At 41.2% G+C, this 144,179-nt stretch overlaps 6 protein-coding genes and 1 long non-coding RNA gene across 11 annotated transcripts in view; 3 read left to right on the forward strand and 4 right to left on the reverse strand.

Moving 5' to 3' along the window:
• c10h5orf22 (chromosome 10 C5orf22 homolog) overlaps positions 1-1,733 on the reverse strand; it is a 35,587-nt gene extending 33,854 nt beyond the window's left edge. For 2 of the 5 annotated variants that reach the window (XM_086043492.1, XM_086043489.1), the window contains exon 1: positions 1,619-1,723. In XM_086043492.1, coding sequence (XP_085899618.1) covers positions 1,619-1,714 — 96 coding nt within the window. In that variant the 5' untranslated portion in view covers positions 1,715-1,723. Of the gene's footprint in view, positions 1-1,436 lie in introns of all 5 variants that reach the window. The other 3 variants (XM_086043493.1, XM_086043491.1, XM_086043490.1) reach the window with 2 other exon arrangements.
• A 10,667-nt stretch (positions 1,734-12,400) lies between these two features.
• LOC147140382 (cadherin-6-like) lies at positions 12,401-36,443 on the reverse strand. The gene is made up of 12 exons (XM_086044024.1): positions 36,321-36,443; positions 33,508-33,806; positions 31,211-31,505; positions 31,001-31,120; positions 26,291-26,464; positions 23,472-23,659; positions 20,654-20,904; positions 19,272-19,408; positions 18,758-18,879; positions 17,339-17,456; positions 16,706-16,957; positions 12,401-15,153 (listed from the first exon to the last, which is right to left on the reverse strand). The coding sequence occupies exons 2-12, from the start codon at positions 33,715-33,717 to the stop codon at positions 14,627-14,629; spliced, it is 2,394 nt and encodes a 797-aa protein (XP_085900150.1). The 5' UTR covers positions 33,718-33,806; positions 36,321-36,443; the 3' UTR covers positions 12,401-14,626.
• An 11,575-nt stretch (positions 36,444-48,018) lies between these two features.
• LOC147140383 (cadherin-12-like) lies at positions 48,019-86,830 on the forward strand. The gene is made up of 12 exons (XM_086044023.1): positions 48,019-48,198; positions 57,615-57,739; positions 64,282-64,451; positions 65,259-65,378; positions 68,070-68,237; positions 70,468-70,655; positions 76,896-77,149; positions 78,025-78,161; positions 78,815-78,936; positions 79,733-79,847; positions 82,693-82,944; positions 84,636-86,830. The coding sequence occupies exons 1-12, from the start codon at positions 48,055-48,057 to the stop codon at positions 85,241-85,243; spliced, it is 2,403 nt and encodes an 800-aa protein (XP_085900149.1). The 5' UTR covers positions 48,019-48,054; the 3' UTR covers positions 85,244-86,830.
• A 10,815-nt stretch (positions 86,831-97,645) lies between these two features.
• LOC147140384 (uncharacterized) lies at positions 97,646-111,633 on the reverse strand. Its single transcript, XR_015088502.1, has 6 exons — positions 111,358-111,633; positions 111,165-111,268; positions 110,989-111,043; positions 110,750-110,843; positions 110,557-110,670; positions 97,646-98,462 (listed from the first exon to the last, which is right to left on the reverse strand). It is a non-coding gene; the product is annotated as an uncharacterized LOC147140384 (long non-coding RNA).
• On the forward strand, positions 97,974-103,705 carry cyp7a1 (cytochrome P450, family 7, subfamily A, polypeptide 1). Its single transcript, XM_086044027.1, has 8 exons — positions 97,974-98,481; positions 99,856-100,096; positions 100,224-100,433; positions 100,518-100,712; positions 100,845-101,044; positions 102,534-102,664; positions 102,791-102,969; positions 103,062-103,705. Exons 1-8 carry the CDS (start codon positions 98,246-98,248, stop codon positions 103,362-103,364), a joined length of 1,695 nt encoding a protein of 564 aa, XP_085900153.1. The 5' UTR covers positions 97,974-98,245; the 3' UTR covers positions 103,365-103,705.
• Positions 111,634-112,196: 563 nt separating the features above from the next.
• On the forward strand, positions 112,197-116,817 carry tmem70 (transmembrane protein 70). The gene is made up of 3 exons (XM_086044028.1): positions 112,197-112,493; positions 115,493-115,589; positions 116,183-116,817. Exons 1-3 carry the CDS (start codon positions 112,245-112,247, stop codon positions 116,617-116,619), a joined length of 783 nt encoding a protein of 260 aa, XP_085900154.1. The 5' UTR covers positions 112,197-112,244; the 3' UTR covers positions 116,620-116,817.
• Positions 116,818-136,190: 19,373 nt separating this feature from the next.
• Positions 136,191-144,179, reverse strand: part of LOC147140387 (junctophilin-1-like) — a 61,936-nt gene continuing 53,947 nt past the window's right edge. The window contains exon 7 of the mRNA XM_086044025.1: positions 136,191-136,689. The gene's annotated coding sequence lies outside the window, so the exon portion shown is untranslated. The remainder of the gene's footprint in view (positions 136,690-144,179) is intronic.

Raw genomic sequence — 144,179 nt, forward strand, 5'->3', positions numbered from 1 at the left:
TTGCCTGCGGTGTGAACCTAGCCTAATAGTGACTACGGCTGTTTCATCCAAAGAATTTGTGTTTGATTAGCATTTTTTTGCAACAAGATTTCGCAAAAAAAACAAACAAAAACAACAACTTAAGTGCTTGTATTTCCTTCAGCAATTGAACAATTGAACACGTAAGCAAATGATCGCAACGAAATAGCAGGAGGGCTATGCACATTTGCACTTACTATATTAATAACGTTTCGCAAATAAATCGTTATTGATAACGTAGTAGTGAATGTGAAATGTAGTGAATTTCAGCAGGCCTCAAGTGACTTACTCTGTGTATTCAATGGGATATTTTTTAGTTTTTTTTCTGCAAAAACAACCCAGAACATTGGGTCAACTTGACTTGAGTAGTGATTCGGTCCGTTTATTACCCAAAATAGTGACATTTTTAACCGAACTGTTTTTAAAGTGCCTCAGTGTATTGTAGGAAAGTTCACGGTACACGGTCACTAATTTGACAGTATCATAATTCCTATTATTCTCAACCACGGACACTGCTCCCCACCAGACGATAGCACGTCGCGGTGACATATCTCTATATATATATATTTTTAATCGGAAGATAATGTACTGTAGTTCCGCGCGTACGCGGCTGGCTTTTGATTAGATGGCTCAGCGGGTGAAATGTCGCGTGCACCAATCAGCCAATCATCAGTGCATCTTCAGACGTGTCAAATGTTATTTTATTTATAAATATTTTGGCAAGTGGTCTGTCTATTACCTTTCCAGAATTTGTACCACCCCTCCACCCCCCATCCCATCTAAAAAGGGGTGAACCCAAGACATCAAGTGACATTCTGTGTTGTCCTGGGATTGATTATTTTCATCAAGTGCAGCGAATATGAGCAGGATCCCTTTGTCCTAGGTAAAGTTACTAAGGTATACATATTCTGGCAGGCCATAACAACCTGCAATAATTTGTATCCCCCAGTCACAAAAAGATGGCCACTTAAATTTGATTCTGCTGGAAACATCATAGCCCACTTCCTCGATTCTCTCCCTTTTATGGTTATTCACTATGGTCACTAAAAACGATTTCATTGCAAAACTGTGTCGGTATAACGAATGCAAATGCGCGTAGCTTCCCACCCATTTCGGCGGAAACGATCGAAGGATCGACGTGTTAAATGGTAGCGAATTGTGTGCTGAAAACCACGCTGACGAATACGACCACTATTGTGCAAAGCGTCCCTTAAATTACAGTAGTGCATATCCAAAACACAAAAGTGTGTTGCATGTCTTGAAATGAAAACAAACGTAGTAACGTCGCGCCATGCACCTTCACTCAATGCGTTCGGGCTCCCGAGGCCAGGGGATACATATTTTTTCGGAAGTAAATAATTTACCACAACACCCGGACGTCTCCAAAAACACAGTTGATAAAGCAAGCTCAGACTCACATCGTGGTGGTCCTCCACAATCCATACCGGCAAGTGTTTATAGACCCGCGCTGGCTGAGCAAAACTCATATTAAAATAGCGCACACTAACTCTGAACCAAGCAATAGAAAAAAAACAATTGATAGTAAGCAGCAGTAGTAACAATAATAATAGTTAAAAAAAAAAAAGACTTAAAGCGTTACGGTTACACCATGCGATTCACAGGAAACTTTCTTCTTCTTGTTGTTGTTGTTCTGCTGCTGCTGATTCTTCTTCTCCTTCTTCGGCGGCGGTGGCATCTACTATCATCTATGGTGCATTACCGCCCCTACTGTGATGAAGTTTTTCTAAGAGTTCTTGAGTTCGTGCCACCAGAATCTGAATCTGGATTTCTTAACTTGAATATTTGAATTTAAAAATGAATTATTGAATTGAAAACGAAATATTTCAATTGAAAATGGAATTATTGAATTACACTACTGTAGTGCTTTTTTTTTTTTAATTTATGCTTTCAAACATTCACAAATATTGTTGTACAACAAAGTGAAAATATCAATATGATACTACATACATACATACATACATACATACATACATACATACATACATACATAACCAACATAAAAAATAAAATAAAAAATAAAATAATTATATATAAGGCACAATAAACATTAATTCGAGATCAACAGCGATAATTCACGAAAAAAATGTAATGTATAAACACTTTTCTTATTTTTCGTTAATTTTAAGGTATCTACATATTGTTGAAACTCAGTAAAGAACACTTGATAATTTGGATGGGATTTGGACATCTTCATCTTGTGTCAATAAAAATTGCCAAGTTGCAACATAAGATTAATCACAAAGGATAACGATCTTTCATTATGCACAAAACTTCCAACAATATCTTTTACAGCAATTGCAATAGTATGACCAGTTTTTTCACATATATATCTTTCAAAATCTCTCCAAAATTGTGATGATATAGGGCAATTACAAAATAAATGCAGAATTGTTTCTGACTCATTGCCACAGAAGGTACATTTATCATCTACATGAGTAAATTTGGAAAGAGAATTATTGCAAGGATAAATGTTATGCAGTATTTTAAATTGAAGCTCTCTTATTTTGTTTGAGATGCAAAATTGAAGGGGGCATAACCATGTTCTACGCCAATTTATGTTATTTAATTCTGTATTCCAGTAGAATTTACCCCGTGGAGATATTTTATTATAGCTACAAAGCGTATTCCTAATATGTTTATTTGTGCAATTCTTACTAAATATATCAATTCCTCTAATTGTAAGGGAAGGTGTTTGAGTTTTTATACGTTGATATATCAGATGACATTTCATCGATTGAAGAATACTCTGTGGAAGATCATATACAATCGACTTAAGCTTTTTAAATTTGACTGGGAAGGATTTTGTTTTCCAAAAATTTTCATAAGTGTAAATATTGCCATTACATTCAAACGGATCTGAAACATAAATTATACCATTTTCAATCCAGGCTTTATTATATAAAGTTTTATGTTTTATGGTAATATTACAATTGTTCCAAATTATTTCTTTATGAGGAGAAAAAATATGCACATGGCATAATTTCCACGCTAATAAAGCCTGTTGATGAAATTTTGAAAGTTTAAGTGGTAATTTTCCATCCATCCACGATACCGCTTATCCTCAGAAGGGTCGCGGGGCGTGCTGGAGCCTATCCCAGCTGTCTTCGGGCAGTAGGCAGGGGACACCCTGAATTGGTTGCCAGCCAATCGCAGGGACAAACATCCGCACTCACAATCACACCTAGGGGCAATTTAGAGTATCCAATCAACTTACCATGCATGTTTTTGGAATGTGAGAGGAAACCGGAGTACCCGGAGAAAACCCACACAGGCACGGGGAGAACATGCAAACTCCACACAGGGAGGCCGGGGCCGGGAGTCGAACCCACGACCTCTGAGCTGTGAGGCGGACGTGCTAACCAGTCGACCACCGTGCCGCCTTGAATCCATTTCTTTATCATCAAAACAAGTAGAGCTATATTTTCCTTAAATTTTTTATCTTCTAACAAATTGTTATTTAATTTCCAGTAAACTCTCAAGCTTGATTTGCTCCATTGTCCATTCAATTTTAGGGTTATTAATTTATGGTCGGACAGTGGGGCATGAGAATGAAAAACATCTGTCACAAATTGTAAACCTTGTGATGACATCAAATAAATATCTATACGGGACTGTAAAGACCTCTTGGAGTTTGACCATGTATACTCTATACCGTCTGGGTTCATAAATCGCCATACATCAGTCAGATGAAAATGATTACTGATAAACATTATGGTTTTGAAACCTGATAGTGATGAGAATCTTGGAGGGTGTCTGTCCTTTTCATCATCAGAAGCATCATTATAACCACCTCCTATAACGATGAGAGAGTCATTATATTTAGTCCTTAAAGAGTCCAGGGTTACAGAGAGCTTGGAGAAAGTGTCCTTTGCATTGGCAATATTATTTGGACCATAAGCATTATCAATTATAAAGATTGAATTGTCCACTTTTAAAGCCAAAATAATCCAATGTCCGTCCTCTGAGATTATAGATTCCAAAATATCCCAATCGAATCTGTTAAACAATATTGCAACACCAGCAGAATGGTTTGAGCCATGAGAAAAAAAATTGTATCTCCCCATTGTGATTTCCCAAACCGTCCATCTTCCTTACCTTGAGTGCGTTTCTTGTAGGAGTATTATGTCCGTGTTGCAGTTCCTAACAAATAAAAATATGGTTTTTCTTTTAGTAATATCATGTAGACCTCTTACATGCAAAGAACATAAATTCAGTGCCTTAAAATTTAAACATGACATTTTAACAGCTAAATATAACTCCTAAACTAATAATTTGCAAATTGAGTAGTATTTAGAACTTTTACCTAAACTATAAGTACCAATATTTTAATTTCACATTATAAACTGGTTACCATTCTTAACATAACCCCGTAACACTGCTAACAAATGTTGACTTTGTAAACGTGACAATCAGGTTATTTTCTTTCCTTCGATGTAGGCGTTGGGGCCACGGAATCCTGTTCGTTTCCCTTGTTTTTTTGCACTTTCAACCAAAGGCCATAGCCGGTTTCTTTCCATCCCGTCAGCATGTGTCAAATCTTCTTTGAGTTGTAGTTTCTTCCATCTCAGAATGCCATTGTCACGAGTAACTCTCCAAATCTTTCTTTTGTTGGACCACGGTGAATTGGACGATGATAGGTCGATTATAGTTGTTGCGGGGAACCCCCACTCTGTGTGCCGTGTCGATAAGTAAGCCCATCTTCTCTTTGTCCTCGGGTGTGAGCATAGTGAAAAGTTTCATTATTTCTGCTATGACATTTTCTTCTGGTGTTTCCTTCATCCCGTACAACCTCAGGTTTGAGCGCCTGCTGTATCTTTCTGCATCGTCACATCTCTGTTGCAATTTGACGACTTGCTCCGACATGCTTTTGATTTCTTTTTCGTTGTTTTGAACTTGTGTTTCTATAGCTTTTACATGATTGCATACCTCAGCAACGACATGTGTGTTGCTGGATAATTTATCTTCCGGGGTTGTGAAGCGCGTCGTTAGCTCCAATACAGCTTTCAGGATGTCATCATTTGAGGCACTTCTGGATGAGTCGTCCTTCACACGCTGCTTTTTGTGTTCTGGACATTTAGTGGGCATAAGAGGGAGCGGTGAGAGTAGAGCTTCAAATTGCTCAGCACCGTCAAGCAACAGAGAAGCATTGTCTTTCGTCCTTTTCGCCATTGTGTCCTTAGTTTCGTGAAAGTCCTTTTATACCATGCTGTTCAAACGGCCTCGGTTCGCAGTGGTGGTAATTGTCAGTTTTAGTTGCCTTTGTCGTCGTGGTACATTTCATAGTTTCGGAGCTTCTCACCAACACACCTTACTGGCCGCCATCTTTAACAGCTCCTGTATGGCATTCCTGAATCAATCAATCAATCGATCACATTTTATTTATATAGCACTTTTCATACATAAAAATGCAACTCAAAGTGCTTTAAAACATTCAAAGCAAAACATAGATAAGTAGAAAAAAAAAAAATCCGTTCATGCCCTCCCTCCCAACAAACCCAAGACAGATATCCATTAGTACATCAGCAATCATTCACACACACCCACACAAAGTGTAGAGGCCGCCGGCCACCCAGAATGTACGCCTATGTTACGTGATGACGTATTTGATGTGATGTTGCGTACCCGGAAGAGTGTGGAATAAAGCGGGAGTAAGCACGCCGCAAGTCTGGTTTGCCCAGTGGTGCTAAGAAGAGGTAAAAAAACTACAAATGGCGACGAGGATTTGATTTAAAGTAGAATAATCTGTTGGACGTCGAGGAGCTACTACGCGCAATTAAATCTGAGAAGAGGGAGGAGAAGGTGACGACGAGACAGAATGGCGCTCAGTCTACCGGCGGTAGCTCCCTCCGATGTGCTGTGCGACTCAGCCAATGTCGGCGTTCGCTGGCAGAAGTGGATAAGTAGTTTTAAACTGTACTTAACCGCGTCGGGAATCCGTGAGAGCATTATTGCTACATTTGGCAGGAGCCGAAGTGCAGGACATTTTCTTCACGTTTGAGAACACGGGAGACGAAGCTGATAACGAAAGTGCAGTAACCAAATTAAATGATTTAATTTGAAAGCAACCAAAGAATCAGAAAGCATCTCTGCGAAAATCCAAGTAGTCAAAGAGGCACAGCTCTGTGTGCTGGGAGAGAAACATAAGAATAAGAATAAGAAGGCATTTATTGATCCCACAGTGGGGAGATTTTCAGTGTTACAGCAGCAAAGATATAGATCACACAGGGACGGCGGCATAAAGTAGCCATTAATGTATAACATTAACGGCAAACATTCAGGATCAAACCTATGTAAATATATGCAGTAACTATGTGCATATACACATGTATATACACACCAACATACATCTACATAAAAAGTATGAGGAACACTCATTTTAGCCTGTACATAGTACAGAGGAAAAATACTCTAAGTAAGTGACAGTGCTGCAGTGAACTGTAAGGAACAGCATTGGATAAAAATAAAACTAGACTAACAGTAGTGGGGAATGTTGAGTATTGCACGATATAACCTCACGTGCAGGACTGCACAATTGCACTAATGTCCGCCAGTTTGTAGAGACTACACAATTTTCTTGTTAAAGAGTCTGACAGCAGCAGGCAAGAAGGAGCGGCGGAATCTCTCGTTTGCACAGAGAGGGTGTAACAGTCTGTCACTGAAGGAGCTGTGGAGTGCTGTTAGGGTGCACTGGAGGGGGTGGGCCGGGTTGTCCAGCATTGATGACAGCTTGGCCATCATCCTCCTGTCCCCCACTGAGTCCACAGAGTCCAGGGAGCAGCCCAGGACAGAGCCGGCCCTCCTGACCAGTTTGTCCAGCCGCTTCTTGTCCCGGGCCAAGACGCCGCCTGCCCAGGTGACCACTCCCTGGAAAATGACCGATGCAACCACCGGTCAACCAGGCTGGGGGACTCTGCCCAGCTTCAGGCTCATGTTGAACATGTGCTGGACAATTCCACACAGCTGGTCTGCGCAGGATTTGAGGAGCTGGGGGCTGATGCCATCTGGACCCGCTGCCTTCCTCGCCTTCATCTTCTTCGGCTGGTTCTTCATCTGAGATGTTGTGAAGGCCAAGCCTGGGCAGGAGGGAGTGGTGGCTGTCTGGTGTAGCTGGGAGCTGGAGACTGTGGAGAAAAGAGGGGAGGGAGTGACACACCCAGCAGAGTAGTAGGTTGAGGCTGCAGCAGGAGAGACTGAGTGGGGGCAGGCATCTGATCGAACCTATTGTAAAAGAGGTTCAGCTCATTTGCCCACTGCAAGTCCCCCCCAATCCGGGTCTTGGGTTGTCCGTGGCCTGAGATGGTCTTCAGGCCCCTCCCGACTCCCCTGGCATTATTCTGCAGCAGCTGCTCCTCCATCCTCTTCCTGTAGGAAACCGCTATAAAGTTAGGGCTTCCTCACATTGATCCCATCTAACAGGTGAACACCATCCAACCACAAGACACAGTGGCGTTCGGTGCAGAAATAGAGGAAAAATATAAACATTGTTTTCAAGGCTTAGGAAAACGTAAAGACTTTCATCTACGGGTACATGTAGCCATTGTAAAGCCAGTGGCGTAGCCCATACGCAGACTGCCATTCAGTGTCAGAAAACAAGTAGAAGAGAAACTCAAGGAACCCGAAGAATTAGACGTAATCGAAAAAGTAAGTGGACCAACGCAATGGGTTTCATCATTAGTTGTAGTACATCGTGGCAGCCAAGAAACAAGCCTGTGCGTAGACATGCACAGAGCAAATGAAGCGATAGTGACACAAAGGCACCCTATCCTTGTTATAGATGAAATACTGAAGGACATGAATGGAGCCACAGTATTCTCCAAATTGGATCTGAGGTGAGGATTCCATCAAATTGAGTTGGAGCCTGAATCAAGAGTGATCACCACATTTGTCACACATACAGGGCTATGGCGACTAATGTTTGGGATTTCGTGTGCACCAGAGATCTACCAACACATCATTGGACAGGTGCTACAGTGCGTTCCTGGAGTCCACAATATAGCCGATAGCATCATTGTTTCAGGAGAAACTACCCAACAGCACGATGAAAGACTACACCAATGCAGCGGCTGCAGGAAAGAGGCCTGACAGTCAACAGGAAAAAGTGCCAATTCAGAATGTCACAGCTTGAGTTCATGGGCCATGGGCTGTCAAAAAATGGCATCGGAGTGACTCAGTCCAAAATTGAAGCAGTAGAAAATACACGTCGCCCAACAAATGCAACAGAAGTCAGAAGTTTCTTGGGGCTCGTCAACTATTGTGGCAGATTAATTCCCAATTTGGCGACGGCGTCAGAACCACTGAGAGGGCTCACAAGACAATCTTGTAAATGGACGTGGGAGTCCGATCAGGAAACAGCGTTTGTAGAGCTAAAAAAGCAACTGGCATATTTCAAAAAGGATGCAGATACACGTGTGATTGTAGATGCTAGTCCTGTCGTACTCGGGGCAATATTAAGTCAAAAACAGACTGACGAGACACACAACCCAGTCTGTTACGCCAGCAGAGCCTTGTCCGATGTGGAGCGTTGCTACTGTCAGACGGAGAGAGAAGCTCTCGCCACTGTATGGGCTTGTGAGAAATTTCATGTATTTCTCTATGGAAAAGATTTTGTGATGGTCACAGACCATAAGCCACTTGAAACCATATACTCACCAAAGTCCAAACCGCCAGCAAGAATCGAAAGATGGGCTTTACGGCTACAGCCATATCGCTTTAAAGTTGTGTACAAGCCAGGTCCAGAGAATGCAGCAGATTCATTGTCACGTCTCACAGTCAACCTGCCAGTACAGAAAGGTACTATGGAGGATCACGTCTACTTTGTGGCCAAAAACGCAGATCCACATGCGAAGCCTGGTGCTTCAGCCTATTCCTTTTTTGGGTGGTCAATTGATATTTGAAATGATTTGTGTAGTTTTCTTTTCTGTATTATGCGTACAACCGAAATAAACCATTCATTCATTCATTCTCTGCACGCCAAATAGAAGAGCTGTCAGCAGAAGATGTCACTCTAACCATGCTGAGGAGATGTATTAAATCGGGTGACTGGAGTAAATGTGAGACTGCTTATAAGACGGTTAAAAACAAACTCTGTACTATAGGGAAAATTGTGTTAAGAAGAACCCGGATTGTTACTCCTCAGGCAGCGAGATGCAGAATGCTGATGCTGACCCACGAAGGTCATCAAAGGGGGCGTTAAAACAAAGCAGAGACTGAGAACAAAAGTGTGGTGGCCCGGTATTGATCGAGAGGCAGAAGAATTAGTCAGGTCATGTCACGCATGTCAACTGAATAGTTGTAATTCACAGAATGTTCCTATCACAATAACGGAACTTCCCCCTGGGCCATGGCAGACATTAGCCCTTGACATGTGTGGACCGTTCCCCACAGGAGACCATCTACTGGTACTGACTGACTACTACTCCAGATGACTGAGTGTCGATGTCCTCCGAAGCCCCACTTCTGTAAACATAATAAAATGTATGATGCACTCGTTCGCGATTCATGGCATTCCAGAGATGATAGTGACCGACAATGGCACTCCGTTTTCATCAAAAGAATTTGAACTGTACCTCCAAGTAAATGGGATTCTGCATCGCAAGGTCACTCCTTATTGGCCTCAAGCAAATGGTGAGGTTGAAAGGCAAAACAGGACGCTCTGTAAGGCCATAAGGGCGGCTCTTGTGGAAGGAAAACACTGGCGCAACGAACTTGAAGTCTTCCTTTTAGCCTATCGCAGCACACCCCATTGTGTCACGGGACGCAGCCCAGCTGAGTTGCTGTTCAATCAACAAATGAGGACCAAGCTCCCTGAACTGACAGCGCTTCAACATTCGCATCATTCGGTAAAGCACACTGACGTCTGCATTACTGATGCTGAACAGAAGGAGAAGGGGCGTGTACACGCAGACAGAGTAAGTATTGCGAAAGACAGCGTTGTAAAAAAAAGGAGACAACTTCGCCAACAGAAAACAGAACAAATTTTCGACACCGTTTGAACTCGAACCTTACACTGTGGTGGAAAGGAAAGGACAATCAGTCATTTTGGAAAAAGAGGGCAAGACAATGATGCGACATGTCATTTGTGAAGCTGTGGATTCAGCCAGACAAAGAGACATTGATACCAATCAACGTCGCTGGAGAGAGTATGAACACTCAACCTGCACAAACAGCACCAAATGAAAACCATCAAGAGAACAGTCGACCTTAGAGAGCCAAGAAGTTGCCGTACCATATTATGGACTATCAGTTAAACAGACATAAACAGCCATAATGGAGCAGAATAACCTCCGGCACCGGTCTCCCTGGCAGGGTACCTCTACCCCTCCCCAGTAGGTCATGTTTTCACAATGACCTAAAAAAAAAAAAGAAGGAAAAAAAAGAGCGGAACAGTTTGTATAACAAATGTTTGATTGAAAAGATTTGAATCGACAAAATTTTGGTTGACGTTTGATAAAGGAAAAATAAAAGTTTTTCGAATCCGAATGTAAGCTAAGTTAAATGGCAAGTTGAACTTTAAGCATGAGGCTTCTGTTAGTGCCACTTTAATAAGAGCGTCATGTGGAATACTAAAGGTTGAAAATGTTTGTTATGATTTAATGTGGTGGGGGATATTGTCTAAGGAAAGGGATGGAGTGTATGACATTCCTGAATGTATGCCTATGTTACGTGATGACGTATTGGATGTGATGTTGCGTACCCGGAAAAGTGTGGAATAAAGCGGGAGTAAGCACGCTGCAAGCCTGGTCTGCTCAGTGGTGTTGAGAAGAGGTAAAAACACTACAAGTACATAAATTGTATATGTACTGTTTAATTTGAATCTGAATTGTTGGACCTGAATTTGATTTTTTTGTTGTTGTTGTTGTTGAGAACGGTATGCCAATAAACTTGGAACTGAATTCAAGACTGTAAAATGCGTTTTTAATTCCTCAAAAAAGCGCACCTCACTAAAAATTCAATGCCGCAAATGCTCACATTCAGTTCAACGAGAGGTCACTGATAGTGTAGTGGTACACACGCCTGAGTTGTGTGCGGGCAGCGTGAGATCGATTCCCGCTCAGTGACGGTGTCTGTGTGTGCCCTGCGGCTGGCTGGCGACCAGTTCGGGGTTGTAGTCTGCCTTTCGCCCATTGTCGGCTGGGATAGGCTCCAGCAATTCCCCGCGACCCTGTACAGGATAAGCGGTTTGGAAGATGATATGACATGACATGACAGTTCGACGTGTAAAAATTCAAATCCGAGTGACAGACATCCGGGTAAATTTAGGATGAGCAATCGATTGGAGATACAGAGAACTCCTCTTCAGCAGCTCTTAACTCTTATAACACCTTTTATTAAACTTTGTGGTACAAGCCATCGGGTCACGGAGGGGTGGAAAGGCGCTTCCTTTCAAATTTAGGAAAGGACAGTGTACTTTTGGCAAGGTATCAAAACAAAGCGCCGTAGTCAGTATGTCTTAATTTCCGGGTTGTTGTTTTTTTCCAACCGGAACGCCAATTGAACTCCATGCCTTATGCATTACTGACAGCTAGGGGTAGAATCAGTGCACAGCATGTACCCATAGACAGTGGTCTCTCATCCCAGGCGCTGTTTTATATTATGATACATATCATGCTGAGTGTCTGTTCTATTTGGGGCAATATTATTGATACCAAAATTACTTGATCATGCTAACCTCAAAGATTCTACGCCTAACCGATCATATTTTAAGGTCATATAGTTTCAACGTTGGGTTTCTGAGATCGACTATGATTTATCCACACTAGAATTTAAGGACGTAAAAAATCTCTTTAATATTTTTGTTCATGTATATTTACACCTGTTGTTTAAAAAATCTGTTAAATTCAAATCCGCTTTTTTTCTTGTTTTTCTTATTCAATCAATCAATCATATTTTATTTATATAGCACTTTTCATACATAAAAATGCAACTCAAAGTGCTTATTGCACTGTTTTAACTAGTTATAAGTTATAGTATTAACACATATTTACCAGATTTTAATACTCCCATAGTTCCTGAATAAAGGGACAAAATTTGGCAAAACAGGGCATTTTCTGACACATTTATTGAGAGAAAAAGACAAAAACAACCAGGCAGATTGCTATAATTGTAGTTGAGCTCCTACTACGTATACATGCAGTGCGCTAATTCTACCCCTAGCTGTCAGTAATGACTAAGGCATGGAGTTCAATTGGCGTTATGGTTGGTCAATTACCCGGATGTCTGTCACTCAGGTTTGAATTTTTACTCGTCGAACTGAGTGTGAGCATTTGCAGCATTGAATTTTTAGTGAGGTGCACTTTTTATGAGGAATTAAAAACGCATTTTACAGTCTTAAATTCAGTTTCAAGTTTATTGGGATACAGTTCTTGACAAAAAAAAAATCGAATTCAGATCGAGCAATTCAGATTCAAATTAAACAATAAATATATACAATTTATGTAATTCAAGAATTCAGTTTTCAATTCAAATATTCAGTTTTCAATTCAATAATTCAGTTGTCAATTCGAATATTCAAGTTAAACAATTCAGATTCGGATTCTGGTGGCACAAATGGTGCCTCTCCTCAACCGGCAGGTAAACGAGCTCAGTTGATTAGAAGCACTTGTGGCTCAGGACAAAGTGTGGCAGGGTTTTTATTTTTTGGACCTGAATTTCCCATCTCTGCCCTCTTACCAAATAAACCAGAAAAAAAAGATTAACTTTAGTATTCCCATTTACCTTACAAGCTAAAACAAGACTTTAAAATAATTCCTTCAGTCTTAAGTACACTGCAACCCCGACATACTGTGTGTAAGCGTGTGTGTGTGTGTGTGTGTGTGTGTGTGTGTGTCACTCTCTCTCCCTCTCATCCATTATCCATCCATTATCGATACCGCTTATCCTCACAAGGGTCGCGGGGCGTGCTGGAGCCTATCCCAGTGTCTTTGGGCAGTAGGCGGGGGACAACGTGAATTGGTTGCCAGCCAAACGCAGGGCACACAGAGACAAACATCCGCACTCACAATCACACCTAGGGGCAATTTAGACAGTCCAAACAACTTACCATGCATGTTTTTGGAATGTGGGAGGAAACCGGAGGACCTGGATAAAACCCACGCAGGCACAGGGAGAACATGCAAATTCCACACAGGGAGGCCGGAGCCGGGATCGAACCCACAACCTCTGAACTGTGAGGCGGACGTGCTAGCCAGTCGACCACCGTGCCACCCTTCGAGAAAGCCGTCTCGGAGCTGTTTTTTTGCTTTAATTCATCTGGGAAACCTGTTATCAAATCTGTATGAGATATTTGTCAGCCAAACAGACATGAGAAACATCTTAAAGGGAAAGTCAACCCAAAAATGTTCTTTACAAAAATATGTTCTCTGCAGTCCTACTAGTCGGTAACAGTTGAGCCGTGATTGGTCGTTACCTCAGCCCTGAGCAACTGTGAGTCATTTTCAGTCGATAGAAGTGACAAAATGGCCGCCCCCCGAGATGGCTAAAAATGGGCGGATTTTGCTGCTTAGCCCATTAAAGCCTGGGAACGTACAAGCGCGTTTCTACCGCTAAAGCCGAGAGCGCTGTTGTGTGTTTCTCCCTTTAAAGACGGGAGAGCGAATACATCATTTACTTTTTTTTAATCCAATTCTCGGTCTCTTAGCCAATGAAATGCATCAGAATAGACATGTGACTGTGTTGTGAGTCGTCGGAGGATATCCAGAATTTTTTCGGCACAATTGATCGCGGGAGCTCTGATATAAGTCACGGCAGTGATTAAGATGACACGCGTGCGGACTTTAAAGCCATGAAACCAGCCAAACGTGATATATGGTTAAGATATACAGTATGTTCGTAGACAATGACAATTTCAACGTCTAAGTAAGAGAATACAGCATGGTAATTACCACTCGATTATTTTCTTTATCAAAAATAGTGCTTCACTTGCATCTTCGTTTGTAACAGTAAGATTAATAAAATTGGGCCTGTGTGAAAGCCACGCCTAAACTCTCAAATTCTTTTGGAATTATGTTTCTATCTGCTACAGGGGCTGAGATATTAATTATTTTGTCGGTGTTGAATTTCCGCAAAAATGTCAGGTTTTCAAGGGTGACTCCAATGACGACCGTAGGTTTTAGAGAGATGTCTCACGAGGGGCTTCAGGCTATCATGGGTTAAGTCATATTCCACAAATGCAATATTAATCTGAATGCCATGTTTAGACTCGTGAAGGCGCATATTATTTGCGTGTTTAAAGTGTAAGGCATTTCATTACACGGTTGTTTGGCAGTTAGCCAACAAAGGTAATTTGATACCTAAAAAAGGCACTTGTAAATATTGTAAACATGTTTTTGATTCATCAGAAAGGTGAAGGATGCGTTTGATTATACTGTCCAGGATATGGTGCAGTCACTCCTGTTCCTCCAAACAAAACACTCCCAAAACCTCTGGTGTACACTTGAACAGAATGGATTTACATTCAGCAAGCATCACGTGGAAAAGTAAATGTGTACAAAGTGCAAGCAATATTAAAAAACGTTTTGCATGGCCAGAAAGAAATAAGCATAGTAAAATGATGTTATTGTCGAAATGTTGTTAGGAGGACGTAATAACCTCACTCATACATGTCAGCTAATTTCTTGAACCTGGGCCCCCAATCACTTAGGTAGTAGTAGTCCTGCTCAGCTTCAGACGATTCAGAACCCAGTGAACTCAATGACTCGGCCACTGAACCCGCTCCTTCATCGGCATAGGTGGCCAGCGAATCATACGGTGGCGTAATCGGGTTAGAGTCATTCTCTTGGACTCTTTCATTGATGAATTTGCGTACGCTCTTATTGTCACGTGACACCAAGCTGACAGGTGGCAACACTGGATAGAAGGCATCGGGAGCATGTCCACAGTGTATTGGGTAGCCTGGCATGTCTGTGGGGATGATGTCACGCCTTTGTTGAGCAGATTCGTCCAGAACAACTGTGGCTTCTTGGCGATACAATGCTCCAATGTCAAAGGCCTGAGTGTCCTCTTCACCTCCACCCTCGTCATTGTAGCTCAACACATTGTCACGGATATGTTCCTTGGAGACAATCAAAGGCTCCTTTTTTCTTCGTCGCGTTAATTTCATGAACACAACCATTATCACTGTAAGATAGTGCAGAGATCACATATTTGACAGTCAACAGTCACGTCCACATTCTCAATCTCAAATTGGCTTGTATCATTAACAGTGATGGAATTAACACCGTTATATAAAAAAGGTGTTACTGACATGGGACGTGCGGTGAAAATTCTCCTCTCACTCTGTATGGAAATACTTGGTCCCCTAATCATTTTGATACTTTATGATTAAATTTATCCATCCATTTTCTGAACCGCTTATCCTCACAAGGGTCCAAAAGAAATAAATGCAAAGCATCAATATGTGCTTTGGTATCAATACTCACTATAGTGTTGATTCTATCGATACTTGGATTCATCTGCACAGCCCTAACGGCTGCCCTGTATGTCAATCAAGTGACACATTTCACTAGATGATGAGGGAGTCAACTTTCAGGACAGGAAGGCTGTGCCTCCCTTGCCAGCACTGACCACATGTCCCTGGTGACTTTGTTACTTTTCCCCAGTACAGTCCCCACAACAAGTCGACACAAAAGTGAGTTGTGAGGATTGAGGAAATTATGGACAACAGGAATGGCAAGCCTGGTTAAATTGACATGTGAAGCAGCTTTCTTTAACTGGAAGCATTACTTTTTTCTGTAAGTGAAATTAAAGTAAAATTTGTGCACGATGAATGCACATTATGCCATGGAGAAAAGTGCCTCCCCACATCGAGCAATTAAAATGTGATACAGTACTTTCCTGTAAAGGCCTAGATAGACCAAAAAGACGCTGGCCAACAGTGACAGACGCTTACACCCTGTGGCGTCCGGCCGGCTGTCGGCACGTCACGCTGGAGGAATACACCGCAACGACAGACAGCGACGCTGACCATTAAAGTACCTTCTGCGCATGCATAAGATGTAATACCCTGCCATACCATCGGCGGCGGTAGTCACCATTGTTCTCATGGTTAGAAAACTCCAATCGGAAAGCTGTTGGCCGTGGGCGGATTATAAAAACGTAAACAATGCATTCAGCTATATTCTTCACTCACAATGAACTCCCACGCGAAGTAAACCATCACGTTCTTGACACGGTATTGTGAAATACTTACATTGTCAACCCTCGCTCTTGTACTAGTATGAAGATTAAGGCAGTAGAGGCGTGCTCACTGTTTTTCCGGATTTGTCACTTCACTTGGTGCTCCGAGCGCTGATTTGCTAGCTAACAGCCAATCAGAGTGACCAAGAGGGACAAAAACGGATGGATTTTACTTCTTAACTCATATTCGGCAAACACAACATTAATCAGAATGGAGTGTTTAGACGTTTAGATATTATTGTAAAGATAATTTGGGGGTTTACGCCCCCTCCAGGCATCTTAATTCGGATATTCGGATACAAATCTTTTCACTGATCTAATAAAGTAATGCACAGCATAATTTGGCAGTAATGGAAAGTATGTCACAATGATTGAGAAATAAAACATTTGATTAAACGTTACAGAAAAAAGCAACACATGTTAGTAAAACAGTTACATATAACATTGTAACTCCATCACTGCATTTGACACACTTAATTTTTCCTGCACTTACATAGTAGTATGATGATACACAGCAGGATGGCGATGACTGCTCCGGTGCTTATCCCTGGAGAGCTTATCTGAGCATTAGAGTTACACAGCTTTATGTTGCCTTGAAAATCACAAGTGCAGACCCGCACAGTTAAAGTTTCTGTGCTGCTCTGCATTGGGTAATCACCATCAGTGATCACTACGGGAACCAGGTGGACGCTCTGCTGAAGGCGACTATAGCTGGCCCTTCGTGTCACAATGCTGGCAGTGTTATCTGCGTTTGGAAAATTCAGTTAGATTGTCTGTGTGCATCACCTCCTCTGCACAAAATGGGTCACAAATTTTACATGCAAAATCACAATTCCCCAGTTTGTAACAGTACATCTGTGTATATATTGTGATATTTTTACCACACGAGCTGAAGTTGTAAAGCCTCCTCTACTAATTATTAAGTTATGTCTTTGTTGAAAATATTACCATCAAAACAAAAAATTCACAAAAAACATGATAAAATTGGGCATATACCATGGAAAGAAAGAATCACAAATCAATAAGGAAATGCCAAATGCACAACAAGCAAAGTGTCAAGATTGCTCAGCTCCAAGCTAAACAAGGTTTTGGCAGAGCATGTGAACATGCTGGGAAAAAAAAATACCTCTGTTATCTTGTAAGGAGAAATTACTATAGTTGGTTTCCTCTTGCGCAAGACTGAAGAAAAACTTGTGCCCCATCGATGGCTCATCTGCATCAATAGCACTTATTATTTGAATGTGCTGTTGGAGACACCAACAAATACAAATAAATATTGATTAAGAGCAATGTCTGGATAATTTCCAGTAGCTGACTTGTCTATCCCCTGATTAAAAGTAATTATCCATCCATCCATCCATCCATCCATCCATCATCCATCCATCCCAAGCAGTGTTGATACTGTAACTGCACAAGTCTCACAGAGTTACAGAAATCCTTGGATAGCAGTGATTGCCTCAAAAGGTTGTGCAGCAACAAAAGAAATGGGGGAACCATCTATTTTCTTTCGGCCAGTTTCATGAGAGTGTTTTTTTCTACTAACCCACAAATAAGCAATGCCGGATTTTTATTAGTTTATTTTCAGTAACTGAATTTATTACAGTACTACTTTTGTCAGTCAAGTTATTTCAGTGAACCATTTTTCTTCCTTTAAAGGGAAGTCCCCCCCTTCAAAGTTCTGTGCACCTTCACTAGTCTAAACATAGCTTTCTGATTAATATCGCGTTGAATATGAGTTAAGCAGCAAAATCCACCCATTTTTTTCCATCTCAGGGGGCGGCCATTGTGTCACTTGCTGTTGATTGAAAATGACATCACAGTTACTCAGGGCTAAAGTAACAACCAATCATGGCTCACTTGTTTCCTGAAGCTGATCAACAGCAAGTGACCAAATGGCCGCCCCCTGAGATGACTAAAAACAGGTGGATTTTACGGAAAATACTCAACAGATGTTTACTACATCCCAATTGCAAGTAATATGAACAGCAAACATTGTTAATAGTTGCCCTTTACCTTTGTTGGATCACATTTCTGAATTAATGTGGTACTTGTTTTTAAAAAATAAAATGTAATAAAAAAAAAAAAAAGAAAATACCATAACAGTGTGCTATCATCATGAAGAGAATGTTTCAGATTTGCCCTGTGTCATTTTTCTTTTGATAAAAACTGAATGTGGGTCCCACAGATCCGAACACCATACAAGGTTTATTAACTCCTATTCCACAAATAATAATACTAATCAGAATGCTTAGACTAGTGTTTAGACTATTGGAGGTGCATAGAACATATTCTTGTAAAGAACATATTGGGCTTGACATCCCCTTTAATGGAATGTACAAAACAATCTTGACCGTGCATCTCGCTACCTGTCTGTATAGCTCTTTGTCTTTCACTAAAGCAGAGGTCATAATAATGCTATACCAGACAGATCAGGTTTGCCTGAATAACACCACTTAGTGTAATTTGACTGGGTCATTGCTGTTTTCATAAAAGAACCTGGTTCCCCAAATTACCTTATATTCTTTAAGTGAGAATGTGCATGTACCTGACCTGCCTTGGTCTTCTCACAGACAAAGCTTTCATACAATGTGGCAAAGGTTGGTGCGTTGTCATTCACATCCAGTAGATTGATGTACACGGAAACAGAGCTACTCTGCCGAGGGTTATCTGAAATGAATACACGCAAAAGCTTCATGCAGAGGAAAACACTTGCCTCACGTCTTCTACACATTAATTTCAGTGGGTCTTAGTCATGATGAGAATGATTTGAGAATAATTTGGACTTCAAACACTTCACTATGTTAACCAGCTCTCTATTGTACCACTTACACTAAGCCGAAAAGGAACACCAATACTGTATTTCTTACAATTACCTTGTGTACACCTACCAATTTCATATGGAGTTTCCTAATTTCACAGTACATTTTGATTTAAATGAACTCAAAGTAATGACAAGTTACTCTTGTGATGCAGTTGTTAGGCCATTTTCCAAGGACCCTTCAACAATGCAGAGGAAATTGCATTTCTCCTGCCATACAGGTAATAGTGGAAAGACTTACAGATCTCAGTGGCGATGACGGAAATATTATGCAAGGCAGTCTCCTCTCTATCCAGATTTTTTAGGAGGAATAAAGTTCCGTTTTCTGGATGGACATTGAACAGATGGTCCATGTCTGTCTGGCGATCAACTGAGTACCTGTGAAAACCAATTCCAAAAGAAATTTAACTGTCAAACAATATATGCTGTTCAAACTGCTTTGCTTAAAGGTACAGTGTGTAAAATGCACTTGCCACCTAGTGGTGAACTAATAGAATCCAACGACCTTAGATAGAAGCACGTTGCAAGCCTACCACCCATTTCTTCAGCAGAGGTGCAAGTAAATTGCCATTACAAATGCCTTCTAGTATTCCCTCAAGTGACAAAGTAAGTATATTGCATTTGTTACACATGCTGTAGTCATCCAGCTTTGTATTGAATTAGTTTATTCTAATTGTACCGTATGTTTATTTGATAGATTTTGCGCTATTATGCTAGGTTCAGACCGGCTGAAAACATCGGGTAGCGCCGGTTGTCTCGCTTGCTTTTGTTCCCCATGTAATCACACAGGGATTGCTTCATGCGGAGGAGGGGATCCTCTGATAGACGAAAAATAAGTTTGAACATCGCTAGTCAATCTGATGATCGGTGGTTGTTTTATTACTTTGACTACTGCTAAATGCTATCATGGTTGACAGTTCAAGAGCTGTAACTAAGTCGAATACACTCACCATTATGTAACATTTTTTGCTTGGTCTCAGCAGCTATTGTTAGCTGGCTATGTTGTTTACATTGCGGCGGTCCGGTCCGACATTGTAACGTTGAAAATACACCACCAGAAATGCTTTGGGTGTACTGGCGTGAGGGTTTGCTTCGCATGGGAGTTCATCGTGAGCAAAAAATATAGTGGAACGTAAAAAACTTTCCGATTGGCTTTTTCTAACCCTAATAGTGACTACCGCTGCTGATAGTATGGAGGCGTATTGCATCTCATGCATGCGCAGAAGATACTTAATGGTCAGTGTCTCTCATTGCGGTGTATTTTTCCACAGGAGGTAAGCGTCGGTCATAGTTGGCCAACATCGGATTGGTCTATCCAGGCCTAATGACGACGAACTGACAAGCCGACATCCATCCATAATAGGGCGCACCGCATTACAAAGAGCATTGTTAATTTATGAGAAAATTTAAGCATTTTAAGTGCGCCTTGTGATCCGAAAAATATGGTAATTAATTAGTGATTACTCGACCTGCGATTAAATATAAAAATGTATGTTGATGTTATAGAACTTTTTTTTGTGCATATTATTGAAATAGAGGGTTTTTAAAATTAATGAACATTGAAAAAAAATCCACACATTGTCACTTTAAGCAATTTTAGCATCAAAGACTGCTCGGTCTTACTTGACTGGACTGTGAGCTGCATCAGGATCCATGGCACTGACCAAGCCCATGACCATGCCCACTGCAGCATCTTCTTTAATCTCCATAAGATAACTGTGTTTGTCAAACACTGGTGGCTCATCCACGTCCTCCACGGCAATCTGAATAGTGGCCATGTCTTTGGAGTTTGTGAATGTGAAGCGAGGGTCTTTCTGGGTGTTTTGGACTTGGATCTCTGCTGTGTAGGACTGTTTTTTCTCATAATTCAAAGTCTGCAGAAATAATACAAAATGAACAAGACTTTCTTTATATTTGTAGTGTTGCTGTCCCATTTCCTTCATTATGCCTACAGTATATACCGGTATGTTGTGGTCAGCCCCCTCTGTTACATTGGCTCATTGCTATTCACTTATATTTTCTGCTCGTGTCCTGTTCAGTTTTCCTTTGTTTTCCAAGTGTATCGTAGCGTCTCCAAAGACACGACGTCAGACATAACCTAGTTATTATTTCCCTTTTTATCATTCCAACATGGCTACTGTGGGCCGTAGTTGACGCCAGCTACGGTGCAACAACAGTTCCGTCATAAGTACACATGGATCTCTCGTCCTCACTCCTCTCTCTCACACACCGCTCCCATCCAGGGAGTCACGTGATGCATTCAGGAAACTCGGAAATAACACAACTTAGCAAAACACAAATGTCACCAGAACACAGATAACCCAATTCGTTACAGTATGTTATTTGTCTCAAAAACGTGTATCATGTCTTCTTGTTCAGTCAAAGTTTTTAACTTCTTTCCTCAGACCTTGTGCAATTTCAGTGATCAGGATTCACCTTCCTCAGAGCCGTTTGACAGCCCTTGACGTGTCACGAGGCAGCCAGCATGCATGGACGGTTGCCTGCTAACACGCCTTCTGCCAGCAACACCAAAACTGCACAATATCTGTATTTTATTTGTGTGTGAACATTTATATAATTGTAGTTGTAAATTGTAAAATGATTGTGATCTCGAAATATTAAAATAATATATATATTGTCGGTAGCACGGTGGTCGACTGGTTAGCACGTCCGCCTCACAGTTTAGAGGTCGCGGGTCCGACCCCGGGCTCCGGCCTCCGGCCTCCCTGTGTGGAGTTTGCATGTTCTCCCCGTGCCTGCGTGGGTTTTCTCCAGGTACTCCGGTTTCCTCCCACATTCCAAAAACATGCATGGTAAGTTGATTGGACACTCTAAATTGCCCCTAGGTGTGATTGTGAGTGTGGATGTTTGTTTGTCTCTGTGTGCCCTGTGATCGTCTGGCAACCAATTCAGGGTGTCCCCCGCCTCCTGCCCGAAGACAGCTGGGATAGGCTCCAGCACGCCCACGACCCTTGTGAGGATAAGTGGTATCGATAATGGATGGATATATTGTCGCTGTCGGCTAAAAACCATGGAAGTCCAAATGTGTTCAAATTCATTTTTACCCGCAAATCGATTCCAATGGTCTGTCCCTACTTCGTCTGTAATTTTTATGCAATTCTAGCCAATTTAAAGTGGAAAAAATTGCAAACACTCAAATAAACCGCAACTTATATGTGTGTGTTTCGGAGGTGTGTGCGACATAATGACGTGTCCTCCGTCTGTGGAATGCAGAAACCGTGCGGCGCAATGGCTGCCCCTATTTACCGTCGAGAAGTGTTTTGTTTTCCTTTTTTTGTTTTTTAGACAATCCATCCATCCATCCATTATCTGTACCGCTTCTCCTCACAAGGGTCGCGGGGCGTGCTGGAGCCTATCCCAGCTGTCTTTGGGCAGTAGGCGGGGGACACCCTGAACTGGTTGCCAGCCAATCGCAGGGCACACAGAGACAAACATCCGCACTCACAATCACACCTAGGGGCAATTTAGAGTATCCAATCAACTTACCATGCATGTTTTTGGAATGTGGGAGGAAACCGGAGTGCCCGGAGAAAACCCACGCAGGCACGGGGAGAACATGCAAACTCCACACAGGGAGGCCGGAGCCGGGATCGAACCCACGACCTCTGAACTGTGAGGCGGACGTGCTAACCAGTCGACCACCGTGCCGCTTTTTTTAGACAATAACAAGTGAAAATAGTAAGGTTTGCTGGATTATGTTGGCTTGTTTGTTTAAAATGGATCGATGAGATGCTTTGTTGCAAAAAGGCCCCCCTCAATCGCGAGGTAAGTCCATTTCATTTTATTATGCACTTTATACGCCGTTAGCAACGAATAGACTAACATCTTCATTTCAGATGTCAAAAAGTGTTTGCGGCTCCCAGTGTTTTCTTTTCCGTGGAAACAGGGTCGAGATGGCTCTTTGAGTGTTAAAGGTTGCCGACACCTGGTCAAGAGTATGGGGGGGAAACAGGCCAGTACACCAAAATGGTGGCAGCAAATACAGGAGCATAGGTGGTAATTTACAGGGTGGCAGCTGCCGCTTTTTTCAAGTCTTGCATAGAATAATTAAACAACCCAAACCTTTACACGACATGACACAAACTCTTTTTCTGTGCCTCATTTATCTAACCCCTGAGTTACAAAGTACGGCCACACAGATTGAACAAAGAAAGTCTGTGAAACTACACGTTAACCGCTTATACTATTTCAATAATGAAAATAAAAGTGCGTTTCAGACCACACCTGCAATAAGTGAAATCCGTGATATAGAAATACCCTATTTAAATACACCTTAAGCATGTTTTTTTTTCTCCACATTTACGGCACTTAAATTGTTATGGTCTTTAAACACACTTATCAAACATTTAAATACAGAGCATTGTTCCTTTTTAAATGAACACATAAATAACATTTTTGTGCAAGTCTTGTTTTTTCTTACCTTGCTGACAGTTATAACACCCTCCTGGGTTTCTTTATTGGTGAATATGTCAAACATGTCCAGGGCATCTCCACTAATGATTGTGAAATACATCTCTGCATTAATTCCGATGTCTCTGTCTGTGGCTTTAATCCTCCCAACTTCAGTACCAAGTGTGGACAACTCAAGAATTCTGAACTGGAATATACCTAAAAAAATAAAAATACACCTACCTGAGATTTTTAAAGGTCATTTTCAAAATATCAGCATGAATAATAATCATTTTGGCATTTTTGAAGTTACTATTTATTTTTCGTCTACTTCATTTAGAAACTAACGTTATGATCACATTAGACCAGGTAATACAAGGCAACTTTATTAACATAGCACATTTCCAACACGAGGTAATGCTTCACATTACTAAAAGTATATTTAAATCATTTACAACAAATTATGATCATAAACGAACAACAGAGTGTGTTCAATTTACAGTATCATGACTAACCAACTAAGCTAGGTTAAATAATATAAACATTTGGGTCCTTCATTTTTGCCACCAAAACCATGCAAAGCGTGATTCTTCACAACTTTATCTGAAGGCACACTACCTAGAGTTTGAAAACTCAGTGTCATGTGAGGAGCGGGATTTGGACCGGGATTTGGACCCATAAACAGACATGATACGGAAGTTGAAGTCTTTATCAACGAAAATACAAAGTAACTACAGAGAATGGGACAGGAGGAATTCAGACTGGAAGAAAGTTTGTATCCTTACTGGAAGAAAATTTGACGTACTGACAACTTGTCTGTACTTGACATATTAAAGACATATCTTATTCCTTGTCTTGTGTTGGGTTCAGATTGACCCCAGAATTGACTTGAAAAACGGGTCGTTTTCGACCTCAATACAAGACGAGGAATATAAGGACCATAGCAACTGCATACCAACTGATACATCAAGGAACAACCAGTCACAACAGCAAACGAATGAGGTCAAAAATCCAGAAGTCCAAAACAACTTGCGCCGCTGGATCACGGTCGGAGGGCAGCCGCAGGGCTTGCATCGCCGGAGCAAGGTCGTTGGCAAAGTTTTCTCATCAAACTTACTTCCTAATGAGCGCACTTGTTCCAATCAACTGGGGGTGTTCACCAGCCAGCGTGCACACTATAATGTGTGCTGGCTTGCAGAGCTGGGCAATTTACTATAAATTTGCGGTCTGTTTATTGCCTTCCGCCATCCGTTTATCCACCATCTTGTCCAGCCGGATAAAATAGTAAACGCATATAGGCCGGTCCGACTATCATTTAACGGGCTTCCGTTAGTGTTTCCGACTACCAACTTTGACAAACTGAAAAAATAAATAAGTAATATAGTAAAAAGTAAATAAGTGCATTCATCCACTAGGATTGTACTTTTGGCTAAAATGCACCGTGGGATTCTCGTTAAGGTAAGCCAATTTTAGGATAAAAATAAAAACTTTAATCACTGGGCGATATTTGAGAGCAGCAAGTGCCGACAACACGCAGACAGCAACGAAGACTACAGAAGAATGCTCGCGGGGGTGTGATAATTATGGATGTCCGACACGGGTCAAAAGTATGGTTCCACTTCATAAAAAATAAAAAAATAAGCTGCTCAGTGCAACACGTAAAAAATTAATCTCGGGCAAAGGAGTTTGCATGTCTAATATGATTAAACACCTTTTTAGGGTAGAATTCTGTTCTGTTCTGAAATATCTTCCTAACTGTCGAGACGTCCTACCAATCCTTAGTGTGCTTGCGCACGCATGCTCACAACGGCGATAGTGAGGTGAGTTCGCCAGAAGGTACTTTAACCCATTAAGCCCGGGAGTGCATAACCGCCTTTCTACCACTAGAGCCGGGAGCGCTGTTGCGTCTTTCTCCCTTTCAAACCTGGGGAGCGGATACGTCACTGTCCTTTTTTAATGCAATCCTCCGTCTCTTAGCCAACTTAATGCATTAGAATATACACGTGACGGTGTCACGAGACCGCGGATGATGTCATGGAATTTTTTCGAGCCGTAGGCTAATGGCGAACGCCGTCGATCCCCGGGAGCTCTGATTAAAGTAAGTAACGGCAGTGATATATAGACAACGTGCACGACCAGTGGAACCAGTCGAACGTGATATGATATGGTTTGTAGACAATTACGATATTGACGTCTTTGCAACAGAATAGAGGATGGTAATAACCATGCGATTTTCTAAAAATTAAAACACGTTATTTTTACATCTTCGATTGAAACAGTAAATAATAAATTCCGCCTGTGTGAAATTCTGCCTGTGTGAAGCCCTAAACAGTAGAAAGGTTCATGAAAAAAATATTTGACGACCACCAAAAGTATTTACCTGTTTGCTAATTCTTGTCCGATATCCTTAACATGATCAGTGTCTTTACATAAATGATAATTATTATTAATGGGTATCAATAATTGTTAACAAATAATTGTTAACAATTATTGACAAATAATTGTTAACAATTATTGATACTCATTAATAATAACATGTAATAACATTTGTAAAGCTAAATTGAGCACATGTTATTGTTATTAGTGTTATTCAGAAGTGTGTATCAAACCGGTAGCCCTTCACATTAATCAGTGCCAAAGTAGCTCACAGTTTCAAAAAGGTTGATGACCCCTGCTCTATATTGTGAAAAGCTGTGAATTGTTAATTGTTGTTTGTCAATTTATGCACCCTGCCTCTCACCCAAAGTCACCTGGGATAGGCTTCAGCTCACTCGTAACCCTGAACAGGATAAGTAGTAAAACTAATAACAACAACAACAACAAAACCTACATGGATGATGATGGTCTTACTATGAGTGAAGTGTGGGGGGTTGTCGTTGACATCAGTGAGGGTGATGTTAACTACTGTGGTCCCGGTGAGTCCTCCCCTATGTCCAGCCATGTCTTTGGCCTCTATTACTACTTGATAGTGCTCCCTCTGCTCACGGTCCATGTCGCCTGGACCCAAAGCGGTCCTGATCACACCTAGGCAAAAATGCTTTTGTTAAATCCAGCAAAGATTTTTTCATTCATAACTTTGTCTTTCATCTATCACAATTGTACTAAAAATCAATAGAGTCAACAGCTGCATTTGCATGAGTGGATGAAAAATGTACTTGGGCTGTCTAATATTTTATGGGCAAAATGCGACCATTTAGAGGCATCTGTAACCCTGATACTGTTTATGAATTTTTCGATGATCTCCATGTTGAAGTGTTTTCTGTTCAACTTTTTGAAATCAAATCAGAAGATAACACAGAAAAAATCCTGTCCTGTCCCAGTCCTGGACCACAATGAATAAGAAAAAAATCCTGTCCGGTCACGTTCCCAATGAAAATGACTTCCAACCCTGTCCTGCTCCCGTTCAGAATGTCTCCCACTCCTGTACCCCTCCCATTTTGGAGGTCAGCTACATAAAAAGAAAAAGAAAAATAACTTAAGTTACATTTTACTAATTTATTGAACAGTGTGTTGAGCCTTTCTCCTCATGGACTCTCACTATTTCGTGCAACATGGAGTGGAGAACAAACTGGAAAATTTGAAATCTTGCTGCCGTCTGCTCCCGTGATTAAAATTGACTCCCATCCCATTGGAATCCCACGGGATTCCAGACAAAATGTTAAACTCTAGTTGGGACCCAAAAGTGGGTCGTGGGTCGTGAGTTTTGGGTGGGTTGCGGAACGCTAGTAAAAACAATGATGTATGTACAGTGAGTACGGAAAGTATTCAGACTCCTTGAAATTGTTCACTTTCTGTGTCATTACAGCCATTTACCAAAATCAAAAAAGTTCATTTTATTTCTCATTAATGTACACTCGGCACCTTATCCTGACAGAACAAATGAGAAATGTAGATTTTTTTTGCAAATGTATTAAAAAAGAAAAACTTAAATATCATATGGTCATAAGTATTCACACCGTTTGCAAAAAAACCCCATCCATCCATTATCTATACTGCTTGAACTTACAAGGGTCGCGGGCGTGCTGGTGCCTATCCCAGCTGTCTTCGGGCAGTAGGCGGGGCACACCCTGAATTGGTTGCCAGACAATCGCAGGGCACACAGAGACAAACAAACATCCAAACTCACAATCTCAGCTAGGGGCAATTTAGAGTGTCCAATCAACTTACCATGCATGTTTTGGGAATGTGAGAGGAAACCGGAGTTCCCGGAGATAACCCAAGCAGGCACGGGTAGAACATGCAAACCCCACTCAGGGAGGCCGGATCAAACCTACGACCTCTGAACTGTGAGGCGGACGTGCTAACCAGTCGACCACAGTGCCGCCCTTTGCAAAAAACATTCATATTTAATTCACATGCTGTCCATTTCTTCTGATCTTCCTTGAAATGGTGCTGCTCCTTTATTGGAGTCCAGCTGTGTTTAATTAAAGTGATTGGACTTGATTAGGAAAGGTCTACATAAGACCTTACAGCTCAGAGTGCGTGTCAGAGAACATGAGAATCATGAGGTTGAAGGAACTGTCCAAGGTTATCAGAGACAGATATTGTGGCAAGGCACAGATCTGGCCAAGGTTACAAAAGAATTTCTGCAGCACCCAAGGTTCCTAAGAGCACAGTGGCCGCCATAATCCTCAAATGGAAGAAGTTTTAGAAGACCACAACTAGACCTGGCTATCCAGCCAAACTGAGCAATCGTGGGAGAAGAGCCTTCTGGGAGAGATAAAGAAGAACCCAAAGATCACTGTGGCTGATCTCCAGAGATGCAGTAGGGAGATGGCAGAAAGTTCCACAAAGTCAACTATCATTGCAGCTCTCCACCAGTTGGGGCTTTATGGCAGAGTGACCCAACGGAAGCCTCGCCTACATAGAGTTTGCCGAAAAACACATGAAGGATTTCCAGACTGAGAAATAAGATTCTCTGGTCTAATGAGACCAAGATTGAACTCTTTGGTGTTAATTCTAAGCGGTATGTCTGGAGAAAATCAGGCACTGCTCATCACATGCAATCAAATACAATCCCTACAGTGAAACATGGTGGTGGGAGCATTATATTGTGGGGTGTTTTTCAGCTGTAGGGACAGGACGACTGGTGGTGGAGCCAGGGTTTTAATTTGCAATTTTTGCTCCAATGTTCTTTTCCCCCACATTTTCACCGGTACCTGAACGCACCTTAGCGCATGGTTTGGTTTCAATTATCCAAACCCCAATCAGCTAGGTGCTATATAAGGCATATATATATGCCTTGGCTTCACTCTCTTTGTTTGGGTGAGAGAGAAGTCAAGGATCAGTAGCTGCAGGGCAGTTCATTTACTTCAACTGTTCTAACTATACCTGATTATCTGATATTTAAATTGCTGTTTTACAAGCTTTATGACCAGTTGTTTTCCCTTGCTGTTTATGTGAACTGTCCCAAAAACTACTAAACTGGTGAGTTTGAAGTTTTCGCTTGTTAGCATTAGCTTTGATGCTAATTTATGCTAATGTGTGCTCCTGTTACTGTTTTCTGTCGATTTAATTTCTTTGCTATAATGTTAATGCTGGACTTGGCGTGCTAACATCTCAAACTATGACCCTATGCTTTTCAATGAGAATCTTGATAGTCAATGTGAAAATCGTTAATTGCTAATGCTAGCCTATTGTTAACATCTTGTTAGCTTAAGTTTGAATTTGACTTTTGGTGGGGTTTTTTGGTCCATGCAGGCCAGGCGCCTTGCTTGGGACCCTCAATCAGTCTACCTTCTAACCTGAGCCATGGTCTGGTAACAGGCTCTGTAGCCAGTACCTCCTTCTTCCACCTGCTCACATTAAGCTCTGCCACCAATTCAAACTTCTGGACATGTGGCCGTTTGAACATAATTCAAATTAACCAAAAGGACATCTGCGTGTCTAGGAGCCATTGGCCATGGACTCTTGGGTTGGAAGAACACCCATTTTGATTTCAAGATCTGTTGTATCTTTGGGTTGGTTTGACTGTGAACCGATACCAACTGCAGTTTTGTAAATATTTTAATTTATTTTCTGTTTCTTCGTTTTCAATAAATTTCCATTTAAAAATCTAAATTGGTTTTGTCCAAATATAGGATCTTTTCATACAGCCCACTCAAATACATTTTTAGTTGTAATTCTATATTGATGGTGTCAACTAAACACTCGCTACAGTTGCAATTGAAGGAAAGATGAATGCGGCCACGTACAGACATTCTGGAGGAAAAACTCTTCCAGAGTGCTTAGGACCTCAGACTGGGCAGAAGGTTCACCTTTCAACAGGGCAATGATGTTTAAGCAAGCAGCTCAAATATCAAAGGAGTGGCTTCAGAACGACCTTGTGACCGTTCTTGACCCGGGCCCAGCCAGAGCCCTGATCTAAACCCGATTGAGCATCTCTGAAGAGACCTGAAAATGGCTGTCCACCAACGTTCACCATCCAACCAGAGAGAACTTGAGAGGGTCTGCAAGGAATGGCAGGGGGTCCCCAAATCCAGGTGTGAAAAACTTGTTGCATCAGACTCATGGCTGTACTGGCTCACAAGGGTGATTCTACTCATAAAATGTGTCAGGGTCTGAATACTTATGACCATTTTACAAAAAAAAAAAAATTCTACATTTTTTAGTTTTGTCAAGATGGGGTGCTGAGTGTACATGACAAAGTGAACTTTTTTGATTTTGGCAAATGGCTGCAATGACAGTGAACATTTTCAAGGGGTCTGGATACTTTCCGTACCCACTGTGTATGCGATGTATTAAAAGTTCAGAACGGTACTGAGGCTTAATTTCTCACAGAACATACAATATTGGGTAAGCATCGGGAAATACTCACTTGTGCTTTCGTCACTAGCTTGTCTGTAAACAAATACAGTACAGCTCAGCCTTTGGCTATCAGACGTCATAGCTATCAGCATGCTTTTGGCGGTGTGTAAAATTCATTTGAAACTGCATTTCGAAAAGTAATGTATTTTCAGAGGCTATATTTAAAAAAAGCTTTTGTTCTCTTAAAAAAATGGGTTGCGACTTTGCAACAATAGGAAGATGTGGGTCCAAGGGTGACAACAGTTGAGAACCAGTCCTACAGAATGACTGGTGGTTTTTGTTTTATGTGCAATAGTCGCATTGGCTGACTGGTTAACACATCCGTGTCACAGTTCATAGGTTGTGGGTTCACATCCTGGCTCCGACCTTCCTGTGTGTAGTCGGCATGTTCTCCCCGTTTCTGCATGGGTTTTTTGCAGGTACTCCTGTTTCCTCCCACATTCCAAAAACATACATGGTAAGTTAACTTGAGACTTTAAATTGTCCATAGGCATGAATGTGAGTGTGAATCGTTTGTCTACATCTGCACTACAGTTGGCTGGTGACCACTTCAGCGTGTACCCTGCCTCTCACCCCAAATTAAGCTGAGATAGGCTCCAGCACACCCGCGACCTTAGTGATGAACTCTACAGAGAACTAAGGGGTAAATGTGGATACGTAGTTGATTTAATCTTAAATTTCTGTACTCCATATAGTGTATGGAGAAGATATCAGTTTGATATCTGTCCTCCTGTTGCTCCAATAAATACAAACCTGTATTTGGGTCAACAGAAAAGTATGGGTGTCCTTGTTTGATACTGTACACCAGTTTAGCACTATTCCCATACATGTTGTCATCTGCATCTGTAGCTGTCACACAGATGACTGATGTGCCTAAAACATATTCAGAGGCACATGTTAATATAACAGGAAAAGATTCATGGATATAATGCCAATTGATACACAGATAAAACCACTACTTACCAATATCAGACCACTCAGGTACACTGCCAGTATACAATTCCTTGCTGAACTGAGGCTCATTGTCATTGACATCATGGAGTTTGACAGTAAACTCCATCTCTGGTTCTAACACTTTGCCTGTGATTTTATTGACAACTGTTGCTCTGAGGATATAAAACGCCTTCTCTTCCCGATCCAGGCGGCGCGTGGCATGCAGGTCGCCGTTAGTCTCATCAATAACAAAGATGCTGCCTGCTCCCTCACCAGAGAGAACATACCTGGCAAGGCCATTTCTACTGTCTCGGTCTGACTGGAGCTACAGTGCATACAAAAGCAGAATTGGCCATTGTTTCAGTACTTCTATATTTCCGATTTTACCACCACAATCATTAGACACATGCAATCTTGGCCGATACTAGCCTAAAAGAGGAAATCAACCCAAAGAAATTATCTTCCAGAATATGTTCTATGAAGGCCCACTAGTTGAAATACGGCGTTCTGTTTAATTTTGCGTTTGTGGAATATAAGTTAAGCAGCAAAATGCACCCACTTTTAGCCATCTCAAGGGGCAGCCATTTTGTCATTTCTGTCAACTGAAGATAACATCGACGTTGCTCAGGGCTCAGATAATGACCAACCACGGCTGATCTGTTTTCTGAAGCTGAGCCCTAATTGGTCATTATCTGAGCCCTGAGCAACATATGTCATCTTCAGTCCACAGAAGTGACAAAATGGCCACCCCGTGAGCTAGCTAAAAACGGGTGGATTTCTCATATCACAACTGCAATATTAATCAGAATTCCGTGTTTAGACTAGTGGTCCTGCATAGAACATATCCTGGAAAAAAATGTGCTTGGGTTGACTTCCACCTTAATAAATCCAAGCTAATTTCCAAATCCCCCAAAAAGTAAAACCTTTCAAGTACAAAAAAAAATCCTTCATGTACAAAAAAATATCCATCCAAGGACAAAATCAGAACAACCCTAAATTTAAAAAAATGCTCCCAGCAGACCCACTAGTTGAAACACGGCATTAAGATTAATATTGTGTTTGTGGAATATGAGTGAAGCAGCAAAATGTAGCCATCTCAGGAGGCGGCCAATTTGTCACTTCTGTCACCTGCAAATGACATCACAACTGCTCAAGGCTCAGGTAACAACCAATCACGGCTCAGCTTCATAAAACAGGTCAGCCGTAATTGGTCGTTACCTGAGCCCTGAGCAGTTGTGATGTCATTTTCAGTCGACAGAAGTGACAAAATGTCCGCCCCCAGAGATGGCTGAAAACGGGTGGATTAATTATTATTCCACAAACACAATATTTATCAGAATGCCTTGTTTCAACTAGTGGGCTTGCATAGTACTATGCTTGAAAAAAATATGTTTTGGTTGACTACCTCTGTAAATTGATTCAACAGCGCCACCTGCTGTTGTGGAGTGCAAGTTTACTGGAATTTGCTTGTGGATCTGCAAGGTGGAAAATTAGTGCCTAAAGTCATGTGACAGTGGTAAGATTGTGCCAATAGTCACGTGACAGTTTTCCGTATTTAGAATTACTTTTCTTGTGGGTGAATGATTTTTTTTTTTGTACTTGAAAGCTTTTAGATTGTACTTGAAATGATTTTGGGAGGGCAGATGTTTCTTTATGTGTGTGTTGAAAGCATGCTGTCTCTGAAGCAGGATTTATTTGTTTGATAGGTACATTTCTTATGTGCAAAACAAAATACAATGCGCACACGGAGTTTGTTTGTGAATTGTTGGGTGTGAGTAAATCATTTTTTGTGTGTTTGTGAGATTTTGGCATGATTTTAACTCCATTAATGACCCACAGGACAAACATTTGACAAACAAAAACAGCATTGGCTATGTCATTTTATTATGGAAGGGGGTAAGAGTTTTCACCAGGTACTCTGCCTTTCCAAAAATAGCGCAATTAGTCAGTGTTAGTGGTGAGTGAAAATGGGACATTGTGATTTCCTAAGAATGTTATAAAGGGGATTTGAAAATGTAAACACCTGAAGAGATTTATAGAAATTAACAGTTGTATATTTATATTTATGTTTCCTACAATCTCAAATAATTGATGATAATAATTGGGAAATCATGAAAATGATGTCTTCACAGTGCTGAATATCAACATTAATTATTAATAAAAACACACAATTTAAAGTACAAAATATAATTTGATAAAAAATGTTTTATTTCAGATGTGTGAAAATAGTAGCCTTGTGCATTAATCAGTACCCAAGAGGTACATTGGCTCCTCTGAGTTTCAAAGAGTTTGGGGACCCCTGCAATAAACCAAAATGTATTTCTTACCTTTCCAACGTACTGGTAGTCACTGCCTGTGTACTCCTCTTGCAGGAAAAACTGATTCCACAGCCAGCCTCGCCTAACTCTCTTGGGTAGCTTCTTTTCCGGGATTCCCTTAGAAGCTTCTTCCTCTGCTAAATCTGCCCTCACTCCATTCAAAGCATCCAGATGAAGGCCAAGACTTAGCCATAGAAAGCCCATTAAGATAGTTCTCATTTTTTATTTATTTTGATTTTAGGTGATATGTTTCCAAGCGGCATCACTTTGAATGGTGAGCTGGGTCTAACAGGAAAATCACGTTTTCACTGGAAAAAGAAACAGAGAAACAGGGATGGCTTTGAGGAAATAATCAAAATGGATGAAACTTAAAGTAGAAGTCAACCCAAACATATTTTTTTCAAGAATATGTTTTATGCAAGCCCACTAGTTGAAACAAGGCATTCTGATACATATTGCAGTTGTTATAGCCATCTATGGGGGCAGCTATTTTGTCACTTCTGTAAATGACTGCTCAGGGCTCAGGTAACAACCAATCACAGCTGACCTGTTTTCTGAAGCTGAGCCGTGATTGGTCGTTACCTGAGCCCTCAGCAGTTGTGATGTCATTTTCAGTCGACAGAAGTGACAAAATGGCCAACCATAAATGTGTTTGGGTTGATTTCCCCTTTAAATGAATCCAGTGCTAAAACGAATACCTTTTTTGGTTGTGGATTTAAAATATGCAATATTTGACCTCTTCATTTAACCCATCATGGTGCAAGATACAGTGATTACAGCTTGTAGAGAGCAGCATATATTATTTATTTACTGTACAAAAAAAGAAAAAAAGAACAACACAGACTGAGCACAATCGCCAAAACTGTTGGCCCAACTCATCTTCAAATTGTCTCGTCAACTAGAACATCTCCACACATGACTCAAATTTGTAGTTTGATCCATCTGTATTACTGCACTCCTGGACACCACTGACTTTCTGTACTTCTGTGTTTATGTCCTCCTCTCTTTCCCCTTAAATGCGACTGATAGTCCTTGACATGACATGAAGAAACTGATTTGCTCAAGTCTGGCACAGCATGAAAAGTATGTTTGTCAGAAATTGCAAGCAGACCTGCACGAGTGGTTGATGTAAAGTTGGCCAAGTGGGCACTTACATGGGCCACAGGAACCCTGTTGATGTGGAAAAGGGCCTGTGTTCCACCCCAGTCATTCCTGTACGTATGACCCCCGCCCCACCACCCATATCTGTGCCGTCGTGGGTTCGATCCCGGCCTTCCTGTGTGGAGTTCGCATGTTTTGCCCGTGCCTGCGTGGGTTTTCTCCGGGTACTCCGGTTTCCTCCCACATTCCAAAAACATGCATGGTAAATTGATTGGACACTCTAAATTGCCCCTAGGTGTGATTGTTAGTGTGTGTGTTTGTTTGTCTATGTGTGCCCTGCAATTGGCTGGCAACCAGTTCGGGGTGTCCCCAGCCTGCTGCCTGATGACTGCTGGGATAGGCTCCAGCACGCCCGCGACCCTTGTGAGGACAAGCGGTATAGTTAATAGATGGATGGATATAATATATCCCCGCTGAAAAATCACCTGCAACGTGCAGAGTAAAAAAAAAAAAAGGAGTAAGAGTAAAAAAACGAACAAAGTCTCACAGCTCGTAACCATAAAGGAGGGTGTAAACGTAGATCGACCGATAAATTGAGAGCTCCTACACCAGACAAAAGTCCAGATCACTGCCCAAGTTGCATCGATCTGCCCATTCTTCCCTCACTGGTGAACAAGACCCAAAGATGCTCAAACTCCTCCACTTGGGGCAGAATCTCATCCTGAACTTGGCTGACTTGACATCTTCAACCGACTGAAGGTGTTAGATTTGGAGGTGCTGATCCTTCAAACCGCTTCTCAAAACGGCCGTGAAACACTCCAGTGAGATTTGGAGATTGTGGCTGGATGAAGCCAAAAAACCCACATGAGCCATAAAAGTAGCGTTGCAATATGAGGCCAAAAAACTGTACCCCCTCAATGCCTCGGCTGTGCCAAGAAATTCTGTTCATAAAGCTTATGGACAAAATCAGTGATAAACGGCAACACTCCTAGAAATAAATCTGAATTAACTGCCGACAATGTGGACTAGGGCTGCTCGATTGTGATAAAATATTAACCACAATTATTTTGGTAATAATTAAAATCACGATTATTCAAACGATAACTTATTATTTTGGTACAAAACAAGAAAATATTTAAACGTAAAAAAATATAAAGACATACATTTTTTTTCAAACATGAATTATGTAATTTGGACCAAACAAAATTGATCAAATTAGTTATTATAAAATAAAAAAAAAGGTACAAATCTATAAATTTAAGTATGATTTTATTGAGTAAACAAACATAATCCATTTGATATAAATGCATATTAATAATTCTTTTTTAACGAGTATGCCAATTTTGTAATCGTGAAGTGTAATAATCGTAATTGTAATGGAATTTCGATTAATTGGATAGCCCTAATGTGGACCAAACACGAGGCTACAGGCTTCCACATTTATTCCAATTCCATTGTTACCTGTCAAAAACAATTTTTTTACAAACAGCATACTAATAAATAAGTACAACTGAAACAAATAAAAACCAGAGAATACAGCAGACGTTTATAAAATAGACAATGAGTACTGTAAACGACTAGAAAAGGGTTCCATGCATTTTTTGTTGTTTATTAATAAATATAATATTTTTTCAAATTCCAGCAATAAAACATGTGGCATTTATATGAAACATGCTATCAAATGAATACAAATTAGTTGCACTTAGCCAATAGGCACTTACCGAGGTGAGCATAGTTTATCCTGAAGCAGACCTTTGAAACACACACGGCACTTCCAGCACCTTGTCTCACATTAGCCTCATTTCCTACATTCATACTCTCCCTCATGTCACACGCTTCACCAAATCTCTCACACCTCACTCCCCACCCCAACCGTGCGCGCGCACGCATACACACACACACACACACGCACACACACACACACACACACACACACACACACACTTTTTTTGGGGATTTGCCCATAAAATGCCCATAAAATCCAAAATATTGGGGCAATTATTTTAATATTTTCAGATATTGATGTGGGCATGGGTGAAGATGTGCACATGAAATTTGGTGGTATGGACTATATGCATGCACCATTTTCCACATGGGCTATGGCGGCGTGCTAACTACCGGTCAGAGGTGGATGAATCCAGGTCCAGAAAGTAAAAACCCTGGCACAGTTTGGCTTTAGCCACAGGGGCTTCTACTCAACCGGCAGATAAACGAGCTCAGTTGATTAGAAGCACCTGTGGCTAAAGCCAAACTGTGGTAGGGTTTTTACTTTCTGGAATTGGATTATCCACCTCTCCTACCGGTGTTCTCCCAAAATGTCCTACCTGTGCAATCTTTCCTACCCGAGGTTAATTTGACAGCCTGTTCCACCAAAATGCCGCACCCTAACCCTAGCCCGCATGCACACTGGGCATTGGTAGGACATCTGGATGGGTGGGAAGGAATTTCAGAACACCGGTCGTAAGTTTAACGCATAGCAATAGTATCAAACTCTTTAAAATGTACTTGCAATCTGCTGAAATTACGTCAAGTTACCAGAAATGACATATTACCTTATTATTTGCTCTAGTTATCCAAATATCACAGAAGCAATCAAAGCATCATATCTCATTTAATGCAGGGCGTGTGAACATAGACTTACCCGGCCTATTTTGACAACCCAACTTTGTTTAGAGGGCAAAAAAACAACCACAAAATAGAATACAAAGTCTTTATTGACACGATCTACAGTGCAGATGCAACAAATTAGAGCTTTTGAAAACATAAAAGACAACCAGTAATAAAATACAAAGTAATAACAATGAAAAATATATCATCGCTGTCTTGTGAAAAACATGTACCCTATTTTCCGGACTATAAGTCGCAGTTTTTGCACCGATACTTTCTGGAATAGAATGTCATGGACAAAATGCTGAAAACAGTCCAAAACGTGTTAGCACGATGCAAACAAATCACTAAATGATTTTTTGTTGTGAAAAATGGTGGAAACGAACAAATTAAGACAAAAGTTAGCAGAGCAGTTGTAACAGGCTACCGACTCACAGGCACCTTATTGACAGTGACAATAAAGGGCAATAATGTTTTTTTTCAAGTAAGGATTGTTAAAGAATTGATCATTTAAAGTGGGTTACATAGATTAGGAGTAAATTAATTTGTACAGAGCAAATTGTAAAATATAAGCGAGAAAAGACGGATCTCTACAATCGGTCTAATTTGCTTTACCTCTTAAAGGAATATACATTTTTTTAAAGTAGTTTTTTGACAAATTTGTGCAAGTACTGGAGCATTTATTTTTATTACATATTTATTCTCAATTTAGTCTTCAATTTGTTACTCAGTTGTAAAACAGCAAGTGTTTAACTGCTACTGCAATATACTTCAGAGTTTAAAATAAATTAATGACAACGATTTCTCGTGTTCTTTATAAAGCTATGAATTGAAATACCCTACATTTTTTTGTTATTTCAGATTTATAGTACCAGTCCAAGACACATTTATTTGTTTATTTGCACAAAGCACTGGATTGGTATCATTGATCCCGGAGTACATTTTACAACTGTGGGTATGCCTTCGGAAAGGAAAGGTAGTTTCAAAGATCACGACTTTCAAAATGTCAACACTTAAGACGTTTAAATGGGATACTCTTCTAACATTTCATTACTTTTTGACCTAAATTGTACATGGCTACCCCTTCCTGTTTTGGCTGTCATGCCATCTGTTTCAAGGACATTTTGCACAAAGGGAACCCCCCCCAAAGCAGTCTGTTTCCTGACCTCATTCAAGCACAGTTTGGAATTAATTACGTGTCTTTTCATGGGGATAATAGCACCCTGATAAAAGCCATATAGCCTCAAAATATGGAAAATGATTCATATTTCATAATCAATCTATATATTTGAAACAAGTCTCTTTAACAGCAGCTTTAAGAGAAAACCTCACTTCACCTGCCTGGCTGACAAACAGGATGTTACAGTTCAGCTTTTTATCGCATCTGCTCATGATGATGAAGGATTTAGAGAGATAATTCCCCATCTGACATGAAAAGATGGCCTTGCCCACATTTCACCACTTCCTGATGGGAATGCTGGATCCTACCTCTGTACTTCCTCTTCTGACTGGTATGGTATCCACTTTGAAGGTCATTTGAACACACAGCCTCCCAGAGGTGTCTGTTTCCTGACTTAAAACAAATGAAAGTAAAGATTAAGTCACTCTCTGAACATGCATTGTGCTTATTTTGTATGGGTTGGTTGAAGTTTGTATTCCTATCACTCTCAGTCGTGATGATTTCATGATTTATTTTTATATTACTCATATCACTTTTACTTGACTTCTTCAGAGACAACAATCTTTCATGGGATCTGGTTTCTCCAGTTTGTATGGACGGAGCTCCAGTCATGCTGGGAAGAAAGTCTGGTTTTGGTGCGCTAGTAAAATCCGATGCACCACACATCATCGTGACGCATTGTATTCTGCGTAGGCATGCGTTGGTAACAAAAACGTTGACTCTAAAAATGGCAGAAGTGTTAAAAACTGTGGTGAAATGTGTGAACTATGTACGAAAAAAATGCTCTGAGGCACCGAATCTTTAGTGAGAAATGGGCTCTGAATTCGAGGTACTTCTGCTCCATTCTAATATTCGGTAGCTATCCCAGGGACAGATGCTGAATCATTTTTTTGCCATGCGTGTGGAATTAGCCCTGTTTTTGCAAGAGCACCAACACTGTCATGCAGATTGCTTCAAAAATCCCGGGTTCATTCTCATTTTAGCGTACATGGCTAATATATTCGCAATTCTCAATCATCTCAATCAGCAGATGCAGGGTGGTGGAGTCAATATCATGGAAGCAGAAGAACAACTGAAGGCTTTTAAGAACAAAAGCTACCGTTATGGAAACGACGAACAGAGGACAATAACTTCACAAACTTCCCGCTTCTGGACGACTGTGTAAGTAAGATCGAAGATGTGTCTGGAATCGAAGATATTTCTGTATCCACGGAACTGAAGCAAACAAAGGCCACGCACTTAGATGAGCTTGCAAAGTCTCTCGCTGGATATTTCCCTACAAGAGTGTCATATCCAGCACGGGTGAGACAGCCGTTCATTTTTGCTGTTGAGACAGCAGATGTCAATGATGAATTCTTCAACGAAATCATTGACATTCAGCAGAGCCAGGTTCAACAGCAACTCATCAGAACAACAACGCTTGCAATGATTTGGTGTCGACAAATGAACAAGTATCCAGTTAATGCTAAGAAAGCCCTGGATTTTTTTGATACCATTTGTTGCAACATACTGTATTTTGCAGAGCTGGGCAGTCCGTCCCTGGGCCCAACCAGATGCCCATTTTGGGGGCGGATGGTGGGGGCTGACAAATTTAAAAAAATGGCTGGACTAAGCATGGCCGCAAGTGGATTTTAGTCCGGCCCACTAATCGGCCCTCATGCGTGTGACGTGCTCGTGAGGCGGCCAAATTTCATCTCAGCCTACTCGATGTAAGGCTTCTTTTTAGGCTTCTTTCGACTCCTGCGTCGGCGCGAGCGACAACTGCCGCATTGATTCACATGGCCGACGCATTATGCTGTTGGCGACAGGTCTACGACACATGCCACGCACACATCAGGAATTGTTGCTACTGATCGGTCCATTATGTCATGTTGCGATGAAATACAGTTTCCCACACAGAGAGGAGGCGAGAGAGGATGCAGCACGCAGCTCGTTGCTGCTGCAAAGCAAATTGGTTTGACAATAAAATTAAAAGCATAGTCAGTCATCTCAGTGCCTTTATGGTTGTAGCAGGTACGATATCCATTGTTGTCGCTGTCTTTTTGAAGCGACGCCCCCCGACTTGGAACGTAACTGTTTCAAAACAACTTGTGTCTGGGAGTATATTAAGCTGCGCGCAGCACTCAAGTATGACGCTGGGACATCAAGGAGTACATACACTTCTTCTGTCTTGTCTTCCCTACTTCCGGAAATACGACGTAGCAAACCTGCTGTGTATAGTGGTTTGCTGGCATGCTTTTATTTTGAAGGCCGTAAACGAAGGGAAGTGTGGAAAATAAATAACTAACTTGTTGATTGCGACTTCTGGCTGTCTGTTGGACCCAAATAATTATACAATACGACAAAACCAACCCCGGGGCTCGCAATGGAAGTAAGCTCACGCAGTTGGGTAAGTAGTAAAGTACTAGTGGCGCATTTTGAAGCGTGTCCACAGCGGGTTTGAATGGTAAATTAGCCAGCTAATGATCCTTAAAAAGCCTCTGCTGTTAGCATCCCTCCCGCGGCGGCGTCAATCACGGACACTTTTTTTTTTTGGGCCGGGGGTGGAACGGGGCAGGGGGTGATGATTTTTATGAATAAAGGCGGGGGGGTCGCGTCCGGAAGGGTACCCAGGTCAAAGGTGGAGGGTTGCGGCCAGACCGGCAAAAAAGGGTCAAGTGCCCAGCTCTGAATCTTTGTGAGCAATCCTTTTTGAGGATTTTGGACATAAAAATGAAGAAAAGAAACAGATTTTGCTGTGAAAATTACGTGAGAGTGGCAATTGCCAAGGTGAAGACATGGGTTCGATCCCTGCCCCGGCCTTCCTGTGTGGAGTTTGCATGTTCTCCTCGTGCCTGCATAGGTTTTCTCTGACTACTCCAGTTTCCTCCCACATTCCAAAAACATGCATGGTAGGTTGATTGGACACTTTAAATTGCACCTAGGTGTGATTGTGAGTGCGGATGTTTGTTTGTCTCTGTGTGCCCTGCGATTGGCTGGCAACCAATTCGGGGTGTCCCCCGCCTACTGCCCGAAGACAGTTGGGATAGGCTCCAGCACTCCTTGCGAACCTGGTGAGGATAAGCGGTATGGATAATGGATGGATGGATGGGGTTCGGTACCTCCAACAAGGTTAAGAACTACTGCTCTAGAGTTTTCTTATTTGGCCATATAGGCCATCAGGAAATGAACTCAACTAATTTAACGTTAATTGTTTTGTGTCCATATTCTTCTGTCTGCTTTGCTGCAATGTAATTTTAAAGGTGGCCCAAAGATTCTGCAAGATTACTCAACATCTGAACAGCCATCAGCTTATGAATGCATCTCCACGATGAAACATTTTTTGTGTTACTACCCCAAGCTTCCATAAGTGGGTCAAAAATGACCCGCATGCATTTTCTATGTAATCCAATAGGATGTTGATCAACTTTGGCTGTCAGAAATAAATTAACTGTGAACCACACAGACTATATCAAAAGTTTCACTCTTCAGGAAGATTGTTTCACACAGCTAGAGCTGAAATGTGAAAGTATTATCTTCATATAATATTGTGTGTGTCTTTAATGATTGTTGTTCTTATTATTTATCAACAAATTAGCCTACTTTATAACTAGCTAACACTAGCTTGCTAACCTAGATCGCTAACATTACTATATGTATTGTGTTAACGTTAGTGTGTGTGCGTGTCATTCTTGATTGTTGTGTGAAAGAGTATGTTATTATTATTTATCAATAAATTAGCTTACTTCATAACTAGTGCATAAGCAAAACCGTTTTCTGGCCGTGCTGAGAAAGAGGGTGGTGCTGATGTATCATAACGAGCAAACACTAGAGTTTAGCCAACATTACTATATGCAGTGTGTATGAGTATTTGTTTAAAAAATGCTTTGAATTGAAATCTTGTTATGTGTTTTGTTTAAGGGTGGCACGGTGATCGACTGGTTAGGACGTCTGCCTCACAGTTCTGAGGTCGTGGGTTCGATCCCGACTCCGGCCTACCTGTGTGGAGTTTGCATGTTCTCCCCGTGCCTGCGTAGGTTTTCTCCGGGAACTCCAGTTTCCTCCCGCATTCCAAAAACATGCATGTTAGGTTGATCGGACACTCTAAATTGCCCCTAGGTGTGATTGCCAGTGTGGATGTTAGTTTGCCTCTGTGTGCCCTGCGATTGGCTGGCAACCAATTCCGGATGTCCCCCGTCTACTGCCCGAAGACAGCTGGGATAGGCTCCAGCACTCCCCGCGACCCTTGTGAGGTTAAGCGGTATAGATAATGGATGGATGGATGTTTTGTTTAAAGCGGAAGTCAACCCAAACATTTTTTTTCCAAGAATATGTTCTACGCAAGCCCACTCGTGGAAACAAGGCATTTCGATAAATATTGCATTTGTTAATCCACTAATTTTTAGCCATCTCCGGGGCCATTTTGTCAATTCTGTCGACTGAAAATCGACAACTGTTCAGGTCTCAGGTAAAGACCAATCACGGCTCACCTGTTTTCTGAAGCTGAGCCATGATTGATCGTTACCTGAGCAACTGTGATATAATTTTCAGTCGACAGCAAGTGGCAAAATGGCCGGCCCCTGAGATGGCTAAAAACGGGTGGATTTTGCTGCTCATATTCTCCCATTCCACTAACGCAATATTAATCAGAATGCTGTGTTTCAACTAGTGGGCCTGCTGGGAACATCCATCCATCCATTATCTGTACCGCTTATCCTCACAAGGGCGTGCTGGAGCCTATCCCAGCTGTCTTTGGCAGTAGGCGGGGGACACCCTGAATTGGTTGCCAGCCAATCGCAGGGCACACAGAGACAAACATCCGCACTCACAATCACACCTAGGGGCAATTTAGAGTATCCAATCAACTTACCATGCATGTTTTTGGAATGTGGGAGGAAACCGGAGTACCCGGAGAAAACCCACGCAGGCACGGGGAGAACATGCAAACTCCACACAGGGAGGCCGGAGCCGGGATCGAACCCATGACCTCTGAACTGTGAGGCGGACGTGCTAGCCAGTCGAACACCGTGCCGCCCCCTGCTGGGAACACGTTATTGAAAAAAAAAAATTTGGGGTTGAGTTAATCTGTAGGGGAGTGAGGCATGGGGTATTATTTACCCAAACTGTATGGTGTTGGCACTCATTAGTGTTAATCTAAACACTCAATGGTGGCATTATTACCTCACTGTCAACACAACATTTTGTTGCTGTAACACGCTATTGGGTGTTGAACATGTAAAACTTTGTTAAATGTTATTTAAACACTGAGTAGTGTGGATAGAGATTGCGAGAACTTGCTGCTTGAAATTAATACCACAGGTGTTGAATTACCACCATCACATTTGCATTGTGGAGTTGATCTTTATATGCTCTTGAAATATACTGAAGTTTAAAGATCTTAACAAATCACGTTAGATATGCAAATGCAGAAATCTCACATTATGTCAAAATGAAACTTTTGCTCTTGATTGAAATGTTTGCAAAGCAACTACAATTTATATACCTTACCTTGTAAACTTTTCATTGTGCAAGAAGAATTGGAATTCGCAGCTATGGTGTGTGTTATTAAAACTTCAGTTCACCACATTTTCAAACACACTAACGTTTAAAGTTGCTCCCATTAAGCCTACCATGTGTCTGAGCGATTAAGCTGTGCATCACTCAAGGGGGGCATACCATCTGTGCAAGGGCGAACCACAGAACACATGCGAGCTATGTACCTGGAGTGTTAAATCAATTCAGTCATTTGATTATCCACTGTAATCAACACTGCAGGGAAGAACGTAATAAAAAGGGCTCAAAAACACACAAATTCGGTCTTGGCTTAACTATTGAGGCTCTACATTTACTCGTGGTAATGGAGGACTGAATTTTCTAATGCCTTTCATATTTTATATGATATAATATGATAAAAAAAACTTTGAGCTGTACATAAAAGTATGTACGGCATTTCTGATGTTGAGTATTTCTGAGATCATTTAAGTGGGGCTCTGTATCACAATGTGTCACAATAATAAAGATGAGGTCACACAGCAAGAAGGTTGTGTATGTAAGCATAAGGTTGTGTATGAATCTCCACCTGTATGTAAGCATTCTTAAAACATTGCCATTGCTTGATTTGAAGGGGGCTCTATATTCCTCTACCTTCACCATATACAGCCTGCATTAGTTCTTGGCAGTAGTCATTAGTTGAACAACTGATTGCAATATCTTTTGTCCATTATTTTCGCTTCAACCGTGACCCTTTCAAAGTGTGAAAGGCCAAATCCTCCTTATGAATTGATTTACTGACAGCCCTATGCCACTGTATGCAATAGTGTTAACGTTCCTCATTGATTATTGTGTGAATGGGAGGAGGAATGTGGATTGTGAATCCAATGCATGAAGCAACATTATATAAGCGAAGCTCATTCGCAAGGTTATCATTTGTGTAAATGTGTATTATAAGTCTTTGCTACAGACATTTTTTTTAATTTACTGTATTTCCATCAACTAAATCTGGTGGGGTACTGTCCCGCTTTGGTCCAACGCAAGCATGCTGCAATGGTGGAAATAAATTACACAGTATCGGAGCCCAACAGCATATTGGTTTGCATGTCTAACGCACAAGCTTGAGGCTATGGTTTAAAATCTCAACTAAGCTCCTCTTGTGAGGCGTTTGCATGTTCTTCATATGCTTGCGTGGGTTTACCCCAGATACTCCAAAAACTATTGTGCCACTTCCATTGCGGTATATATACTATTGTGAATAAACATCAGTAAAATGTAGCAGATCCATATTGTGTGTGCTTTCTAAAAGCCTTGAAAATGTTTGCATCCTTTTGCTGTAACGTCACAAGAACGTGAGAAAAATGGGACTGGTAGTGCTTCTGAAACATTGTAGAAGTACTGTAGTTCATCTGAGCTTATGCACAGAGAAGAATATAAACGTACCCATTGGGCTATAAAAATAGTATAACACAACATGAATACATACACCAAACTTGAGAAACAAATTTACAATAGGTACAAGAATGCAGAAGAGTGAATGACGTGATAGAGACTGGGGGAGGGAGAAGACAGGATCAAGGGATATATGGGACCAAAAGAGGTGACGAGAGGGAGGGACACAGACAGAATGAGAGAGAGCTGTGGGAACACAGAGAGAGAAAGAGAGAGGATGAGGAGGGAAAGATCAATGATTTAGTTTGACAGTGATAAAAAGAAGGGAAACTGACCTGGACAGAAACATTTGGACCCAATCTAAGCAACAAGCCCCCACAAGGGACACATCAGGTTTGTTTGACGTAAAATGTTATCTCTTATCGGTCCTAGCGCAGCATGTTGATTCGTGTCCTTTTAGTTGTGTCATTTCCCCAATATAGAAATCATTTATTGAGCTCAGTATTTGTCTTATATTCATTTTTTCAGGACATTTGGGCAATACAAGTGAGTCTTGAATGTTGAACACATGGCAGTTAATTGGCTGTATAAATTGTGTACCTCGGAGCAAAGGTTGGAGCAATATAAAACCAAATAATACATGTAATAAACATAATAATGACTCAAGAAACACAGCAAAAAATACCATACCCATTACAGCTCATCATTTGTCATTCACAGACATAAACATAATGGCCACGATGAAAAATGATTAAGGAGCAAGGAAAACAAATCTATTTAAACTTACCTTTACAGTTACATAATGAATTACTCAACTCATCTTTATTTAGATTAAAAATACAAACCCCAATTCCAAAGAAGTCGGAACGATGTGTCAAACATAAATAAAAAACGAATATGATGATTTGTAAATCCTTTTCAACCGGTATTCAATTTAATACACCAGAAAGTCTAAATGACAAGGAAACATGCTGTGTAACATTCATAATTGCCATCACATTTGGGCATTGTTTAGTTATTTTATAACATTCATTTTCGATTATGATTAATCATCCTAATATTGAATGCAACTTAATTATCTTTCCAAATACAATCATTCTACTAAACCCAATTCCAGTGAAGATGTGACGTCGTGTAAAATGTAACTAAAAAAAAAAACAACATAAAAATGATTTGCAAATCCCTTTCAACCTTTATTCAATTTAATATAATACAAAGAAAAGATATTTAATGCTCAAACTGTTGATGATTTTTGCAAATGTTCTATCATTCTTTATTTGATGCCCACGGCGGCAACAAAAACTGGGAAAGTTAAGGAATGCTAAAAACAAAACAAAAAACACCCCACCTGTTTAGAACATTGCACATTGCACAGCTTAATTTGAAACAGGTAAGTGTAATGATGATTATAAAAGGAGCATCCCCGAAAGACTCAGTAGTGTTCTTCACTTTATGAACAAATGCATGAGCAAATAGTCCCAACAGTTTAAAAACAACTTTCTCAATGTACAATTTCAAAGACTTTAGAGATTTCATTGTCTATGGTTCATAAATTCACCAAAAGATTCCGAGAATCTGGACAAATCTCTGCTCATAACTGAGGAACTGGTTCAAAGCAAAGGAAGGATACGAAAAGTAATGCCATTCAGATTGACCAATCATTATACGTGTGAAATTAAAGGGGAAATATCATCCCAATTATGAAGGAAATAGAAATAAAAACAAGAATTCTTCATTGGGTGTCAAAGCCGCCTTTACCCCCCCTCAGAGGCGCCACACCCCCCCCGTCTAACTGAGATGCTCAACTAATTTTTCAACATTGACAAACAGATCAGCACGCATACTTATACATTTGATCAATTTTAACATATATACTTTTTATACACCAATAATGCATTTTTTTGAATCACTTATATCAATACAAATATATTTTAATTAATAATATTGCCAGAGAGGGGCATTCCGTTCCAGGCACAGAACGGTCTGTCCGTCCCACACGGACGCCCATTGTGGGGACGGCGGAGAAGTTTTTTTTAAAAAAGGACGGACCAAGCAAGGACGGAAGTGGGTTTTCTTTCGTCCCTCTATTTGTCCCTAACCGGGTCAAGTACCAACTGACTTGTATTGTGTTGTGTTCTTTTAAAAGGAAAGAACACTGTTCTCTTCTGCGATACCACGCATTAACTGCCTGCATAATGGTGTAGAGTCCTTCTTTTTTCTTTTTCATGTGCATTCCCTACAGTAACATTGTACTCACAGGCATAGTCTGCCCTCTAGTGGTTCAACACACATAATGCCACAGGACGCCCATTTCACTGATGACTGACCGAAACACTGCTGGGCATTTGGGCGAGGTGGCAGCTGCCACCCCTTACCACCCTGTAAAAGCACCAATGCATGTAGTTTATAAAACGTATTCAAAATTTCTCATTCCTGAATCTATTTTGTCATCTGTGTCTTTTGCTTTAGGAATCCACACTGATTGGCAAAGACGACCCGAAAAGAAGACCACTCAGTAGCAAGTAAAGCATACAGTTAATCATCCCTTGATCAACTTAACATGCATACATTGGCTTGATCAACATTGAAAACGTCAATTTGGTGTGCATACGGTACAAAATAATCCAGTCTTTGGTGCATTCCCTGCTCAACCTTTGAAATAACCAACAACTGTAATGACCAGCTTCTCCCTGAGGATCACATGGGAACATGCCACAGTATTTCTGGTATGCTCCTGTCTAATGTTGGTTTACAGTTCCCCAAATCCCAGATGTTCTCAGATCCAGTTTAGGAAAAAAGGTGGCGTGATGCCCGCCATGACATCCTTAGAGGGCAGGACAAGGCTGAGACATGGAAGGTCACACGTTCAGCGGATTAAGAGAGGTTGGATATGGAACCAGTTCTTTGTTCTGGAAGAATACACGGGCTCTGTGCCACAGTACGTTGGTAAGGTATGGTAATAAGATGATCTCTTTTATTGTCATACAGTACTGTATATAGAGAGGGACTTCTAAAGTGGAACACAAATCTGATGCTGTCAAAACTGTTCATTTTCCTTGAAATAGAAATAATCATTTTATGTGTAACTGATGCCGTCGTAAAAGTCATACATAGTCCAGTCCGTAGTCCACAATTATAGAACCTCGTGCAACTTCAGATGTTCAACGTCATATTCATTACTAGGGCTGAGCCGGGTACTCATTTTAGACGAGTATCCATCACGGAAAATGCATTTTTGCAGAATACGAGCATGAAACAAGTACATCTCCTCATTATTTGTACTCATGCTGAAGGAAAAAACGCATTGGGTAACTACTCCTGTATTCACTCTTCATGCTCTGTGATTGACCAGTCACACACAGCGACCACCCCGCCGCGTCTCAGTCTTTCACACAGTCACTGATGATACCCCCGTGCTGTGTGAAAATGGTTCGTGTCGCGTTGGTCAGGTGTTTTTTTTTTTGTTTTTTTTTTTTAGGTTTTCCTCAATTCACCTCTATTTTGATTTGTATTTAAAGTTACTTGATAAACTTGTTTTGTCATGTACGAGGTACATTTTAGATGACCGAGCTGTAAATGGCTCTTATTGTGTTGGTCACTGCCTGGGTGTTTTGTTTTTTCGTCTGCTTGCTTCTTAATTTTGCTGTCAGGTGGAAAGTCAGTTCCTTAGCAAAATTGCTAACTGAAATCTAGCAATAAGTCTTTTAGATCTCTCAAGGGATATTTTGGCCCACTCTTACTTGCAGCAACATGAGAGGTTTTCAAGCAGCACAGCATTTTATTGTATTCAAGTCCAGATTTTGACTTTTTTTTTCTTAAGCCATTCAGAAGTTGACTTGCTGGTGTGTTTGAAGAGAGTCTGGCTGCAGCCACCATTCTCAGTCGCTCCTCCCCACAACCTTGCAGAAGTGCTTTATTTCAAACAGCAATTACACACAATTGGAAGTGACATTTTTAATGTAGTACAGCTTTATTTTGACAAATGTTCAACATTTTCACCATTGTGAAAGTAAAACTTGAAGCGCTCCAAGATTTTTTCCCTCTCAGTACGTCCTCTCTCATGAAGATGCATCTACGTATGCCCCCCCCCTAAAAAAAAAAAGTTCTGACAATGTCCAGACACAGGAATTTTGGAGTAAGTAATTTCACCACGCATCTGGCACTTCTCTGTGCTGATTTACTAATGTTTTTCTAATGAGCATTTTTGATGAATAAACTCAACAAAAGAACATATTTTTCCAGCTACCAACAAATTCAATGGCTTAAAAATTAAAAAAAAAAAAATCTGATGACCGAACTTTTTGCCTCAGCATTCTCTGATAAGAGCATATTTCATGTTTAAATCAATCACAGAAAGTGAGGCCCTGAAGTATCAAAGTAGGTTCAGACCATCAAACTACTAGCACGTTTCACTGTAGTATGATTGTCAGACCTGACTGAAGCGGATAATAGTGTGTGGATCCCAAAAGTGCAGAATCAGATAAAGAGCATCAAATGCAAAAAAAAATTGATTTATTACAACCACGAAGGACCGACAAAATATGAACTGAAAACGCTGGTGAAACAAAGCCAGGAATTATCAAATTCAAACCAAAAGCGCTTGCAAAAAGAAGGGGGGATTGAAGAAAACTACAAACGAGATATAGCCAAAATCCAATTACACGAAACTTAAAATGCTCAGTCAAAAATGATCAGGAGAATAATATCATACAGACAACTAAACTATATCAGGAGAACAAGACTATGGGTGAGATCAAAGTGTCTGGGTTAGAAAATGAACTTGAAATGAGCTGTGAGGTGAGCGAGGTCAATAACCCGACAAGGCATAGTGGAGAATGAAGTCCTTTTAAAGGTCAGGGTGCAAACATTTTTCGGAGTCTGTTGAAATTCATATTCGCATTGGTAATAGGTTTTATAATACATACGAGTCACTTCCTGCAAATTGTCAAACATAGATTGATTAGAAAATAGGTTTTATTTACTCATTCCGAGTGTTTCCGAACCTCATGGAAGCTGGAGGAATCGTGGCTCTAGTCACCGGAAGTGACGTAGATATAGCTAAATCACTCGCTACACCATGGACTGTACAATTTCCATGCGCACATTCAATGGCGACCGATGTTTTGGAATGAGAGGATTTTGAAACACACAAGCTGACAGAGGGGGGTGTTATTAGACCGTTCATGATTAGTAGGCACTGAATCCTCCGGCTACTGTGACGTCACATCTCCGGAAAAAGCCGAAAATGAGGGGGCGTGAGATTCAAACGGCAGACAACACATTTCGAATTGTATTTAGTGATTTAACTGCTGTCGACCAACGACCTAATCACATTTTAATGACAGTTATGCATTGTAAAGGGCTAGAGGGCTACAGAAAAGTTTTCAATCTTTGCACCCTGACCTTTAAACCTTCTGATAAGCCACAGGTGTGCAGCTGAAGGGAACGCCCTCCAGCTGGGCTGTAACGAGAGGTACAGGGAGAGAGAGAGAGAGAGAGAGAGAGAGAGAGCAAACGCACAACAACCACCGAGCCAAAACCATGACAAACATGTTCTTTTTCTGTGCTGTCTTACATGTAGGCCAGATATAACGAGACACACATGCTCCAAAACATACAATATATATATATATATTTTTTAAATCTCATCAGCCTTCATGTAAATTCTGGTCCACCATCCGGCATCTCAGGAGGGGGAGACATTTACACTGTGTGTAGTGGTGGTGAAGCGTTTCTAACTTTGACTCAGGATGTTGTGAGTCGGTGGGGAGAATACGTCAAAGACCTCCTCATCTCCACTGACACGGCTTCCTTTGAGGAAGCAGAGTCTGGGGGCTCTGAGATGGGCTCTCCTATATCTGGAGTTGAAGTACCGTAGGTGGTTAAAAAGCTCCTTGGTGGCAAATCCCGGCGGTGGGTGGGATCAGCCCGGAATTTCTAAAAGCTCTTGTGGCGCTGTCCTGGTTGACACACCTCTACAGCATCGCGTCGACATCGGGGAGAGTGCCTCTGGATGGACAGACCGTGGTGGCGGGGACCGGAGGGTGTGATCCAGGGCTTTCACTCCTTAGCCTCACTGAATTGCGAGCGTCGGGGGTGCTGGAGAGGAGGGTCAGTCAGGAGGTAGAATCTCAGAGTCAGGATGAAGCAGTATGGTCTTCCTGGCCATGAAACAGTGAACCAGCGCCCAAATCAACAGGAAGTGACCCAAAAATGCCCCAAAATTAACAGGAAGTAAGATGGAAGTACTCCAACATCAACAATAAGTGCCTTAAAATCAACAGAAAGTGCCCCAAAATCAAGGATTGATCACAAATAAAACACAACTATAGGCAAAAAAAAAAGAGCAAATGAGGCTCAAAGAGTTAATGAGGACAACGTTTACTAATCATCTTATGCAAAAATGGTGTTACTACTAAAAGATAGGTAAATGAGATGTTTTGTTTAAAATCACTGCCAATAATAATCTGCCAGTGAAGCTTCACTTTGCGCCGCTGCCATTATTTCTTGTCGCTGATATGAATCTATTCAAACGAGCAACGATCGTGGTGTGCCGCAAGTCGTTAGCTTTCAGCTAAGTTTGGACTGGTCTGCTACACAGCCCATGAGTGAGCGGCGACATCTTTGACGTAATGCGTCGCGCATTATGTCACCGGAGCCACCGTCAGACGCAGCGTGTCATTAATTATCAACCAGATGTTTTTACTCGTTTTCAATCTGTTTAAGCAATGAAACCCATGGTTTTTATTTTTACATCTCCAGAAACGCCACATGGTACAGGTGTAATGAGGTCACGGTCAAGAATTGCGTAACAAAATATGGACACTCCATAACAGTTGGTAGCTCTGAAAATCCCTTTGACATTGCTGTTTCTTTTATTCACAAAGCAGGAGGGAAGACACTAATGTTAAAATGGAAGTCAACCCTAACGTTTTTTTTTTTTCAAGAATATGCTCTATGCGGGCCCACTACTTGTAATGCGGCATTCTGATTATTCTGATTGTGTTTGTGTTTATGAGTTTAGCAGCAAAATTCACTCGTTTTAGCCATCTCAGGGCTCAGACAACAGGTGAGCTGTGTTTGGTCCTTACCTGAGCAACTGTGGTGTCATTTTCAGTCGACAGAAATGACAAAATAGCCGCCCCTTGAGATGGCTAAAAACGGGTCGATTAACTCTTATTCCACAAACACAATACTAATTAGAATGCCTTGTTTCAACTAGTGGGCCTGCATTGAACATATTCTTGGAAAAATTTTGGGTTGACTTCCTATTTAAATGTTCCATTTTATCACATACACCAAGGGTGTCCAAACCTTTTCCTCCAAGGGCTGCAAAAAGAAACATTGAAGGATGCTAGAGCCACACTTCGTTGACTGCTTTTGATACAGTAGATCACCAAATTTTATTAAATAGACTTAAAAATCTAGTGGGCATCTCTGGTACTGTTTTTGACTGGTTTTATTCCTATCTCACAGACCGATATTTCTTTGTAAGTATGGATACTTGTTCCTCTAAAACTCATGAAATTAAATGTGGGGTTCCTCAAGGTTCGATTTTAGGCCCCTTACTTTTTAATCTTTATATGCTTCCCCTCGGGGATGTCATCAGGGGACACGGCATCAGCTTTCACAGCTATGCTGATGACACGCAGCTGTATATTGCCGTGTCTCCTGATGACACAGGACCCATTGATACCCTTTTAAATTGCATTTTAGATATCAAGTCATGGATGGCAGATAATTTCCTACAGCTCAATGAGGACAAGACTGAGGTCTTAGTTATCGGTCCCGAAGGTCAGAGAGAGAAGCTTTTACCAAAACTACACATTTTTAATCCCTCACACTGTGTGAAGAACCTTGGCGTCATTTTTGACTCTGAGCTCAGTTTTATTCCTCATATTAAAAATGTAACCAAGATTGGTTTTTATCACCTTAAGAATATCGCCAGAGTCCGCCCGTTTCTCTCTCAGGCTAACACGGAAGTGCTGATGCATGCCTTTATTTCCTGTCGTTTAGATTACTGTAATGCCCTGCTCTCTGGCCTCCCGAAAAAGAGCATTTCACCACTGCAACTACTGCAGAATTCAGCCGCTCGGGTGCTGACGAGAACCAGAGGGCGGGAGCACATTACGCCAGTTTTGAAATTGCTGCATTGGCTCCCTGTGTGTTTCAGGATCGATTTTAAAGTACTTTTATTAGTTTATAAATGTGTTAATGGTCTTGGGCCATCTTATTTATCTGATTTGCTTTTATCATACCAGCCCTCGCGGATCCTGAGGTCCTCTGGCGCCGGCCTTTTATTTATTCCAAGGGTGAGGACCAAAATGCATGGCGAGGCTGCATTCAGCCATTTTGGTCCTCACCTTTGGAATAGCCTGCCAGAGGATGTCAGGTCTGCAGAGACTGTTGATATTTTTAAGAGGAAGCTCAAGACACACCTTTTTAGTTTGGCTTTCAACAACTTTTAAATAATTTATCTTTTCTTTTGATTGAAGATAATTCTATGTTTTGCTTTGAATGTTTTAAAGCACTTTGAGTTGCATTTTTATGTATGAAAAGTGCTATATAAATAAAATGTGATTGATTGATTGATTGATTGATTGATTGACTTTAATTTCTTAAACACGTTAAAGCCAATCCATCAAGCATTTATATATTGTTATAGTTATTTTGTAAAACTGCTACAGCACATATTCTGTTACTAGTGATAATGCAACTAATTTTTCAGAATTTGGGGTGGCCCGCAGACCTGCATCCCACTACAATAGATCCGCCTCTGTACAGAGCAAATCTCCACATTCAGACCCAAAACAATTTGCTGTTTGGAATAAGATGACACTTTTTAACACTGCTACTTGATGGATTGTTAAAGGGACACTTGGATGAGCTTAACATTGGCACTTACATAATAGGTTTGCATATAAAAATGACATCAGTACTAAAGTGCCCCCCGCACCCCCCCCATAAGACTCTGTAGTGATCTAAGGTCTTTTTTTGTGATTAGATTTACGACAAATTTTCCCCGCCCCTTTTTGGGGCGTGGCTCATGTTGTGTTTTCGGTCTCAGCTGTTACGTCACGGGAGGGAGCCAAGCGTGGTAATATTGCTCGCTTTGTCAGTTCTGTTGCCTAAAACGGCGACCGATCGCCACCAAAATGCAAATGCACATTGCTACTCTCGTCCACTTCAACCTGTGAAAGTATAAAAGTGTTCTGCACAGTAGTTTGGATTTATTGACATAAAACGTGATCTCATCATGATCACCTCCACAAAATCAAAAATACTGTGGCATGAATGCGCACACTAACCCCGACTGGTTATTTTTCGGACATTTAGCGATGCTAAACTGGTGTCAATTCTCAGGAGGGAGACGGCTTGCAGCAGCAGCAGGCGGATTGGAGCTTTACTTACTCTTCCCACCCCGTCTAAAGGTAGGATAATAGGACGGCTAATAGCAACAACTAGCTTCAGGTCGTTAAAACAAAAGGCGTTTGCACAACAACATTAGCTCCTCACTCGATCTTCATGTCGCGGGATTGCCTCCCAAGCAATCGCCAAGATCAACGAACAAAAAGTTACAGCGAGGCTGACTCCACAGCAGAGTGTGGCCGCATTGGAACATACCTTTTCCGCTGTTTACGTTCCAAATTGGACGGCGTGTTGTCAGTCGAACAACTGGGGCCATTCCTCATCCAAATAAATGTGCATGTCTCATTTCCACTTCAGTCTCTGTAAATATGCTGACTGGTGTTTAATGCCACGGTGCCTATCTGTGATCAGCAAAGAAGCAGTTTTTTTTTTTGTTTTTTTTTGTTTGTTTTTTAAAGCGGAAGTCAACCCAAGCATAATTTTTTCAAGAATATGTTTCCAGCATGCCCACTAGTTGAAACACAGCATTCTGATTAATATTGCGTTTGTGGACTATAAATTAAGTAGCACAATGCACTTGTTTTTAGCCATCTCTGGGGGTGGCTATTTTGTCTTCTGTCGACTGAAAATGACATCACAACTGCTCGCAACGACCAATCACGGCTGACCTGTTCTCTGAATCTGAGCCGTGATTGGTCGTTGTGAGCAGTTGTGATGTCATTTTCAGTCAACAGAAGACAAAATGGCCGCCCCCAGAGATGGCTAAAAACGAGTGGATTAACACTTATTCCACAAACGCAATATTTATCAGAATGCCCTGTTTCGACTAGTGGGCTTGCATAAAACATCCATCCATCCATTATCGATATCGCTTATCCACACAAGGGTCGCGGGGCGTGCTGGAGCATATCCCGGCTGTCTTCGGGCAGTAGGCGGGGGACACCCTGAATTGGTTGCCAGCCAATTGCAGGGCACACAGAGACAAACATCCGCACTCACAATCAAACATAGGGGCAATTTAGAGAGTCCAATCAACTTACCATGCATGTTTTTGGAATGTGGGAGGAAACCGGAATACCCAGAGAAAGCCCACGCAGGCACGGGGAGAAGATGCAAACTCCACACAGGGAGGCCGGAGCCAGGATCAAACCCACGACTGTGAGGCAGACGTGCTAACCAGTCGACCACCGTGCCGCTGCATAAAACATTCATTCATTCATTCATTATCTATAACGCTTCTCCTCACAAGGGTCGCGGGGCGTGCTGGAGCCTATCCCAGCTGTCTTTGGGCAGTAGGCGGGGGACACCCTGAATTGGTTGCCAGCCAATCTGCATAAAACATATTCTTGCAAAAAATATGTTTGCATTGACTTCCGCTTTAAGCAAAGAAGCAGTGTGCGCTGGTCCCAGCCTATATAGCTCTGCTCACTTCCACATTTCCTCATTCTCACATAAATCAGAGGTTAATCCTTTTGATATGTTGAAGTGGGCATTAGTAGAGAAGTCCACATAAATTCTGATGCCAATTGTAATTATAAGCAATGAAAGTACAATGATTTCCAATGGAGAGTTTGGAATCGGTTACTCCCGTGACTCTGGCCGAACACGGATTGAACGCTAGGGGGCGCGGCCATTCTCCTCATGGAGTCACTTATTTCCTAATTTCTCCCAAATTTATTGATAAAATAGAAAATTACAACTCTTTTCATTTTCCTGATCAAAAAATATATCAAATGAACTTGTTCGTGAAAACATGGCCATCCATCCCCAACCATCCCTTTAAGGTAGCCCTGTTATTGACTGGATTAAATGAATGTTGAAGAATGCCATTTTACTTGTGATAGAGAAAATAGCATGGCCCAATAATCTGCCAACCACCTTCCATCACCATTGTTGATAAATTCACAAATTGATCCTTGAGATGGAGCAGAAAATGGGGAAAGCCATTTTTGTGCTAAAAACAGAATTACCTCAAAATTCACCATCATGAAGTGAAATATTACTATTTTAGCTGTAAGAGATTTCTTTGCATATTCACATATCTACCCTATATAAAACCAGTTTAGTTGTAGTAGTTGTCAGGGATGTTGCACCCATGGGGGATATGGGTGCCTCTACTCCCCCACTTTTTTGACACCCACACTTTGCATACTGCCCGAGGCCACTCTTTTTTGAAGCAGCATTACGAGCTTTGTTAAATGTTAGTTTAAGTTTATGTTGTGGGCCGCTAACAAATGGCTCGCAGGCTGCAAATTGGCCCCAAAGCGTAGATTGGACACAACAACATAGACGGTTGCGCTATTGTATTATTTCAATGTGATATGATTAATTGTATTTGCATATTTATTATTCAGTTGAAGTATTGCTGCCGGAATGATGTGCCAGTACCTTGATCCATTTTATGCCAGTGCTTACTCCTCACTATTTCATTTCCTAACATTCTAATGATAAGGCAGACCTAATGTGAGGGTTACTCCTCTTTTGGGTCTAGGATAAGGAGTTTAGGTGTCCATTGCCTTTTTGGTAACTATAATCTCTATTTCGTTGGCGATGGGCCAAAACGTTGTACCTTCAAAACAGTAACTTTTAAGGAGAGCCCAAAAATGGCAGGTTTGTTCAACCATTAGCATTGTGTTGTAAAAGAAAGCAAGCCATTTTCAACACATTTTTCAAAATGTGTTTAAATTTCCATTGAAACATCAGGTCACCATTCAGATTTCATTTATTTTTTTTAAAGCAGATCATAATAGCTTTATTGTACGGCACATTGTAGAATTAGTTAAATTGGAGCGTTTTTTAATGCAGTTTTTGTTTTGTTTCTGTTGAAAAAACATAATCTTCAAATATCGTGTGTGTATATAAAAACATATATATCATGTTCAAGCCTGATTTTCGACAACCTTGATAATAGTAACAATATTATGCAGCAGTTGAAGACAAACACACTACATTAGTATGACTAATTGTACCATACCATCTTGGCATTTTCTTCTTTCAGATCCACACAGATATGGACCGAGGTGACAACAGAGTTAAGTACACTCTTTCAGGAAAAGGAGCTGGGTCCATCTTCACAATTGATCAAATTACAGGAGACATACATGTTCTGATGACGCTAGACAGGTCAGTATTGCTATTACAGTACTTACACATATTTTAAATGACTTTAGTATTCTAAGGCCCTGATTTAAGGACTAAGAATCACAGCTGCCTATAGGGATAAATTGCCACAATTCACTTTGTGTTCTCTGAAAAGAATGTGGTGGGGAGTAGGCGACAAGGAGAACAGCTTTGACTGACTTCAATATGGCCGTTGTGCCATATTACTGGTACTTGTGGCACAAATCCTTCAATTCTGCATTGCTAGAGTCCGGGTAATTTCAGTACACTGGGACAATTGAAAACTATTTACACTGTACAGGTATGTCAATGATATTTGTTGTGTCTCTAAAGTCTTTATTAAAAAAAAAAGTCCTGTTTGCTGATGACACGTTATACTGCTCTGGAGAAAATCTCAAGCAGCTTCTGATTACTGAGGGAAAATAATCAAATATATTAAAACCGGTTTGACATGAAACTATTATCTTTGAATTAAAACAAAATGAAATTTATAGTGTTTGGCAAAACAAAATGTCAAAAGGAAAATCTTAAAAATGATAAGTGTACTTTACAAAACCAATGATCTCTGAGGTAAGAAATCACTGTACACATTATATTGCTCATTATTACTGCCATACCTGACTTATCGTTGGCAAGTAAAGGTGCTGACTAGAACCAGATAAGGTTCTTCAGCTTGTCCTCGTACGAAAACCCTTTTTCGTTCCTGTTTGAACCCTTTATAAAAGTTCCACCTGGAAGGGGTTATACCCAGACCCATCTGTGAAAGGTTCCACCCAGAACCATGTATGTAATGTCCAACAAAAAACCCTTTTGCCCTCTCAGGGTTTCATCTAGATCTACGCAGGGAGTTCCACTGAAACCCCTTTGACACTTAAAAACAGGTGGGTTAAAAGTGACACCATTTGGGGTCAAAAATGGACCGATCCACTACTTGGGTCAATCCGACCCACATTCTTGCATTGTTTTGTACAAAACAGCCAAATGTTGGGGGTTGTTTTGTACAAAGCTACCCATTGTATAGGTTGTTTTTGCAGAAAGTTGGGTCAAATTGACCCAATTTGTGGATCGGTCCATTTTTGACCCCAAATTGTGTTATTTTTAACCCAACTGTTTTTAGAGTGTATATTTCAACGATTTCATCTAGAACCAAAACAGGGAGTTCCACCGAGACCGCTATTATATTTCAACGGTTTCACCTAGAAACTGCATAGGGACCTTGTTATAAGAGTTTCATCAGAGATGGGAAATTCAGGTCCAGAAAATAAAATCCCTGCCACAGTTTAGCCACATGTGCTTCTACTCAGAGAGCTCGTTTACCTGACAGTTGAGTAGAAGCACCTCTTGCTAAAGGCAAACTTTGGCAGAGTTTCTCTGGACCTGAATTTGCCATTTTTGTGCTTCACCAATAATCCTCTTGTCTTCTAATGGTTAGCCTATATGAAGAACCACAATGTATTCTACAGATCAGGCAATAGTGTGTTCATCAATTATTGTTGACACTGAAAAAACATTCAAACAATTTTTCATGAGGATTATTTTATTTAAAAATCTTGAAACAATGATTGATAAGGAGGGCAGAATCTCCGTCCAATTCAAAACAGTACAAATACGATACAAAGCATACAATAACCAATTCTGCAACATTATAGTCAGGCCCGTCACCAAACCTCAGTCTTTAGTGGGGTGCATGAAATGCATGATGGGGCCCGATTATTATTACCCAACTAACAACTGCATGCGAGCGTGCATGCATGGCTCGAATGCAACAGTGCGACTTCGAACGATTCTATGAAAAACACTATTATTAATCATGTCTGGCTTCAGACAGAACCTCTCACAATTCCGGATGCTGCTCAACGCTCTAAAAACATTGTTTCGTTTTTGTTTCCCGTGGTGTACTCTAACGAAGTTGTGCTGCCTTGCTTCTTCACAATTTTTGTGAGCACTACAAAGAACAACACTTCACTCTGAGTTTATTTTTTCATCCAAAATACCTTCAAATAATGCTGGATGTTTTGGGGTTTTTTTTGCCAGTAAATCTCTCAAATTATGTTCTGCACGCTCCTTAACTTCCGTCTTGTATTCCCGGTGTATACCGCACTCATTACTCCCCCCTGGGATTTGTTATTGGCTGGCTTTAGCTGAGGTGTCACGGCAAGCATGAAATCAGGTTTGTAATTGGTTGACCTTAGCATTGCATTTGAATCGACATGCAGTTTCACTCAGCTAACCCTTTTTTTTTTTTTTTTATTACACATATGGGTTGTTTTAAAGTCTTCATCTTTAGAATCGATTCTGTGTTATTTCGTGCTGTGCATTTGACCTTTTGTTCTGTGACAGCATCCACATTGTTTTTACTGAATGACAAGAAATTGGAGTCTGAGCTGCGCACAGGAAGTGAGAATGACAGTTGTGTCACTAGACCGGTCGATGCGAGGGTTGTGTTTCTTAAGGTGTAACCCAAAATAAGAGGAAGGATAGGGGACCGGATAGCCTCGAACTGGACCTGTTCTGAAGTGACACCTAGTGGAAGGACAAAGGATATCCTTTCACCCAGTCACAGTCTTGTCTTTTTCAAAACCTGTCTTGAAGCGATAGGTTGGTGATGAGAAGAGGCAATTTCATGAAAAACAAGAGACAATGTTTTTTTGTTGAACACAGGTGCACCCAGATATATTTTGAATGCACAGAGAAAGTTGCAGTGCTCAAGAAACCAGACTTAATTAGTCAACTAGACATGTTGAGTATGCAAAGTACCAGGGAGATGAAAGAGAGGACCGGGTCACCAATCTTGTTCATGTTCTGAAGAATCATTTATGTTCTGAACTGTTTTTAATAAAGATTGAGAAGATTGGATTTGTTTTTTTTTAAAAGTTGAGCCACTTTAGTGTGGAATACTTGATGTGGCCCAGACAGACTCACACTCAAGCAGACTACTCAAGTTGAGTTTGAGAACCCTGCTATATGCTGGTGTACATTGTTTATTTTCTTACGCGACATTGCATCCGCATTCAGGTGTCGGTGGCCATCTTTATAAATTACAATCCACTCAAAAGGATCAATTCCAAGAGCCCAGTGTACACGGCGACCAATTCTGTCATTGTCAAGGGGAATCTTTCTGAGACCAAGGAGAGGTTTGTGGTCTGTGACAATAACAAAGGGCTGTTTGTGGAGATAATGGCAGGAATGTCTTATGGCCCAGACAATTGCAAAGAGCTCTCTGTCATAAGTTGACCACTTTCTTTCTGCTTTTGTGAGAACATGGCTAGCATATGCAATCACTTTTTCTTGATGTCCATGTTCCTGAGCTAGCACAGCATCAAGAGCTAAACCTGAAGCATCAGTGTAGAGCGAGAATGGCAGGGTAAAGTCAGAAAACATGACTACTGGTGGGTTTGAGAGTGCATGTTTGAGATATATGAATGCATCTTGACACAAAGAAGTCCAATGGAACAGTGCATTTTTCTCTGTGAGTGCATACAGGGGGACACTGTGATGCGCTAAGTTCCTGATAAACTTGCGGTAATATGAGCAGAGTCCTAAGAAGGCTCGTACCTCTGTTGCTGAGCGTGGAATAGGCCAGTTTTGAAACACTTTTCACATTCTATGGGTCTTGCTGAGTGCCATACTTGGATACCACATGACCCAAAAATCGTACCTGATCTCTGGCAAAAAAGCCTTTCGTTGGATTCAGCTTGAGGCCACTGGACTGGAGCCTGGAGAAGATTTCCTCTAGGTGCTGAAGATGTTCACTGAAGGATCAGCTGTAGATAAGGACATCATCCAGATACACTAGGCATGTTTTCCATGGGAGGCCACGCAGCACTGTCTCCATCAAACGCTGGCATGTGGCTGGAGCATTCGTGAGTCTCATTGGCATAACTTTAAAGTGATAAAGTTCACTACCCGTCATGAAAGCTGTCTTTTCACGGTCTGACTCGTCGAGCTTAACTTGCCAGAAGCCATGTTGAAGATCCATGGTGGAGAACCAAGCAGAGCCTGACAAAGCATCAATGGCGTCATCAACTCTGGGAAGAGGGTGAGAATCTTTAATTGTGACCAGATTGACTTTCCTGTAGTCTAAGCAGAAGCGCCAGGTGCCATTTTTCTTGGCAAAACAACTGGCGCTGCCCAAGGACTGTAACTCTCTTCTATGACGTCAGCGTTCAAAAGGTTGTCAACTTGAGTTTGTATCTCATCTCTCTTCTTTGGCGTTACTATGTATGCTCTATGTTTAATTGGCGTGGCATCACCGGTGCGAATATGATGTTTAATAAACGACCTCTGTCCTCTGGGTGTTTACTGAATACTGCTGAATATTTTTGAAGCAGTGACTCCAGCGACTGAACTTGGGAATGTGTGAGGCTTGTTTCATTTAGCTGCACAGGTGGAGCCACATCATATGCAGCTGAGGTTGCACAGCATGTCCCTTCGAAAGGCTTTATGAAAGATGAGGCTGAATGAAACTCACCAAGGTGCTGACCAGCATGGAGTTCAATGTGTTCTCTTGAGGGATTCAACACCCTAACCACAGTAGTGCCATTTTGAACTGCACTGAGGAAGTGTGCCACCATGATGTCACAGGATAAATTGGGCATTAGCACCACATTAGTCAGTCGGCACAGGGGAAGCAGGCGTAACAGGTGATACACAGGCTGTGATAAGGGATTCACTCATAGCAGGAATCTTGGTGGGAGTTAGCACTGATACATTACAACAAACAGCCACTTCATATCTTTTGGGCAAAAGGGGAATTTTCATGTCCCAAAGCTGTAGCACTTTGTTTTTAACATCCAGAAGGGGACAATGTTTTGAAAGAAAATTCCAACCTAATAAGACTAGCTGATAAGCACCCCTGAGAACTTCAACTTCCTGTTGCCTAGGGGTTTAACAGTTTTTGTATTCGTCCCGAACCGTTCCGGTGCGGGCTTCACGGTTCGGTGCAGCAGTCATACGCCGAATACGTCTGATGGGGGGGGGGGGGGGACATTAAAAAAAAGTCAACGCCTGATGCTGCCTTCATGGTACGTTCACACCAACTGCGGTGGGAGCGTTTCTGGCGGCGCGTTTCAATTGGACTCAATGTAGCTCACGCGGGCAGGTGGGGTTGTGTGCGGGGCAGTGCGAATGATGCGTTTGGAGTGGTGGGACACAGAGCGAAGCACCGGAAATACGTCCATTCTCCCCATTTGTCACGTATTAAACAAGTCATCTGTTTTGCCATTCCGCCTCGCGGCAGCCATTCAGCATCGGGTATACTATGTCACACACAACCAAACAGCATCCTGTTCACTCCTGAGGCAGAAGACAAAATGGCCGCCCCCAGAGATGGCTAAAAACGAGTGGATTAACACTTATTCCACAGACACAATATTTATCAGAATGCCCTGTTTCAACTAGTGGGCTTGCATATAACATATTCTTGAAAAGAAAATGTATGCGTTGACTTCCGCTTTAAGTCATTTTTCACTATTTTTGGAAGACAATAAAAAACAAAAAATTGTATTTTTTTATTGATATTGTAACAAAAACTTCAACCAGATGAGTGAACAAGCAAGCGAAAGGAAGGCCCTCTGTCCCATTTCTGGCGGCGTGCGCCCTGCAGCCGCCTTTCCCTCCATTTTGGCATTAGGGATGACCGCTGTCAGCCTCTGATTGGCGGGTTCTGTACCCTCCTCGAGGCCCCCTTCCCCCACCCTGTTTTTTTTTGGGGGGGGGGGGGTTGTTTTGTTTTCGGGACGTCTGGGGGGGGGGGTACGGTCATGTTTTTTTTTTTTTAGTTTTGCTTTCTCGGTATTTCTGTCTGTCTCGTTAATGATTATGGTGTCCACGTGTGTGCATTCCACCCCCTTTTGTTAACCAATCAGCTCCCTCCTACCATTGTGTGTCTCGTCCAGTTGTTTCTCGTTGTCTCATCAGTATGCCTGTATTTAACTTCCTCGTTTTCATTCAGTCCTTGTCGGATCGTTGTCATGTCATGTTTTTTGTTTGTCCTGGTGTTGTGTTTTTTCTGTAGTGTTTCTTTGCTACTTTGAGTTTTGGATTTTTCAAAACTTGTATATGCTGTTTTTTTGTTAATAAATATTTTCTTTAGTTCGCCCTGCTTCTCCTGCATTTGGGTCCTCTACCATGCAACAATGACAGGACTACGCAGTAAATAAAATACAAATTTCCACAAAATTTTGTTGGGAATGGTGCATGTGATTTGATGAGGGTCTGGGTAAAGGTGCATATAAAGGAAAGTATTTATTTTCTGTCAATGCCACAGTTCACACTCCAAATTTGCTACATCACCCCCCCCCCCCCCATTTGAGGTCTGCACTCCACTGAGTGTGTATTCTATTTCATTCTAGTTACAGTTTACAGGATCATTATACAAAGTAGAATGGCTAAAACAACATATCTTATGCTGCCAAATACTTATGCACAACACTGTATATATGAAGCGAAATAACAATGTAATCGTAACTATTACAGCCTTTTTATTGCATATTGTGAGAGTAGTCTTTAGTTCGGTAAATAATTGTGTTTCTTATGTGTGGCAGAGAACAGAAGTCCTCCTACGTACTCAAAGCGCAAGCCGTAGATGTCAGAACAGGTCTTCCTCTGGAACCTGAGTCAGAGTTCCTGATCAAGGTGCAGGACATCAATGACAATGAACCTCAATTTCCTGATGGACCATACATTGCCATCGTCCCTGAGATGTCCCCAGTAGGTACTGTAAAATATTTCCATACAATTTCCAAACAGAACACAAAGTGGGGAGTAAATTATTTAAGACTTTTTCCATTGTCACTTGTTGGACTAAAATGTGATTGTTACATTTACACATCCTGTACAATTACACTTTTATACAATACAATACTCTTTATGTAAGATTCACTTGTTATGTTTGAACCGGGATAAGATTGTATTTAACAGAAACATATGCACACATGCACTCGTGCAAAGCCTGACTTAGTGGCCCATCTGTCTGACAAATGCTATTACTATAAGGTAATTTAACAAACAAAGCCTTAGATCTTAAGCTGTTAATACTTTGGGACAAAGTCCAAAGTTTTGCCTTTCAGTTGGTTAGCAAACTGACTTAATTACTATCGCAATTAACTTGTCATCTCAAATTATTTAGTCAAACTAATTACTACGGATAAGACATACATTTTTTGAAAGGATTTGCAAAATTTGCCTTCAACATCTATTAATGTAAGTAAGAACAAAAGTAGCATGGGAGAATTAACGACAAAATTATCAGCGTTTTCAGCATTTGACTCTTGTTCTTGACCAAACCAACTGAAATGTGTCCAAAGTACCAGATAGTAGTAATTTTGGATACAAACTATTGTATAATAATTCATTATTGGATTCTGTATTTGTGCAGTTTTTGGGGATCATTTTCTTGTCTTGGGTGAATTCAAGGATTATGTTTTAAGGGTGAGATACAAGTAGAGGCAACGTATAACTGATTGGGAGGTTTTGGTAATGTAAATTTGTTTCTGAGACTGTTGACACATTATTTGCCCAGGGACATTTGTGACACAGATCACTGCTACAGATGCAGATGACCCAACATATGGTAACAGTGCACAGATTGTCTACAGCATTCTTCATGGCCAGCCATACTTTTCTGTGGACCCCAAGTCAGGTGAGGAACTTTTGATCGTCCTAGTTGAAAAATCACGTGTGATATTTTTTTTCATTTATTTGTGCTTGTTTTTTTTTTTTCTTCTAGAAATGATGTTTTACCATTAGGTCCAAATAAACACCAGTACTGGGATTCACTTAATTTTTTTCTCCACTGGATTCCTTAATTTCTGAAATAAATTCATATGGTAGGAAATTACCTGCAGGCTATGGGTTGAGAAGCCACTTTCATGGCCAAAGCAAAAATAACAATTGTTTATTGTGGACTAAAATGTAAGCATATCTCTAAATTGTGTGTTGTTTCAAGAAAACATGACATGCATATTTACGTCAGGAGCTATAAAGTACAGAGTAACGTCAATTTAATGTGCTTTGGTCACACTTGTTTAATTTAACATTGAGGAAAACTACCCGGAGAGTTTTAAAAGCCGACAAGGAAAATGTCTTTCTTTAAAACTGCATCAAGGCCCTGATAGACCAAACCGACGTCGGAGGTCGTGAAGCGTCGTGGCGTCTGAATGCGCCGACTGTTTGGTGTAGTGGCCACCGTCGTAGTGTCGTAACCCGTCTGTAAGCGTCTTGGGGGCGTTTACGTATGCTGGTTCGGCGTCGCCAGTCGTGACATTTGGTCACTCTCATTGGCTGTTAGCTAGCAAATCAGCGCTCTGCTGCTTTAATCTTCTTAGAAGTACAGGAGCGAGGGTTGACAATGTAAGTATTTCACAATACCGTGTCAAGAACGTGATGGTATACTTCGTGTGGGAGTTCATCGTGATCGAAGAATTTAGCTGAATGCATTGTTTACGTTTTTATAATCTGCCCCCGGCCAACAGCTTTCCGATTGGATTGAAGAGTATTACATTTTATGCATGCGCATAAGGTACTTTAATGGTCAGCGTCGCTGTCTGTCGTCGCGGTGTATTCCTCCAGCATGACGTGACGACAGCTAGCCGCACGCCACAGGGGGTAAGCGTCTGTCACTGTTGGCCAGCGTCTTTTTGGTCTATCTAGGGCTTCAAACGGAAATACCAGCAGGTGGGCCCAAACAGTGTTAATCTGGATTGCCAGTGACAATTGGAAATTCATCATTTGTGTTTCAGAAAAGGATAGTGGGTTGCCAGCTGCTGAGGAGAAAGCCTGCTTTTAAACTTTACATAGATCCATGGCCTGCAGCAGGAAATTACCATGTTACTGAAAACCATCAAACTGGACTTAAAAAAAATACATAGGAACTCAGTCACAGTAAACTGTATTAACCTCAGTGCTGTACAAACAGTATACATTTAACCTTAATGTGGTCCATCTTTCAGACAATCACATCTGATTCAATTTTTTTTGTTTTAGCAAAGGCTTTTAAATAGTATCATATATATATATATATATATATATATATATATATATATATATATATATATATATATATATATATATATACACACTGGATATACAGGGTGAAGGGTAGTCAGCTGAACGACAAGAACAAGATCCGGGCCATTAACACCTGTGCCTTGCCAGTAATCAGATACCCTGTTGGGGTAATTCCATGGCCACTGGAAGCGATGCAAGCTACTGATTTCAAGACAAGAACGCTCCTCACAATGAACGGAGCGTTCCACCCCAAGTCCAGCATCCTGAGGCTGTACACCGAGCAGAAAGAGGGAGGTCGTAGACAAGTGAGCGTCCAGGGCACTATCCGGGAGGAAACAACAGGCCTACAAGAAGACGATGGCCCCCAGGGACAACTTGCTTAGTGAATGCCTCGGGCAACAAAAGCCCAGTAAGGAGAAGGAACCAGATGGACTGTCATGGAAAGACGACGTGGCATGCACCACCATCAAATTTTAAAACTATCTGACATTGAGAAAACTTACCAGCGGCTGGAAAAGCACGGAGGTACTAATCATGGCAGCACAAGAACAGGACCTATGTACAAGATCAATAGGTCGACCACATCAGACAGGCTTCCAGGTGTAGGCTGTGCAAAAAAGCCACAGAGATGGTGCTGCATACCAGAGCATGGTGCAAGATGCAGGATGGCAAGGGTAGACCAGGTAGCAGGAATAGCGTACCGGAACATCTGCACTAAATATGGATTAGAGGTCCCAGAATGAAGATGGCAGACCCCTTCAAAGGTGGCTGAGAACAACAAGGCTAAGATCCTGTGGGACTTCCAGATTCTGAATGACAAACTGGTGATAGCCAACCAACCTGACATAGTGGTGGTGGATAAACATAAGAAGACAGCAGTCGTGATGAATATAACAATCCTAAATGATCGCAACATCTGGAAAAAGGAACATGAAAAGCTGGAGAAATACCAAGGGCTGAAGGAAGAACTAGAGAAAATGTGGAGGGTAAGGCAACAGTGGTGCCACTAGTGATTGGTGCACTGGGGGCACTTACCCCCAAGATGGATACATGGCTCCAGCAGATACCAGGAAGAACATCTGATACCTCCATGCAGAAGAGTGCAAAACTGAGAACAGCTAAGAACCTGCGCAGAACCCTCAAGCTCCCAGGCCTCTGGTAGAGGAGCCAATCTTGAAGAAAATACCGCCCAGGTGGGCGAGGCAACGATTTTTAAAATTATATTGGTAATCATCACTTTTGTTGTCAATGGATTTGGAAAAAATGTTTATCCATTATGTCTCCAATTAAATCTTAAACGCTTAAATGCATTTTTTCCTTCCAGGAGTGATCAGGACAGCTTTAGCCAACATGGACCGTGAAGAGAAAGACGAGTATCAGGTTATAATCCAAGCCAAGGATATGGGTGGCCAAATGGGGGGTCTTGCCGCTACTACTACAGTCAACATCACGGTGGGAGACGTCAATGACAACCCACCACGTTTTTCCAAGAGTGAGTGAAACCTTTGAATGAATGAATGCTGTTATGATGGATTCAGTACTTGAATCCTTACCTTTTTAAAGGGTCCGTATCTTGCTTTCCACAGATAACTGTAGGCATATTTGATTACATATTACCTTTGGCACAAATGAGGTCTAATTATGAAATATGAGTTCTTTTGGTGGCTATTTTTCTAACCCGCAAGTAAGACACCTGGCTCATTAAAATTCCGCTCTCCCTGTGTAGCCACCACACTCCTTTCATGACTTCGTCCTAAAGCTCGCTGCTTCGCACACCACCCAAGAAACAGTAGTGAACAGCTGTTATCGCTAGGCAGACGAATGCCGCTTTTCCCTGAGTCCCAAACAGCCCCACACCACTTCTCTTGGTCCGGCACCATACGGCACAGCTTCCGTTGGTTTTACATCAGGCGTGCAGCGGGGTGGGGGCGCTTCTGATGGCAACACTTGCAGCTTGTGGGGTTCTGCCGTAACGTTTCACGAATGGTGAGTCTCGGCCACTAAAATATGAATTGCCTTTGCATAATGTGGCCACGCCGCAAAGTATAGCCCATCAAATGCACAGAGGCTTTCACAAAGTAGTGCGATTTCCCAATAGTGATTTAGCAAATGGCACGCAAAGCTCGCTGCAAGAGCTCAGTCACATTCATATGGCTGCCCCTCCAAGTCAACGGCTCGTTTACTTCACTCTGCGGCGTCCAATGCCGGCTTCCCAAAACCGCTATCCCTGAGGCTGGAGCCACGACCGTCGGGCCGGGGAAGCGGCGACACGCCGTTCTGGAGGCTGGAGTCCTATCATTCAAGTGAATGGGACCCAGTGTGTGTAAGGAGTCACTTCTCCCCAACTTTGGTGCAAAAATCGAAATGTTTCACTGGTGTCTGCTCTGAGCAATTGTGTGTGTGTTTAGTCCGCAGGAGCGGTAAGAGCGTGGCTCCTCAGTTTGTTACGTATAGGATTGAGGAACCAGTTACTTTCTTGGATTGGGCGGAGTTGTTGCTAAGAGAGGAGGAATGAGCAGGAATGGTCAGAGATGAGTGAATGGTGGAAAACACCACTTTGACTGTGTTTTTGGTGAGGAACTGTTGTGACTGTTTTTTCCTTGATGCTATGGTCCTTTTATGCTTTGTCTTTAATTATTTCATATACGCCTGATGTCTTAGTTCATAACTAAGTAACTCAAGTTACTCAGTGGCACTTTGTCAGTACGTCAAACTTTCTTCCAGTGAGGATGCAAGCGTTCTTCCAGTCAGAATTCCTCCAGTCCAGCTCTCTGTAGTTACTTTGTATTTTTGTTCATAAAGGCAGCAGCGTTTTGGACCAAGTGGAGACGTTTGAGAGAGGACTGGCCAACTCCAAAATAAAGTGCATTAGAGTAATCTAGCCAAGATGTAACAAAGGCATGGATGACTTTTTCTAAGTGCTGATAAGAAAGGAGGGACTCTTACAACAGCGCGGATTTGCTGGTCAGCCCAAGTTTGAGACTGTTGACATCAGATATGGTGCCAGGGGGCCCAGGGCAACAGGGTGGGATGTAGAAGAGCCACTGGGACCGAACACCATAACCTCTGTTTTCTTTTCGTTGAAATTTAACAAATTTAGTGACATTCAGGCTTTGATGTCCTCTAGGTAGGACAAAAGTGGTCATAAGGAGAAGGCGTCTTTTTTGCTCAACAGGACATAGATTTGACAGTCATCGGCATAGCAGTGGAAGGAAAAAACGTGTTTTCGAAGGATGGAATTCAGGGGCAGCAAATACACAGCGAACAGCAAGGGCCCAAAAATATAATCCTGTGGAACACCATACAATAGAGGGGCAGATCGGGACTCAGAGGAACCTTGGCTAACAGAAAACGTTCTGCCAGCCAAATAGGATCTAAACCACTCTACAGCACTTCCACTAATGCCCACTTGGTGTTTCAACGAGTCAAAAGAATACTGTGTTCTACTGTATCGAGTGCTGCAGTCAAATCCAACAAAATGAGACATACATAGTCTTTAGTGTCATTTGCCAGGAGGATGTCATTAAAAACACGTAACAGGGCTCCTTCACCTTTCTTTGGTAACGACGCCAGCAATCCTTTAGGATTTGATTAGAGACCTGCAGCCTGTCTCTTTTCCACCTGCGTTCGGCTCTGCTAACATGGCCAAAAGCAAAAAAAAAAGTTGATTTTGCATGATACGGTCCCTTTAAATAATCTAATTGTCTTTCCATGATCCATAGGTATTTTCCATCTTCCAGTTCCTGAAACAGCATTACTGGGTTCGGTTGTGGGCCGGATTCTGGCCAATGATCTGGACATTGACAAAAATGCAAAGGTGGACTATTCAATTTTACCAGGGGACGAGGGCACCATGTTTCACATAATCTCTAATGGTCAAAGTCAAGAGGGAGATGTTGTCTTAAAAAAGGTAGCTTTATTCATTACTAATTTGCATTCTTCATTTTTAGTTACTGTCATATATATAACCATTTTTTCAAAAGTCCATATGTAGCTTTATTAAATATTTCCATTTGAATTTGATTCTGGTACTCTTTGACTAATCAAAACATTATTACACTAATGTTTAAGGCATGATAATGTCCATCTAGCATACAGAAGAATTTTTCAATTGATGCCGATATGTTTTATGCATGAATGTGAGTTTGGCCTAATTAGTGAGCATATATCTGGGAAAGAAAACTGAGGTTATGCACGTTATGCACATATATGCACGCAGCACTTCCCTATGTCGCAAGGCACCAAAGCTTCCGGTGCAGGTTAGACACTATAACAGAGCGTGCTGTTGATGTGATGTCACTCTCGCCCTAACTTAATCGACTCAAAAGGAACAGGGACCGCTCCTTCGTTTAACACGAATTCTAAAACGACTTAAATCTACTAGAGACGGCTGTCAAGACACATTCTTAAACATTTAATGTGCATGTAAAAAACCTTCGTCCACCGCTACTCTCGCTCGCATGCCCTCCCATCCAGGCACGATGCATTCATTAACCTTGGAAATAAAACAACTTGGCAAGACACAAATTCGACCACAACACAGATAACATCTTGCATCTATGTTTGCCGCCCCCAGGCTGTTTAGATAAGAAAGATAAGAATGCCTTTATTGATCCCACAGTGGGGAAATTTTCATTGTTGCTATAACGAACATTACAGCTACTTTTGCGAGGATTGTCCGTCGGCCGTCTACGTGCCGACTTGAAGACTTCACGTCACTTTTCGCGGCTTTCAGATTAGGATTGTGGTGAAAAGTTATTTGGAGTAAAGCGCACTTTATTAAGAAATACTTCATGTTAGAAGTCTCATGTTGTTTTATGATTAGTAATTGTTGGCATTTGATAAATTCATTGAGTTTCGATGTGGTGCGGAGATGTCCCACACTGTGAGCAGCATTGAATGCTTCTTGAAGCGCTAAGCTGATAGTTGATAGCGAGTGACATTTCTTTTCTTTTTTCCTCCCTTCAACACAGCTAGTAGTTTGTTTGTGCCAGCAAACTCAGTAGTTGCAGATTGCCCGTGTTTCACCACGTTTGTTGTTGTGTGTAAATGTTAAAAGGTGAGTTTAATAAGTCAGGTTCGTGTCAGGTAACTGCTGTACATGATAGCCTAGATATGTTCACGTGAGTGAAGTCACGTTGATGAACACTAGTTAGTTATTTCGGCTAGTATGCTAACTATTGTAGTCATGAAACGTGTGAATGTGTATTGTATGTATTGTTTGGCTGTTTAATTGCTTAATACAGTGAACTGTAATGTTTAGGCATATTGTTAACAAATGGATATGCATTGGATGATGTTGCTAGGTTATTCTTTGTCTGTGTTGTTGCAGACCACAATAAATAGACGTGTCAAGTGTAATACGTGTTTTCTGACAGAGGCACACACATTCATACCTTGCCACACTAAAATAGAGTCAGCTGGAGTCATCATACCAATCATATGATCCTCTCCGTTTTACTTCAAATTATGTACAGTTCATACAATCTTGCAGCCCGAGTCAACCAGAAAATTGTTTCCAGTTTGGCAGGAGAAACGCAAACAAAAGTTACATCACTCGAGCTGCTGCGCAAAAGTAGCAGTAATGTACTTTATTTTATTTTTTACTTAGTAACTCCAAAGATAAAAACACAACAGCCAGGGGGTTGACAAACATAGAGGCAAAGAAATATATTGCAGAAATATAAAGCGTGACATCATCAGCAGGCGCGAAGGACCCGATCCAATCTGGACATTTAAAATTTCAATGAACATTTTATCAGTCCGGCCCTCGGCTTGTCGCAAAATTTTTTATTTGGCCCTCCGTCCATTTGACTTTGACACCCCTGATGTAGACCGTCCCATTTTGACGGCTTATGCTTTGGCAAAGACGTCATCATCTAAAATGATTATTACTCGCTGTTTGAGTAGCTATTAAACAGAGCTGGGCAGTCCTTCCCGGCTCGGCCGGATGCCCATTTTTGCGGTGGCGGGGTGGGTATCTGACAAATTTTAAAAAATGTCTGGACTAAGCATGGCCGGAAGTGGATTTTAGTCCGGCCTACTAATGGGCCCTCATGCGTTTGAAGTGGTCGTGAGGCGGCCAAATTTCATTTCAGCCTACTCAGTAAAAGGCTTCTTATTAGGCTTCTTTCTACTCCTGCGTCGGCGCCAGCGACAACTGCCGCATTGATTCACGTGACCGACGCATTGTGCTGTTGGCGACAGGTCTGCAACACATGCCACGCACCCATCAGGAATTGTTGCTGCTCTGATCGGTCCATTATGTCGCCATGTTGCGATGACATATAGTTTCCCACACGGAGAGGAGGAGAGAGAGGATGCAGCACGCAGCTCGTTCCTGCTGCAAAGCAAACTGGTTCGGCAATAAAATTAAATGCATAGTCTAGTCATCTCGGCCTTTATGGTTGTAGCAGGCACGATATCCATTGTAGTTGCTGTCTTTTTGAAGCGATGCCCCCCGAATTGGAATTCAACTGTTTCAAAACAACTTGTGTCCGGGAGTATATTAAGCTGCGCACAGCACTCAAGTATGACGCTGGCACATCAACGTGGAGTTCATGCACTTCTTCTGGCGTCTTTCCTACTTCCGGAAATACGCCGTAGCAAACCTGCTGTGTATAGTGGTTAGCTGGTATGCTTTTATTTTGAAGGCCATGAACGAAGGAAAGTGTGGAAAATAAATAAGTAACTTGTTGAATGCGACTTCTGGCCGTCTGTTGGACCCAAATAATTATACAATATGACAAAACCAACTCCGGGGCTCGCAATGGAAGTAAGCACACAGTAGTAAAGTACTAGTGGCGCATTTTGAAGCGTGTCCACAGGGGGTTCAAAAAGCAAATTAGCCAGCTAATGATCCTTAAAAAGCCTCTGCCATTAGCATCTCTCCCGGGTCAATCATGGACGCTTTTTTTTTTTTTTGGGACCGGGGGGCAGAACTGGGCGGGGGTTGATGATTTTTCTGAATAAGGGCGGGGGGTCGCGGCCAGAAGGGTACCCAGGTCAAGGGTGGAGGGTCGCGGCCGGATCGGCAAAAAAGGGTCAAGTGCCCAGCTCTGCTATTAAAGGTATTTTATTTATTAAAAGTCAGTGTTCTGAGTATCTTCGAATGTAAATTACGTACTGTAGCTCCTCCTGAGAACACCAGTCCACCAAGTCTCGTCCCCCTCTGAGGCAGACAGGTGTGGGTGGTGGTGCTTCTGACAAGAGCCTGCCGTTGTAGCTTCTATCACAATCACAATATCTTACTCTCGGCTAATAATACCTTGAACTGCGTCGGCGTCCTGCTTGAATCCTCTTTACTGGCTGCTCATGCGCGGGCGCGCTGTCAATCATCCTTAAACTCAGCCTTGTCAACATTATGAAACAGGGGGAATGCTTCCTCTACTGTATAAAGGCCTAGATAGACCAAAAAAACGCTGGCCAACAGTTACAGACCCTTAACCCCTGTGGTGTCCGTCCGGCTGTCGGCACGTCACGCTGGAGGAATACACCGCAACGACAGACAGCGATGCCGACCATTATAGTGCCTTCTGCACATGCGTGAGATGTAATACCCTTCCACACCATCGGTGGCGATAGTCACTATTTCTCATTGTTAGAAAAATCCAACCGGATTATAAAAACAGCTGTTCAGCTATATTCTTCGCTCACGATGAACTCCCACTTGAAGTTAACCCTCATGTTCTTGACACGGTATTGTGAAATACTTACATAGTCAACCCTCGCTCTTGTACTTGTAAAAAGATTAAGGCAGTGGAGGTGTGCTCACTGTTTATCCGCATTTGTCACTTCCCGTTGGTGCTCCGAGCGCTGATTTGCTAGCTAACAGCCAATGAGAGTGACCAAATGTCACGACTGGCGACGCCGATTCAACATACGTAAACAGCCCCAAGACGCTTACAGACGGGTTACGGCACTTAGACGGTGGCCACTACACCAAACAGATGACGCATTCAGACGCCACGACGCTTCACGACCTCCGACGTTGGTTTGGTCTATCAGGGCTTTAACGTTTTTTATGGTGACTTTTTCTCAAAACTTTTTCTCATCGCTGAAAAGTGGCTGTTATGGAAACTCTTTGCAGGAATCAGGACTCATAAATATGTTTATATTTTTTAATACAATAAAATGGCAGTGTTGGGAAGGCGATAGGGCTAGTTCGTTTACTGTAAACAAGATGGTGTGCTGGTCAGAGCACAGGCAGGAGGAGACAGGACTCCAAGGTGTGATTTAGTATCCTTTACTGGACTGATCTTGCAAGCGAACATACATTGATGCAAAAAATAATAGATTGGGATTGATTGATGAATTATTGAATTGACAGATTGAATTGAATTACTGAATTGAATTATTGAATGAATTACTGAATTGAATTGAATTACTGAATTGAATTGAGTGTTTTGTCATGAACTCAAGGCTTAAAGCAGCATCAATGAAATAAGAAATAATAAGGAATCCTCATCTAATCTGATATCGATCTGAACTGTTAAAACTGCATCTGACTCAAACCTGGAAACAGGAAACGCATGGAACAACGCAAGACACACAACGTGTGAACAGACGGCAACTAAATTAAAGAGAAGGCTGGGCCTTTACTACAGGCAGCATGAGAATAATATTATACAGACACAGGAAAAGTTAAAAGACCAGGAACATCATTAATCTAAGCAAACAGTGCAACAATAACAACACATCAAAAGCTTGAGAACTGTCAAGGTTGACGGCTGCAATGGGATGCCACACTGCACACAGGCTGGTCTCAAGTTACCTGCAGGCTGCAAAGAACGAACTATGGGTGATCGTTTTTTTGTGATCGGCAATGAAATGCATTGATCCACATATGTCAAGCACGTACTTTTCCAAGGAAACAGCCTCATGATCAGTGGCCGATCGATCGAAAAAACACTACTTAAATTAGTCAACAGCAAATTTTAATCAGGGATGGCTTTATATGTCCCTAAAGGTGTATTTTATGCTGACTACAAAATGTCTTTATTTATTTTTCCAAACATCAGATGTTTGAGGTATTGAAATTTTTTTGTTGTGAAGTTTGACCTATAAAAACCTTGTGCAATACATATTTTACCATGTGTTTTCATTCATAGTGATGTTTCAGAAAAAAATTCTGTATGTTGCTGAACCTAACACTTAATTCACAAATATTACTGAATATATTATTATATTACATATTATATGAGTTTTATATTTTTCTTAATTTTTTAGTCATTGCTTTGTTGCATTATGAAGATGCTCCCCATTAGTTTTGATGCATTTTCTGTAAATTTCCAGACAAATTGTTTTGTAGACTTCAGAATTCATTCTGCCAAGTCATTCTTCATGAGTTATATCACCAATAAAGATGAGTGAGCCCTTTCCAGAAGCATCCATGCAAGACCTAGCCATGACATTACCTGCAACACGCTCCACAGATGAGCTTGTGTGTTTTGGATCATACGCAGATCCTTTCTTTTTCCATACTTTGGCCTTTCCACCATTTTGGTAGAGGTTAATCTTGGCCTTTAAAACTTTGCTTCAAAACATTTGAGGCTCATCTCTGTAGGTTACTTCTTTGCAAAATCCAATCTGTCCGTCCGAAAGAAACCTTAAGAAAGGACGACAGATGGAGGGTTCCCCCTTCCAGGATACCCATTTCTGCAATGGATGCCAAATGTCCAACATCCATCACAATATGGTGCTGAACAATGTTAGTTAAAACAGCATGGAGTCCATTCAACGAGATGAAGCGCTGTTATGTAGAGGCCTTCCTCTGTACCTGACCCAGTCACTCCAGGTAGAATCCACTACTGTTTAGCAAAGCCTTCGGGGAAGTGGTCCACCTTCGATGTAGTCCTGGTTGGTAGGGGCAAAATCCGTGCAGCAACAGCCTCAGATTTGCTCATCGCTACTTAGCAATTTCAACTGTGTTGCTTCTTGCCCTCTACAGTCCAAGTCCAAACATGCTGTACATTACTAAAATTTTAATAAGTCATTTAGTCATTAAAAATGCAAAATATATTTCCAGTTTATTTACATCCATTGCCACTGACTGTATGCAAAGTTCAAATATGTTTTGGAATGCAATATTTGTCAGTTTATGTCCCATCGCTGAATGTCTGTTTAACGCCTGTTTCTCATGACATATCAGGCCCTGGACTATGAAACAAAGAAGTCCTACACTTTCAAGGTTGAAGCATCCAATGCACAATTTGATCCCCGATTTCTGCACTTGGGACCCTTCAGCGATTCAGCTATTGTCAAGGTTAACGTTTTGGACATGGAAGAGCCTCCTGTCTTTACCAAACCATACTACTCTGTGGACGCATATGAAGACACTCCTTCAGGATCCATCATTGGCTCTGTTACAGCCCATGACCTTGATGCCAGCAGCAGTGCAGTCAGGTAAAATTAATGAAAAAACTAAAAAATAGACATGGTTTATAAATGCTGAGTTAGTTAGGGAAGAATTATATGTTGAAAGGATGCTTTGGAATTAAAACAGTGGCTTACAAGTTTGCTGATGACCAACTTTTTTCCCCCGTGTTTTAGCCAAGCATTCAATGATGTGATTGATTCCATTGTTTAGTACTTTACATAATTACATCATCATTCACCATGAACCTGGAAGAAACCTATGAACTAACAAACAACACAGTCAAATACAGCACTCCACAGACTTTATTTATTGTTTAAATATTTGTTAACAGGAAGGGCTTGGTGCAGGTCAGTATATTACTGTGTGAAATTCAAGTCTTTGTAGAATTGTTGAAAAAAAAGTGTTGACCTAAGACCTTTACACACTACTGTATGTTAATTTAACAACATAAATTGCAGAGCTGGGCTTTTAACAAAAATTTCCCGGTCCATTTATCGCCTTCCGTCTGCAGCCGGAGTACCCTTCCGCCATCCGTCTATCCGCCTCTTTGTCTGGCCAAAACGGCCGTACCAAAGAGTCATCGCCCATAGGCCGGTCCGCCTATTATTTTAAATGGACTTCCTTTAGTGTTTCCATCTACCAACTTCAACTTCAACAACATCTTCATCTTAATTTGTCAAAATTCTCCCGGTGTTTTCTTTTCCATGGAAACCCGGTCAAAATGGCTCTTTGAGTGTTAAAGGTTGCCGACCCCTGGGATAGACGACCGGTCCGTCACATAGGCGGAATGATAAATTGTTCCTATGGCAATAATTAAAACAATTGTATAATTCATGTTGTCATTGTCTGCTCCCTTTCCCTCGCCTAAATGTTCCCTGGCGTTTTGGTCTGATTTTTGCAGATATTCACTTGAATGGCATAAAGAGTATGACAGCTATTTCGACATTGACAGCATTGAAGGCACCGTTTCCTTGAATGAATACTTGGACAGAGAGGAAGTATTTCAGCACAACATCACAGTGGTAGCAACCAAAGTCCGTAAGTAGTCATCATTAAGTATAACCCCATCACTTCACATAGTTTTTGTTTTAGTAAACAAACAACCCGTTGGTGCTCCCCCATTTTGTTTTATGTATTATGCTAGAACATGCTCAATTGCAGAAAAAAATATGTTGAATCTTGCCTTCAACTATGCTGTAGAAGTTACAGCGGGTTTACATTAAATTGATACGAGCATTTCAACATAATACATTATCCCATGCTCAATGAGATTAAAACTATAAATTACTTTTTAGATAGTGGGATGAACATGAATGGCTATGGAAATGTTCCAGTAGGTGCAAGAAAGTCACTCATGGAACTCATGTAAATCGTTCCATTAGTTCCTTCTTTCATTAGTGGACAAAGCTTGTGCTACAAATGCCATTAATCAGAGTATGAAAAGACAAGAATAAATGTTCAGTTTTTAACATTAAGTGAAACAAGTACGAGCATTCTCACTTTATTCATATTCCAAAGAGTAAACTACTGTGTTACTTTGAGAAGCTCTGCATGTTTTTGAATGTTTATGCGTTAGAACCGGTTGTACTGCAGCATCCATGATCATTTCAAATGTATTTACCAACAATATAGGGATTTGTGCGCAACCATAATAATGTGTCTACTCATGGCTTTATGTTGACCATTTTCAGTAAACCCTTTGCTGTCCACCAAAGTGTTAGTGACAGTCAATGTCCTGGATGTGAATGAGTTTCCTCCTAAACTGGTGTTTCCGTCAGATACATTTGTCTGTGAAACTTCCAAAGCTGGACAGGTAAATTGACAGGTACACTCTTCTGCTTTGAGCCATTGTAAAAATGTGTTGTGATCAAATCAGTCATACACAGAATAAAGAGCTTTGCCAAGAAATAGAGGCCTGCACCAACAGTTGCTTTAGCACATTACGCAGTGGTGCGAGTAGTTAGTTAGCAAAGTAGTTTGTGTGTATTTTTGAGTGTGAGAGACAGGACTTCCGCTTCTGGGTTGCTACACAGTGTCCGCCGGAGAGCCCAACGAACGCTACACTTTTTTTCTAGCCCCCTTCACCCGCGTCCTACATTTACTATATATTTGTAATTTTTGGGAGATATTTTTAACTCATTCACCACCAGACATTTTCAGACGCTCTTTTACCCTAACGTTTGAAAACTTTTGAAAAAAATATAAATGAGGTTCTGAGATTGAATGTCTGGACTGTGAAAAGACAAATAAATATGAAATATATCCTTTGCAGTGAATGAGTTAACTTTTGTAAGCAGTGAGTCCTCGATTTTTATCACTTTCGGCCACACCACTGCTCGGACACCAGCAGTGTCTTTGAGAGGGAAAGTAAAAATAAACTCAGACAGCGTAGTTGTAAGTGTGTGCATGCGTTTCTGCGTGTCTGTCTGAATTGGTGTTGGGTTGATGTTTACATTTGTTTTTATTTGAACTCAGTGATTGACTGGCTGCCAATCTAAAGCATAGTCTGCCCTTTGACGCACAGTCAGTTGGAGTAGGCTCAAGCTTGTCTTCTAAACTGGGCTGAAAAGCTACCTGAACTGATCATTTCTGTCGTCTTGGATATACAGGTTATTCAGATGGTCAGTGCTGTCGACTTGGACCTTCCGCCTATCAATCAAAGGTTTTTCTTCAAGACGCCTAAGGATATTCACAACAGAAGGTTCAACGTTCGAGATTATAGAAGTAAGAAAGGGGATGCAGCACAGTCTGTTCAAGTGTTTGCAGTGATGACTTGTGTCTACTCAGCGATTCAAATATGATGGCTAAATAGCTATTTTGTGGATCCTCCATGCTAAAGTTAATTGCAAAAAATAATGTTCTACTTCTGTCAAGTGGGTCTTGAAGCAGCCATGCAAACAATGGCGGCCGGGTGAAAGATTTAATGGGTGGAATCACATCCCAAGGCAACTGTGTGCCACACTATCATTCTAACAAATGATTCAATTAGTGTGCATATTATTGTACCGGTAAATGAAATATTATTTAATACAGTGGAAATGTGCTGTGAACTGATTTGAACAATACATGAGGAGCATGGCAAATGCCGTATACTGAATACTCCGTGGCTCATTTGTCACTGAGTGTTCAATAAAATTAACAACAATGCATCTTAGTGATGCATTGGGCGGCACGGTGGATGACTGGTTAGCACGTCCGCCTTACATTGCAGAGGTCGTGGGTTTGAATCCAGCCTTCCTGTGTGGAGTTTGCATGTTCTCCCTGTGCATGCTTGGGTTTTGTCCAGGTACTCCAGTTTCCTTCCACATTCCTAAAACATGCAGAGCAGAGCTTGGTGTTCTCCCTATGTGACGGACCGGTTCGTCTATCCATCATTGACAGACGCCCATTTTGCTCACGAATGACGGATAGAATTTTAAAATAGACAGATTAAGCATAGTCGGAAGCCCCTTTATTTAATCCGTCATTCGTCTGTAGTCCGTCATTAGTCTATTTTTTGCCGTGAGGCTTTGATCGCCGTGGCGAGCGCGGCAAGGAAAAATAGTGAGTTGTAGTTGCCTGGAGGACAGATTTGAGTGATGGACCAGGGCTGTGGCCAATTTCTAAGGCGCAGTGAGTCACTCTTTCTGTTCAAATAATCGTCTATAGTCTATTATTGTGATGAGGCTTCAATGGCCGCAGCGAGGCTATTTATGTATAGAGAAACATGAGACAGTGTGCATTCAAGCGTGCCTGTATTTCCTCATTTTGACTTCACGGACACGACCCCTCCCTCCTGCTGCTGGGGTAAGCCATTACAAGAGGCAATACCACAATCCCAATAACAGGAACTTCCGTTTCCCATTGGCCGCGGTTTGCATCTTCAAGGTCCTAAAAAGAGACGCTTTTAGTCCGGCCAGAAGACATGCGCAGTGAGACTTCCATGTGGTTAGTCCGTGTAGTGAGTTTTTCGTTCATTTCCAATATCACATTTGCGAGTGAAACTTTAATCCGACTCGCCGACAGACGGCCGATAGATGGATATTATTTTTTCCCCCCGGGAAAAATGACGGATGACAGACGACGGAAGGGTACCCACGCTGCAAATGGATGATGAATGAATAACGGATGCTCAATTTTTAGTAAAATGCCCAGCTCTGCCTATAAGATTATTTGAATTTTAGTGTGAATAGTATGTACTAGGGGTGTAACGGTTCACAAAAGTCACGGTTCGGTACGTACCTCGTTATGTGGGTTCACGGTTCAGTACGGGTTCGGTACAGCAATAAGTCTCAAATGCATAAGACTAGTTGTTTTTTTTTGTTGTTGTTTTTTTAGTTTTAACAGAGCGCAAGTTACTTTTAACTTTAATTCAATTAATTAGTTAATTCAATTTTCTACAAACCCAAAAACATTCCCAGTTATAAAAGCACAAAATAGAATAAAAAAAATTGCATTAGGTTTTGTTCATTAATAATATAATAATAATAATAATAATAATTAAACACAGGAAAACCCCCTTTCTTGTATGGCTAGAATGAGGTTGCAGATAAAGTCAGGTAGCACTTGCCCACTAGTAACTTTTAACTTCGTTCTAAGAGTTAAGGCGCAGCAGACATCTCATGCTCCACCACGGCTCTTGTGCGATTGTATATGACAGGGAGCGCGGTCTTGCTAATATGCGCCCGGGATGGAACATTGTAACGGGGCTCCAGCATGTTAAATAAACGTTTGAAGCTAAAGCATATGCTTTAGCATAGATGTTGCTACGTATATGCCGGTTGCTACTAATATCTTTGGCTCTGTCTGCTTTCACTTCTCCAGGCTGCTTAAAGTAGTGGAGATAAGTTGTTGGTGTTGAGCGGGATTCTTTTTTCTACCTGTAACTGTATCGGAGTGATGTTAGCATGTTTGAAGTGTTACCTGCAACATACCGAACGGTGGTCCAACAACACCGACACACACAGTTCTTGTTCGCTCCACTGCTTGCAGCCTTGCAACTCCATCGCTGCCGTATGGAAGTCGAAATGTTCCTGGCTGATTATACTGTATAAACAATACACTATACAAACTTTTGTATAGTGTATAGTGATTTGTATAGTGCAGACGGTTTCTCTAGCTCCATGCTTCTACTTTTGTTTTGATCTATTTCTTCTTAAAACAACAAATGTGGCGGTCACTTGGTCTCAGGCGTTTACTTTTTTTTTTTCCCCCATCAGACGTATTCATAGTATGGCTGTGTGCACCGAACCGTGAAGCCCGTACAGAGACAGATGAATACCAAAACCGTTACACCCCTAGTATGTACTCTATGTGCTGTGATTTAGCTGGTTACCAAGGTGTACCCTGCACCTCACCCAGAGTCATCTGGGTTAAGAAAATGGATGGATGGTTGCGACACACGTGCATTCCTATAAATATTTCATGCCAAACAATCTCTAATTTAGACATAATCAATTTGTGCTAGGTTTTTGTGTGTGTGTGTGTGTGTGTGCGCGCTCTATTGAGCTCTGATCTTATTTCACAGATGATCCAGAATAACGGTCAGTGTTTTTTCTGTCTGATTTGACATGTTACCTTGTTTTTTTAGACAACACTGCTGGCATAGTGACACGACGCTCTGGCATCCAGCATGGGGTACACGACATATATGTTCTCCCTGTTGTGGTTGAAGACAGTGGTTATCCTGTTCGGAGCAGCACATCGACCCTCACTATCCGAGTGTGCTTGTGTGGGACAGAAGGCTTGCTGCTAACGTGTTCTCCTGAAGCAGTCTTTCTGCCCACGGAGCTCAGCACTGGAACAGCAATGGCTATTCTGCTATGTGTAGCTCTGTTAATTGGTAAGCTGTTCTTTTATCAATTACATTACATACTTAGCCTTCATAGATAAAAGACAGTATAAGCTATGTATGTTTTTGGTTGTTTTACACTTCTAACTGAACTTGCTGTACTCCCTTGTATTGTGTTGGGGTCGAAAACGACCCATTTTTCAAGTCAATTTTGGGGTCAATATGAACCCAACACAAGACAAGGGACTACTAACTATGAAAAAATGAAAACGTTGTGAAAACATAATCAGCACAACATAGCTTGTCGTAGCCCAAGACTTTTGAATAGTACTATTCAGTGGGTAGGGAAAGTATTAAGACCCCTTTAAAATTTTCACTTTCTGTCATTGCAGCCATTTGCCAAAATCAAAAAAAGGAATTTTAATGAGAAATTTTATTTCTCATTAATGTACACTCAGCACCCCATCTTGACAGAAAAAAAACTGAAATGTAGAAATGTAATGTCTATTGTAAGGCAGCATGGTGGATCTGAGCGTTAGCACCAAACCCATCCACAGAAATTTTGTACAATGTTATGCAGAGGTGTACTTAATAACAATTTCATAGACAAATAATACTATTTATAGTAATGGCATAGAATTGGGCAGGGGCATGATTTTTTTTTTTTCTTTTTCCTAGTAGCAGAAAATAAATGGGAAGCATTGCCCTAACCCAGGGATGTCCAAACTTGGTCCTCAAGGGCCTGCCTGTTTTCCATCTATCCCTGCTGTAATGCACCTGATTCAAGAGATCATGATCGTTATCACGCTTCAAGGCAGGAAAGCAGCCCTTGAGGATTGGAGCTGGACACCCCTGCCCTAATCTAACCAAAAACCTAGCATTAATGGTAGTCTGATGAACTCTCAGCAAAATACAAAGTATTGGAAAATCGAAGTATAGTCACGAGGTATTCGTAAGAGACCAAGAATAGTTGTAACACTTGCAGTCGGTCCAATCAGGGACAAGTCAGAGATCACTTCATTCGCTTGCACCTGCTTAGTTTAGTTCTCAGTCCACATGTGAAAAAAAAAAAAAAATCGGTAATCTGTCACTGACGATAGTCTGTCACTGGCAGACGCCTATTTTCTGATGGTTTTTTTGGCAGTACCGACTGACGGACCAACAGACTTCTGACGGACTAACTGACGGACGTAACTGACGGATAAACGGGCTGACTATTACAATTCAGTTTGTCACGAAAAATTACGGTCTGAGGAAATGATGAACGGGTGTCCTGGCTGCTGACGCATGACGGAAGGGAGTTTTCATCCGTCAGTGTAATCGTCATCCATTATTGACGGACCCTTAGTACATCACTGGCGGATGCCTGTTGTCTGATGTTTTTTTTTTATGGGTGACCGACTGACGGACCAATGGACTTCTGCTGGACGTAATTGATGGACTGACTATTAAAATTCAGTTTGTCACGGACTGACGAATGACGGACGGGTACCCTGACCGCTGAGGGATGACGGACCAGCAAAATTTTGTAAAATGAACACCTCCGTCAATTACTAGTCATTTATTTATTACTTTTTTTACTTTATTACATTTATTACTTGTCATTTATCTAATCTTTATTTATCTAAGGCAACTGAGAACAGTTTCTAATTTGCAATGCTGATCTGCCTGCAGATGGCAGAGTAAACCCAAGCAAAATATAAGGTTGTATTTTGACCATTTTCACTTTCTTTGTTTTGCAGTTATTCCTGTACTCTATATTGGTCGAAGACACCATAAAGGCAAAGAGGCTGTCATATCAAAAGAAGATATCCGTGATAATGTCATTCATTATGATGATGAGGGTGGTGGTGAGGAAGATACTCATGCCTTTGACATTGGCGCCCTGTGTAACACACAATCGGAACGTGTACTCACTGACAGTATAATCTCCAAGAAGGACAAAAACAAGTATGGTCACGGGGTTCTGTTGCACCTAAGGACTTGCAATGATGAAGTCAAGTCACCAGACATCCATCAGCAAACCGCCAGCATTATCTCCCCTGTTAATAGCCAGTCGCTTGATTCTTGTTGGAGAGTGACTCAAGGTAAATCAGAAATAACCCGGGAGTTCATCGAAGAGCGTGTGAGGGAGAGTCGCAAGAGTTATGCTGTGTCAGCCTTTGACTCGCTCGCCACATTTGCCTCTGAAGAGCATTGTTCTGTGGCAGGCTCCCTTTGTTCGATAGCGGAGTCATGGGTAATTGATGATTTAGGAGATTTGAGCTCCCTTGGGGATTGGGGACAGTCATTGAAATCATTAGCAGGTATCTTTGGGAGGCAGGCTCCTACTGCGTCTGAAGAGAGCTGAGATGGATAGTAGAGATCATTTGGAGTTTTGGTGGGACATAGGCAATGGACTTTAATTTCTTTTTACAGGCACATTTTGTAATTAACCCATTAAAGCGCCATCTCCCTAAAGCCTGAGGTCGACTTTGGAATCACCCTCTAAAACCTTAAGTTTTCCTGGAAATTCAACACCTCCAAAATAATTAATATCTCAGCCCATGTAGCTGATAGAAGCATAATTCAAAAGAATTTGAGAGCTTAGGCATGTTGCTTTCACACAGGCTTGAGTTTATTTACTGTTTCAATCAAAAATGTTAAAATAAAGTGTCAGTGGAAGAGAAGCACTATTTTTAATAATACAAAACACCCAGTGGTAATTACCATCATCTATTCTGTTACAACGCCTTTGATATTGTCATTGTCTAGAAACATATTTCTTAACCATATACAGTATAACGTTCGATTGGTTCCACTGGGTTCAAAGTCCACAAGCACATCGTCTATATCATTTATTTCAGAGCTTTTGCGATCGTCTGCATCCGCCATTACTGCCCCGAAAATTCCGGACATCCTCCAATGCTTCTGAAGCATTTCATTGGCTAAGAGACCGAGAATTGGATTAAAAAAAAGAATATGATATATACGCTCTCCCGGCTTTGAAGGTAGAAAGACACAACAGCGCTCCCGGCTTTAATGGTAGAAACGCGGTTATGCGCTCCTGACCTTAATGGGTTAAAGAACACATCTATTTAGAGTGAAGTAGAATTGGTATTGATTAGCGAGATACAGACTATCTTGACTCAAAGTGCTTCCAATAACAACATGATCAAGCTCGTCTTACATTTCCTTTGTGGATACAGACACTTGCTATAACAAAACTGCACTACAATCTAGAATTTTCTTCAGCAGTCAACAGCCATTTTTGCGCCACGCACGGTTTCACGTAAAGACATTTTAAATATGTTGACAGAAATAAATAACAATAAATGATAACATTTCACCATTACTCTGATTGTAATTGTAATTGGTGAAAGCCCTGCGGTTTTTTCTTTCAATGAGCAGCTCCCATCCATGGATATATGTTGTTGTTTTTTTTAATTACAAAGGCTTGTTCTCCTTTTGTCCACTGAGTTTGGGCTGAGTGCATAGCAGCTTTGATGGCTTCATAGCTTCATTTGCGAGCCTGTTGTGACATCTGTTGGAGAGTGGGTTTGGTGCATGCAATTCAACAAGCTTGGCCTACCTTGGCTTACTTTTTTCCTATATCGAAACCCTCCCGAGATGAGCGTTTTGACAGAGGTTTTGATTTTCAAAGTAAAACAGCAAGACCAGCTACGAAAACACAACAAAAACGTATTTGCAGGTGCTGCCATGCATGGCACGATGCCAGGCCCACTAGGAGCAATTTAGGGTTCAGTGTTTTGCACAGGAACACTTCCACAGCGGACAGCTGGAGAACCACCAACCCTACAATCACTGGATGAACTGCTTTAACCATCCACAGATTTTACACTTTGTTTCCGACTTTGTAGTTCAGGTTTGCTTCTTTTATTGCTTCATTGCTTTTTTTATCTGTTGTATTTTGTTTACAATAAAAGATTGAACAGTGCTTTTTCAGCTTTGTATGACTCTCGGCCATGTTGTGGATGTCTTCCTCCATTTTCCGTGTTGGACAATATTTGTGTTCTACTTTCTCGACTTACTTTCAAGTCTGACCACTTTTTTTTCCCTCTGTGGTGCTTGTTTTTTGTATGCTGCCAAGACCACCGAACAATGTTCCCTTTCTTGTTCTACCGTGTTGATAAGCAGTTCATATTCGGTCTCTAAAACATTTTTTCTTGTTGTCCCGACATATATATATATATATATATATATATATATATATATATATATATATATATATATATATATATATATATATATATATTTATATATATATTTATATAATATGTGAGTCCTTATTCCAGCAGCATTGATTTTTGAGAAGTCATCATGGACAACAAAAAAAGTTTGGGATTAGAGGAAGCATTAAATCTGTTTCAAAATGTTGACAAGGCTGAGTCTACGGATGACTGAGACATCGAGTCTGAGCACAAGAGCAGCTTCCCTCCAGTGAAGAGGAGCGATGGCGATACCAACACCCTCAGAGGGGGAATGACGGGACTCGATGAACTTGTGGTCCCAGGGGAGGAGCTAAAGTATATAATTTACATTCAAATGTACTCAGAACACTGACCTTTAATGAATAAAATAACTTTAATAGCTACTCAAACAATGAGTAATAATCATTTTGGGCGATGACATCTTTGTCAAAACACAAGCTGTCAAAATGGGACAGTCTAAAACCCTTCATGTCAAAAAGCTTAACGTGGCTTAATGTTATGTTAGAAAACTACGATCAATCACCACCAATATATATATATTGTAATATCTGTTCCTTGTTTTGTGCATGTGCTGGCTGAGCCTATGAGTAGTGAGTGACGTCATAGCGAGGGGACGAGCCAGGTTAGGAGGGAAGTTGGGCTGAAAGAGCGTGTGGTATGATTGAGCGCATGGGCGTGAGTTGTGGCCACCAGCAGCTCTTGTGTGAATGTGTGCTTTTTTCCGTGACAATCTGTTATTAAAACGACGATCAGATTGCATCAGCGACTGTGTGCATCTTTGACCACTTCGAGGGGCATTACAATATATATATATATATATATATATATATATATATATATATATATATATATATATATATATATATATATATATACACACACACACACACACACACAGAGGTGCACATATTTTTTTTCATGTATGAACAAAAAAAAAAAAAAAATTATAAAGCTAAATAGAACATTGTCTTCGTTTATTTTATAAAACGCTTTTGCCCATTAAAAAAAAAAAGTCTAATATGGCCGTTTAGGATTTAAGAACACAATTTAACGCAATTTTGTAAGTGGTGCAGTGTATACATTTTAAAGTATCCTGACAGACATTTTGAGCTGAATGTTTTAACAATTATTAGGCAAAAGTGTTGTTATAAATTTTATTTTTATTTAATTTTTTTTCATACTGAAAAAGACTTGGAAGTGCAATTTAAGGCACCTTTCTTAAAAGATGGACAGCACATTACAACGTAATCTAGGTCCACAATATAGAAAAAGAAGTTTAAAAAAAAAAAAGCAGCAGCTGTTGAACTATACCAGATAATGATAACAGCTGCTAGCCACTAACGCTGGAGACTTGTGCCGTATCATATAACGACAGCGTAATTAAGCAGCGGTTTGTTCGTGTCCTAAATTAGCGACTGAATCCGATTTCAAGACAGTGTTGTGTTGGTGTTTGTAGCAAGCGTTAAAGCTGCCAAATGCCAATACATCGAAAACGGAAGTCAAGTTAGCCGTTACGCCACCCCGCGGGCCAGCTTCAAAGTAGAAGTTTACTAAGGTTATTGCGTTGACTTTAATGACTCAATATATTATTTGGTAAGCTTTATTTTTACGTTAGCCTTTGTGGAGGCGGTGCGTTCGTTGAGTATGTTTTCAAAACGCATGTGATCTTGAGGGTACATGTATTCGATTTCCTCTGCTGAATGCGGACTAATCACGTTGCCTTATTGTGAACGCGCAGTTTTTTCACCAACCATTCTGCAGATCGTGCCCATCCTGAACGGATGATTGATCCTTGCCAATCAAAGATGATTCGTTGCACTACACCACTAGTGTGTACAGGTACGCAAATGCGCGTTGTGACGCAAATGACGGTCGGTGATTTCTGTTGCACATGCGTACCAGTTATGTGTACCCACATATATATATATATATGTGTCAAGCGATTAAAATATTTAATCGTACTTAATCGCATTTTTTCATCGTTAACTCTGAGTTAATCGCATATTTTATTTATTGTAATAAAAAAATCCCTTGATTTTTCTGTCCGATTATTTCTTGAATTTTAATACCCTTAACATGAATAAGAGGATTGATTTTCTTATGCAAACACTTTATTAAAGGAAGTCAACCCAAACATATTTTTTTCAAGAATATGTTTTATGCAGGCCCACTAGTTGAAACAAGGCATTCTGATAATTATTGCGTTTATAGAATAAGAGTTTATCCACCTGTTTTTAGCCATCCCTGGGCGGCCATTTTGTCATGTCTGTCGACTGAAAATAACATCACTGTTGCTCAGGTAACAACCAATCACAGCTCACCTGTTTTCTTAAACTAAGCCATGATTGGTCATTATTTGAGACCTCAGGGCAGAAGTGATAAAATGGCCGACCTCTGAGATGGCTTCCCTTTCAATTGCAAAAACAAGCATTGGATTGAACTCGGCGGTACGGTGATCGACTGGTTAGCACGTCCGCCTCACAGTTCAGAGGTCGCGGGTTCGATCCCAGCTCCGGCCTCCCTGTGTGGAGTTTGCATGTTCTCCCCGTGCCTGTGTGGGTTTTCTCCGGGTACTCCGGTTTCCTCCCACATTCCAAAAACATGCTTGGTAGGTTGATTGGACACTCTGAAATACCTCTAGGTGTGATTGTGAGTGCGGATGTTTGTTTGTCTCTGTGTGCCCTGCGATTGGCTGGCAACCAATTCAGAGTGTCCCCTGCCTACTGCCCGAAGACAGCTGGGATAGGCTCCAGCACGCCCGCGACACTTGTGAGGAGAAGCGGTATAGATTATGGATGGATTCAACTCACAAAGTCCCTCAGCCCTTTCAAACACGCAGACACCTACACGCGCACACGCACCCACACGCACACGCGTCAGCGCATGCACACACCCACACTCAATCATTTACATTAGTGTTGTTCTGACAGATATGTTTATTTCGTCTTGAGAACGACTTGTTGTTCAAGCGCCGCTTGGATTTAGAATTATAGGAGAGCAGTCATTTGTACACATGTCACTTTTTATTGCACATATTATTATTATTATACTTTATTATACTTATTTTGTTTATTAAAATTCTGTTGCGGTATATTTTAATGTAAATTGTGTCAGATAAATGAACGAGAAACAGGTGGTGTACCGCTGAGACTGTCCCGTGCGGCTCTCGATCGTGCTGCATGTGTTACAGGTACCGGGATACGGCGGCAAGTAGCAGTTGTGTTCACCTGAAATAAGGTTAAAGTGTTTAGACAAAAGGAGCCAGCGACACTTGTTAACTGTTGTTCGCCAGGTCTCATCGGCTATATTTATTTACACATTTCAGAAAAAAAAAGTACAACAATCAAACATGTACAATTACCTGCTCATCCCATCGTTATCCGGTATCATCCATTCTGTATTATAATTGTCTATCAAGACATTTACATACTTATTCAATTAACACAACATCTTTATACACATTACACAATACACGTTATATGCAACATACTCAAAACCACGACTTCTTTGTACCTATGTACATTCAAATTCCTCAATCCATCTGGATTAAAACTATTATGTGCACCTAAAGAGCATTTGTTCACATTAAGATGCTAAAGAAACATCCATGGGACTAGCACATAGCAAAAGTACACAGACACGTTAATACGATGACGACACACATCGCAAAGTAGACGCCATGACACTGCTCGACCCTCGGCAAACTCAAGACGACGATACAAAGCGGCAATATGTTTATCCTACACTTTACCGTGACTCAACAATGAAACAAAGCAATTGAACATACAACGTTGTTGTTATGTTGATTTATGAATACTTTATATAGTTGTACCCACCTGAAATCAGGTTAAAGTGTTAAGACAAAAGGAGCCAGCGTCACTTGTTGACTGTTGTTCGCCAGGTCTCATCGGCTATGAAAAAATGGCTGCGCTCTAAACTACAGTCGCAGGTGACTCAGGCTTTCCAGTGGTCTTACACTGCCATCTAGTGACCAAATTGAGTACTCATCGTCTGACACTTAAAACCAAAACAATGGGAAGAAGATAGATTTTAAATAAAATACTATCAAGTCTTGACAAAATAAATAAAACATACGTCACTGTGATCACACATGGTTCCTGCTGTTATAAAATACAGCTGCTTCGGAGCAAACGACATATTATTTTGTATTTATTATTTTTCTAAAATGCTGCAATATTGTTTTGTGGGTATGTAATAAGTATGTATATTGTGCTTAAGTATTTATTCCTTTTTGATTTGGTTTGGTACGGCGCTAAAAAGAAACGAGAGAGAGAGAGGTGAATTAGAGCGAGACTGTTCACCTCTGACTCACAAGACTCAACAAAACACTGTCCTGCCGTATCGGTTCTCTTAAGCAAGGAAGACGCCAGAAAAAATACATAAAGTCAAACCTATTGCAACCCGCCATACCACGGCCTCTGAAGATAAGGAAGAACAAATTTTAAGCGTTACATTACCAATGTGTACGTTGCGATTATCACCGCGGGGCAGGGGGCTCAGCCGTGCATGTGTCAGATGAGAAATTCATCCTCATCATCAGGATTTTGAAGCAGATGTAACGCCTCCTCTACTCTAAAGCTTTTTTTAAATATACATGTACTCTAAAGCTTTTTTTTTTTTTTTGATATACATGTAAAGATCATGGTGGCCAGCAGCCTTTATCAATGCAGCCGCTAGTTGCTATGGAAACCTTAATCACGCGATCAAAAAAATTGACGGCCTCAAAAGGGGATTGGATTAACGCCGAGAATAACGCCCTAAATTGACAGCCCTAATATATTGTGGCGGTCACGAGTCAGAAAGAGGTATAGAGCACTTTTATTTACGTAAACAGTAGCACGGCTTACAACTAACTCACACAATGACAGGTGCAGGGAAGTCACCACTCGACACATCACGCACAGTCACGGTGCAACAGCAATAACAAAGCGGTGGGCGACTGGTTAGCTAGTCCGCCTCACAGTTCAGAGGTCGTGGGTTCGATCCCGGCTCCGGCCTCCCTGTGTGGAGTTTGCATGTTCTCCCCGTGCCTGCGTGGGTTTCCTCCGGGTACTCCGGTTTCCTCCCACATTCCAAAAACATGCATGGTAAGTTGAGTGGACACTCTAAATTGCCCCTAGGTGTGATTGTGAGTGCGGATGTTTGTCTCTGTGTGCCCTGCGATTGGCTGGCAACCAATTCCGGTTGTCCCCTGCCTACTGCCCGAAGACAGCTGGGATAGGCTCCTGCACGCCCGCGACCCTTGTGAGGATAAGCGGTATGGATAATGAATGAATGAATGAATAATAATAAAGCGATTAAACACAGGAAAAAATCCTTTCTTGTATGGATAGAATTTGGTTGCAGATAAAGTCAGGTAGCACTTGCCAACTAGTAACTTCATTATAAGAGCAGCAGAGGATAGCTCATGCTCCACGGCTCGTGTGCGATTGTATATGCTAATATGCGCCCGGGATGGAACATTGTAACAGCACATTTAATAACGTGCGCCCATATGCTTCGACGAAAGCATATGGGCGCATAGATGTTGCTATGTATATGCCAATTGCTACTTATATCTTTGGCTCTGTCTGCTTTCACATGTGGCGGTCGTTTGGTCTCAGGCGTTGACTTTTTTTTTTTCCCCATCAGACGTATTCATTGTGTCACTGCGTGCACCGAACCGTGAAGCCTGTACCGAGACGGTATGGGACGAATACAAAAACCGTTACACCCCTAGTGGCAAGTGTTTTTTTTTATATCAGTTTTGTCTTTATATTATTGATGTATGGATGAAGCACCTTACTGGAGGAATGCTCCAATTTTGTAGTATTTTGCAACGACAATCAAGGCATTCTGATTGTGATTCCGAGGATCAACCTTTAACCTTTGGTTTGGTGGCTCCACCGCCAGAGCCAAGGAAAGAGGAAGAGAGACAGGCAATTTGTGATCTGTAGGACGCGAGCAAATCACTCTACCTTTTAAAACAACATTTTAGTCTTGTTGTGTTTAAGACAACATGACTTCTTTGAAATGTCCACTTCTGCAGATGTGTGTGCGTGTGTGTGCGTGTGTGTGTGTGGGGGGGTGTGTGTGGGTGTGGGTGTGTGTGTGTGTGTGGGGGGGGGGGGGTGCATGTGTCATGTGTCAACAATCCAAAGAGCCATGAAAGCCAAATTTAATTTAGCCCGTAGTGACCTCAAATGGGAGGGGATCTCCAGGTTACTAGAGTGTGAACTCATGTTAACTACAACAGATGACTGGAGTGAGGTCAATATGGTTGAATTAGCTGAGAGCAATGCTTGTTAAGTCAAAGCATTATTGTATGTTACATCTACTACAACTTGACCAATTTGGAAGTTATTTTCATTGACACCAATGTTTAAGTAAGCCAAACTATATTAGATGTACAACTCATCTTACAATGGCAGACATTTAACAACTTTCAAATCTTTTAATGTTTTAATGGCATTGTGGACTGCTGTTTTTGTTTGTTATATATATCATTTTTAACCAGTATATCTTGGTAAAGCCATGCAGTCCTCAGTGCTGTAATGGCTTCAGTTACATGGGTACAAAGGTCACATAACTGTGAATGCCAAGAGACCAATACAACTCTCCATTAGTCACTGCAGCCTTGACCTTGAGAAGTCAACCAGCTGAATTCCTAAGGATAATGCATATCACTCTTTATCAGCATTTACAACACTGCAATTCAATTTCTAATCAGGTCTTTCGAGTTCTAAAATGAAGATCTGTGCATTACAGATGACCTTTCATAAGAATGGCAGGTATTTGCTGCTACATTTTAAATTTATTTCTGTCCCAAAACAGTTCATATTTTACTTTTGTTCAGATAGCTGTTTAAAACTGTACTTCCTCTACCGTACTCTTAATGACATTATGCCACCCGTGTGCTGCATTGTAAAAAATATACTTTTGATCTACTTTTTCCTTGTTTGAATAAACGTTTGTTATTTATTTATTTTGTGGAAAGAACTGGACTTGAGCAAAAAGGCCAAAAGCCAAGATGTTTCCTGGAGATTAAAACAACAACAACAACAACAACCATAACCAAGACAACTCCGTGGATGTCAAGGTCAACTGTTCCAACTTTGACACCCGTTCAAAAATATAGTCGTACATTAAAAATATTTCTGGGAGCTTTTCCTTATGCCCCTACACCCAACCAACATCACCCATTTTTTTAATCCACGATCTGAACCCGAATGATGTTCTGTTACTGGACTTCTGTGCTCATCATGTCATTGTGTTCCATAACGAACACCATGTTCAAAAGCAAGGGTGTCCATATGTTCACTTGGCACTAGGACACTCTCGGTCGTAGTCGTCGATGATCGACTTTGTGGTCGTGTCATCGGATTTGCGGCTGCATGTTTTGGACACTCGGGTGAAGAGAGGGGCCGAGCTGTCAACCGATCACCACGTGGTGGTGTGTTGGCTCCAATGGTGGCGGAAGATGCTGGTCCGACCTGGCAGACCCAAATGTATTGTGAGGGTTTGCTGAGAACATTTGTCAGAAAGAGTTTCAACTCCTATCTCCGGCAGAACTTTGCCCACATCGCGGGGGAGGCAGGGGACATTGAGTCCGAATTGACTGTTTTGTGCCTCCATTGTTGTGGTGGCCGATCGCAGATGTGGCTGTAAGGTGGTCGGTGCCTGTCGCGGCGGCAATCCCCAAACCTGCTGGTGGACACCGGCGGTAAGTGATGCTGTCAAACTGAAGAAAAAGTCCAATCGAGTCTTTTGGCCTGCGGGACTCCAGAAGCAGCTGACAGATACCGGCTGGCCAAGCGGACTGCAGCTTCGGCGGACGCTGATGCAAAAAACTCAGGTGTCGGAGGAGTTCGCCGAGGCCATATAAAACTACTTCCAGACGGCTTCGAAGAAATTCTGGTCCACCATCCGGCGTCTCGGGAGGGGGAAGCAGTGCTCCATTTACACTGTGTATAGTGGAGATGGGGTGCTGCTGACCTCAACTCGGGACGTTGTGAGTCGGTGGCGAGAATACTTCGAAGACCTCCTCAATTCCACTGACATGCCTTCGACTGAGGAAGCAGAGCTTGGTTCCTAAAGGCTCTGGATGTTGTAGGGCTGTCCTGGTAGACATGCCTCTACAACACCGCGTGGACATCGGGGACGGTGCCTCTGGATTGGCAGACTGGGGTGGTGGTCCCCCTTTTTAATAGGGGGAACGGAGGGTGTGTTCCAATTACAGAGGAATCTCACTCCTCAGCCTCCCTGGAAAGGTCTATGCAGGGGTGCTGAAGAGAAGGATCGGTCGGGAAGTTGAATCTCAGAATCAGGATGATCAACGGTGGTTTTTGTCTCGGTCGTGGAACAGTGGACCAGCTCTACACCATCGGCAGGGTCCTCGGAGGTGCATGACAGTTCGCCCAACCAGTCTACATGTGTTTTGTGGACTTGGAGAAGGCGTTCGACCATGTTACCAATAATATGGTCGGACACCTTCTCCAAGTTTTGGTGTTGTTGTTGTTTGTTGTAAAGTGCTTTGTTACAGCAGTAGCTGTTGTGAAATGCGCTACATAAATAAAGTTGTATTGCATTGTATTCAGTTATGTGGGGGGTGCTTTGGGAGTACGAGGTACAGAGTCCCTTATTACGGGCTGTTCGGTCCCTGTGCCACCGATGTCAGAGGTTGCTAAATCAGATAAATTTTCAGTGAGGGTTGGACTCCGTCAAGACTGCCCTTTGTGACTGATTCTGTTCATAACTTTTATGGACAGAATTTCTAGGCGCAGCCGAGGCATTGAGGAGGTTTGGTTTGGTGGCCTCAGTATTGCATCCCTGCTTTTTGAAGGTGATGTCGTACTGTTAGTTTCTTCAAGCTGTGATCTCAAGTGTGAAGCGGTTGGGCTGAAAATCAGCACCTCAGAATCTGAGACCATGGTCCTCAGTCAGAAAAGGGTGGAGTGCCCACTCCAGATCGGGGATGAGATCCTGCTCCAAGTAGAGGAGTTCAAGTATCTAGGGGTCTTGTTCACGAGTGAGGGTAGGATGGAACATGAGATCGATAGGCAGATCGGTGCAGCATTTGCTGTGTTGTGGACTCTGTATTCGTCTGTGGTGGTGAAGAAGGAGCTGAGCCGAAAGGCGGAGCTCTCAATTTACGGGTCGATCTACGTTCCTATCCTCACCTATGGTCACGAGCTGTAAGTCGTGCCCAAAAGAACAAGATCCCGGTTACAAGGGGCTAAAATGAGTTTCCTTCACAGAGTCTCATATTTCACTTAGAGATAGGGTGAGAAGCTCAGTTGTCCGAGAGAACTCAAGTCGAGCCGCAGCTCCTCCACGTTGAGAGGCGCCAGATGAGGTGGCTCAGGCATCTGATTAGGATGCCTCCTGGAAACCTCCATGGTGAGGTGTTACAGGCAGGTCTCACCAGCAGGAGGCCCCGGGGACGACCCAGGATACGTTGGAGAGACTATGTCTCCCAGCTGGCCTGGGAACGCCTTGGGATCCCTCCGGAAAAATTGGAAGACGTGGCTGGGGAGTGGGGTTAGGGAAGTCTGGGCTTCCCTGGTGAATCTGCTCCGGCCTCCCTGTGTGGAGTTTGCATGTTCTCCCTGTGCTTGCGTGGGGTTTCTCCGGGTACTCCGGTTTTCTCCCACATTCCAAAAACATGCATGGCAGGTTAATTGAACACTGTAAATTTCCCCTAGGTGTGATTGTGAGTCCGAATGTTTGTTTGTCTCTGTGTGCCCTGCAATTGGCTGGCAACCGATTCAGGGTGTCCCCCGCCTACTGCCCGAAGACAGCTGGGCTAGGCTCCAGCACTCCCCGGATATATTGGGGCTGTCAAAGTTAAAGCAATAACTATGGAGATTAATTTAAATTGTATTACGCACTAAAAAATATTAACTCAGTTAACTCAGTTTTATTTACTTCCTATAGCAGCTGACCTCTGCTCACTGTGCAGCCAAACTTAGAGGAGAGTCACTGTCGCAAAGACTTACTTTTACGTAGTTTTACTTTTAAAAAGGTGCTCGACGGCTATTTGTAGAAATCCCAAATAATTTGCACACTTTGAAAACCCAAATTCAAATACCATATTAGTTGTACGTCTTTGTATTTGTATTGTTCAACTGTTGAGTTTTATACAATACAATACAATACAACTTTATAGCGCATTTTGTAACAGCTACAGCTGTAACAAAGCACTTTACATTCCAACAACAAAACCGCAATAATATAACAAGTGAAAGCAATAAATTAAAACACAAAGTACTATATACAATAGTTGTAAAACAGCAGTAAACCTTCAGTCGCACGTTGGCTCAAAAGCTGGAAAAGAATCGTATTTAAGGATCAGAAGATCAAGGATCAAGAAAGCTATTGGAACAGTCTTTGATTCAAAATATACTTTGCATTTTTTTCCATATTATTTCCAAGATTTTACTGAAGGAAATATCGGTTCCAAGCTTTGTAAAAAATTGTATTTGAAAAATATGATTCATCGTGATTAACTATGGAAAATTTTGCGATTAATTAGTTGATTGATTAGTTGAATTGATTTTTTTTTTTACATTTAAAGAAGGGAATCCGCACACGCGCTTGATTGATTAGTCGAATTGATTTTTTTTTTTTTTTACATTTAAAGAAGGGAATACCACACACGCACACACACACGTTACCTGGATATACAGAATATAGTACTTATCACATGCTGTTCCCTCATCTGCCTCATCACATATACAGTTGCACTGAAAACAAAACAAGCGCAGAGCAGAGACCTTGAATCTATTTACCAACCCTTATGTCTTTCAGGTAACACTGTCCATGGACTCTGGTCAAGGCCATCATACACACAAGCACACTCGGCCACATCATGCATGGAACTGTGCTTCCAAGAGAAGTCATTTTGACATAATGGTGGATGTGGACAAATTAACTCAAATCTATCCCAAGATGTAATAAAGTTACACACAGGGTAATCCCATTTAAAAAGAAAAAACACTTTATCTGGTGCAGTGGTAATGACAAAGCAATGTGACAAATCATCACCCAGCTCATATTCAGTGATGACATAATGCAATTTTTTGGTCCGCCTATGGACCCACCCCAAGACACAATGCGTTATAAAAACCTCCCAGAAGGCAATGTGTTATCACTCTCAGTTGAGTTCATGCTGCTCACTGACGCACACGCACATTTACACGCATACACTAGTTGATTACATAATTTTGTTCACTGTCAAACAGCTGTGGGAAAGAAAGCCTTTTGCACCTTACCTCATTACCAGTGTTGCCAGTATGATAATAAGCATCGCTCTAATATGGGCAGTGATGGTGGGGTTCTGCTGCGTCCTTTGGCTGGCTGTGGGGACACGACGCAGGTAAGACTATGTTAAATCTGTGTGCACAATTTTTGAGAGAAAAAATATTTGTCTGGTACCCAAACAATGTTTAAAAAAATAAGGATGTCATGAGCATAAATTCAAGTACTCATCTATGTATTTTTTTCATGCGTGCCTGATTTGTGGCTGTTATCAAAGCAATGTCCCTGCACCATCAAGTACAATAAACTACTGCTATTCTGCGGCTAGGGACTGAGTTGTACCATGAATAGCAAAAAACAGTGATCTCACCCAATTTGTATTTTTTTTTAGAATTCAATAAACTAATAGGTTAAACAATAAATATTCCAAAAACTATGATCCCAAAACAATAGCATTTGAAATTTATTTAACGTGATCATAAAAATGATATGAAAAAAAAAACATAAATGGATTGTAGATTAGGGCGGCACGGCAGTCGACTGGTTAGCACGTCCACTTCACAGTTCAGAGGTCGTGGGTTAGATTCCAGCCCCGGCCTTCCTGTGTGGAGTTTGCGTCTTTTCCCTGTCCCTGCGTGGCTTTTCTCCGGGTACTCCGGTTTCCTCCCACATTCCAAAAACATGCACGGTAGGTAAATTGGACACTCTAAATTTCCCCTAGGTGTGATTGTGAGTGTGATTGTTTGTTTGTCTCTGTGTGCCCTGCGATTGGCTGGCAACCAGTTCAGGTTGTACCCCGCCAACAACGCATCGTAAAATCTGTATTCTGCAAGCTTTAGTAGGTCAAACTTAAAAACAAAGAATGAAAATATTTCAAAAATCTGATGCGCTAGAAAAAAAAGTAAAGATATTTTTCAAATCAGCATCAAAGATATGTTTAGGGGCACCTAAAATCCATCCCTTTCAAATCAGCTCTTGACCAGTGTTATCTGATTTTGAATAAATTCCAGTGGAAGTGCAAGTGTTGCCTTTGCAAGCCTTAAACACTGAAAATGTTATTTGACAAGCAAAAACAAGATCTCATAGTGTTAGCTAATAGTCACTCAGTTGCACAATGATCTACAGTACACATATGGTGTACTCTCTGTAATGTCTGCCAACAACCCAGGCTAAAGTTAGCTCCTCCCTGACAAACAAAGATTTTATTCTCTCAGTTCAGAAGCCTCACGTCAACATATTTTCTTGACAGCATTCAGTACTTTTCTCTTAACCAGGGCTTTGCCACCTCTGCCATCTCATTTGGTTTGTAATAACGGTAATAGGTGGTGTATAGCACATACAGTAACAATAGAACTCATTGATTAGTTAGATGTAACTGAATGAAGCAACGAGAAAAAAAGGTGTAGTTTGGTGGTAAACCACATGCAAGTCTCATTAAATTAACAAAAGGAACTTTCAACTGATAATGTATGGTTCCCTTCCATGTCCACAGGCAGCCTGGGGAGCCCGCAATTGAAAGTGGCTTGATACCCTATCTTGGTTGCGCTCTGCAATTTGGGGCCAACCCTCTCCAGTTCCTCCATAGCCGTCAAAAGAAGTATGGCCACATTTTCACCTGCAAGATTGCGGGCCAGTACATTCATTTCCTGTGCGATCCCTTCTCTTACCACTCAGTCATTAGACAAGGTAGACATCTGGACTGGAGGAAATTCCACTTTGCTACATCAGTAAAGGTACAGTTAGAGAATCCAATAACTTTAGGTTGTGTATTGTGTTGTTTTACAGAGTCGTTTAGGTCTGTTGAAATTTTTCTGTATTGTGCAGTATTTATTGCAGACCTTTCCTTTACTAACTCACTAGGCATTTGGCCATGACAGCTTCGACCCTCGGCATGGCCACACCACAGAAAATCTCCACCAGACTTTTCTAAAGACTTTGCAAGGTGAGGCATTGCCCTCCCTGATTGACAGCATGATGGAACATCTCCAAGATGTCATGTTGAAGTCCAACACGCTCAGTCCCAGCAAGGATCGCTGGGAAGTAGATGGCATTTTTGCTTTTTGCTACAAGGTAAGCGAACGGCGGGCCGTTTGAACTACAGACTACACCGACTTTACTAAACTGACTCGGTCCTCTTTCAATTTTGTTCTCCAGGTGATGTTTGAGTCAGGCTATCTTACATTGTTTGGTAAAGATCTTGGTGAGGATAAGTGCCAGGCCCGGCAGGCAGCTCAGAAAGCTTTGGTGTTGAATGCGTTGGAGAATTTCAAGGAGTTTGACAAAATCTTCCCAGCTTTGGTGGCTGGCCTGCCTATCCATGTCTTTAAGAGTGCCTACAGTGCCAGAGAGGTCAGTGGAGAGCTTGACAATAAATTTCAGGGATGAAATGGTCAACTATTTTTGGAACATGTCACTTTGCCATTTGATTTCAAATTTTACATTCATTTGGTATTTCTCTGCCTTTGTATTTTAAATGTGTAGAATCTAGCAAAAACAATGCATGCGGAAAACTTGTCAAAGAGGGAGAATGTTTCGGATCTGATCTCTATGAGGATGATCCTTAATGATTCCTTGTCCACCTTCAATGATGTAAGCAAGGCCAGAACTCACGTTGCGCTGCTCTGGGCTTCACAGGCTAATACCTTGCCTGCAACCTTTTGGAGTCTTTTTTACATGATAAGGTATGATCATTTCGTTTGTTATTTTGTCTGACCCACCATTGTGTATTTTATTTGATCTATTTAATTCAGCCAGTATTTCTGGTGGTGTGCAAAAGTCACAATCATATCGCTGCTACTGATTTCATTGCTGGCGTCGGACTGGAAACTCCTATGTCACATTTTGGTAAATTACATATTTTTCCACAAGTGTATATTTTTGGTCAGTCCACAAACGTGGATGTTATTTTTACAAAATATTTGCCAATCTAAAGTGTTATATAATAACCAAATATAGAGCAATTGGTTGAAAAACTGTTAGAAATGTAAGCAAGAAAACCAACTACTGCATTAAACTTTTGCCTCTTCCGCGCCTAGCTTCTGTGCTATAGTTACATCATATTATCGAACTTTTATCAGCTTCAGATAACTGATTTTGAATAGGGCAGCACGTCATTTGCCCCCAGTTCTGAGTTTGGAGTTTGAATGTCAGCTCCAGCCTTCCGATGTAGTCTGCATGTTCTGGCTGTGCTTATGTTGGTTTTCAGTGTGAATGGCTGTCTGTCTATATTTGCGCTACGATTAACTTAAGACCGGTCAAGGTTATACCCTGCCTGTTGCCGAAAGTCAGCTCGGATAGCCTCCAGCTTACCCGCAACCCCATTGAAAGTAGCACGATGGGGATACTAGCAAATGGATGGATGGATGGAATTGTGAAAAGTGGACATCTCTCTGTCCAAAAGTTAAAGCAAATAGAATTGGCTACAATAAGAATATCGTTGCTGTCCTGTGAAAAACACTTATTTCCATTTTTTTCATTTTAAATGTTTTTATGTGAATGGGGTTTCCACGTTACAGACATGCCATCAGCGTGAAAAAAATTACATAATTGGACATACGTGTTTTTCACAGGACAGCGATGATAGTGGTTTACCTAGACCAGGGGTGTCCAAACTTTTTGCAAAGAAGGCCAGATTTGGTGAAGTGAAAATGTGTGCGGGCCACCATTTTTCTTCAAGTTTCTTTAATTTTTCACATCGTTCGTTACCAGTCACTTTGTCGTAGTTTGCATATTTCGTCTGGTACTGACTCTTGATATTTAATTTCTTGAAAACAGCCACAGTCTCTCAGCAAACTCGGCAGACACAGCTGTTTTGTATTTCAGTGAGAAAATATGATAATTTCCACTTTTGCTGGAAGCAATGGCCCCCCTTATAAAACAGTTGTTTTTTTACCTGACCTAGACAGTTTTAAATTAATTTCCTTAGGGAGTGGCTACAACATTGTAGGATAATCATAATCATTGGTGTCATAAAACACCAATTAATGCTTGGCAACCTACAATACAATGAAATAGTGGCAACAGTCACAAGATAAGAACTGACAAGAAAAATACAGTAGGCTTTAATGATATGAACAATGTGTCAATTTAAATAGCGAATTTTCTTGGTCAAAAGAAGTGACAATACTGCAAAAGTAATAGTAACCAGATTGCTCCCATATCTGTTTGTAGAAGTCCCGATGCAATGAAAGCAGCTCGTGAGGAGGTGCAAAGAGTACTGGAGGCTTCGGGTCAGACCGTCAACCCAAGTGACCCCACATTGAACTTGAAAAGGGACCAATTGGACAATATGCCTGTTTTGGGTGAGTTTATTGCAGTACAAAAATAAATTAGCATACAGCATTTGAATACTTCAGACTTTCATTCAAGGAAACTGTTGCAAGTCCGTTTTATGTTGACCTGTTTATTAACATATCTTTCAATCACAGACAGTATCATAAAGGAAGCCATGCGTCTATCCAGTGCCTCCATGAATGTGCGTGTTGCCAAAGAGGACTTTTTACTTCACCTTGACAACCAGGAGGCATATCATATACGGAAAGATGATGTCATAGCCCTGTACCCCCCCATGCTGCACTACGATCCTGAAATCTACGAAGACCCCTATGTAAGAAGCTTTCAAACGTGATATAGGAACGTGATCAGCGTAAAGTACCGCAAGGTTGTTAATTTTCTACTTCTGTCCTCTTCAACCTGCAGGAATATAAATTTGACCGATTTCTGGATGAAAGTGGTCAGGAGAAAAGCACTTTCTTTCGCAATGGCAGGAGATTACGCTACTTCTGCATGCCCTTTGGGTCTGGGGTCACCAAATGCCCTGGCAGATTTTTTGCCATATATGAAATCAAGCAGTTCTTGACTTTAGTTCTGTCTTACTTTGAAATGGAACTTCTGGACCCTGCCATCAAAGTCCCACCTCTTGACCAGTCACGTGCTGGTTTAGGGATCCTTCAACCAACATATGATATTGATTTTAGATACAAATTGAAATGTAACTGTTAATTGTTTTGTTGTTGAGAAAAATAACTACATTACCGGTACATGTTGTGTCAAAATGTACATAGTGTATATTTAAATATTAATGGAGAGAATCATGCTACTTATGTAAATAGATGTTGCACTGCTGTATATTAAAGCTTTGGTTTGCTGCTCTGGAACATAAATGTCCGATATGCAGTCAAAACATTTAAGATTTATTATTATTATTATATTATGATGCAGTGGTGTCGTGATGCTGCAGAGTATGCATGTAAAAAGTGGAATTCTACCAGTGTACTAAAGTGTGACAACAAGCAACCAAAATGATGGCACACTACTGCTACTATAAAGATAATATTCAAGTATACAGTATTATCTTGATTTCTTTTTCATCATAAGGAATGCTTTACTTGATGACTATAAAAATACACCCAAGTTGTTGTCAACAAACACATTTGAAAAATCCAATTTTATATATACACTGATCAATTTGAGGATAGAAATATACAGTGGTGCCTTAAAATACAAGTGACCCTTCATCGTTCTTATTTGTAGGTAAGAGATTTGCCAACTTTTATGACTTTTTTTGACTTTATGTTTAGTCATGAGCGCTGTGCCAGGTAACTCAACTCACTCACACAAGCCGCAGTTTGGTTTGGTGAATATTCTTTTAAAAAGTCTTTAACGGGGAAGTCAACCCAAACATATGCAGGCCCACTAGTTGAAACAAGGCATTCTGATAAATATTGCGTTTGTGGAATACGAGTTAATCCACCCGTTTCAGCTCAGGGGGCGGCCATTTTGTCATTGCTGTCAACTGAAAATGACATCACAGTTGCTCAGGACTCAGGTAACGACCAATCACAGCTCACCTGTGTTTCTGAAACTGAGCCATGATTGGTCGTTATCTGAGCCCTGAGCATCTGTGATGTCATTTTCAGTCGACAGAAATGACAAAATGGCCGCCCCCTGGGATGGCCTGATTTTGCTGAATGAAGTTGAATAAAGTGGAATGAAGTTGAAAGAAGTTGAATAAAGTGGAATAAAGTCGAATGATGGTGAATAAAGTTGAATGATACTGAATAAAGTTGAACGATATTGAATGAAGTTGAATAAAGTGGAATGAAGTTGAATAAAGTTGAAAGAAGTTGAATGATACTGAATAAAGTTGAATGATACTGAATAAAGTTGAATGATACTGGTGCAGTGAGTTGAAAGAGCTAAGTTGAATGACCTCTATGAAATATTGTGGACTGAGCGGGAATCCATCAACGCAGCAAATGGGGAAGTGTTGAATGTGCCATTGGAATTGAATGGGGTTTTTGGGTGTGAAAAAAGTTGAATTTTGGGGGAACCGTGAATGTTAGGGGCAAAAAAAAGTTTTGATGGCGAGAATTTTTTGAATAATTTTACATTCGAATGGGGTGACTCAAATGAAGTACGTGGAAGTAGTGACAGTTTGAATGTGCCATTGGAAATTAATGGCTTTTTTGGGGGTGAAAAAGGTTGAATTTTGGGGGAACCGTAAATGTTAGGGGTGAAAATAAAAAGGAGCAGCCATGGCATGAATTTTTGGAATAGTTTAAAGTTCGAACGGGGTGAATCGGATGAAGTGTGTGGAAGTAGTGGCACGCCAAAGTTTTGGAGTGGCAAAAAAGGAGCAATATCATAGTAATACTAGAGAATGCAATTTCTGGAGGTATTGCTTGTGAAGGCGAAGGAAGCTGAAAAGAAACTGCGGAATACATTGGAATGAAGTTGAATAAAGTTGAATGATACTGAATAAAGTTGAATGATACTGAATGAAGTTGAATAAAGTGGAATGAGGTTAAATAAAGTTGCATGAAGTTGAATAAAGTGGAATGAATTTGATTAAAGTTGAATGAAGTTGAATAAAGTGGAATTTGGGTCACTTCTGGTCCATTTCTGGGTAATTTGGGTCACTTCCAGTCCATTTCCGTGTCATTTGGGTTACTTCCGGTTCATTTTAGGGTCATTTGGGTCACTAGGGGTCACTGTCCAAGATGGCCGCCGCACTGGGGAAACATTGGGGTGAGTATCCCCAGTCTGGCTAATGTCCCTGTCCAAGATGGCCGCCGCACTGGGGTGACCTCGGGGTGAGTATCCCCAGTCGACCTAATGTCCCTGACCAAGAAGGCCTCCGCACTGGGGAGACCTTGGGGTGAGTATCCCCAGTCTAGATAATATCCCTTCCCAAGATGGCCGCCGCACTGGGGAGACCTCGGGGTGAGTATCCCCAGTCTTGCTAATGTCCCTGACCAAGATAGCCGCCGCACTGGGGCGACCTCGGGGTTAGTATCCTCAGTCTAGCTAATGTTCCTGCCCAAGATGGCCGCCTGTCCAAGATGGCCGCCGCACTGGGGAGACCTCGGGGTGAGTATCCCCAGTCTTGCTCATGTATGTCCCTGACCAAGATGGCCGCCGCACTGGGGAGACCTCGGGGTTAGTATCCCCATTTTAGCTAATGTCCCTGCCCAAGATGGCCGCCTGTCCAAGATGGCCGCCGCACTGGGGAGACCTCGGGGTGAGTATCCTCAGTCTAGCTAATGTTCCTGCCCAAGATGGCCGCCTGTCCAAGATGGCCGCCGCACTGGGGAGACCTCGGGGTGAGTATCCCCAGTCTTGCTCATGTATGTCCCTGACCAAGATGGCCGCCGCACTGGGGAGACCTCGGGGTTAGTATCCCCATTCTAGCTAATGTCCCTGCCCAAGATGGCCGCCTGTCCAAGATGGCCACCGCACTGGGGAGACCTCGGGGTGAGTATCCCCAGTCTATCTAATGTCCCTGTCCAAGATGGCCGGCGCACAAAGGCAACCACGGGGTGAGTGTCCCCAGTCTAGCTAATGTCCCTGCCCAAGTTGGCCGCCTGTCCAAGATGGCCGCCGCACTGGGGAGACCTCGGGGTGAGTTTCCACTGTCTCGCTAATGTCCCTGTCCAAGATGGCCGCCGCACTGGGAAGAGCTCGGGGTGAGTATCCCCAGTCTAGCTAATGTCCCTGCCCAAGATGGCCGGCGCACAAAGACAACCACGGGGTGAGTGTCCCCAGTCTAGCTAATGTCCCTGCCCAAGATGGCCGCCTGTCCAAGATGGCCGCCGCACTGGGGAGACCTCGGGGTGAGTTTCCACTGTCTCGCTAATGTCCCTGTCAAAGATGGCCGCCGCACTGGGGAGAGCTCGGGGTGAGTATCCCCAGTCTATCTAATGTGCCTGTCCAAGATGGCCGGCGCACAAAGGCAACCACGGGGTGAGTGTCCCCAGTCTAGCTAATGTCCCTGCCCAAGATGGCTGCCTGTCCAAGATGGCCGCCGCACTGGGGAGACCTCGGGGTGAGTTTCCACTGTCTCGCTAATGTCCCTGTCCAAGATGGCCGCCGCACTGGGAAGAGCTCGGGGTGAGTATCCCCAGTCTAGCTAATGTCCCTGCCCAAGATGGCCGCCTGTCCAAGATGGCCGCCGCACTGGGGAGACCTTGGGGTGAGTATCCCCAGTCTAGCTAATGTCCCTTTCCAAGATGGCCGCTGCACTGGGGAGACCTCGGGGTGAGTATCCCCAGTCTATCTAATGTCCCTGCCCAAGATGTCCGCTGCACTGGGGGGACCAAGGGGCAATAACACCGGTCCACTGGAAATGAATAGTGAAATTGTGTGGCTTTTTTTAGGGTGAATGAATTGAATGTGTGGGAAGAAGGAATTTCTGGGGTGTTGAAAGGCTGAATGTGAATTGAATGAGTTGAATGACTTAAATGTGTGGAAATTGGGAAGGTGTAAATGTGAAAAGTTAAATGTTCCAATTGAAATGAATGGTGAATAGTTGAATTTTTGTGGGCTTTTTAAGTGTGAATGAGTGAATGTGTGGAAAGTAGGAATTTTGGGGGTGTTGAAAAGCTGAATGTTAGCTGAATGTGTTGAATAACTTGAATTTGTGGAAATTGGATTGGCGTAAATGCTAGAAGTTAAATCTGCCAATGGAAATGAATGGTGAATAGTTGAATTTTTGTGTTTTTTTTAAGTGTGAATGAGTTGAAAGTGTGGGAAGTACGAATTTTGGGGTGTTGAAAAGTTGAATGTGAGCTGAATGAGTTGAATGACTTGAATTTGTGGAAATTGGAATGGTGTAAATGTGGAAAGTTCAATGTGCCAATGGAAATGAATGGCGAATAGTTGAATTTTTGTGGGTTTTTTAAGGGTGAATAAGTTGAATTTTTGGGAAGTAGGAATTGTGCGTGTTGAAAAGCTTTATCAATGTGAGTTGAATGAGTTGAATATTGTGAGTTTTAAATTGGAATGGTGGAAATGGGAAATGTTGAAAGTGCCATTGGAAATGAATGTTTTTTTGGGGGGTGAAAAGTGGAAAATATTGGGGAAACGTTAAATTTGGGGAACGAAAAAAAAAAATACTACCCCGGAAGGCATGAATTTTCTGAATGTTTTGAAGTGGAAGGAGTCGCACACCAAAAAATGTGTTAAAAAGTGGAATAATAATAATAATAAACTATAGGAATAAGCCTTCGCCTTAACACAATTAAAGCAAATACTATATAACTAAATAAAATAATGGCCTTGTCTACTTGAACGCTAACCAGAGATGGGAACTTACGAAGTACAAATACTTTGTTACTGTACTTAAGTATTTTTTTCAGTATTTTGTAATTCACAGAGTATTTCTTTTTTAGAATACTTTTCACCTTCATCCGTTACATTTTATCATCAGTATCTGTGCTTTTTACTCAATACATTTTCAAAACAGGGTCATTGCTTTTTTTTTTTTTACATGATGCATGACCCTAACCTTAAATTAGACCAATGTTCGAGGCTCCGCCAATCACATAAAGGGTTACACCCGGTGCCGGATTTTCCGGCTCCTAGCTCTATCTCAACCATTACATCACCCAAGAAGACGCTGTGCTACCCGCTACAGAAGCTAATTTAATTGGAAGGTGAGAAGAAGTAAAATGATCGACGACGTCAAGTGTGTCGACGTTGAAACCGTCAACAATATGGACTTGACCCAGAATGAGCCAGCGCCAGCGAGTCAGCAGCTGGCTGACACGCAGCCATGGCCTTACTTTAGAAAACATATCGAGGTAAAGCTAAATGATTACCCTTTCGTTTGCTTGGCCCTGGTTAATGACGCTAGTTTTATACTGTTTGAATGAAACATCAGGTCATTTATAAAGTAATTATGGTGCAGGGTGCACACAAAAGGCGCGTGGGGGCGAGGTGTTGTGGGGGCTTGATTTTTTTTTTTAAATAGTTTAGAAACGCTGATGGTAGCTCGTTTAAAATCAGAGTTCTATAAGGTGCATTTTGTTTTGTTTTATTTTGTTCCCCCCCGGGAATAAAGGCGAATTACGGATGATGGAAGGGTACCCACACTGCAGACGGATCCGAATAACGGACGCTCAATTTTAGTAAAATGCCCATCTCTGTTCATTTTCTCCTTGATTATCGCTTCATCTGTTGTGTGCTTCATGAGTGCAATGGCTTCACGACTTCCTGTCAGCACAGAGCCATTTTTTTAATGGGGATCTCTACTGGCCATCGGACCACCTATAGAGAGATTTGAATTTAAAAACTTGAATGTTATTTGTGGGCTGTCGGGTTGGGCAGTATTCAAATTTTGACATCTTTTTACAATCTCCCCATTACACCGGGGTTTACGGTATAATCAGCACTAATATTAGACTTATTTGGTAGCTTGTGCGGACCACCACAAATCTGTCAAGTTAATTTAAAGTTGTTGTTTTTTTTCTAACCTCGATGTCATGGCCCATTGAATTCCATGCCTTACACATTACTGACACATTGGGGTGGAAACAGCACACAGCACATATCAATAGTCAGTAGGGGCTCATCTCAGTTCTCTTAATTCTATACAGGACTTTCAGCGCTGGATTTCTGAGAAGAACCATGCTTTACCCATTACCCACACTGGAATTTAAGTTAATTAGATATGGGACGGTACAGCAAAACATGAAAAAAATATAACATTGCTCAATACTTGGATAATAATGCCAAAGAAATTTATTCATAGGTGTAGGTGTTTACAAAATGTTGACCACTGTTTGGGGGTTATTGTAAGGAAAGTGATTTTGGAAGGACATTGAGGAGAAGCAAAACTAAGGGAGCCTTGATGGTATATGGTAATATTGTATGAAGGTTCTATTTTCTGATTAGATTGTTTTGTTATCCATCCATCCATTACCTAGACTGCTTCTCCTCACAAGGGCGTGCTGGAGCCTATCCCAGCTGTCTTCGGGCAGTAGGCGGGGGACACCCTGAATTGGTTGCCAGCCAATCGCAGGGCACACAGAGACAAACAACCACACTCACAATCACACCTAGGGGCAATTTAGAGAGTCCAATCAACTTACCATGCATGTTTTTGGAATGTGGGAGGAGACCGGAGTACCCGGAGAAAACCCACGCTGGCACGGGGAGAACATGCAAACTCCACACAGGGAGGCCGGGGCCGGGATCGAACCCACAACCTCTGAACTGTGAGGCGGACGAGCTAACCAGTCGACCACCGTGCCGCCTTTGTTTTATTATACTTATTTTCATTGTATTTATTATTATTTTAATTTACAATATATTGTTTTTGTTATGCACAGTTCATTTATATTGAATGTGTGCTCAGTTTAATATTTTTCATGTTTTAAGAATAAGTGCATATTTTTTATTAATAAAGTTCAGTTTTTCAATGAAATTGTTCAAGTTTAGTGATTAAAGATGAAATACAAACTATTCAGTTTCTGTTGGCACATATTTTAGCCCGTAGTTATCCATCCACCCATTATCCATACCGCTTATCCTCACAAGGGTTGTGGGCGTGCTGGAGCCTATCCTAGCATTCTTCGGGCAGTAGGCGGGGGACACCCTGAATTGGTTGCCAGCCAATCGCAGGGCACACAGAGACAAACAAACATCCGCACTCACAATCACACCTAGGGGCAATTTCGACTGTCCAAATAACCTACCATGCATGTTTTTGGAATGTGGGAGGAAACCAGAGTACCCGGGGAAAACCCACGCAGGCACGGGGAGAACATGCAAACTCCACACAGGGAGGCTGGAGTCGGGATCGAACCCACGACTTCTGAACTGTGAGGCGGACGTGCTAACCAGTCGACCACCGTGCCGCCCCCCGTAGTTATCAATATAGAGAATAACTACATTGATCCCAGGTACAAACCTTGAAATGAAGGTGTCACACTGTTCCTTTTTTGTCCATCTGGTGTCTTAGGACAAATTTGAGTCTCCATGCCAGGAAACCAGTACCTCCGCCTTCAGGGCTGTAGGAATGCTCCTGAAACAAAGCATATGTTTTGCAGTGTAATTTAGATTTGACATAATAAAACTGAAGTTGAAGTAAGTAGTGTACATACAGTACATAACCAAGTTTGCTCTTTGGATCTTCCAAACCGGGAAGCAGTGTAACAATTCCTTTGGCATATTCTTCTTTTACACTCCTTGAGGGTCCTTTAACAAAGAATTATATTTTAGTTCTGAAAGATTAACATCTGAATTACCATGTGCTTATCCATGTTATTTTGTCATATGCGCAACTAATATGTTGACCATGTCACATCTGCTGCGATCAGAGAGGCTTTAAGTACGGGCATACTCATTTATGACTTTCTCTCCTCCTGTTTTGTTTTTTTTAGGATGCTCTCAATCATCTGCAGACATAAAACATGATTTTTACAACCATAAAATGAAATTACTCAATTGTTTGTATAGTCTTGAGCAAGTGATTTGAATGAAAATCAAATTGAGTGAGAGATGAGAGTTCTCAATTGCCTTTGCTGAAGCAGGACTACGCTGTAGCATCACAGTGTCATCAGAGTCAGCCTTGTCTCCACTGCATCTTGCAAAAGTGCTGTAAGCTGGACAGCTCAAACCATCTTTAAATAAGTCATGACATTGGTTTTGTCAGAAACAAAATCACACATTTATATTGTTTTTAAAAAATTATGGTTGAACAAACACTAACCCGTTTGATTTGTTGAACAAATCTCTAGCACACCCAAATCTTGTTTCTTGAGAAGGAATTCAAATACTTCAACAACTTCAGTTTTGGAATCATCATAGACTTTCAAATCCAATGTTGGAATGTTAAATTTTTTAGCAACTGAAAAAAACGCAATGTCTTTATCAACATGGAGTAATGTTGAAGAATATTAAAGGGTCCATTGGGATTAACAGCATTTTGCTTACACAATAGATTTCTGTTCTTAATCAAACTACAGACAGAAGAAAGTGCATATACCATCTGAAACGAAATCATCAACATGAGGGAAGGTAGACAGTCAAGTCTGTAAACCAAACAGTCTGTCAGCAAGTCATTTTGCCAACCAGATAGTGACTAGCCTTTCACCGCTCTCCCTGGTCTTACTTGAACATAAATCAATGATTAGTGCAAAACGCCCCCCCCCCCCCCCGATAATATAATGCACTGTCAAGCTTAAGTACGGAGTACCAGAGGTCCGTTGTAGAGGAGAAAAAAAAGGGGCGACTTTCAGACGTTGAGTTACTTGCTCACGGGTTGTATTGTACATGCGGGGCACACACTACGTTACAGAAAATTACCTGCATGTCTGGTATCATAACTACATGTCTGGTGTTTCTAACAAACTAACCCGTGTCAAAATCGGAAAAGAATTCCACGCGTTATGATTGATTTATTGGAGCCAAACAAGTGAATTAAAGAGACGGCCGTGGACTGCGGGTTGAAGATGGCGGCTTGATCTGTACGTCTTTAACCAGCCAAGGCTGTCTCTAGTCAATATATCTCTATGAAATGAACGCTCAATGCGACGTCAACGAATCAGCGTCTATGTTGGAAAGGAGAAGAAGAAATCTAGCGTAGAAGAAGAAGCTATGCGGAAGTTGTTCTTGGAGTTCGGAGTTGCTGATACTCAGTTAATATTCAGGGCTATTTGCAAAGAAAACATGCTTTTTCGCAATAGCGTGTTAAGGACGCGAGTTTGTTTTATTACTAACTCGATCAGTACAACATGCATTTCTGCCACGCGTCATAGAGCCCTTTGGACCGTGTCTAGTTTCGACCGACCGGGGGGAAATCATCTCCATGCTGTCAGAAGGTCATCGCTTAATATGAAACTACAGGTACCGAGTTGGATATATCAATGATTCAGTTTGAATTTAAAGTCCGTATCTCACGCTGTCCTAATGTTGATTTCTCTCTAGGTTTCGTTCACGGTAGCAAAGACGTTCGCCAGATATTTGTCAACAGTATTAACTCATTCAATCCTAGCTGTTGTCACTGGAGCAACCCCCCTCAGTCCCAGCATTTTACTGGATTTTGACTGATCTTGCAAGGCCCACAAAATATTGTGTTCTGCCGTGCTATAAACTCCATTCTGTAAACTAAAAGAAAAATTAGACTCTCTTCTTTCACCAGAAAAAAAGTTTCTGTTCTTTAGTAATCCGCGCTAGAGAATAACAAAATTTCCTGAAAATTCAAATTTATTGGGGAAAAAGACGGAGAAAATTAGCTTTTTGTAAAAGCATGCATTTCAAGCATCATTTCAACATTGACGCTGCTATTTTTTGCTTTTGTGACAGCTGAAACATGTAAATAATGTCCTCCTTCTGCAAAACAACATAAACAAGATTCGAAAAAGGCCCGATTGCCAAATAATATATTTGCACATCAGGAGGAGAAGTGGTTCAGAATAAATGGATGGATGGATAAAACTATTGAAATTAACTACATACAGGAGTGAGTGTGTGGAAATTGGGAAGGTAGAAATGTGAAAAGTTGAATGTTCTAATGGAAATTAATAGTAGGGCTGGGCGATATGACTGAAAAGTATATCACGATATAAGTGTTTCATATTGGTCGATATCGATATATATTGAGTTGAGTGTGTGACTGTGTGCAGATGTGTGTGTGTGTGCGTGCATGTGTGTGCGCTCTGTACCCTTTTGCCATTTTTGTGGTACAAAATCAAAGTATTTCGTTGTTTGATGACTTCAAAACACTTCAACATGCACGGCCAGCAAATTTTAAAAATAAAAACTGTTGCACATTATTTTTGCAGTGTGAAGTCTCTATCACGCACACAAACACACACACAGATCTCTTCCCTTCCCTCTCCTTGACTCAGATAACACTCAAGTCCACCTACCAATTGAGCGGGCACTACATAAAAGCATTTTTTATTTGTCCACATCTGCGAGATACTTGATCTGTACATATATTAGCATTACTGGCAACTTTATAGTGTAGCAGTACATATTGATGCACATATAACTAACTCATGGAGCATGATCGGGGTATGCAGCTAAGAAGGGTTGGCTGCTTATAACGTGTTATGGAACGTAGGGCTGGGCGATATGACTGAAAAGTATATCACGATATAAGTGTTTCGTATTGGTCGATATCGATATATATTGAATTTTTTTTTCTTTTTTTCAACTATTGAAAATAAATGACCCGAAGAAAAATACATTTAGGTTATTTTATTTTAATATAATACTTAACCTTTAATAAGAGGTCAATGTAACTATGAAAGAGTGAAATAAAGTGGTCGATATAAAGATTAAATAAACTCCATTTTAAAGATAATGTGCTTAGAAGGGCTGAGAAATGTTTGAAAAACTGTCACAATCTAAGTATTTCATATCAGTCAATTTTGATAATTATTGATTTTGTTTGAAACCTTTTCTTTAAATAACATTTAACTGTTTTGTGTACATCGTTATGTAGTGTAATGTGCAGTTTGTCCATCAGTGCATTGCAAATGCTTATTTGCATTAAGCCTACCCCAAAACAGTTGTTGACACATATATTAGCCTTCATTCAATGTTCATCCAATGTAAGTGAACGCATACTCTCTTGCAGTGCATACATCATCGTTGACCAACCGTTTTAGGACTGCTTTATCTTTTTAGCGGACTCATTATTGCCATAGTCCATTCATATTTTACTTGCTTGATTTTACCTTGAGTGCGATGCCGCTGTCGGATAAGGCTAACTATTCCTAGCATGTCAAAGACAAGAACTCCTCTACTTGTACACCATGGCTCCATCCACGGGTTTTTAATAGGGTTATCATGCATAAGATAATTTACTTGTAAGAGTTGTACTGAGTCGAGTGGTCATTTATTTGAGCAAAGTTACGGCGCTTGCTCGCTGGACGCGAGCATAGCGTCCGGGCCCACGAGCATGCTTCGTTGAGTTAACAGCTTCTTCTTGTTGGTTGAAATGCTTCTTCCTTGTTGGTTTAAAAGCTGCTTCTTCTTCATGTTTGGAGGCGGAAGCGCGCTGCCTACATCACGCACCATGCTGCGATTGGGTTTGTTTTTCTTTTTTCTTTTTTTCTATCGAACGTTTTATCGAAGGCATTTTCTATTGGTATCGATCACGTGTCAATTGCGATACATATTGATATCGAATTATCGGCCCAAAACTAATGGAACGGCACGTCATTCTCTCCACCAAACCCACTCGATCGCTGTCATTATCTTTAAACAGGTGGCTTTTTAACCCCACAAAAAACAATCGTCGAGGGTCACCAGTCTTCCTTTCTCCGTCCCTCTGTTTTTTAGGACTTCTGTCTGCATGTCCACTCCACACACATGACTGTCCATATGTTCTATAATGTTTAATTATACTACTGACTGCCTCTGAAACCTTATCCTGACTGATCACTGCCACGCTCTGTCTGTTTTTTTAATGTTTTACATGGCAGACAAGTCTGAATTTCAGTGAAAGATTGCGTCAGCCCGTACTGCACACTATGATGTCAAAAAACCTAAAAGACGTACTTTTACGTCCTGGGTAGACGGGCCCTGTTGTTTAAAAATATGTATAAGTACGCCTTGGGCTTCAAAAGAGTTAATGGTCATAAACAGTTTTCTGTTCAATTTTGAACAAAATTTCTTTGCAACATGAAAAATTGTTCACAACTTTTTAGGAAACATGCCAAAAAAACAACACTCGCTACGTGCGCAAAAACCCGTCAGCGTGAAAGCTGGCTACCCATTAGCATGACATATAATATATAAAAGAAAAAAAAAAAGGATGGATGATGAGTATTAAATAGTAAATGTATAGTGTTTTAATGATGTATTATTTTTTTATTTTTTTATTTTTACAGGTGCAGTCTCGCACTCCATTGTCTTTTCTCTCTACCAGAGCCCAATCTGAAGATGGCAACCTTATTTACACTGGCAGTTTGGGAACTGCAGTTCGTGGTGAGTTGCTTTATTCCCCATGAGTCGACCTGCAAGCAAGGGACATTGCTTTAATATTGCTTTTCTAAGGTCACAACAAAAATGGCAGCAATTAATATGGAACCTCCACGCCCCAAAAGCCCCTATCGCTCTGAGGGATGGACGTTAGTGACTGTTGGCGATGGTAGCGAATGTTCGTTCACGTCAGGGTTCTCCAGATGTTCGTTGTCAAAATTCCCTTGCGACGAGAAAAGTACAGGCGAATGTCTGGAGAACGTTTGCGACCTTAAACGATCCCTGACGCGAACGCAACATTCGCTGCCTTCGCACACTCGCAAATGTTGGCCCCTCAGTGTGATGGGGGCCCAAAGAGTTTCACTCAACCACTATTTGCAGGAAAAATATACCTCAAAAGTCAAACAGAATTTTGAGTTCAAAACAGAATTTTGAGTTCAAAACATATCCGTGTATTTTCCCTCTTGGTGTTGATCATAGATGTGATATTAGATACATTAGCACTGTAGCAGCTGGCTAACGACTGCCTATTAATTCACATTTTAACACTGACCTATTTTTTTTTATTTTCTTCGTCTCGTCTTTTTGTCTGGCCTCAGGGGTCAAATTCTTCTCTTACAGCACAAGTGGAGCCAGTCTCTGTCTCATGCCACAGATCCTCTTGAAAACTGGACTCGGAGTCCAGAGCCTTGCCCTGCAAGTGGCTTTCTGCGGCATCATCAGCTTTTTTACCTTCCTCACCCCTGCGCTCCTCCACCTCATTACCAAGGGTTACGTGATCCGTCTGTACCACAACCCAGACCAGGACACTTACACTGCCATAACCTACAGTGTCTTCCTCACTGAGCAAAGGACCGTTTTCCATCAGAAGCAGGTCAGTATACCAGCTGTCAGCAAGATGTTCACCACCTTTTACGCCAACAACACAGGGCTGCTGGTGAACCCTGACATGTTCCCCCTCCCTCAGGATTACAACCATCTCATGGGCTATGACAAGCCCTTCACCCTCGGAACAGATTATATGGACAGGCCATGATCCTTAATTACTGAAAAGATAACAGGTTAAAGCAGAATCAGATCAACATCTGCTTCCAAATTGTTACGCATGTGCTCTTTTTGTTCTAATGCAATTTACACTATATATTTTTGGGATAATCAAATATTGTCTAACTATCTGTTATTTTACCATCTGTAATCATGTGTATTTTATTAACAATAAAAAACATGTTTTTGAGGGTGGCAGGTAAAATTATTCAGAGGCCATTGCTCCAAATTCTACACAACCATTTAAAAAACAAACTCTGAAACAAGTGTCATATTTTTTTGCATTACAAAGAATTTAGATTATTAGAGTTGCCACCAATAAGTACTATTTGGAGGTACGTACAGTACATTGCCATCCACCCTCATCGATCTTCCTTTTAAGAATGCTCCCCAGGTTCTCAATAGGGTTAAAGTCAGGGGTTGCTGGTGGCCACACCATGAATTTCTCACCCAGTATAGACTCATATCTGCTCAAGTTTCCCTTTCTTTTGCAGTGTGGGATGGTTCATGGTTTTGCACGATTTAAGATAAGATAAGATAAGAAGGCCTTTATTGATCCCACAGTGGGGAAATTTTCAGTGTTACAGCAGCAAAGATATAGGTCACACAGAGACGGCGGCATAATGTAGCCATTAATGTATAACATTAACGGCAAACATTCAGAATCAAACCTATGTAAATAGACATATGTATATACACACTAACATACATCTACATATAAAGTATGAAGAAACACTCATTTTAGCCTGTACATAGTACAGAGGAAAAATACTCTAAGTGACAGTGCTGCAGTGAAATATAAGGAACAGCATTGGATAAAAATAAAACTAGACTAACAGTAGTGGGTAATGTTGAGTATTGCATTTATTATTATTTTGTAATTTTTTCATACCATGACGGAATTGGTCGGTTTCCAACTCCATATATTTTGCTGAAGTCATTTACATTTTCAGGCTTTTTCTCCATTATACATAGAAACTGTGTGTTGATGTTCATGATTTTTTAAAAATCTGTAATCCAAACAGAGAAAAAGTTGCATAAAGTCTAATGATGATGTGTAAAGTTAGTCTCAGCCATAACTCTTAGAAGGAACCCCAACATTTTCTTAATGCTAATATGTTCTATAGATTCTGATTAATATTGCGTTTGTGGAATATGAGTTAAGCAGTAAAATCCACCTGTTTTTGTCCATGTCAGAGGGCGGCCATTTTGCCACTTTCTGTCGACTGAAACTGACATCACAGTTGCTCAGGCCTCAGGTAACAACCAGTCTTGGCTCAGCTTCAGAAAACAGGTGAGCTGCGATTGGTCATTACCTGAGCCCTGATCAACTGTAATGTCATTTTCAGTTGACAGAAAGTGACAAAATGACCACCCCCTGAGATGGGGTGGATTAATCAACTCATATTCCACAAACACAGTATCAATCAGAATGCTGTGTTTATACTAGTGGAGGCATATACAACATTATTGTCAAGAAATTTGGGGGGGTTGACCTCCTCTTTAAATGTGGGGGCAAATTAATAAATCTTTTATCAGGGTGTTTGTTGACACAATATCTCAATATTGGGTTACCATCACAGATGCATTTTTAAATACCGAAATTATACTGCAGTTTTCAATTAGTGTCATATAAAAAAATGCAAAACAATAAAGTAACCCTGATTGTCCTCTTATTTACCTCTATGTGATTTCTTTGTGGCTTCTTTAGTCCTTTTCCCGACATAAACAGTATCAGTTTCACCCAGTTTTCAAACTCATTCAAACTTTATTTCTAAAGTGATTTTCGTACAAAAATAAACTCCAAGGGCTTTGCTTAAATTAAAATCAACTCCTACCACCACTCGTCTACACACATAAGCCGAGCTGTGCATTGCCTATTTCCAGTCTGCATATTTAATCGAGCCGCGTGGTCCCAGTTGGTCCGAGTCAGCCAAACGACCTCGAGAATGGACCTGTACCACGTCACATGGAGGTGCCGCACTCCTGACGCGCGGCCGAGTAAGGAAAAAAATAAACCAGTGTTGTGTACCTTGCGGTCCCACAGCCTGAGTGACGTGACCCTTATTGTTTTTATTTCACCGATCACCACACTGTGCGTGTGTGTGCGTCTATTGTTTTGAATTTTCTTCGTTTGGCGGAAGGGGCGTTACCAGCGGGGGGATGCAGTGCCCACCCAAAGAAAACTGGATGTAGTTCTGATGGCAGTCTGGGAAACGCGTATGGTGTCCCATTCATATAGTACTATAACAGTTGTTGAAGTTGAACTTTACTTTTGTTTTACCACAAGGAGGAGCTGTTGGTTCTCATCCTTATTAAGAGTTTTACATGGTGCGCAACTTATTTTTCATGTGCATTGTTTTAATTTTCCTATTCTCTTTGTGCAATTTGTAGGACTATATTGTTAATAATATTTAAATTGTAACAAATTAAAAGAGTTAATTTCAAAGTTTAACTGTAAGGACAGAGTTAGGTCACTTCCTGTTTCATGTTAGCGGAGATTTGAGATAACACGCAGCAGAGAGATTTTCGACAGACAGCATCGTGCAGGTTGAAGAGATTTGAAGTGCGTTTAAGAAGCGGAATAAGTTAAATCTAAGTACCCGTTTGTTCACTAGTTCACATCAGTGCAAAGAACTCTGTGTCTCCATTTGTGAACAAGCCTGCAGCCTGGCTTAAGTACTGGGTTTGTCAGCGGAGGCTGCCGCGGACTCTCCTGCGTCCTACAGCACACTGTCAGCTTAGTCTCCATGGAGCAGCCTCTCTCATATGGAGTTCCATTTGTGCCAAAAATATGTTGTGACGATGATACATGTCTATGTTATTCGTCCATGATACGTGTCTATGTAATGTGTCGATTATAAGTGTCTATGTATGTTAGACATCGTGTGTCTGTTAAGGCCCTGATACACCAAAAAGACGCTGGCCAACAGTGACAGACGCTTACCCCCTGTGGCGTCCGGCCGGCTGACGGCACATCACGCTGGAGGAATACACCGCAACGACAGACAGTGACGCTGTACATTAAAGTACCTTCTGTGCATGCATAAGATAACCTTCCATACCATCGCCGGCGGTAGTCACCATTTCTCATGGTTAGAAAACCCCAACCGGAAAGCTGTTATAAAAACGTAAACAGTACATTCAGCTCTATTCTTCGCTCACGATGAACTCCCACGCGATGTAAACCATTGCGTTTTTGACATGGTATTGTGAAATACTTACATTGTCAACCCTCGCTCTTGAAGATTAAGGCAGCGGAGGCGTGCTCACTGTTTTTTCGCCTTTGTCACTTCCCGTTGGTGCTCCGAGCACTGATTTGCTAGCTAACAGCCAATCAGAGTGACCAAATGTTACTATTGGCGACGCCGATTCAACATACGTAAACGCCCCCAAGACGCTTACAGACGGGTTACGACACTACGACGGTGGCCACTACACCAATCAGACGGCGCTTAAAGACGCTACGACGCTTCACAACCTCCGACGTCGGTTTGGTGTATCAGGGCCTTTAGACGTCCATGATAAGTGTCTATGTTAGATGTCCATGTAAAGTGTCGATGTTAGACGTCAATGAGAATTGTCGTCAGTGTTTAATAAAATCATTATAAACAAAATATGTATAAAAGTATGCACGCTGTTAGCTCATTCTCACCACCGTTGCGACACAACGCCGCGTTATTTACAGCCCGGATCAACTTTTGGGTATGTGTTATTTTCAGCATCTATTAATTTCTTTTTATTTTTATTTTTTTTTAGCCTTAGTCTATCTATGTGCTGTGCGCTGTTTCTACACCTAGATGTCAGTAATGGCAAAGGCATTTAACTCAATGCGGCCATGACGTGAAGGACAGGAAAACATCCATCCATCCATTATCCATACTGCCTATCCTCACAAGGCCGCGGGGAGTGCTGGAGCCTATCCCAGCAGTCTACGGGCAGCAAGCGGGGGAACACCCTGAATTAGTTGCAGGGCACACAAAGACAAACAAAAATCTGCACTCACAGTCACACCTAGGGGCAATTTAGAGTGTTCAATTAACCTACCATGCGTGATTTTGGTATGTGGGAGGAAACCGGAGTACCTGGAGAAAACCCATGCAGGCACGGGGAGAACATGCAAACTCCACACAGGGAGGCCGGGGCCGGGATTGAACCCATGATCTCTGAACTGTGAGGCAGACGTGCTAACCAGTCCTCCTCCGTGCCGCCAGACAGGAAAACAAATTATTATTATTATTATTATTATTATCGCAAACACTGATAGTAATTCAGAGTGTTCAGTTATGGTTGTGTTCTAAGTTTTAACTTTTGTTTGTGTTGTTACATGCTCTTTCACCTTAAAAAAATGTCCATACTGTTCGATTATGGATGTCTTCTAAGTCAAATAAAATCAAATAAACTTTTATTTGTTTAGCCCAAATCAACAACAGTTATCTCAATTAAGGAGAAAACAAAACACGTTTTAAGGTGCAGTAGCACCAATTCTGCTTGGCACAGGCCAACCCAGATTGACAGACTGCCCACCCAGTTAGATTCATGAAAAAAAAAAAACTTTTAAATTTTGAGTCAATGATTAAATTATTTTTGAATTTGAGTTTCGTTGTGGTTTTTATTGTATTCTTCTTTATTATTGTTTTATTTGTAATTATTTATTATTATTCTTTAAAAAGAATGGCATAATTATGGTTGTCTAAGGAAGATCCGAACTTCATATTATTCAGTTTGTCATTTTATTTGAATATACGATGTGTCAGGACAGGAGGATTGTGCTGAGTGAAAGGAAAAAAAACGCTGGATTTCGACCTATTTGAGCATCGTAGCACTTTTTTGCCCCCCCAGGTAAGACTAATGCCTACCCATACCTGGCATCCTGGTAACACCGCTGTTTGGCGGTGTGTGTGCCCGTGCGGCACCTGGTTGTGACGTGAAGATTACGTTCTCGACGCCGATCGGCTGTTGCCGACGAAGGATGGACCACGTGGTAGATTAAATATGCAGGACGGAACGCAGCGGCGGGGTTTAGTCGACGCCCAGCTCTTCACATATGCTCGCAGACATACATGTTTAAAATAATGACATAAGTTAAAGCTGTGCATGGAACATCCCGATGAGGAAGCAGTAACATCATCTCAAGGAACCGTCTGCACCAGGAACAGATCACAGACCAGAGGACACCGGCAAAGTCCCCGACAGTAGCGTAGTAGGAGCCACGCACAACTACTGAGGACCCACCGTGACCACGGTCAATCACAGCTCCAAGTGAGAGGGCTCCCTCTGAGGAAACAGTGAAGATGGTCAAATAAACAATAAAATCACTGTACTGTACTGCAAATTAAAATATTTGAAACCATAAATAGCAGACCAAAAATAGAAGGAAGGAATACAACAGAAAGCTAAGATATTTAAAAAAATAATATTGCCCAATACTGAATGCAAAATTTTAAAATCTAAGTTGATGTTTTAGTTCGCTTCTTTTACTGTTGGCGTTGTGGCCAATAATTCTAGATTATGTTGTATCATATTTGTAATGGTCAACAAGTCCTATGTCTGAGATCTTGAATTAAGCCATTTGTTTAGAAGGGCATTTGGACTTTCATCTTCTGAAGAAAATGCAGGTAAACTAAGTACTGTACAGCGGCCCACATGAAAATATCATATCTCCACAATATATCTTTATATGCATTCTGCTTGAACAAAATGATTTCTAAAAGTGCCAGAACAAATGGGAGTCTACGTCGATTGCATCACACTGGTGGCAAAACGGCTGGTGTTTGGGTCGACGTTAGGGATGTAACAATTCACCAAAAATCCATTTAATATGCATAAAATATGCATTGATGTAAAAAACAAAATAATTGATAGGCCAAGCCAGTTTGAAACAACATAAGTGCAAATGTTTAAAGCCAAATCACAAGCCAAACTTTTTTTTTTCACAAAACGATTACATATAAAGTACATATATATTTTTTACTTTAAGTTCAGTAAAACAATACAATGTTTGCCAATAAAACATTGATAAGACAAAAACATAGATAAACACTCAAAATTATTAGTTAAATTCCAAGTTTTTTTTTGTTAAGTTACAAAAACTGTAACAAGGACAAAATGCAGATGTTAAAATAAAAACATCTTTTGGTTGTAAAATGAGTCATTAATTTTGTTACAAAAAAGATGTTAAAAAATCAAATCGAATTCGGGAACTGAAAATTTAATCGAATCTGGGCTTGAGTGATTCGTTACATCCTTAGTTGACCTTGATAAGCATTCTTAGCATATAACCTATTCATTCTCTGCAGTGGTTAAATTTTATTTTCCACCTCTTTTTATGTATAGTAGGCTATTCTCATTCCCCAATTATTTTTGAAACAACAGTATCGGAAAAATTAATTTAATCTGTCTTGATTTGCAAACACGAATTACAATTCTACCTAGAGCTGTGAGCAACTGTAAAGGGCCCTTTTACATAAAACCCCCAATTATTTGTAGATCTAGGTGAAAAGTACCAGCATTGGATTTTTTTTTCCACTGTAGGTGGCGCTACACAGTCATTTTCTTTTAATTGTACACTTTGGGATACTGACGCTTGGGATAGTATGGAATTTTACTTTTGACTTTTGAAAATGACAATACATTTCTAAAATAGGTATATATACAGTGGTACCTCTACTTACGAAATTAATTCGTTCTGGAAGAAATTTCTTAAGTAGAAAAGTTTGCAGGGACGCGTTTTCCATGTAAATGCCCTAATCCGTTCCAAGCCCCCCAATATTTAGACATAAATGCATCAAAACATGTAACAAGTACATGTTACAATTAGATTATTGCACAATAAGAGAGTTGTGCATAATGTAAAAAAACAAAGAATAGTGATAAAGAATAAAAATGATGGTCGTTTACCTTTTAATTGTTTTCCTCATCGCTTTTTGCCCTCTTTGGTTCATGTTCTCTCTCAGAGGTGGTTTTTGCTTGGCGTTTTGTAAAGAACTGATTTAATAACGTGGCGACTGTCGATACATTACGGTCATATTCTTTGGCGAGATCGACCAAACGCGTCCCCTTTTCATACTTTTCAATTATCTCTTGCTTTGTTTGTATGGACAAAAAACGATTTTCTCCTTTTTTCCATTTCCTCGTTTCTAATTCACGTAAAACTATCGGAACACCTCATGGCGTGAGGGGCGAATGACGAGGACGCTGCATAGACATATCTATCTATCTACCTGTCTATCTGCACACATATACACATATGATAGAGGTCCCTCTTAGCCAATGGGATGCCAGGAAGATGCTAGGCTAGCCAATGGCAGAGCAGCTATGAGTATGTTGTGTTCAGGAAACTCCGGATCTGCTAGTGACAGCCCATACTGTATTTTTACCTTTCGTATCTTGAAATTTCTTTCGTAACACGAGGCAATATTTTCCTGATGAGGAGTTTCGTAACTTGAAAATTTTGTTTGAAGAGACGTTCGTAAGTAGAGGTACCACTGTATATATCAATCAATCAAATCAATCAAATTTATTTATATAGCACTTTTCATACAAAAAAATGCAACTCAAAGTGTTGTCCAATAAAAATGTCCAAAACACAACATGAAAGGAAGGCCTGCTCCCAAACAGACATAAATCCGCCAGTACATCGGCACTCACGATAACCCGCCCCCCACCCCCCCGCACACACACACACGCACACACACGCACGCACACAAAGCACACAACCTGATGAACTGTGTTAAAAAAGACATGACAAGGCACAGAGAAACCATATGAGGAAAGGGTACCAAAGGGGGGCTCATTCACGCGGGAGGATGAGGGGAATGCACGCGGGGGGGATGAGGGGAATGCCACCATCACAGAGACCCCCAGCCCAGATTAGCCGGGGAGACCCCACGCCTAGTGTAGAGAGGTACCACCTGGACCTAAGGAGCCCCTGCGATGACGCCCCGCGCGGGAAGAGCAGCCACCCCCCCAACGCGGAGGCCCCCCACGAGGAAACACTGGAGCTAAAAGCTAAGAACAACAGAAAACAACAAAACTAAAAGACAAGACAGTAATATAATCCAAGAACTAAAATCAGTATGATAAAGTAAAAATAGTCCCCAATCAAAAGAAAAAGATACAATACTTCAATTATGTAAAAGCCAAACTAAAAAGGTAGGTCTTGAGCTTCCTCTTAAAAATATCAACAATCTCTGCGGACCTGACATCCTCTGGCAGGCTATTCCAAAGTTGAGGAAAATGGCTGAATGCAGCCTCGCCGTGGGTTTTGGTCCTCACCCTAGGAATAATTAAAAGGCCGGTGCCAGAGGACCTCAGGACCCGCGAGGGTTGGTATGGTAAAAACAAATCAGACAAATAAGATGGCCCAAGACCATTAAGACATTTATAAACTAATAAAAGTACCTTAAAATCGATCCTGAAACACACGGGTAGCCAATGCAGCGATTTTAAAACTGGTGTAATGTGCTCCCGCCCTCTGGTTCTCGTCAGCACCCGAGCGGCTGAATTTTGGAGTAGTTGTAAAGTAGAAATACTATTTTTGGGGAGGCCAGAGAGCAGGGCATTACAATAAACTAATCGTCAGGCAGACAGACATCAACACTTCCATGTTAGCCTGAGAGAGAAACGGGCGGACTCTGGCGATATTCTTAAGGTGATAGAAACCTATCTTAGTTACATTTTTAATATGAGAAATAAAGCTGAGCTCAGAGTCAAAGATGATGCCCAGGTTCTTCACACATTCTGAGGGTTGAAAATCTTGTAGTTTTGGTAAAGGTTTCTCTCTCTGACCTTCAGGGCCGATAACTAAAACCTCAGTTTTGTCCTGATTGAGCTGTAGGAAATTCTCTGCCATCCGTGACTTGATATCTAAAATGCAATTTAAAAGGGTATCAGGAGACACGGCAATATAAAGCTGTGTGTCATCAGCATTGCTGTGGAAGCTGACGGCGTGTCTCCTGATGACATCCCCAAGGGGAAGCATATAAAGATTAAACGTATTGGGCCTAAAATTGAATCTTGGGGAACCCCACATTTAATTTCATGGGTTCTGGAGGAACAAGTATACATAATTACAAAGAAAGATCGGTCTGTGAGATAGGACTTGTCTGCAGTGCACCTAATATCATTTAAAATCCTTAAAAGAGCAGTCTTCGTACAGTGGTTCATCCTAAAACCAGATTGATATTTCTCTAAAATATTATTTGTGTTTAAAAAGTGATTTAACTGGAGAAACACCAGTTTTTCTAAAATCTTACTTAATAATGGTAAGTTGGATACAGGTCTATAATTATTAAAAACGCTGGGGTCAGAGTTCCTCTTATTCAGAAGGGGCTTCACCGCCGCCGTTTTAAAGGCGGCTGGGAAGACGCCCGTCTGGAGAGAGCAATTGACTATATTTAAAATTTGTTCCTCAAAGAATCCATAAAATGTCTTAAAAAGAAATGTGGGAATTGGATCCAAAAGGCAGATTGTTGGATTTACCTGGGAGAAAACTCGACCAAGTGTCCTTGTGTCAACCAGGGCAAAACTTTCCAGTGTTCCAGCCATCCATTATTCCTCTTGTAAATGTGATTGTCCAGGTTTACTGAAACTTGTGATGTGACGGGCTAAAAGACTGAATCTTATGTTATCGATTTTACTTCTGACGTGGTCTGCAAAGTCCTCAATTTGTCACGTCTGTTGGTCTTTGTGGGGACTCGTTAAAATCAGAGCTAGTTAAAAGTTCAAAGGTGGAGAAGAGGAATCTAGGGTTGTTTTTATTTACTGTAATGAGGTCTGTGAAATAGGAAGTTCTTGCCCGTTTGACTGTTTTATTGTAGGATTTTAGTTGTTCACAAAATATTTCGTGGTGTACTGTAAGTTGACTCTTTCTCCACCTCCTTTCTGCACTCCTGCATTTTCTTTTTGAAATTGTGATCGATTTATTTCTCCACGGGGGTACAGTCTTTGTTTTTGTCGTTTTTATTAAAAGTGGAGCTACTGAGTCCAAGGCTGATTTCAGGTTCTGATTAAAATTGTCAACAATAAAATCACAGGGTGCAGGTAAAATGTCGGAAGGAGTGCACTTTAAAATGTCGATAAAATTTGCAGCCACCAAATTTGCAGAAGATAGGTAGTGTTTCCTCACTGCCAGGGCTGCCAGATGGTTAAAACCAGCGATGTTAAAATACACATAGTAATGGTCTGACACAGCCAGGTCAACAACAGAGGACACACCAGCGGACAGGCCATAGGTTCTGACCAAGTCCAGGGTGTGTCCTCTGTTGTGAGTCGGCTGTGAGACATGCTGTTTAAAATCCATGCTGATTTAAAAATTCTCTGGACAGCAGGTCTGAGATATAACCAACGTGTACATTAAGATCGCCGGTTATTAAAATTCTGTTATAAGCAGAATATAAAATGGATAAGAATTCAATGGATAAGAATTCTGAAAACTCTCTGTATATTAATAGATTAATAAATAAAGATTAATACAAGTATTTCTTTTAGATAGAAGGTGGTGCTACCATTATAATGAGAAATACGTTTGTAGATGTTTCAGGCCTGGACTCTCATCAAATGTATAAAGGTTTTACGAAATATGATCATCTGGGTCAAGTTACACCAGGTTTTGTTGTCACGTGTACACCAGGTTTTGTTGACACGTGTGCCAAATTTGATAGGAAATTCAAAATGGTGGAGTGTCGCTTAGATTTTGCATATGGCTCCATGAGACTTTTTTGTAGGTCTTGGTCTATCACATATACCTCCAAATTTTGTAGATGATGATGAAATGTACAACCAGCGCTGTTTTGTTGAAAATGTGTAGGGGGCACTACTAAGCCTTTTTTTGAAAATCTGAAAATAAAGTAATACGGTATTGATGATTTTTCCAGACCTAGTCTGTATGCAAAGTTTCATGAGTTTCAGTGCATGACTAGACCCTCAAAATCAACATTGTTTTCTTGAACTACGGGTTGCCACGGCAACAGAGTTCCACAAAAACTCACAAACTTTGTGTTTTAACAACAGGAAGGCCAAACTACTCTTCAGAGCAAATAGGTCTATGGGGCAGTGGGCTGGCCCTGACATTTGCTTCTGCATGATGATTGGATGATGTGTCTGAGGTGGAATCCCTTTTTGACTGACAGTGTAAACTTCAATCACAGCATTTTTCATTCTGTTGTTCTGAACTGATCCAGAGACTTTACCTCTCACCAGTGACTTTGTAAAAAACGGCGTTGTGTAGCATTGTTTGGCGACTCTTTTCTGTCACTGCAGTTTCTTTCCCTTAAGAGCAGCGGCATCTGTGGAGCTTCTACCCAGTCACGATCACTCACACCCACAGCCGGGCACACTGTAGCCTCAATCATGCAGCAGCTCCACCGGCTTGCAAGCTAGATGATGACTTAAAATGTGCTGCTAATATACATCAACTAAAAAACCTATAAGATATAATTTTTTAAAATAAATATACATAATATATAATTCCAGGTTTCTTAGTTTGTGTTATGGCTTGTAAGATTGAGCAGCTGACAGGTGTGCTGAAATGTTGAAATCTTAGTTTTATTTCTACTTCATGTCATATTTTTGTTTTGCATGTTAATATGCAGTTGTCAATGTTAAAGATTTGGACTCAGGGCCACCTTTACCTACTCATATAGGCCCCCGGGACAAACAGGTCAGCATGCATATTTATGCTTCTAACCCAAACATATTTTTTTCAAGAATATATTCCCAGCAGGCCCACTAGTTGAAACACGGCATTCTGATTAATTTTGCGTTTGTGGAATATAAGTTAAGCAGCAAAATACACTCGTTTTTAGCCATCTCTGGGGGCGGCCATTTTGTCTTCTGTCAACTGAAATTTACATCACAACTGCTCACAATAACCAATCATGGCTGACCTGTTTTCTGAATCTGAGCCGTGATTGGATGTGTTCTAAGTTTTAACCTTTGTTTGTGTTGTTACATCCTCTTTCACCTTAAAAAAAAAAAAAAAAAAATCAAAACATTATCACCTGCATGTCCATATTGTTCAGTTTTGGATGTCTTCTAAGTCATGTCATGTCATGTCATCTTCCAAACCGCTTATCCTATATAGGGTCGCGGGGAGTTGCAGGAGCCTATCCCAGCCGTCAATGGGCGAAGGCAGACTACACCCCAAACTGGTCGCCAGCCAGTCGCAGGGCACACATAGACACTGTCACTGAGCGGGAATCGATCCCACGCTGCCCGCACACAACTCAGGCGTGTGTACCACTACACTATCAGCGGACTCTTCTAAGTCAAATAAAATCAAATAAACTTTTATTTGTTTAGCTCAAATCACAACAACAGTTATCTCAATTAAGGAGAAAACAAAACACGTTTTAAGGTGCAGTAGCCCTACGCTGGATTTCGACCTACCTATCAATGTAGCACTTTTTTAGCTATTGGCTAATAGGCGCTGAAATTTGGCGCCCTACCTTGGCAATATTGCCAAGGACCACAGACCTAGTGTGAAGTAAACTTGGCCAACCATCTTTTGACGGCTAAAACTATTTTAAGCATACTTTCGTTAGTTTTTATGATGCAACCCACCCAGAATCATAATTAGACCCATAGCAATGCGCTTAACAACGAAAATGCAAATGTTCGGCGATCGTCAGTGAGTGACATCATTAGAAGAGCTCGAGTCACCAGTGACCCATTGGACTGCATTCTTTACTCTCACGTTTGCAGCTTGCCATTCTTATTTCATTTTTCGGCGAAATGCTTCGGCGCTGTGTCGCGATGCATTGTTCACATTTAGGCCAACCGTTGTTAAAGTGGCCAAAAGATAATAGGGCACGTAAATGGACCAGTTTGTGTTACAGTTCAACTGGCTTCCACATAGGCGGCACGGTGGTCGACTGGTTAGCACGTCCGCCTCACAGTTCAGAGGTTGTGGGTTCGATCAGTCCTCCCTGTGTGGAGTTTGTATGTTCTCCCCGTGCCTGCGTGGGTTTTCTCCGGGTACTTCGGTTTCCTCCCACATTCCAAAAACATGCATGGTAGGTTGATTGGACACTCTAAATTGCCCCTAGGTGTGAGTGTGAGTGCGGATGTTTGTCTCTGTGCCCTGCGATTGGCTGGCAACCAATTCAGGGTGTCCCCCGCCTACTGCCCGAAGACAGCTGGGATAGGCTCCAGCACGCCCGCGGCCCTTTTGAGGAGAAGCGGTATAGATAATGGATGGATGGATGGCTTCCACATTAACTGGCTCCCGATTCCAGCTGTGGCCATTTGGGCAATACCAGTCCAGTAATTTTTTTTTTTCTGTCTGCAGATTTGTCACAAGCAACACCGAAACTGTTCAACTCCATACTTGTTCAATTCTGCAATAAACACTTGAAACAAAACGTCTCGTTTACAACTCCCGACTGGCTGCAAGGTAAAAAATAAAAAAAACATAAAGGTAGGGAGCGGTACTGTATTGCAACCTGTGACACAATTGGTGGAAAAAGAAAAAAAAACGCCCACCGGAGGGAGCCAACGCTCTACGCATGAGCTGGCATGCCTTTCTTGATGAATGAACATGCCGACGTTCTCTTTGCCTTTGACGTGTTGCTCCAGGTGCTAGGAGACTATATGGAACAAATAGGTAATCTCATTTTGCGTAATTTACAGCACGGCACAGCATCGAAATTCAAACAACAATGCTAGGCTAATAATTGTAGCCTATTTATCTTACCGTTTTTACAATGTCAGTGGGTCTCGTCTCCACTTCATGTCCGGTGTTCTGCCAAATTGTCCGAAGGCCGATTGACAGCCTGCTTGTCAAAATGTCCTACCCTTTACGAAACTTCTTGCCGATGGCTAATTTGACAAATTTGCCAAAATACCACCCTGCTCTTTCAGTATGTTTTGGTTTAGATGCAGACTGGTAGGTAGAACTAAAAAAACAAAATAAACAAAATGAATGTAAAATATATGTATATTTAATAATATAAATAAAGAAATAAAAAATACTTACACAGTGGTGAAAGCAGTTAGTGCGTCTTGACAATTGAGTGTAGTATACTGTACATACACCGCTTGTTGAGCGAGAAAAAGTTGGCTTGACGTTCGACATTTGATATTCACGAGTCCATAAATCTCATGTTCGAGGGTGTCATAAATAGACAAAAAATATGAACCAAAAATCAGTTAATCAACATTTTCATCATTCTGATTGCTGTCATAGATGGCAAAGGGTCAAAGGGTGGCATCTAACTACTACACCTAAAATTTTTGTCATATAGGTCATTTTGGAGAAGTTGGAGCCAATTCAAGCATGAGTATAGGGCTCAATTGACACAAATATTCATATGAAATCAGGTGAAACACCTTTTCTCATTCTGATTGCTGTAGCAGATGTTGGAGGCATCTAACTACAGGTACTACGCCTCAAATTTCTGTCATATAGATCATTTTGGAGATGTTGGGGCCAATTCAAGCATGAGTATAGTGTTGAATTGACACAAATATTCACCAAAAATCAAGTAAAACACTTTTTCTCATTCTGATTGCTGTAGTAGATGGCAAAGCCTCTAACTACTACACCTCAAATTTTCTATATATATATCGTTTTGGAGAAGTTGGAGCCAATTAAATGACCAATATCAAACTGTATTGGCAAAACTATTCATAAAAAATCAGGTGAAACACTTTCTCATTCTGATTGCTGTAGTAGGTAGCAAAGGGAGGCATCTAACTACAGGTACTACACCTCAAATGTTTGCCATATAGGTCATTTTGGAGATGTATGTATCACACTGTATTGGCAAAAGTATTCATAAAAAATCAGGTGAAACACCTTTTCTCATTTTGATTGCTGTAGTAGGTGGCAAAGCGAGGCCTCTAACTACTACACCTCAAATTTCTGTCATATAGGTCCTTTTGGAGATGTTGGGGCCAATTCAAGCATGAGTATAGTGTTAAATTGACACAAATATTCACCAAAAATCAAGTAAAACACTTTTTTCTCATTCTGCTCTTGTAGTAGAAGCAACGCCTCTAACTACTACATCTCAAATGTTTGCCATATACGTAGTTTTGGAGAAGTTGGAGCCAATTCAAGAATGAGTATAGTGTTAAATTGACACAAATCTTCATAAAAAAACCACACTTTCTCACTCTTTTTTCTGTACTTAGAAATGATAGTCCTTTAATTACTACAGGTCAAAGTGTCAACATAACTGTCATTTAGGAGAAGATAATAATCAACAATACTCAATGACAAATACATATACAGTATCTATATACAAATGTCACACAACCACATTGTGTTTCTTGATGGAAGACTGCTATCTGCCATTCCCAAACAAGATGAATGGAACCATCTTTTGCATTTGTCACATTGCATTCGATCTTTACAAACCACAAAATGTAAATGCACATTAATATATATTCGGCATTTCTCATCCACTTGAGTCTCGCTCACAGATGATACTCACCCAAAGAATATGTGTATCTTGTGCTTTGCGGCCTAGAGGAACTTTCATTGTACAGTAGAAACAGATGTCCTTGTATTCTTAAAAAAATCTCCAAAACAGTAACGATGATATTGGTCCTTGAATTGGCTCCAACTTCTCCAAAATGACCTATATGACGAAAATGAGGCGTAATAGTTAGAGGCTTTGCTTTGACATCTACTACAGCAATCAGAATGAGAAAAAGTGTTTCACCTGATTTTATATGAATATTTTTGCCAATACAGTTTGATGTTGGTCATTGATTTGGCTCCAACCTCTCCAAAATGACCTATATAACAAAAAAATTGAGGCGTTGTAGTGAGAGGCTTGGCTTTGACATCTACTACAGCAATCAGAATGAGAAAAAGTGTTTCACTTGATTTTTGGTGAATATTTGTGTCAATTTAGCACTATACTCATCCTTGAAGTGGCTCCAACTTCTTCAAAATGAAATTTAAGGCAAACATTTGAGGTGTAGTAGTTGGAGGCTTAGCTTTGGCATCTACTACAGCATATATGTCGAAGTCAAGGTCCGCGGGCCGGATGTGGCTCGCGAGAAGGTTTTCTACGGCCCCTGGGATGATATTGCTTTATTATCAGATTCGGCCCGCAGCAAGCCGGTGTGGGTAGCAGAAGTGATTGGGTCCTTCGCGCCTGCTGATGACGTCACGCTGTAAAATATACTGTAGCGTCTTCCAAGAACACAGACATAGTTTAATTATCACATTTTATTAGTCCAACCGGCTACTGTGAGCCGCAGCCGATGCCAATACAGCACGGCAACCGTTCAGTCATGCTCTTCTCTTCGTTCTCCGCTACGGTCGCTCGCATCAAGCAAGCCGCACAATGCATTCACTAACCTCGGAAACAACACAACTTGGCAAGACACAAATTCAACCACAACACAGATAACCCAATTCGTGACACTATTTCTGTAATATATTTCTTTGCATCTATGTTTACCACCTCCTGGCTGTTGTTATAACGAACATTGCCGCTACTTTTGCGAGGATCGTCCTTCGGTTGTCTACATGCTGACTCAAGACTTCACGTCACTTTTTGTGGCTTTCAGAATCGGATTGCGGTTAAGTTATTTGGACTAAAACACACTTTATTAAGAAGAACTTCATGTTAGAAATCTCACATTTTATTATTAGTAATTGTTGGCATTTGATAAATTCATTGAGTTTCGATGTAGTACTGATATGTCCCACACCGTGAGCAGGCATTGAACGCTCCTCGAGCGACAAGTGTCGAGAGCGAGGGACGTGTTTTTTTCTTTCTTTCTCCTCCTTCGACACAGCTAGCTAGTAGTTTGTTCGTGCCAGCAAACTCAGTAGTTGCAGATTTCTCGTGTTTCACCACGTTTGTTGTTGTGTGTAAATGTTAAAAGGTGAGTTTAATCATTTAGGTTCGTGTCAGGTAACTGCTGTACACAATAGCCTAGATATGTTCTCGTGAGTGATGGCACATTGATGAACACTAGTTAGTTATTTCGGCTAGTATGCTTACTATTCTAGTGATGAAACGCGTGAATGTGAATTGTATGTATTGTTTGGCTGTTTAATTGCTTAATACAGTGAATTGTAATGTTTAGGCATATTGTTAACTAATGGATATGCATTGGACGATGTTGCTAGGTTATTCTTTGTCTGTGTTGTTGCAGACCACAGTAAATAGACGTGTCAAGTGGAATAAATGGTGTTCTCTGACAGGAGCACCCACATCCATACCTTGCCATTCTAAAATAGAGTCAGCTAGAGACATCATACCAATCATATGATCCTATCCGTTTTACTTCACATTATGTACAGTTCATACAATCTTGCAGCCTGAGTCAACCAGAAAATTGTTTCCAATTTGGCAGGAGAAACGCAAACATTCCACTGATCTTGTTTCACAAGACGGGCAGCGGCTTCTTCTTGGGTCATAAGCGGAAGTGACGTTCGAGCTGCCTCGCAAAAGTAGCAGTAATGTACTTTATTTTAGTTTTTATTTAGTAACTCCGAACATAAAAACACAATAGCCAGGGGCGTGACAAACATAGAGGCAAAGAAATGATTTGCATTGTGTTTCCCATAAAAAAAGTTTCCATGTCTTAAATTGAAATTACAAAACGATGGTATTAGAGCAGGGCTTCTTAAGCATTTTACACCAAGTAACACCTAAAAAAAACAAAAAAACGTAGTTCTCCAAGTACCACAATAACGACCAACATTAAAATAGAGTGGTGTAGTAGGACCAAATGTTCATCAAAAAATGAGTTTTTACAAGATTATTTCTCAAAGGTATATTTCATATGATAAGCCTCCGTAACATTATGCAGTTTGAGCATAAACAGTGTTTAAATATAGGAAAATTAAAAACTATGAAACTATTAAAATAAACATTCAATTTTATTGTACATAACTTAAATAAAATTGTACCTAAATAAAAGTTTAAAAACAGTTAATAAAAATTAAATGATTCTATGTTTTCCTAGAGGTCCATGAAGTGCACATGAATGCGATTGGCTGATGTTACGTCTGTTCTGTTGTTTCGATGTGAAATGCTATTGTTGATTTAGCACGTCGTGTGCTAGATTGGCTGACTTTATTAACATAAAACAAGACAGGTGCATATGTAGAATGTAGTAGAACAATAGATGGTGGAGTCTGGTGGACATTAGCTGACAAACTTGAGTGGCAGTCGGCAGCGAAATGAAGATAAGTACTGTTTATTTTCTCTTGGTTCTCTTCTGTTTTAATCAGCAACGTTGCTGCAGTGTTAAAAGGCAATGTTAGGAAAGAATCTGCTCAGGTACATACATGTACATTTACAGTTCATAATCATTCTGTAAATGCAGTAAATATAAGTTTTCAACATAGATAGGTGCGGCTTATATAAAGGTGCGGCTTATTTAAGTTTTTTCCCCCAAAATACTCAAAATAGAGTGGGTGCGCTTTATATAACAGTGCGGCTTATAGCCCTGGAAAATATGGTGTGTGTGTGTGTGTGTGTGTGTATATGTATATACACGTATATATATATATATATATATATATATATATATATATATATATATATATATATATATATATATATGGGTATATATATATATATATATATATATATGTGTGTGTATATATATATATATATATGGGTATATATATATATATATATATATATATATGTATATATATATATATATATGTATATCACTGTCTATCTCTCTTTCTTGCTCTGTCTCTCGCTTTCTGCCCTGTAACATGCAGCAAAAAAGGTGTGACATACTTGAACTGACAGTACGTCTCACATTTCCCCTGTAGTTAAATAACACTTTGTACAATACAGACAGTATCTGAATTATTGAAAATAAGAAAATAAAAATCAAAATTGTTAAACGTGTTTCAATATGTGCTCAATATAGCTATTGCTATTGATTTGCCTGTTTTGTGGCAGGCCTTGACAAACCCAGATACAGATAAAGCAGATCAATAGAGACTGATAGAAATAGAGCCACTCTCTTAGGACCCGGCAGGGAGAGAATCCGCCAAGCGTTTCGCATTCCTGCTCGGGCCCTTTTCACCCATCAACACGTCACTCTGTAAAATAGTAAGGCAGCTGTCGACATCCGTCAGCTTAAAGTGCATCTATGAACATATCCAGTGCACAACACACCCCCACACACACACACACACAGATGCAATTGAATCAGATACAAACCTAACACTTTCGGATATGCACAAGCTTGCTTTCCAAGTTTAGGTACATTTATATTTGTTATGAAATAAAATCAAAACGATTTTTATTTGATACTTTTCCACACATACATAATTTATTGAAACAGCAATAAAACTGGTTTTAACTTAATTCCATACTTACCATCTCGCACAGCAAATGGCAGTTATAAAACTGCTGGCTTCATAAAAAAGGCTTGATGTGATTGTGAAGTGCACTTTCTTACTTGTAATTTACTAAATGACATAATTGTGGTTGAAATAGCAGGAAAATTAGAATTTGAATATTAACCAAAACTAAAAAGCAACAATTATGATGAAACACTAGGGACAAAAAAGTCCAAAAAAGAAACATACTCTTCAAAGAACTTGGATGAGGCACAAACTTTATTGCAGCATTGAAGCACTTCGAAATTTCAAGAATTGCTCGGTGAAAATGGAGCGGAAACATTTTAAAAACACTGCAAAGTCTGCACACTCATTCACTTTCATGATCAACTATCCATGCGTGCTGTAGATATGAAACCTGATTGAGAATCTAATGTTGAGTCTCAGGTGTTACTTTCTTCCCTCCTATTTCCGACCAGTGACCACTTGCTTCAACTTTCACTGTGCTCTAAGTGGAACGGCAAATCATCCCCGGTCCAATCAGGTTGCACCGAGCACCAAAGATGGTCAGTCCATCCAGAGACAGTGGTGGTGGTGGTGGTTTCATCTTTCTCTCCCACTGCTTTCTTTTTTCTTGTGCCACTTTCTTCTTTCCTTCCTCACGCATCTATTTTCAGTCCTCCATTTTACCCATATCTGCCATTCTGATTGGAACCCATTTTAAAAGGCCCATGGCTGATAGAGAGGTATCGGTTTGGGTGACAACTTCGGATAAATCTGAAAGAGTGAAAAAGCTGGAAATCAATGTAGGAAGTCATCTACTAACAATTTTGTAATAGTTAAACAATTTGATAATTGTTTATTATTAAACATCAAATGTAATGGATGTACGGTACAGGTAAATGAAACTTGTTAACCCTAAATTAAGTGGATATAAAAGGTCTACTTCCGCGTTCAAATTTCAGATTTTTGAAACCATGATAAATTTCAATAATTTTCTACCATTAATGTGACCAATAACCTGTGCAACTTATTTGAAAAAAAAGTATCTTAGAGAGGGGCAGTAAAAGTAAACTACAGATGTTCAATACTACTTTTTTTCAGACTGATACCAGTATTCAGTACTCACAGAGTACTCACCCCTACCAAGTAGCAATACCTCTACTTCTGGTACTTTTGATATACACAAGGACAAAAAACTGTGAACAAAGACCATTTTGCGGACACAGATGGTAATCAGTCGATGTGTCAAACTGCCGCAGTATACCGCCAACTACTGCTGAGGAGGACTTCCTCCATGAGAACCCAGTACATTAAAATTAGGGCAGTATCGTCCAGATACTGATACCTGGTATTGGTACTCGCCCATCCCCAAAGTAAACCGAGATAATCAGTGTCTGACCCATGCATAAACCATATACAAAAATGGGTCACAGTTTAGCTTTTTGGAAAATGCATTTTTAACATGCAGCTCTCTGAATGAGTGATACCTTAATTCTCTGGGAGGAATTACTTTCAAATTATTTTCAAAAGTCCTGGCACGTTTTGCAGGTCACATGGGTAAATTGATTGATTGATTGATTGATTGATTGATTGATTGATCATATAAACACAACATGAAAGACACGAATAAAAACAAACAAACAAAAAAATCAAAATAAAGGATCAGTACTTATCTTAATTCAGTAAAGTTTATATGTTCAAGCGGAGTAGGAAGAAGTAAAAAACTTGTTGAGTCCTACCCCTTGTTCACTATAAAGTATTGGAAATCATGTTCTATTAATACAAAGGTGGGTTATTCATAAATACATAGACACCTATACCCGAGCATAACCCCATATAAAAATTAAACTAAAAACGCTTATTTTACATATATACAAAGTAAACGCTATAAATAGAAACAAAAAACAAAAGTATATACATAATCAGACATGCCCCTATTATACACGTGTATACAATACAATTTTATTTATATAGCGCATTTCATAACAGCTGGAGCTGTAACAAAGCATTTTATAAACAATAAACAATAATAGATAATCATATTCATAAACCAAAAACTAAAGACAGTTAATTAAGAGATTCACTTTCATTTCATGTGTCTATACTTGATTTATATATTTTTGTAATACAATATTTTTAAACCTCTTTTTAAATACTGAAAATGATTCACAACTTTTCAGTTGTTTTTCATAATTATTCCATAAATTCACACCTTTTGAAGAAACACACATTTTCTTTATGTTTGTTCTTGTCCTTGATTTTTTTAAAGACTCTTCTAACCCTTAGCCTATAACAACCTTCTCTGATTTTGAACAGCTTCTGGATACTGTGGCAAAGTTGATTATTGTAGGCTTTATACATTATTTATACATCGTGTCAGCAAATTGCCACAGCAGAGAAAATCCTCATGCAGAAAAATATAGGAGTGTGAAAGTACATGCTAAAGCAAATGACTTCCAAAACATAACATTTGACATCCCTTATTCAAAGTACAGGATCCAAGATCTCTTTTGATGTACATAAAAAGTATAAATGCAGTTTTGCCATGGTCACTGTATCTGATTTAGTTCTGGAAATGGATTTATCCTGCTCGTAGTGTGTTAATTAACAGAACCTTAATGTAAAGTATTTAACATATTAATTAATAAAACAACATTTTCCTGTATGAATTCCTATGCGATTTATTTAGTATGTGTACTGCACATGGCGTGTTATTATTTGCAATCATTTTTAATATCCTACATGTTCAGCAGGGAGATGGTGTCTTAAGTAACTGACCAACATTGTCCTTGCAACATGACCATTGTTTGTCATTATTGTCATTATGAAAAGCCTCAACACTGAATGACTGGCTGCCTGTGAGTGTACAGTATATCTGTCATGGTGTATCAGTTACCTGATTGGCCAATCACCAGACATGGCGGGTCAATCTGAACACTATCCAAATTTTAGTGTCAAAAGAAAAACTCGACATTCTTGATACTCGAATGCTCCTGAAGTCAAACCGCCCCCCAAAAGCCTCAAACATCAGACAACTTGTCAGCAAGTCATCATGCATGACATAATGTCAGGATATCATCAAAGATTCCCAATACTTTTGGGAGAATATTCTATTGACTGATGACACAATGTTGAGCTTTTTGGAAGGTGTGTGTCTTATTACATCACGAGTGAAAGTAAGGCAGCATTTCTGGAAAAAAAAGTATGATACCAATATTCGAACATGAACAATTGAACAATTTGAAGTCTTGGCTCATTGCCATCATCCTAACCACAATCAAAGCTATTGCAGCCGCAATATTAGTTCTTCAACCACCACAGCGCTCTCTGAGCTACTGCCTCTGGCAACCGCTTCCTTTCCGAGTTATATTGGTTCGATTGATAATCTCACAAATGGTTTCATTGCTGCTCTGTTAAGTGCGCTTGAGTCCGTAGCACCATTAAGAACTTGTCCTAAGAGACCTATTCCGTGGTTTACTGAGGACACCCGTACACACTTGAAAAATCATGTAGGAAGCCTGAGTGCAAATGGCGTGCGACTAAACTTGAGGTCTTCCGTCAGGTATGGTGCGATAGCTTACTGAAAAGCACTCGCTTTAGCCAAAACTAATTATTTCTCCAGATTAATTGATCTAATAAAAACTACCCTAAATATTAAAAAAAATGGAAACTGAGTCACTAAAAGTGATTCAGAATTAAAAGGCCTTTATTTTAACATGGCCATTTGGAAAAAATGCAAGCTCAGCTTGCCCCGACGAAGGCCTATCAAGAATGAAACGCGTAGGCATTTTTTCCAACTGGCCAAGTTAAAATAAAGGCCTTTTGATTTTGAAACACCTTGAGCAGTTTCCAGTTTTTTTTACGCTGCGATGATCCCTCCAGTGAAGAGCACAAAAGAGATATTTTTTGAGAAAACTCAAAAATGTTTGGCCATTATTTTGTGACATCAGGTCAATGTTCCCTCCAAACTGCACACGTGTGAAGTGCATATTAATCTCACCCTCTCGGTGCACAGAAAATGTATACAGCTGTCACATGTGGAACTGAATTTGAATGGGGAAAGTAAAAGTCTTTATATACAAAAATTCAAAGTAAAAAAAAAACTGAGAGGAAGACATGGAAGTAAATGTTCTGACAACGTGTAACTGAATAACTCATCTTAAATACAGAAAAAACATGAGAACACACCCAACCCTGTGTGTCCAATTAAAGGACCGCAGCAATTAACAACATCAAGGAAACAAACACCCAAACCCATGACCCGAGGAACATTTCCTCGAGGCCGAAACCCTCTCAGTCTTAAATACTGAAAACCCTGACCACAGTGACGTACACTCAAAATCTTGTGAACAGTGTGGGCTAGGTGACCGTCAACAACCAGTGGCAGAGGAGGGGGCTCAGAAGGAAGGCTGAGGGGGGCTGGAAGAGACCCGGTGCTTTAAGAGAGACATGAAAAGTGGGGTAAACCAGGATGGAGGTTGGGAGGTTTAGAAGGACGGCCGATGGGTTAATGACCTTCTCAATTTCAAAAGACACAAGGAACATGTGGGCTAGCTTACAGGAATCAGTCTGTAAGGGAAAGTCACGGGCAGATAACCAAACCATTTGCCCCGGGTGATAGTCCGTGGATGAGGAGGTGAGGGAATTGTGGGAATGCTTGATCCATAAAAGGTGACAACTCGAGGAGGCTTGCTGGTGGGCCATGCCACACTTAATGGCTGACCCCAGGTCCTGATTGGCTCTCACTGAATGTCCATTGGTCTGGGTATGATAACCTGAAGACAGGCTAGAGAATGCCCCCAGAGCTCTACAGATAGCTTGCCATACCTGGGATGTGAACTGGGCACCGCGGTCAGAAACAATGTCAAAAGGGATGCCACGAAGGTTGAAGACGTGGTAGACTAGGATGTCCGCAGTCTCAAGGACGGAGGGAAGTCTGGGTAATGGAATGAAATGAACCGTTTTGCTGAATCTGTCAACCACGGTCCTTATGACCATGTTTCCATGGGGGGGAGGCAAACCAGAGACTAAATCAATCGACAGGGAGGGACTGGGGATGGCTGGCAGAGGTTGCAGAAGATCCATGGGGTGATGGTGAGAGGACTTCCCTCAAGAGCAGATGAGACAGGCGGCGACAAAATCCCTGACATCTTGGACCATCCAGGGCCACCAGAAGTGTTGCCACAGGAACTGGAGAGTTTGATTCACCAGGATGACAGCCAATTTGGAATGTCCCCATTGCAGAACTTGCCAAGACCTGGTTGCTGTCGTTGGGCCTCCAGAACTGCCTGCTCAAAGTCCAACTCAGCCCAGATGAAACATTAAGAGGGAAGGGTTGCCTCTCTGAAGATGGATAATGCGTACAAGAGAGCATCAGGCTTTGAATTACGGGAGCCTGGAAGGTAGGATAGCGTGACATTAAAACGCCCTAGGAACAAGGCCCAACAAGCCTAACGGGAATTTAGGCGCTTGGCAGATTGCAGCTACGTGAGGTTTTAGTTATCTGTCAGTACCAGAAAATGGATCTCAGCTCACTCCAACTAATGTCTCCACTCCTGAAGGGCATGGTTGCAGACATCATAGTTTCTCTGGGGGCTGACAATTTGCGTGAAAAGAATTACACAAGGAAGTACCTTTTGATCTCTGGAAGTTCTCTAGGAGAGCATGGTCCTGGACGGGGAAGGGACTTGCCAATTAGCCACTGCCTTAATCTTAGCAGGATCTGGCCTAAACTGACCCTGGTCGATAATGAAGCCAAGAAAACTAATGGAGGGGACCTCGAACTCACATATTGATTCGATTGATAATCCCACAAAAGGTTTCAATGCTGCTCTGTTAAGGACACCAAAGCCTGGATGTCACTGGATTTCTTAAATTTCAATGAAAAGAAAACAGAAGTTATGGTGTATGGTGCCAGTGGCTCTTCTACATCCCACCTTGTTGACCCTGGCTTGATATCTAAAGCCAACAGTCTTAAACTTGGGTTTTAAAATTGACAGTGATCTTAAAGTGGACCAGTAAATCAGCGCTGTTGTAAAGTCGAGCTTCTTTCACCTTAGACAGCTGGCTAAGGTAAAGCCTCTCCTTTCCTCTCATCACTTAGAAACAGTCATCCATGCCTTTGTTATATCTCGGCTAGATTACTGTAATACACTTTATTTTGGAGTCAGCCAGTCCTCTCTCAAACGTCTCCAGTTGGTTGAAAATTCTGCTGCCTGCCTACTAACTGGAGCTCGGAAGATGAAGCACATAACACCAATTCTGGCCTCCTTTCACTGGCTCCATTATCGATACCGCTTCTCCTCACAAGGGTCGCGGGGCGTGCTGGAGCCTATCCCAGCTGTCTTCGGGCAGTAGGCGGGAGACACCCTGAATTGGTTGCCAGACAATCGCAGGGCACACAAAGACAAACATCCACACTCACAGTCACACCTAGGGGCAATTTATAGTGTCCAATCAACTTACCATGCATGTTTTTGGAATGCGGGAGGAAACCGGAGTACCCGGAGAAAACCCACGCATGCACGGGGAGAACATGCAAACTCCATACAGGGAGGCCGGAGCCGGGATCGAACCCACAACCTCTGAACTGTGAGGCGGACGTGCTAACCAGTCGACCACCGTGCCGCCCCGCTCCCAGTGCATTTTAGGGTTAAATTTAAGATTCTCCTATTTGTCTATAAGTCATTAAATGGCCTGGCCCCGGCGTACCTCTCCGAGCTCCTCTACTCCTACGCACCTTCCTGCAGCCTCAGGTCTGCGGACCAGGCGCTGTTCGAGGTGCTGAGGACTAAGCAGATCCTCAGAGGCGATTGCGCTTTTTCGGCTACTGGTCCTTCCCTTTGGAATGACCTCCCATTGGATGTTAGGCAAGCCCCCTCTCTATCCACTTTTAAAACCCGGTTGAAGACACATTTCTATTCGCTGGCTTTTGATCCGACCTGAGATCTGAAATTTTCTGCTCTTTTGCGGTGTCTATTGGATATCCTGTTTTATGTTAATTTATTGATTTCACGTGTTGTATTATGGCTATTTTGTTGTTTGTATGTAAAGTGCTTTGTTACAATAAAATTGTATTGTATTGTATTGTATAAATAGAGAGACACTTTACCTGTTGGCTGTCAACCGGGTCAAAGCTTGCGACTTGGCATTCTGAGCATTCGCGGCATTTGTCTTTCAAACAAATGTGACATGACGTTCACGTGACACGCAGGAACATTTAAAGCAGGGGTCACCAACTCGGGTCCTCGAGGGCACCTGTACTTCAGGTTTTCAATCTCTCCTTGCTGTAACACACCTGTTAAAATGATCAGGATCGTTATCAGGCTTCTTAGGAGCTTGCTGATGAGCTGATCATTTTAACAGGTGTGTTACAGCAGGGAGAGATTGAAAACCTGCATGGCAGGTGACCTTGAGGACTGGAGTTGGTGACCCCTGATTTAAAGGGATCGTCCGCTAAGACATTCCGTACCTTCATTTGTTATTCAATAAATCTCAGAAACCACAACAGTATGCCTTGGACCACGTTGAGCAACATGAGACATGTACGGGGTGGCCAAACCAGTATCATCTAAATATATCTAAATAATATCTAAAGCCTAAGATCATAACACATTACATGATGTAGGTGTTAAAAAAAAAGTCAAACCAGTTATATATCAAAACAGAGCATATCATTGAATAGAGATTTGTGACTTTTTTTTTCTAATTATCTATTTATTTTTTATTACAATTTTTTTTTTTTTTAATGTTTTGCTTTGAATGTTTTAAAGCACTTTGAGTTGCATTTTTATGTATGAAAAGTGCTATATAAATAAAATGTGATTGATTGATTGATTGATAATAAAATTAAGCCTAGTTTGTAAGAATTGCTGAAAGACGAAGTCAATCCCAACATTTTCTTTACAATAATATGTTCAATGCGCCTCCACTAGCCTAAACACGTCATTATGATTAACATTGCATTTGTGGAATATGAGTTAAGCAGCAAAATCCACCTGTTTTTAACCATCTCAGGGGGCAGCCATTTTGTCACTTTTGTCGACTGAAAATTACATCAGAGTTGCTCAGGGCTCAGGTAATGACCAATCACGGCTCACCTGTTTTCTAAATACTTATTGTCCCCCCAGGTTGGCGCCATTTTTTTTTTAATAAACTAGTGCTGTACTTACCAAGAGAAAAATATACAAGTCTCACCTCACCTAAGCTTTTGTAAAAAAATTAGCTGAAGTATAAGCGGGGCGGGGGGCTCTGCCTATGTTTGA

This window comes from Filicampus tigris, chromosome 10 (genome assembly GCF_054856515.1).
Source record: "Filicampus tigris isolate MCC_2025a chromosome 10, RoL_Ftig_1.0, whole genome shotgun sequence".
Lineage (NCBI taxonomy): Eukaryota > Metazoa > Chordata > Actinopteri > Syngnathiformes > Syngnathidae > Filicampus > Filicampus tigris.

Excerpts from the sequence above, each read along its gene's own strand:
- cyp7a1 (XM_086044027.1), top strand. The coding sequence starts at position 98,246 with ATGTGTTATCACTCTCAGTTGAGTTCATGCTGCTCACTGACGCACACG. Across the intron at positions 98,482-99,855 it reads GCTGTGGGGACACGACGCAG|GCAGCCTGGGGAGCCCGCAA; the intron begins GTAAGACTATGT and ends CCATGTCCACAG. Across the intron at positions 100,434-100,517 it reads TTTTTGCTTTTTGCTACAAG|GTGATGTTTGAGTCAGGCTA; the intron begins GTAAGCGAACGG and ends TTTGTTCTCCAG.
- tmem70 (XM_086044028.1), top strand. The coding sequence starts at position 112,245 with ATGCGGAAGTTGTTCTTGGAGTTCGGAGTTGCTGATACTCAGTTAATA. Across the intron at positions 112,494-115,492 it reads CGCTTAATATGAAACTACAG|GTGCAGTCTCGCACTCCATT; the intron begins GTACCGAGTTGG and ends TTATTTTTACAG. Across the intron at positions 115,590-116,182 it reads TTTGGGAACTGCAGTTCGTG|GGGTCAAATTCTTCTCTTAC; the intron begins GTGAGTTGCTTT and ends GTCTGGCCTCAG.
- LOC147140383 (XM_086044023.1), top strand. The coding sequence starts at position 48,055 with ATGCCCGCCATGACATCCTTAGAGGGCAGGACAAGGCTGAGACATGGA. Across the intron at positions 77,150-78,024 it reads GCCAGCAGCAGTGCAGTCAG|ATATTCACTTGAATGGCATA; the intron begins GTAAAATTAATG and ends TGATTTTTGCAG. Across the intron at positions 78,162-78,814 it reads AGTGGTAGCAACCAAAGTCC|TAAACCCTTTGCTGTCCACC; the intron begins GTAAGTAGTCAT and ends GACCATTTTCAG.
- LOC147140382 (XM_086044024.1), bottom strand. The coding sequence starts at position 33,717 with ATGAGAACTATCTTAATGGGCTTTCTATGGCTAAGTCTTGGCCTTCAT. Across the intron at positions 31,121-31,210 it reads ACCTGAGTGGTCTGATATTG|GCACATCAGTCATCTGTGTG; the intron begins GTAAGTAGTGGT and ends AATATGTTTTAG. Across the intron at positions 19,409-20,653 it reads GCAGCTCACAGTCCAGTCAA|GTACTCAGTTGATCGCCAGA; the intron begins GTAAGACCGAGC and ends TGGTTTTCACAG.